The sequence below is a fragment of the Archocentrus centrarchus genome, chromosome 20, assembly GCF_007364275.1.
Source record: "Archocentrus centrarchus isolate MPI-CPG fArcCen1 chromosome 20, fArcCen1, whole genome shotgun sequence".
Classification (NCBI taxonomy): Eukaryota; Metazoa; Chordata; class Actinopteri; order Cichliformes; family Cichlidae; genus Archocentrus; species Archocentrus centrarchus.
In genome coordinates this window covers 62,428-192,427 of record NC_044365.1, presented here as the reverse complement: position 1 = coordinate 192,427, position 130,000 = coordinate 62,428, and the positions used below count along the sequence as shown (strand labels likewise).

The following is a 130,000-nucleotide window of genomic DNA, read 5'->3' as shown; positions in this document are numbered from 1 at the left end:
CGCCCCCTGCCTTTAAAGTTAACAAGTAGACAATTATCTGGAATTATTGCTGTAAAGGAAAGGCCTGTTTCTAGAGGGACCTTTTTGGTAGTATTTCTTTAATATGCTACTCTAATCAAAATTTTACAGAATTCATGGGTCTCAAGGCTTTGTATAATATGGATAATGCTGTTTATAGTGAAAATCTGAGTGCTAAATACTAGGAATAGCCAGATTCAGGTTTATAGAGTTCAGATATGATGTGGGTATTTGCCAATACCAGTGTGAAATTGATAATCCATATCTCTCACTGTGAGAAGACTGGGAATGCTTCTTTATGTGTAAGGAAATGTTCTGCTTAACTTGAATGGCATTCCTAACTTTGTAAAATAAAATGTGACAAATACATACAGTATAATAATCAAAAACAGGAGAATCATTAAATCTTTGTATAATTTAAATTTTTATTAATAAATGTAGTTCAGTCTTCATATGGGACTGCAGGTCCAGCTCCAACTCTGTGTGTGAGAAAGAGGAACAGGAAGAGTGACAATTATTCAAGATTAATTGCAAAACCCCCCCAACAACAACAATATTGCATGCAAAGTGAACGTGTGCGTGTGTGTTCACTGTTGAAAGAAATGTTAAATACACTTAAACTCCTGAGACCCTGCGTCCACATATGGGGACATTACATTTTGGCTTTGCTGCACCTCATACTTAATTCTGCTCAATAGCATTTTATACTTTGTGAAGTTATGTTGTTTTTGTTGTGTTATGCTATAAAATAATCCCAGTGTCCACATCTGAGGACATCTTTTTTCTCACAAAAGTATGTAACAAAATACAAAATACAACTTCCTGTTCAAAGAGGTAAAAACTGCAGTATGGAAGTTAAAATATGCAGATGAACTGTTAATGTGAAAAAATATTTCTTATCTGATTATTTGGGTAATCGATGGAATAATCAATTACTAAAATAATCGATAGTTGCAGCCCTAATGAAATTTGCAACATGCCATAAGCCGATGCATGACCTTCTCGCATAGGAGCAACAGGATTCAGGTGATAGAGCGATTGTTGTAAGTAAGTAAGTAAGTAAAGTTTATTTATTTAGTGCTTTACACAGACAAAAAGTCACAAAGCACTGTACAATAATTAAACCGCAATATAAAAAAACCCCCAGATAAAACACCATGTTAAAAACACATTAACGTTACCATATTAAAAGAAAAAGAATAAAAATAAAGTCAACATAAAGCCTGGTTAAACAGAAAAGTTTTCAGCTGTTTTATAAAAGACGCCAGAGTCAGCTAAATGGAGCTGGAGTGGTAAACAGTTCCACAGCTTTGGCACCACTGCCTGAAAAGCTCTTACCCCCTGGTCCTTAGTCTTGTACATGGGACAACTAAAAGATTTTGATTTTGTTGTGTGGGAGACTGTTGACTTATGACTTAAAAAAAAAAAAAAAGATCAGTTTTTGTATTGTATTGCCAGATATCCAAATGTAAAATATCGGTATCAGTATCAGACATAAAAAAGGTGGTATTGTGCCATCCCTAGTTAGACAGTAAGTACATGAATGGATGAATGCAATCATGTTGTATAAGAGTCAGAGTAGAGAAGCTCTATATTAGAACTAGTCCATTTACCATGCATGTAAATGTCAGTTCAGTTGATTCATGTGGAAAAACTGTGACGTATGGTTGAAATAATCACCATCATCAAAGATGTTTCCAGCTGTTCATCATCTTTTACCTGAGATAAAAACTTAGTAATTGTCAGCTTTCACCTGCCTTCAGCTTTGCTCAATTCTTTGTGAATTTGAACATTTTCAGAGTGTATTTTACACTTATCTGTGTGATTTTTCTTTAAATATTGGTTATTATGTAGCAGTTTTACACCCTCGCTGTAGACCAAAGAGAATTCATCCTTCAGAAACAGCAGCCTGTGGATGCTGTGGTTCCTTTCTTACTCTATCAGATAATTTAAGATCATACCACAGAAATCATACTCAGTCCTGAACAACAAAGGTAGGACAAATTTAACTTCCAGAGAGGAAAAAAAAAATTTTTAAACCTGATTTTTGGTCAGACTATCAAAGATTTGAAAATATTAAATAAAAAATAAATACTCCAATAAACTCACAAGTCCTTGCTTGGCTTTGTGCAGTTTTATTAAGAAGTATCGCTAGTGTAAAACTGAAAAAATACAGAAACATAATCATATATTAATATACACACACCGTAATGGATTCCTCATGACACATTACTAAGCAGCTAACTGTACAGGTAGAACATTCCCCAACTTAACAGGCTAGCTTATCAAGAATAGCGACTTTAATATTATCCAAAATAAAACATCAGAAGACTAACAAATAGTAGAAAACACAGTCAGAACTAATGCATGAACTACTTACAGACAAATGTGTCCAAGGCACAAGCGTAAGAAAGGGCTCTCTTTTGCACCATGTGCTTAGCTGCTTTCCCTGATTAGCTACAAATCTATTCCATTAAAAACAAAATAAAAGGTCCACTAGGTGGCAGCATTGTAGAAATGTGGTCACATTATCACTGCTTTAAATTAGATTATTTTTATAGAAAACAGCACACACCATCAGACAGAAATAAGTTCATTCATGTTGCAGAATTATTGATCTTTAACTTCTCTGATCTGAGGTTTATTTCTGGCACACATCATTTGATATTCTACAATCTTATTTCTAAAAACATGGGAGGTAAACTGGGTTTATGATGTTAGTTGTGTCTTCTTATTAAAAAAGAATAAATGCCACCAACAGAAAAGCAGCACGACCGATCACAGTCAGCTGCAGGATACAAACACAGTTCATTCTTTCAGTCCTGAGTCTGCTGACCTTTCCCTGTGTCAAAGTTCCTTTCTTTCCCATTAGAAAAATAAAGGCTTGATTATTATTCATCCAGTCATCAAATTAATCCGCAGGCTCATTCATTGTGAAACAAAAGAATTCCAGCTCTGGAAGCTGCTTATGGATCTGGACTGGCGTCAGTTTGGAGAGTTTCTCTGAGCACAGAAGCAGCGAGCTGCAGCACTTCACTGCAGATTATTTCACATACATAAATCTGAACAAGGTAACACGCTGATCATGAATTTTCAGATTTGGTGTCAAAGCTGTGTCCAGCTAAAGGCTGTTTATTTTATTTTGCTCAGTTGTTCTGATGCTGATCCATTAAAACAACATGTTTGGCCTCCTTCCAGTTGTTTTAAAGGATCAAATGTTGTAAGGCCAAACACTTACCCAGAATTCACGAATTTTAGAAGGAAAACACATCAACAGATTTCTGCTGTGTCCCTTTGTGTTTTAAACAGGCCGTTATTCCCTCTCTTTTAAAAAAAGAGGTTCTACCTGCTCACAGCATTTTAGTTTCAGTCTGCTTCCTGTCAGCTACACTTCACTGAAGGGGCTCTTCTTAGAGTTTCAAACAATATAAGATAAGATAGTGTTTATTTGTCACATGCACAGTTATACACAGTACAATGCACAGTGAAATGTATTTTGTACCTGCAACCATATATACACACACATATAAATAAGAAGAATAAAAATAAGTAATTCACACTATACACTATACATGGAATTATAGAATATTATAATATTTACATTGTGCAATAATGGTCCAGTTTAGGGCTCAGAGTTGAGCAGACGGATGGTTTGTGGTTAAAACCTCTTCTTCAAGTTTTCAGTCTTAGTCCTCAGGCAGCAGTAACGCCGGCCTGATGGGAGCAGGGAGAAGAGAAAGTGTCTGGGGGGGCTGGGCTGTTTTAGGGTCTTCATAGCCCTCAGCCTGCACTGCTTGGTGTAAATGTCCTGCAGGTTGGGGAGGGTGGTTCTGATGGTCCGTTCAGCTGAACAAACCACCCTTTTTAGGGCCATGAAGTCCTGCTTAGTGCGTGACCGGTTTGCAGATGTTGTTTAAGATTTGTCGTGTTTTTACCCGAGATAGTCGCCCCGCATGGTTTACACTAGGGATGGCAAGATACCACTTTTTTATGTCCGATACCGATACCGATATTTTACATTTGTTTATCTGCCAATGCCGATACAAATCCGATCTTTTAAAAAAAAAACAAAAAAAAAAAAACAATTGTTTTTAACTGCCTGGATACATTCAGGATCATAAGTCAAAAGTCTGTCACACAACAAAATCAAAATCTTTTAGTTGTCCCACGTACAAGACTAAGGACCAGGGGGACAGAGATTTTCAGGCAGTGGCACCAAAGCTCTGGAACTGTTTACACTCCAGCTCCATTTAGCTGACTCTGTGACATCTTTTAAAAAACAGCTGAAAACTTTTCTGTTTAACCAGCTTTCTGTGGACTTTATTTTTTTTCTTTTTCTTTTAATATGTTAATGTTAATATGTTTTTAACATGGTGTTTTATCTGTTTGTTTGATAGTGTGTTTTAATTATTGTACAGCACTTTGTGACTTTTTGTCTGTGAAAAGTGCTGCATAAATGAACTTTACTTACTTACAACAATCGCTCTATCACCTGAATCCTGTTGCTCCTGTGTGAGAAGGTGATGCTTTGGCTTATGGTAGGTTGCAAATTTCATTAGGGCTGCAACTATTGATTGTTTTAGCAAGTGAGTATTCTATCGATTATTCCATCGATTACCTGAGTAACTGGATAAATACTTTTTTCACATTAACAGTTTATCTGCATATTTTAACTTCTGTACTGCAGTTTTTCCCTGTGTGAAACAAACAGGGTGGATGGAGCAGCTACAAAGTTCTCTTTTCTTCACTTACTGATCAGCTGGTTGATGAAGGACCTCCAGCTGTTTCCCAGTAAAGGTTTAATGGAGGTTTCAGGGGGAAAAGCTTCATTTAGAAAAACATTTCCTTCTGCTCCACCTGAGCTCCGCCTCTTTGCGCTTGTGCAGACAGACTGCAGGTAAATCAGCTGATTGCTGTTGTTATCAGTGTTTATGTTGAAAAACTGGGGGCTGTGTGAGCGTAATCTTGTAATGCTTTATATTCACAAGCATTCTCCTAAATACGTTTCTACTGCAGGTCTATATTTAGTCACTAATCAGGGATTAAAGTATCCAAAATATTTTGGCGGGGAAGGGGTCCTTCTGGTACCGGACGATCGCAAGTGCTAATGGCGGCGCTCGCTAGCAAACTGCGGTTATAGCGATCCATCCTGGGAGCTGAAGTAGAGAAAAAATAACAGCTGAAATTCTCAGCACAGCGAGCACAAACACACACACCGTAGAGAGCGGTGGAGGTGTGGAAAACATGTCAGTGATGATCCATTTAGTGTTAAAGGGAATCTGTCGCAGTGACGGAGAACTGAGAGGGTTGTTTACTAACTGGATTGGATCGGATTGCACTTTTTTATTTCTTTCCGATATTCAATCCAGTAATTTAGGTCAGACCAATACCGATACTGAATATCAGATCGGCGCATCCCTAGTTTACACATCGTTTTGTTTGTCATGGTATCAAAGGACATACATCGGCTCTTCTCTTTCTCCCTGCTGACATTGTTTACATAACTTAGTTCTATCAGAAGTAACGACAAATCACAGGCTAGTTTGGCCTTCCCGGGTTTAGAGCAAATTTGCGCAATGGTGCATTTAATTTGATGTTTTCCTAACTTGTCCCGCCCTGTCAAAAAATTAAATCAGTTCTGATTGGATGTCGTCCCTGCCAAGCATTTTCATCTCGTTTTCATTTGTTGACGAAAGTGTCAATTGATTTCCTTATCGTTTTTATCCTTTTAGTGTAGTTTTTATTTAGTTATCTTCTCGTTATCGTCATGAAAAGAAGGGTCATTGACGAAAACTATGATGAAAATATTTCGGCAACGAAATTAACACTGCACAACAGCAGTGTCGTCAGCAAACTTTATGATGATATTGGAGCAGAGGGCTGAGCACACAGCCCTGGGGGGATCTGGTGTTGAGGGTCAGGGAGGATGAGGTGAGGTGACCCACTCGTACCACCTGTGGTCTGCTGGTCAGGAAGCTGTGAACCCACCTGCACAGGGATGGGCCCCGGCCCAGGTCCAGCAGCTTAGAGACCAGCCTGGAGGGAACTATGGTGTTGAATGCTGAGCTGTTCCCCTTACCAGTGTTTATGTGTGAAAGGGTCTTGTGGAGGAGGAAGGATATGGCGTCATCTGTGGATCTGTCTGGCCGGTATGCGAACTGTAGTGGGTCGAGGGTGGTGGGCAGTGAGGAGGTGATGAATGTCTTGATGAGTCTCTCAAAACACTTCATCACCACAGAGGTGAGCGCTATGGGCCTGAAGTCATTGGGGCTGCTGGGGTGTGGTTTCTTTGGGACTATGATGGACTTTTTGAAGCAGGTGGGAATCACACACAGTTTCAGTGAGAGGTTGAATATCAGTGTAAACACAGGTGCCAGCTGGTCAGCGCAGGTCTTAAGGACACGTCCACTAATACCGTCTGGTCCAGCCGCTTTCCTGGTGTTTACACTTCTAAACACCCTCCTCACGTCACACTCCGTCACAGTGAGTGTCTCCGCCCCTCCGGCTGGGAGCGCAGTGGGCTGTCAGCTTCCCGACTCGAAGTGTGCAAAGAAGTTGTTGAGTTGGGGTGTGTGTGGTGTTTTGTAGTCCATGATGGTGCGTAGTCCCTGCCACAGTCCCCTGGAGTCAGACTGCTGTAGTTGCTGTTCCAGTCTGTGGCCGTAGCGATGTTTAGCCTCTTTCACCGCTCTGCGGACGTTGTATGATGCAGCCTTGTAGTCCTCCATGTTCCCAGAGGCGAGACCGGAGGTGTAGGCAGTGGTGCGGGACCTCAGACATTTCGCTTAACCCTCTTAATTGTAGGGGAAGGCGAAATGTGAAAAAAAGTAACTTAAAGGGCCAAACTGTATGTTATTTTTGACATCAATTTGCGGACCGGAAGTGGGCGGGGCCGGATGCAGCCCGCGGGCCGCAAGTTTGGAAACCCCAGCTTTAAACAGTTAATAATCTTATCCAGATTTCTAGACTTTAAATGTGGGAGGTAATCTCTGGGTCAGCTCCAGATTGGATCTCTTCCTGATCTCTTCCTGATCTCTTCCTGATACTGGTGGCGCTGTCACTTGGTGTTGGCTCTCACTGCGGTATTGTATCACTTCCTGTTCCTGTTTCGGAGCACAGTGTTTTGCTGTCTGTTAGCTGTTATATCTGTATAACTAGATTTATCTGGATAATAACATATTTTAGTGTAATCTTCACCTACTTTAAATAGCATACTCTTTGCTGAATCACCTGTATTCACATTACTCACTTTATTTGTTTTTAGAAATTCGCTAGCTTAGCTTAGCTAGTAGCTTAGCCCTTAGCCGACTCACTACCAGCATGGCTTCTTCTCCTGTCTCTCCTGCACTTTCCTGCTCTGGGTGTCACATGTTTAGTTACTCCTCGGCCTCCTTTAGCAGTAACGGTACTTGTAATAAATGTAGTCTGTTTGTAGCTCTGGGGGCCAGGCTTTCTGAACTGGAGACTCGGCTCCGCACCCTGGAAAATCCTACATCTAGCCAGGCCCCTGTAGCGGGTGCGGACCATGGTAGCTTAGCCGCCGTTAGCTCCCCCCCAGCAGATCCCGAGCAGCAGGGAAAACAGGCCAGCTGGGTGACGGTGAGGAGGAAGCGTAGTCCTAAGCAGAAGCCCCGGGTACACCACCAACCTATTCACGTCTCTAACCGTTTTTCTCCACTCGGCGACACACCCGCCGAGGAACAAACTCTGGTTATTGGTGACTCTGTTTTGAGAAACGTGAAGCTAGAGACACCGGCGACCATAGTCAAATGTCTTCCAGGGGCCAGAGCAGGCGACATTCATGGAAATTTGAAACTGCTGGCTAAGGCTAATCGTAGATTTGGTAAGATCGTTATTCACGTCGGCAGTAATGACACCCGGTTACGCCAATCGGAGGTCACTAAAATTAATATTGACTCGGTGTGTAACTTTGCAAGAACGATGTCGGACTCTGTAGTTTTCTCTGGGCCCCTCCCCAATCAGACCAGGAGCGACATGTTTAGCCGCATGTTCTCCTTGAATCGCTGGCTGTCTGAGTGGTGTCCAAAAAACGACGTGGGCTTCATAGATAATTGGCAAAGTTTCTGGGGAAAACCTGGTCTTGTTAGGAGAGACGGCATCCATCCCACTTTGGATGGAGCAGCTCTCATTTCTAGAAATCTGGCCAAATTTATTAACCCTCCTAAAAACTGACTACCCAGGGTTGAGACCAGGAAGCAGAGTTGCAGTCTTACACGCCTCTCTGCAGCTTCTCTCCTCCTGCCATCCCCCCAAAACCCCATCCCCATAGAGTCGGTGCCTGCTCCCAGACCACCAAAAACCAAAGCTAAAATCAGCAAAAAACTATTTAAGCATAAAAATTCAAAAACAATAAATAATACAGCTTCATCAACTGCACCAAAGAATAAAACAATTAAATGTGGATTGTTAAACATTAGGTCTCTCTCTTCCAAGTCCCTATTAGTAAATGATTTAATAATTGATCAACGTATTGATTTATTCTGCCTTACAGAAACCTGGTTACAGCAGGATGAATATGTTAGTTTAAATGAATCAACACCCCCGAGTCACAGTAACTGTCAGAATGCTCGAAGTACAGGTCGAGGAGGAGGATTAGCTGCAATCTTCAATTCCAGCTTATTAATTAATCACAGACCCAGACAAAGTTTTCATTCTTTTGAAAGCCTGACTCTTAGTCTTGTCCATCCTAATTGGGAAAATCAAAAACATGTTTTATTTGTTATTATCTATCGTCCACCTGGTCCTTACTCAGAGTTTCTGTCTGATTTCTCAGACTTTTTATCTGATTTAGTGCTCAGTTCAGATAAAATAATTATAGTGGGTGATTTCAACATCCATGTAGATGCTGAGAATGACAGCCTCAACACTGCATTTAATCTATTGTTAGATTCAATTGGCTTCTCTCAAAATGTAAAGGAGCCCACCCACCACTTTAATCATACTCTGGATCTTGTCCTAACATATGGCATAGAAACTGAAGACTTAACAGTATTCCCTGAAAGCCCCCTCCTGTCTGATCATTTCTTAGTAACATTTACATTTACTTTAATGGATTACACAGCAGTGGGGAATAGGTTTTATTACAGTAGAAGTCTTTCTGAAAGTGCTGTAACTAAGTTTAAGGATCTAATTCCTTCATTGTTATGCTCTTCAGTGCCATGTGCCAACACAGTGCAGAGCAGCTACCTAAACTCTGCTCCCAGTGAGGTTGATTATCTCGTCAATAGTTTTACATCCTCACTGCGTATAACTTTGGATACTGTGGCTCCTCTGAAAAGGAAAGCTTCAAATCAGAAGTGCCTGACTCCGTGGTATAATTCACAAACGCACAGCTTAAAGCAGATAACCCGAAAGCTGGAGAGGGAATGGCGTCTCACTAAATTAGAAGATGCTCATTTAGCCTGGAAAAAGAGTTTGTTGCTCTATAAAAAAGCCCTCCGTAAAGCTAGGACATCTTACTATTCATCATTAATTGAAGAAAATAAGAACAACCCCAGGTTTGTTTTCAGCACTGTAGCCAGGCTGACAAAGAGTCAGAGCTCTGTAGAGCCGAGTATTCCTTTCACGTTAACTAGTAGTGACTTCATGGATTTCTTTACAAATAAAATTTTAGACATTCGAGAAAAAATTATTCATAACCATCTCAAAGATTATTCTTCATGTTCGGCTGCTTTCAGCACTGCTGGTATTTGTTTAGACTCTTTTGCTCCAGTTGATCTTTCAGAGTTAACTTCAATAGTTACTTCCTCCAAACCAGCAACATGTTTGTTAGATCCCATTCCTACTAGACTGTTCAAAGAAGTCTTTCCAATTATTGATGCTTCAATCTTAAAAATGATCAATCAGTCTTTATTAGTTGGCTATGTACCACAGACCTTCAAGGTGGCTGTAATTAAACCTCTGCTTAAAAAGCCATCACTTGACCCAGCTGTCTTAGCTAATTATAGGCCAATCTCCAACCTTCCTTTTCTCTCAAAGATTCTTGAAAGAGTAGTTGTAAAACAGCTAACTGATCATCTGCAGAGGAACGGTTTATTTGAAGAGTTTCAGTCAGGTTTCAGAATTCATCACAGTACAGAAACAGCATTAGTGAAGGTTACAAATGATCTTCTTAGAGCCTCTGACAGTGGACTCATCTCTGTTCTTGTCCTGTTGGACCTCAGTGCAGCTTTTGATACTGTTGACCATAACATTTTATTACAGAGATTAGAGCTTGCTATAGGTATTAAAGGTACTGCACTGCAGTGGTTTGAATCATATTTATCTCATAGACTCCAATTTGTTCATGTAAATGGGGAGTCTTCTTCAGACAGTAAGGTTAATTATGGAGTTCCACAGGGTTCTGTGCTAGGACCAGTTTTATTTACATTATACATGCTTCCCTTAGGCAGTATTATTAGAAAGCACTGCATCAATTTTCATTGTTATGCAGATGATACTCAGCTTTACCTATCAATGAAGCCAGATGACACACATCAATTAGTTAAACTGCAGGAATGTCTTAAAGATATTAAGGCCTGGATGACCTCTAATTTCCTGCTTCTAAATTCAGATAAAACTGAAATTCTTGTTCTCGGCCCCACAAATCTTAGAAACACAGTGTCTAACCAGATACTTACTCTGGATGGCATTACTTTGGCCTCCAGTAACACTGTGAGAAATCTTGGAGTCATTTTTGACCAGGATATGTCCTTCAATGCACATATTAAACAAATATGTAGGACCGCTTTTTTGCATTTGCGCAATATTTCTAAAATTAGAAACATCCTTTCTCAGAGTGATGCTGAAAAGCTAATTCATGCATTTATTACTTCTAGGCTGGATTATTGTAATTCATTATTATCAGGCTGTCCTAAAAGCTTTCTGAAAAGCCTTCAGCTGATCCAAAATGCTGCAGCTAGAGTACTGACAGGGACTAGAAAGAGAGAGCATATTTCTCCCATATTGGCTTCTCTTCATTGGCTCCCTGTTAAATCTAGAATAGAATTTAAAATTCTTCTCCTCACATACAAGGTCTTGAATAATCAGGCACCATCTTATCTCAAAGACCTCATAGTACCATATCACCCCAACAGAGCACTTCGCTCTCAGACTGCTGGCTTACTTGTGGTTCCTAGGATACTTAAGAGTAGAATGGGAGGCAGAGCTTTCAGCTTTCAGGCCCCTCTTCTGTGGAACCAGCTTCCAGCTTGGATTCGGGAGACAGACACCCTCTCTATTTTTAAGATTAGGCTTAAAACTTTCCTTTATGATAAAGCTTATAGTTAGGGCTGGATCAGGTGACCCTGAACCATCCCTTAGTTATGCTGCTATAGGCCTAGTCTGCTGGGGGGGTTCACATAATGCACTGTTTCTCATTCACCTTATTTACTTTGTTTATACTCCACTCTGCATTTAATCATTAATTGATATTAATCTCTGGCTCTCTTCCACAGTTCTCTTCCCTCAGCCCAACCGGTCTCAGCAGATGACTGCCCCTCCCTGAGCCTGGTTCTGCTGGAGGTTTCTTCCTGTTAAAAGGGAGTTTTTCCTTTCCACTGTCGCCAAGTGCTTGCTCATAGGGGGTCGTTTTGACTGTTGGGTTTTCTCTGTATTATTGTAGGGTCTTTACCCACAATACAAAGCGCCTTGAGGCGACAGTTTGTTGTGATTTGGCGCTATATAAATAAAATTGAATTGAATTGAACTGTTTCTCTCACAGGGGCTTTCAGCCCCTCCCTCTTCATTTCGTGGTGTTCCCCCATGTTCAGCCCTGGGGCCTCATCTTGTTTGCTTTGTGCATGCATCCACTTGGACACACTGAGTGATTCTGAAGATGTCAAATACTATTTTTATGCAAATTATATCCAGCTGTACATGAAATTTAAACCCCAGAATGTAGCCAGATTATCATTCCTACCGGATTGCATCTGAGCAGCGAAATCTGAGCAGCAGCCAATTATCTGTCTTTAAATAAACAACAAACTGAAATTTTATCTCTGCCTCTGATGACTGTGTTTCCACGATAACTGAGAATCTCAGACCCAACTGTAGTTCAGATGTTCAGCTTTGATAGGCATGCTGGCTGTATTAAACAATTGTAGATCATTGCCTGTCTTAAATAGTGTTTCTCAGTGTGAAATGATCATTCATGCTTTTATTTCATCTCACCTTCATTTTATCCCTTTGGCTCCCAAGTTTAGGGCTACTTTGCATGAATAACTGAACTATTTGCTGAAGTATGAAGGAGCTGGAGTCTTCCAGGCCATGTTAAGATTTTTATTGTTAACAGAACCATGTCCATGAAAAAAGACAGCCCCCTTTTCAGCACCCCTTTCAGTGAGTGGAGGAAAAATTAAAGAGTTCTGTTAGCGGAGAGAGTCTGGTGGTAAAACTTTATATTATCGTTAGACCAGGGAACTTCAAGTGGCGGCCCGCAGGCCACATCCGACCCACCAGGGCTTTCAATTCAATTCAATTTTATTTATATAGCACCAAATCACAACATACAGTCACCTCAAGGCGTTTTGTATTGTGGGTAAAGATCCTACAATAATACAGAGAAAACCCAACAGTCAAAACGACCCCCTATGAGCAGCACTTGGTGACAGTGGGAAGGAAAAACTCCCTTTTAACAGGAAGAAACCTCCAGCAGAACCAGGCTCAGAGAGGGGGGGTCATCTGCTGAGGGGGGAGAGAGGACAAAAGACACTGTGGAAGAGAGACAGACATTAATAATAATTAATATTAAATACAGAGTGGGGTATAAACCAACTAAATAAGGTGAATAAAAAGAAACAGTGCATTATGGGAACCCCCCCCCCAGCAGCCTAGGCCTATACAGTAGCAGCATAACTAAGGGAGGGTTCAGGGTCACCTGATCCAGCCCTAACTATAAGCTTGATCATAAAGGAAAGTTTGAAGCCTAATCTTAAAAATAGAGAGGGTGTCTGTCTCCTGAATCCAAGCTGGAAGCTGGTTCCACAGAAGAGGCGCCTGAAAGCTGAAGGCTCTGCCTCCCATTCTACTCTTAAGTATCCGAGGAACCACAAGTAAGCCAGCAGTCTGAGAGTGAAGTGCTTTGTTGGGGTGATATGGTACTATGAGGCCTTTGAGATAAGATGGTGCCTGATTATTCAAGACCTTGTATGTGAGGAGAAGGATTTTAAATTCTATTCTAGATTTAACAGGGAGCCAATGAAGAGAAGCCAATATGGGAGAAATCTGCTCTCTCTTTCTAGTCCCTGTCAGTACTCTAGCTGCAGCATTTTGGATCAGCTGAAGGCTTTTCAGGGAGCTTTTAGGACAGCCTGATAATAATGAATTACAATAGTCCAGCCTAGAAGTAATAAATGCATGAATGAGCTTTTCAGCATCACTCTGAGAAAGGACGTGTCATGGATCCAGCTGCCTTGCTCTCTGCGTTTGGTACACTGGCCTTTCTATTAACCAATCCTTGTGTTTTAGAGGCGTACCTCCTCTCATCCACAGTTGCCTGTGACCCAACTGGTTCCGCAGCTGCTGGCGATTTGATCATCACCCGGCCTATTTAAGTGGAAGAGGTCCTAAACTTGAAACCAGATTGTTACTTACCTCCAGTCAGTAGAGAAGCAGGCCATCTTGTGAGTAGGAGTCCTTTCCCACTAACATTACCTGACCCTCTGTCTGCTTTTCTCCCTGGAGACTGGAAAGCTGGAGTATGAGCCACAGCGTTGAAGTGGAGTGTGATTAAGGATCAGCTCAAGAGAGGCATCCCAGAGGAATCCTCCACCCGTTGCTGACAAACCTCATTTAAACATTTGCATGGTAAATCAGAATCAGAATCAGAATCAGAAGGTTTTTATTGCCATATGGGTGAACAGGTTCACAGCATTAGGAAATTGCTGCGGTACTTCGTGCTTACATAAAAAACAAGTATAAAAACTATAAGACAATATACAAGTACACAAATTGCAAATATACAGAGATATTAGAACTATAACTATAACACAATATTACAAAATTACAGAAAATACAGTGCAGAGACTAATAAAGATAAAAGAATGTAAACTATAGTCCAGTAATATGTACATCAGTGCAAACAGACAGATGCATAAACATAGGGTCATCAGCGTTTGTGGAGGGTGGTGGTAACAGTCTTAGGGTTATTGTTCATGAGTCCAACAGCAGAGGGGAAGAAACTGTTCTTATGGCGGGAGGTTCTGGTCCGTATGGACCGTAGCCTCCTGCCTGAGGGGAGAGGGTCAAAAAGTCTGTGCCCAGGGTGAGAGTGGTAAATGGACTAGTTCTTATATAGCGCTTTTCTACTCAATCAGAGCACTCAAAGCAGTCGGCTGTGATCCGACCTGCACGCCCCAGTGTCCTGGAGGTGTACAGGTCCTGGAGAGATGGGACGTTACAGCCAATCACCTTCTCAGCAGAGTGCACAACGCGCTGTAGTCTCTGTTTGTCCCTAGTGGTGGCTCCAGCGTACCACACAGTGATGGAGGAGGTAAGGATGGACTCGATGATAGCAGTATAGAACTGCACCATGGTCCTTGCTGGCAAGTTGAATTTCTTCAACTGCCGCAGGAAGTACATCCTCTGCTGGGCCTTTTTGATGACAGAGGTGATGGTGGGCTCCCACTTGAGGTCCTGGGTGATGGTAGTTCCCAGGAAGCGAAATGAGTCCACTGTGGTGATGGGGGTGTCAGTCAGGATGATGGAGGGTAGAGGGGCTGTGTGCTTCCTAAAGTCCACTATAATCTCCACTGTCTTCTGGGCGTTCAGTACCAGGTTATTGTGGCTGCACCAGGACACCAGACGTTTGACCTCCATCCTGTAGGCCGACTCGTCCCCGTCTGAGATGAGTCCGATGAGAGTCGTGTCATCTGCAGACTTCATAAGCTTGACAGACTGGTGGTCAGAGGTGCAGCAGTTGGTGTACAGGGAGAAGAGCAGAGGAGAGAGGACACAGCCCTGAGGAGTGCCAGTGCTGATGGTCCGGGAGTCCGAGACATTCTTCCCCAGCCTCACGTGCTGCTTCCTGTTCATCAGGAAGTCAATGATCCACCTGCAGATGGGATCTGGCACGTTCCATTGGGACAGCTTGTCTTGGAGGAGATCGGGGATGATGGTGTTGAAGGCAGAGCTGAAGTCCACAAACAGGATCCTGGCGTAGGTTCCCTGGGAGTCCAGATGCTGTAGGATGAAGTGCAGAGCCAGGTTGATGGTGTCGTCCACAGACCTGTTGGCTCTGTAGGCAAACTGCAGGGGGTCCAGAAGGGGGGCTCTGAGGGACTTGAGGTGGGACAGCACCAGACGCTCAAATGACTTCATGACCACAGAAGTCAGTGCCACAGGTCTGTAGTCATTAAGTCCAGTGATCCTTGGCTTCTTGGGGACAGGAACAATGGTAGCGGTTTTAAAACAGACAGGCACGTGGCAAGCCTCCAGTGAGGAGTTGAAGATGTTCGTGAACAATGGGGCAAGCTCGTTAGCACAGTGTCTCAGTGTGGCAGGTGAGACACCATCTGGACCTGGAGCTTTGCGAGCCTTGACACTCCTGAACTGCTTTAGCAGTTGAAGCGTCACTTACCCTCTGCATTTTTGAGTCCTCTCTCCACCATGACAGGATGTTTCTAATTTTAGAAATATTGCACAAATGCAACAAAGCGGTCCTACATATTTGTTTAATATGTGCATTGAAGGACATATCCTGGTCAAAAATGACTCCAAGATTTCTCACAGTGTTACTGGAGGCCAAAGTAATGCCATCCAGAGTAAGTATCTGGTTAGACACCATGTTTCTAAGATTTGTGGGGCCGAGTACAAGAATTTCAGTTTTATCTGAATTTAAAAGCAGGAAATTAGAGGTCATCCAGGCCTTTATGTCTTTAAGACATTCCTGCAGTTTAACTAATTGATGTGTGTCATCTGGCTTCATGGATAGATAAAGCTGAGTATCATCTGCATAACAATGAAAATGTATGCAATGCTTTCTAATAATACTGCCTAAGGAAAGCATGTATAATGTAAATAGAACACAGAACCCTGACATGAAAGAAGCCTCACAAATAATGTAATGAACAAATATTCACTTTTTAATATCAACCTTGAGTAAAAAACAGCTATTAAAATATGCCTATTCAGTTTGAAACTGTTTGTTTGGCCGAAAAAATTAAAATCTAATAAATAAAAATATATATCAATAAAAATAATAACCAAAGAAAAGAAATAAGCGATACCTCTCACATTTAATCAACAAGCTGTGCGCCTCACTGACAAAGTGTGCTGTTGCACTTTACAGCCCTTCATTTAATAATTGTCTAAAAAGGTGTCGGCGCACACAGGTTTAAAAACACTGGCCTAGGCAAAAGAGCCAAAATGTTTTTTCCGCCTCTCATTTGCAGCCATAAACTGCTCGCAAATTGACTTCCTGTCCAGTAAATATTGATCATCCTTTCTTCCTTTTCTCCCCCCCCCCCCTTTTCTCCCCCCCACCTCTTGTTCTTGCCCCTTCCTTGTTGCCTGTCAGACTTGGCATGAATAACTAAATAAAAAGATAAATAAATAAAAATAAAATTGCAAACATTAACAAGAAGAGCCTATAGGAAACATATAGAGCTGTTCTTGTCAAAGCAAATATGTTTGGTACATCAGTGCATTCGGATCATCATTCCGATTGTGAAAGATGCCAGACATGACAGGCTAAAAAAAAAAAAAAAAAAAAAAAAAAAAAAAAGAAAAAAAAAAAAAAAAAAAATATTGATCATCCCAGGACTAAGATGACTGAAAAAGATTTGGTTTCTATATCTGAAAGTAAACTGACAACAAAACATTATAAACAAGCCATATTCACGGCAACATTCCCGACAGACCGTTTTACCTCATTCAAAAGAGTTTCTGACTCCTGCCGAAGAGGGGGGCGGGGCGAGGGCAGTGACATGTCGCTATGTTGCGCCTTCAAAATAAAAGCACGCGATTTCAAAATTGCGTATTTTTCTCCTCTGCGGTGTACTTTTGGGGTGGGACAAATGCGCCTATCTCCAATATTGGGGGGACACGTCCTCCCCCGTTTCCTACGCGTATGTTTACAACTACTCTTTCAAGAGTCTTTGAGAGAAAAGGAAGGTTGGAGATTGGCCTATAATTAGCTAAGACAGCTGGGTCAGTGATGGCTTTTTAAGTAGAGATTTAATTACAGCCACCTTGAAAGCCTGTGGTACATAGCCAACTAATAAAGACTGATTGATCATTTTTAAGATTGAAGCATCAATAATTAGAAAGACTTCTTTGAACAGTCTAGTAGGAATGGGATCTAACAAACATGTTGCTGGTTTGGAGGAAGTAACTATTGAAGTTAACTCTGAAAGATCAACTGGAGCCAAAGAGTCTAAACAAATACCAGCAGTGCTGAAAGCAGCCGAACATGAAGAATAATCTTTGAGATGGTTATGAATAATTTTTTCTCTAATGTCTAAAATTTTATTTGTAAAGAAATCCATGAAGTCACTACTAGTTAAAGTGAAAGGAATACTCGGCTCTACAGAGCTCTGACTCTTTGTCAGCCTGGCTACAGTGCTGAAAACAAACCTGGGGTTGTTCTTATTTTCTTCAATTAATGATGAGTAGTAAGATGTCCTAGCTTTACGGAGGGCTTTTTTATAGAGCAACAAACTCTTTTTCCAGGCTAAATGAGCATCTTCTAATTTAGTGAGACGCCATTCCCTCTCCAGCTTTCGGGTTATCTGTTTTAAGCTGTGCGTTTGTGAATTATACCACGGAGTCAGGCACTTCTGATTTGAAGCTTTCCTTTTCAGAGGAGCCACAGTATCCAAAGTTATACGCAGTGAGGATGTAAAACTATTGACGAGATAATCAACCTCACTGGGAGCAGAGTTTAGGTAGCTGCTCTGCACTGTGTTGGCACTGAAGAGCATAACAATGAAGGAATTAGATCCTTAAACTTAGTTACAGCACTTTCAGAAAGACTTCTACTGTAATAAAACCTATTCCCCACTGCTGTGTAATCCATTAAAGTAAATGTAAATGTTACTAAGAAATGATCAGACAGGAGGGGGCTTTCAGGGAATACTGTTAAGTCTTCAGTTTCTATGCCATATGTTAGGACAAGATCCAGAGTATGATTAAAGTGGTGGGTGGGCTCCTTTACATTTTGAGAGAAGCCAATTGAATCTAACAATAGATTAAATGCAGTGTTGAGGCTGTCATTCTCAGCATCTACATGGATGTTAAAATCACCCACTATAATTATTTTATCTGAACTGAGCACTAAATCAGATAAAAAGTCTGAGAAATCAGACAGAAACTCTGAGTAAGGACCAGGTGGACGATAGATAATAACAAATAAAACAGGTTTTTGATTTTCCCAATTAGGATGGACAAGACTAAGAGTCAGGCTTTCAAAAGAATGAAAACTTTGTCTGGGTCTGTGATTAATTAATAAGCTGGAATTGAAGATTGCAGCTAATCCTCCTCCTCGACCTGTGCTTCGAGCATTCTGACAGTTACTGTGACTCGGGGGTGTTGATTCATTTAAACTAACATATTCATCCTGCTGTAACCAGGTTTCTGTAAGGCAGAATAAATCAATACGTTGATCAATTATTAAATCATTTACTAAAAGGGACTTGGAAGAGAGAGACCTAATGTTTAACAATCCACATTTAATTGTTTTATTTTTTGGTGCAGTTGATGAAGCTGTATTATTTATTGTTTTTGAATTTTTATGCTTAAATAGCTTTTTGCTGATTTTAGCTTTGGTTTTTGGTGGTCTGGGAGCAGGCACCGACTCTATGGGGATGGGGTTTTGGGGGGATGGCAGGAGGAGAGAAGCTGCAGAGAGGCGTGTAAGACTGCAACTCTGCTTCCTGGTCTCAACCCTGGGTAGTCAGGTTTTAGGAGGGTTAATAAATTTGGCCAGATTTCTAGAAATGAGAGCTGCTCCATCCAAAGTGGGATGGATGCCGTCTCTCCTAACAAGACCAGGTTTTCCCCAGAAACTTTGCCAATTATCTATGAAGCCCACGTCGTTTTTTGGACACCACTCAGACAGCCAGCGATTCAAGGAGAACATGCGGCTAAACATGTGGCTCCTGGTCTGATTGGGGAGGGGCCCAGAGAAAACTCCAAATTTCCATGAATGTCGCCTGCTCTGGCCCCTGGAAGACATATGACTATGGTCCCTGGTGTTGCTAGCTTCACGTTTCTCAAAACAGTCATCAATAACCAGAGTGTGCTGACAGTGTTGTTGCAGATGTATCCTTAGCAGTAGGTGGTTTTGTGAATAGTTTGGCACCACAGGAAGTTGAAAAAGGCAGGAAGTTAATGGAGGTTTACACACGGCCTCGATGACTGGCACTAATCCTCATGCATCAGCCTTCCATCCTTCGTCTTTGTGGCATTGTCTGTATGTATGCTGTTTATTTGATGCTTACCTCTAGTTCTGTGCTCATATTTCGTAACATTAGTGGAGTTTGATTTGTAACTTTGATAAACTGGTGAACCACATACTCAGAGTTTAGTTATGCTTACTTTTGCAATCAGTGTGTTACATAATGTCGATTTAGTTTCTTATGTTGTGGATACAGTCTATATAGAAAATGTAATTTAAAGATTATACTTTACAATTGTAATTGTGTTACATTTTTGTTTCAGTTTCACACTTTCTGCATTATTAAACCTGTGGACAGAGAGCAAATGTCTCCAGAGTCTTAATGGAAGAAAGGTGTTGAACCTGGCTGCCAGTTCTTCTTCTGAACCATGTAAAGAAGGAAAGAGAGTACACAGAGTTTGTTCCTCGGCGGGTGTGTCGCAGAGTGGAGAAAAAACGGTTAGAGACGTGAACAGGTTGGTGGTGTAACCGGGGCTTCTGCTTAGGACTACGCTTCCTCCTCACAGTTACCCAGCCGGACTGTTTTCCCTGCTGTTCAGGATCTACTGGGGGGGAGCTAACAGCGGCTAAGCTACCATGGTCCGCACCGACTACAGGGGCCTGGCTAGATACAGGATTTTCCAGGTGCGGAGCCGAGTCTCCAGTTCAGAAAGCCTGGCCTCCAGAGCTACAAACAGACTACATTTATTACAAGTACCGTTACTGCTAAAGGAGGCCGAGGAGTAACTAAACATGTGACACCCAGAGCAGGAAAGTGCAGGAGAGACAGGAGAAGAAGCCATGCTGGTAGTGAGTCGGCTAAGAGCTAAGCTACTAGCTGCGCTAAGCAGGGGCGCAGCTATATACTTTGAGGTGTATGCGGACACATTTTTAGGTGCCCCCCCCCCTTCACCAGCGCCCCCCCCTCCAACCCACACACACACACACAATGCACCCTTTCAATGTTTACTGTGTGCAGATCTCACTTATTCATGGTTGATAAAATACAAGACTTCTACTACAGGCTTTTATTTTCCATCCATCCATTTTTTTTAGCTTATCCGGGTCAGGTTGCGAAGGCAGCAGCTTAGGTAGGGAGACCCTACTTAGGCTTTTTATTATTATTTTTTATTATTTTTCTTGTTATGATCTGTTATATTGTAACTACAGCACACACTTGCAGAACAGTGACCTGTTACTTTACTACTAGTAACTTAAGCTAATCTGAGTATTTAAAAGCCTCCTCTTGATACACTGATATAACTTATCGACTGTCTTTAAACCACTTTGAAAAGCTTTTCTTTAATCCCAACATTTTTATCCCTTTCTCTCTTCCTCTTCTTTCCTGTTTTGTGCCCTGGAGAGCTTTCTAGCTACCTGTCGTCAGATGATAGCACGATTCGAATGAAAACAGTCGTGATCAAGCACGTTCTCGAAAGTGCGCGCTGGGGCGCCATTTGTGTGTGTGTGTGTGTGTGTGTGTGTGTGTGTGTGTGTGTGGGGGGGGGGGGGGGGGGGGGGGGGCACAGGAGGAGAGGAGGTGAATGAGCACAGGGGTGCCTAATCAGTACCTTGCCTCTGTTATTGATCATATCATATGCACAGCTGTTAAATACAGAAAATGGTGACTAGAGAAATAATTTCCCCGCATGGCTTTGGCCCCCCCCTGTGCATACCCTATGCATTGCATATAGTGCATACCCACTTTTTACACCACTGGCGCTAAGTTAGCAAATTTCTAAAAACAAATAAAGTGAATAATGTGAATACAGGTGATTCAGCAGAGTGTGCTCTAGATAAAGGAGGTGAAGATTACACTGAAATATGTTATCCAGATAAATCGAGCTATACAGATCAAACAGCTAACAGACAGCAAAACACCACTGTGCTCTGGAACAGGAAGTGATACAATACTGCAGTGATAGTTCGGCCTCCCAAATAGTATTGTCGCAGCAATCAATCACCACAACTTGTTAAATACCTTCTCTGACTAGTCTGAAATATCAAAAACCTTCAACCGCGATTTCCCATTGCCTGTAAATGCCTCTATGTCCCTAGAACCAATCAGAATGCAAGACCAGACCATGTGACAAGTATTTTCTGGCGTACTGAGCAGCTTTTGTTGGTGGTGATCAGATTGTAAATACAACTGGTGAAAAAGCAAATATGTTTGGTACAACAGTGGATTTGGGTCATCATTCTGATTGCAAAAACTGCCAGACATGACAGGCTAAAAAAGACATGAAGAAAAATTATCAAAAATAAATTCAGAAAATAAATACAGACATCTCACCCTAAATCACAGACTGGAGACCCAACGCTTCCCGCTGTGTACCACAAATTTATCTCCTAACCCTTTCAAGGGGCTCAAGCCTTAGTTTGGGAACCTTCAGACTGAAACCTGCTTACATTAAAGTACTTAAATTTCCTCCAAAAAGCTCCTAAAGCACCACAATAAAGTAGCAGGGCAAATTTCATTGCAGAATGAAGTACTTTTATTTTTCATAGATTAAAGTACATTCAGTTGTCTGTACTTTTATGTAAGTCGAATGCAGAACTTTTACCATTAATGGAATATTTCAGTTACTACATTGAGTACTCTGAGTACTTCTTAAATCTCCCATTTTTTCTAACAGTGCTTGTGTTCATTTTTATAGTCCCAGGATTTCCTTTTCTGCAGATCAAACAGACCTGCCAGTCCATGAATAAATTCTAAAGATACATTTCCAATAAAACCATCACATGAAGGTGTTTGGATCATTCTACTGTTTTTAACTGGTGACTCTGATTTGATCCCATGATACACACTCATCATTTATTTGCATACAAGTTGCATACTTTATATACTCTCTACCCTTGGTACAATCTTTTTGATCTGATTCCTGCTGTTTAAACTCCATCTTCCAGCAGCATTCCTTCATTTTAATTGGACATGTCTTTGAAAGCAGCTGCTGCAGTTTCCTTAATCCTACTGGCTCTCTGCTCTCATCAGTGACCAATCACAGACTTTTGGTTTTTCATGGGTTATCCCTAGTTTCTCTCAGCTGCAGTGGCTCTGTGGTCTAAACAGGATTATTGAAGCTTTCCTTCAGCTCATTTTCTCACTTCACAATGGCACTGCTGACCATCCAGTCTGGAGTGAAATATGCCAAAATGCTGCTGCAAGAGACACTGATGAGGTCAGTTTGTTAAAGTAAATTTAGGATCAAAGTTTCTGGAAATCTGGGGATCAGATAAATGTCTTGTGTAACCTGGTTCAAATCAGCTGTGTTTCAAATTTTGTTCAGGAAGTTTTTAGACTTTGCAGAGGAAGCTGTGTGTGTGAAGACTTAGTGTTAGTCTTTATTTTAAAGAAGGAAAAGATTTAGTGTTTTTTTTAATTTAGACATTTATTTATTATACCCTCCCCTCCCATAGCCATAGCAACCAATGAAAACTTTGTGCTTTTTTAGATAATCACTCACTCAATCACAAGACGCAGCTTTGCAAGGTAGCAGGCTGCCAAAATGGCAGAGGCCCTGCGGAAGAAGTCAAAAAAATACCATTTTCATCCAGAATGGGAGGATGAATTTATTTTTACGTTAAAGACAAGTGTATTTGTATGTTATGTCACCAAACTCAAGCATTGAGTAAAAGAGGAAATTTGGAGCGGCACCACAACACAAACCACCCAAAATTCAAGGAACTCTTCCTACCAAAGACTGCTATCCGTGCTAGGAAAGTTTTGGAGCTGAAATCGGAGTTGAAAGCCCAGCGGTCACTCTTCATTATACCGACTGCACGACATAAAGCTGCAACAGAAGCATCACTTCGTGTAAGTAATTTTTTGGCTAAAAACAAGAAGCCATTTACCGATGGGGAGTTATTTAGGGAGGCAATGACTATCATAGCAAACACAATTTTTAAGGACTTCAAAAACAAAGATGAAATCAGAGCTGCAATCAAGAGTATCCCGCTTGGCCCTGCAACTGTGACGAGAAGAGTAGAATCACTATCGGAGGACGTGGATCGACAGGTCTTAAAGGACTTGTCACTTTGTGAATATTTTTCTCTACAACTGGATGAATCTTTGGATGTAACCGACACAGCGCAACTCATTGTATTTGTGAGAACGGCTTTCCAGGATTTTACAACAAAGGAGGACTTTCTCACTCTTTTGCACTTGAAGGACAGAACAAGAGGTGAGGATATTTTCAAGGACTTTAAAAAATATGTATGTGAAAATGACATTCCCATCCATAAACTGGTAAAGATCACTACTGATGGATGCGGGGTGTGCGCTTGGGGTTTATAGCACTGTGTTGCAATGATCCCGATTTCCCAGACTTTATGAGCTACCACTGTATGATTCATCAACAGGCCTTGATTGGGAAAGCCTTGGGCTTTTCTCATGTCATGACATTGGTAGTCAAACTGATCAACTCTATTAGAGCAAAAGCTCTGCAACACTGCTTATTCAAGTCGTTAATGGATGAGCTTGATGCTGCGTATGGAGACCTAATTCTCCACGCTGACGTTCGCTGGCTGAGTCGTGGCAAAGTGCTGCAGAGGTTCGCTGATTTAATTCCAGAGATAAAGACTTTTCTGTCAACTCGGAATGAGGAGCACAAAGAATTGTCTGATGATGCATGGCTGCTTGATCCGGGGTTTTTGACGGATTTAACCGCTAAACTGAATGCCCTCAACACTGAACTCCAGGAAAAAAACAAACACCTGTCCCACATGATAAGTGCAGTAAATGCATTCAAAGCTAAACTTTGTGTTTGGAAGACACATCTGAACACCAGGAAGCTAACACATTTTCCGAACCTGGAAAAATTCTCTCAAACAATCAAAGACCAGGGTGCTTTCCATCCTGAGGAGTACTGCTCACATCTGGACAAAGTGAAAGCAGAGTTTGGTTCGCGTTTTGGTGAGTTAAATGTCATGGAGGACATTGCTGCATTTGTCTCAAACTCCTTTCAGCACATTAACGTAGAGCAGACAGCAGCAAAATTTCATCATGCATTTGCATTACAAACTGGTGTGGACATGGAGATAATTGATTTGCAAAATGACAGAACTGAAAGCCAGATCAAAGGACAATGACTTTTGGGGACTTGTAAGCAGAGAGAAGTTCCCTCTTCTCACTACATGTGCACTGAAATTGAGTGCCTACTTTGGCTCCACTTACCTCTGTGAGATGGCATTTTCACAGATGAAAATAATCCAGAGACGAACATCTGCAGTCATGCAGCCAGAGACTGGCGCTACCGTTAGGCAATGTGGTTTAAGTGTCTTGCCCAAGGACGCAGCGCAGGGACAGGGGCTCGAACCTGCAACCTTCCGGCTGTAAGGCGAGCACCTACCCACTGCGCCACTCCCACAGAATTAAGTCAAATTATAGGAGCTCCCTCACTGACAGACACCTCACAGACTGCATCAGACTGGCTGTCTGCACCTATGAGCCAAACAAAAAACTTACATAAAGTGTTCATTCCCAACCATCACATTGACTCGAATGAGCTTTTCTGGAGAAGCTTTTCCTTCTGGCTCTGTGTAAAAATGATACTGCATAAGATTGTTCAGAACCACATTCAATGTATTTGATTAGGGGAGTTGTTGCCAGGCATCCTGCTATTTCACGTTAAAAGGAAATGTAGCAACTTTAGTAAAGTTCAACCAGGAAAATTATATAAATGGCAGTGTGTGTTATCTGTTCATTACAAATATGTGTTAATTTACCCCCTTCTGTTAAAAAAGAATGAACAACAGTAAATGTAGTAATTTCCATGAGGCAGGTTTGGTCATGGTAATGGTACTACATTTGTACTATTAGAAATAAGCTGTTTTTTGGGGGGTTTTTTGTCCACTATGAACAACACATTCACTACATAAATAAAAGCCTAGAGTTGGAAAGTATTTGGGTTATTTTTTTTTTATGTTCAGTGCTTCAACAGGTAGATCTTGCCTTGTTCAGGGTCAAGTTCAAGGATCTTGGTGACCACTGCTCTAAAACATGTGTTGATCCTAATCATTGATAGTCAGGTATAATCAGTAGTTAGTTTGGACTTGTGCATGGTGCATCTGTGTCACTGTTTCATTGAACAGCATTATCAAGATGTGGCGATAACAAAATTGGACAGCAGGTGTCACTGTGGCGATGGGTTTCAGATTGTTTCGAAGCCTCGATACACTTCCGAATGCTTCAGAGTTGTCACTATATGTTTTCAATTTAAATGAAGTTTGCAGTTTGGTCAAATGTACTAATTTAAATATATTTGACTTAAGTACGTGAGTAGCTCTGAATAGCAATCTTAAGTTTGAAAAACACAAGATAACATCATGACTGAACTTCGCAACTTCAGTTGACTGAACTTCGCAACTTAAATTAACTGAACCTCTCAACTCAAGTTGAGTGAACTTCTCAACTTAAGTAGACATAACTCATTAGCCCTTAGTTGAGTAAACTCAAAAAAGCTTTGCAGCTGGTTGCTTTACTTTTTTAAGTTGACTCAACTTTTCTTTTTTTACAGTGCATGGCTGGATCTAGAACAAACACTCTGTGGAAAAGTGAAAATCTCTGACTTACCTTTCATTAGCATCAGTATTAAACAGCATAACTGCTTTAAAAGTCTTAACATAAACACCTCTCTGACAGCCTGGTGGGAATTTTTAAAGATAACAAAGTCTTCATTTATCCCATGTAAACTGACACCCATTTGAAACAATCCAGATATATGTCAGAAAAAGACAGTAGTGAATTTTTCAACATGGCAAGAGAAAGGAATAAAGAATTTAGAACATGTTATTCATAATGGGATCTTTATTTCATTTGAAGAACTTATTTCAAAATATGAAATTAGCAATAGCAAATTTCTTGAATACCAGCAGTTGAGGTCCATCATACAGGCAAGGTTTAATTTAAATAATTTAAAATTAGAAACCCCTGTATTGTAACAGAATTTCTAAATCTTTATACCCCTAAATTATTATCAAAAATATATGTTACATCACCCTCTACATCAACGGCGAGCGTGTGGAGAGGGTCCACACCTTCAGGTTTTTTGGTGTCCTCATCTCTGCTGATCTCTCTTGGTCAGATAACATCACAGCTGTTATCAAGAAGGCTCAGCAGCGACTTCACTTCCTGAGGGTCCTCAGGAAGAACAACTTGGACTCAAACCTGCTGCTGACCTTCTACCGCTCATCCATTGAGAGCCTGCTGACATACTGTATCACAGTATGGTACGGCAGCTGCACTGAGGCAGACAGGGTCAGGCTTCAGAGGGTAGTCAAGACAGCACAAAGAATCGTTGGCTGCCCTCTCCCCTCCCTGATGGACATCTACACCTCCCGCTGCATCAGCAGAGCCAGGAACATCATCAAGGACAGCTCACACCCTGGCTTTGACCTGTTTGACCTGCTGCCCTCTGGCAGGCGCTACAGGTGCATCAAAGCCAGAACAAACAGACTCAAGAACAGTTTCTTCGCCAGAGCAATCACCACCCTGAACTCACACACTCACCCACTGTAACTGTGCAATATTATATTATTCATACTGAACAATATCTGACATTCCTATATTGTGTAATATCCAGTATTCATTCACTAGTGCAATATTCATTCACCAAGTGCAATATTCATCATCTTCATTATTATATGTATACACATATTTACTTTTCTTACAATGTACAGATGCACCAATGTATGTATATATTTTTATACATGCTATTTTTTGTATATTTTACACATTGTTTATTTCTGTATATCTCTTGATTATATTGATCATACTAGATTATAATATTTTCATAATATTTTTATTTTAGAGAGTTTGATTTTCTGTTACATGGCACTGAGCAGGAGTGGTCCTCCAATCTCATTGTACATCCTGTATAATGACAATAAAGGCATTCTATTCTATTCTATTCTATTCTATTCTATTCTATTCTATGTTATTATTAAAAATTAATGATTCAATATCCTTCCCAACTACAAAATGGGAGTGAGATCTTTCCATCAACCCAGAGGAAAACTTCTGGACACAAATTTGTTTAAACACTTTCAAAATGACTAAAAGTCCAGATTTACAACTTATACAATACAAAACTCTCACTGGGGTGCCTAGTGAGCCAGTAGCTAGCTGGCTCTCTTCCTCCGGGGGGTAGTCCTCTGCCTCCCGGTCATATTCATCCTGACCCTTTCCCTCCTCCCACTCAGTTAAACATCACATTATGCACATGTAGGGCCTTGGGGGGCAGGTGTGTCACACAGTGGTTAGTGGGTGGCACCGCTGAGGTGGCCCCACTTGTCTGTTCACTGCTACCTGCTCCTCAATTTTATTTACATTTTAGACATTGAGGGCCTTGGGGGGGGGCAGTGTGGATGGGCGCTGTTATTCAGTGCTCATGTTACATCTGTCCCTCCAATTTTAATAGCACTGCAGTTTTCACACAGCCATACACATTCTTCTCAGTACATACACTCACATCGCCCCACACGATGAGTGGGAGGAGGGGGCAGACGGGTCTTCTTACACCCCAGTTTCATGCACCCCACCTGGGATGGGGACTGGCTTGTTGTTCGGGGCTGGGTTGGTTGCTTCCCTGGGTTGCCGCTGGCTCTGTGCTGGTACCCGCTCTCCCGTATTAGGTGTCCATGTATGTTACGTGTGTGTGCATGAGTGTGTGACTGGTGCATGTGGATGTGCGTGTGTGTGTGTGTGTGTGTGTGTGTGTGTGTGTGTGTGTGTGTGTGTGTGTGTGTGCGGACAGCTGGGCCTGGGTCTGTGGCTTGCCGAGCCTTGGCACCTGTGGGATGCGGAGGGTGGGAGTTACCCCTCCCTACCGCTCCACGCTGCTCCCCACTGGTTGTCACTACCGCCCCGGGGGTGTGGGGCCGGATGTCTCGGCATGTTTTTTGACCTGGTCCCTTGGCGGCTGTGGCCTGGGGTTGGCTTGGGCCTCTTTGGCATGCGGGGGGGCTCTGCCAGGTGTCGGGCTGCTCTTGGGCGCTTGGGGCCTCGGGGGCCGGGTGCTCGGCTCGTGCTAGGGGGTGCCGGCCTGCCGGGGGGGCTGCTTGTCCCCTCTGGCTCTTTGGACTCTTGCCCTTTGACTGTGGGGGCTCCGTCTGTGGTCTCCCTCCTTCCTCCTCTGGGGTGTGCACTCGGTTGTCAGGATGTGTGGCCTCAGGTCTTCTGAGCTCCTAGGCTGTGGATGGCCTGGGTCCCCTGGGTCCTTCCCTATTCGCCTCTGGATCGCGGGGGGGCATGGTTGCAGTTTCTTGCCCTCATTATTGAGTACATTGCATGACAGAGGTGCATACACACACATTACTGCAAACAATGAAATTGTGTGTGTATGTGTGTGTGTGTGTATGTGTGTGCTAAATAAAAAGATAAATAAATAAAAATACAAACATTAACAAGAATAGCCTATAGAAACTTATAGAGCTGTTCTTGTTAAAGCAAATATGTTTGGTACATCAGTGCATTCGGATCATCATTCCGATTGTGAAAAATGCCAGACATGACAGGATTAAAAAAAAAAAAAAAAACAGTTTTCGATGATAAAATGGGTATTTTACGATGTGTTTGTTAAAATTAAAAATCTCTGCTGTGTTTTGTCTCTGAAAAGGAGATTTTAATCTCAATTAGACTTTTTCCTGGAAAAATTAAGGATATAACAGCAACAGTACTGGATTGACTTTACACTTAAGAAAAGTACAGAATATATCCAGATGTGGATAATCTTTATACAGTAATTTAGTCATCTTTGAATGACCGACAGGTCCATGTCCACAGTCCAGACCACCACCTCTTGCCAGATCCTGCCCTTGACTCAGCCTCGCTGTTTCAGAGTCTGCAACTACAGCCGGAGACGGCGGCGAAGTTTGGTGGCGTCTTCTCTTGCGGAGCTGCTGGAGCAGGTAAAGACAAAGACTTTCTAGGTCACCAAATCTGTATGCAAAAGTCTTGAGCCACCTTTCATTTCTTTATATTTGCTTGGAAAATGGGAAATAGGTGCAGTTAGTTTTAACCTGTGCAAAGATGGGAAAACAGAGTTGCACAATTCTAACAAGCTTCAAATTCAATATTTTTAATGATGTGATGTGCAAGTCTTGCACTTACATGTTCTTCTCTATAATGCTGGTGGTTGTTATGGAAACACTGCAATTGTGTGCAGTTGTTCTCATTATAGATATGATAAGCACGGGAAACAATAAAATGTTACATAACAGCAACGAGTTTATCTCTGCACAATCTACTTTTCAGAAGTATTTTTGTTGTAGATTTTTTAAAGGAATATAGAAACATGAAGAGTTCAGATGCAAAACCCTCTGACTCTGCCTGGACACTTTTCTTTTAAAATGTGGATCCTATAATACGTTTTAGTAATTTAATTTCACAGCCAATGGTGAGGTGCCTTTTTTTTTCATAGTAATTTACCTACTTTTTTAATGAATAATGTTTTGTTTTGAGGCAAAACCAGTAAAATCTTCAGTCCATCCTGTGCTCAGTGTGAATGAAGGCAAAAGGCTCAAATATCAAAATCTTTTTATGATAAAAAAATTTCGACTCAGTACAACCTCAATGGCACAAAATGGCAGCACATTTATTTTAACATAAACAAAATAGTAGATACTAGGCAGTTGCAGAGTTATAATAGATTTGTATTTTATATTATAGTTTAGTTTTATCTTGTTTTTGCAATTTTTTCTATAATTCAGTTAGTTTTAGTTTGTTTTCAGAGCGATTTTACTTGCTTTTTTTAGTTTTAGTTTAGTTTTCGTTAGTTTTGGTGTTAGATTTAATGTTTCATACTTTGTCAGGTGCAGGATTCAAGGCGCAAGAGTGACTATGTAATAAAAACTCAACAAAAGAGCCATCCATCCATTCATTCTCTTCTGCTTATTGTCGGTCGTTGGGGCAGCAGCCTAAGCAAAGAAGCCCAGGCTTTCCTCTCCCCAGCCACCTCCACCAGCTCATCCGGGGGGACCCCAATGTGTTCCCAGGCCATCTGAGAGATATAATCTCTCCAGCGTGTCCTGGGTCTGCCCCGGGGTCTCCTCCCAGACACGCCTGGAACACCTCACCCAAGAGGCGCACAGGAGGCATTCTAGTCAAATGCTCGAGCCATCTCAACTGCCTCCTCTCGATGTGGAGGAGAAGCGGCTCTACTCTGAGCCCCTCCCAAATGGCTGCTCTCCTCACCCTATCTCTAAGGGAGAGGCCAGCCACCCTTCAGAGGAAACTCATTTCTGCTGCTTGTATTTGTGATCTTATTCTTTTGGTCACTACCCAAAGCTCGTGACCATAGGTGAGGGTAGTGTGGGGGACCAAGTCGAAAACAAGAGGAGTCGCAGGACGTACAGTATTAGAAAAAATAGGGTTTTTTATTTTAACCCAAAAAATCGAGTGAAAAAGTTGAATCAGTGAGGAAGCCACAACGTTTGCTTTGACAGTTTTTAATGGAAAGACTTCGGGATATCTTGTAGCATAGTCTGTAATCACCAACATAAAGCGATTTCCAGCTTTACTCTTTTCCACAGGACCAACTATGTCCATGCCAAGACATTGAAATGGGGTGCCAATGATTGGGAGAGGGTGGAGTGGTGCTTTAGTTGGCACTCTAATTGAAGTCTTCTGACACTGGGGGCAACTTCTGCAAAACAGACCAACATCTGAGCATAAACCAGGCCAGAAAAAATATTGCTTAATGCGAGCAGTGGTCTTATGCTTCCCAAGGTGGCCAGCCCAGGGAATAGTGTCCCAAAGTACGTACTGTTTCACGAGCCACTTTAGGGACCACTAACTGCTTAGCCTGGCCATGTTGGTGATATAAAATGCCATCTTGTAGAATGTACTACTCTTTATTTGTGTCAGATCCTGCAGCATATTCCTTCTCCTTAGCCCTCAAAAGTATGGCAGACAAAGTTGGATCATCCTGCTGCATTTGCCTAATGTTCATGGGTATTTGGAAGCCAAAAGTATCACGACTGCTGCGGCAAACTAAGCAAGAGAGACCTCAGAGCAGGACACAGGAGAGTGCAGGATTGAAACTTGGGATTTTGTCCGTCTGGAATTTTATCCAGACGGCACCAGCTCCAGGCTCCTGAGGTCCAGACGGCATCAGCTCCAGGCTCCTGAGGTGCTGCGCAGATCAGCTGTGTGGCATCATGGGATACATGTTCAACCTGAGCTTGAAGCTGGGGAAAGTACCACAACTGTGGAAGACCTCCTGTGTGGTACCGGTACCAAAGACCAAACATCCAAAGGATCTTAGCAGCTACAGGCCGGTAGCCCTGACATCGCATCTAATGAAGACCCTCGAGAGGCTGGTCCTCAACCATCTACGCCTCATGGTGTCGTCTTCGTTGGACCCGCTGCAGTTCGCCTACCGGCCTGGCATCGGGGTGGATGACGCCATCATCTACCTCCTGCACCGAGCTCTGACCCACCTGGAGAAGCCTGGAAGCACTGTGAGGATCATGTTCTTTGATTTCTCCAGTGCTTTTAACACCATCCAGCCAGGACTTCTGAGAGACAAGCTGGAACTGTCAGGAGTGGACCACCACATCTCCGAGTGGATACTGGACTACCTCACTGACCGCCCACAGTACGTGAGGACACAGGGCTGTGTCTCTGACAGGCTGGTCTGCAGTACGGGGGCCCCACAGGGAACTGTGCTGGCACCGTTCCTCTTCACCCTCTACACTGCAGACTTCTCCATCAACTCCCCACGCTGCCATCTGCAGAAGTTCTCTGACGACTCTGCCATAGTTGGCCTCATCACAGGTGAGGATGACTCAGAGTACAGACAGTGGACTCAGGACTTTGTGGACTGGTGCCAGCGGAACCACCTCCTGATCAACGCCGCTAAAACCAAGGAGCTGGTGGTGGATTTCCGCAGGCGCAGACCCACCACTCGGACACCGGTGAACATCCAGGGAGTGGACATTGAGATAGTGGACTCTTATAAGTACCTGGGTGTTCACCTAAACAATAAACTGGACTGGACTCATAACACTGATGCGCTCTACAGGAAGGGTCAGAGCAGACTCTACCTGCTGAGAAGGCTGAGGTCTTTTGGAGTGCAGGGGACACTCCTGAAGACCTTCTATGACTCTGTGGTGGCATCAGCCATCTTCTATGCAGCAGTATGTTGGAGCAGCAGCTTGTCTACAGCTGAGAGGAAGAGGATAGACAAGCTCATCAGGAAAGCCAGCTCTGTCCTAGGATGTCCTCTCGACTCAGTGCAGGTGGTGGGAGACAGAAGGACTCTGACCAAAATAACATCACTGATGGACAAGGTCTCCCATCCCATGCATGAAACTGTTGCTGAGCTGGAGAGCTCCTTCAGTGACAGACTGCTGCATCCTAAATGCACAAAGGAGCGTTACCGCAGATCCTTCCTCCCAGCAGCTGTAAGACTTTATAACCATCACTGCTCCCAACAAAAACCACAATAGCCTACACAATGTAGGATAATATATAATATACTGTAAATAGTCCGGCCTGTTAAGGTTCAACACACAGGCACATCATGTACATTGTATATAGTGTTATTATTAGTAGTATTAAGGTTAATCTTGTTTGTTGATTTTATATATATATATATATATGGTCATGTCCCATATTAAAGGATCCATTCCAGACACATTAGATCCCCTGCAATTTGCATACCGTCAGAACCGTTCAACTGATGATGCTGTTAATGCAGCCATCCATACAGCCCTCTCACACCTTGAAAATAAGGACACTTATGTTCGAATGCTGTTTATAGACTACAGTTCAGCTTTCAACACTGTCATCCCAAGCAGGCTGGTTGAAAAGCTGTTCACCCTCGGAATACCACCCTCCCTCTGCCGCTGGGTCTTGGACTTCCTTACAGACAGACCTCAGGCAGTCAGAGTTGGTACCAGGACATCAGAAACAAAGACAGTGAGCACTGGGACCCCACAAGGCTGTGTGCTCAGTCCTCTCCTGTACACCCTCTTCACCTACGACTGCATCCCCTCCCAAAGCAACACCTCCATCGTCAAGTTTGCTGACGACACCACCGTCATTGGGCTGATTACTGGGGGAGAGGAAGCAGCTTACAGGGAAGAGGTGGCCCAGCTGGTGTCCTGGTGCCAGGAAAATAATCTCTCCTTAAATACAGAGAAGACTAAGGAGATGATTATTGACCCGAGGAAGAGAAGAGACCAGCATGCTCCATTATTCATCAACGGGACTCAGGTGGAGAGAGTGAAGACTTTCAAATTCCTTGGCACCCACATCAGTGAAGACCTCACCTGGACCTACAACACAACACAGACTGTCAAGAAAGCTCAGCAGAGACTCTTCTTCTTAAGGAAACTGAGGAAATTCGGATTATCCCCCAAGCTCCTCAGCAACTTTTACAGATGCACTGTGGAGAGCATCCTGACAAACTCCATCACGGTGTGGTATGGAAACTGCACCAGTCAGGACAGGAAGGCTCTCCAGTGTGTCATCAAAACAGCACAATTCATCTGTGGAGCTGCCTTCCCATCACTACAGGACACTTATAATATCCGGGTAATAAAGAGGGCACACAACATCATCAAGGACCGTACCCACCCACAGCACACACTGTTCACACTCCTGCCGTCTGGCAGACGTTACAGGAGTGTAAAAGCAAGAACAACCAGACTAAAAAACAGTTTCTATCCACAGGCCATCAGGCTACTGAACCACTGACTGATTACCAAACTGTGATTACCTGCCTTTCTTTCATCTGTATATATCTGTATATATTGCACTTGCTTTATTATTTATTTATTTTTATTTTCTACTTTTACTTTCCTAATATACTAGTTCTTAAATTTTATTTTAACTTAGTTGCTTATTTCAATTGTTTGTAAAGCAGTCGCAAGTAAGAATTTCATTGCTCAGCATAACCACAGTGTTTTGCGGTGTACATGACAATAAACTTCTTGAATCTTGAATCTTGAATATATATATTCTTTTCTTAATAGTGTAAATTATTGTATTTTTATTTATATTTATAATAACTGTGGCTGCTGTTACACCCAAATTTCCCCTCTGTGGGACAATAAAGGCTGTTTCTTCTTCTTCTTCTTCTTCTTCTATTTAATAAGTCATAAACTGAGAAGGCTGAACTGAAGGCAGCCATACAAAGAAAACCCGAAACTAGAAATACAAACTTGAAAACTCAAAACTTGAAACAGCAAACTAGAAAAACTCGAAAACAGGAAAGCAACAGCAGAAATGTCACACAGACATAAAAAATGACGAGGACTCGAACAAGGAACAGAGGGAAACCTAAGGGCTTAAATACAAACAAGGGGATTAGGGCAAGTGGAAACAACAGGGGACGACAGGTGAACCAAATTAACCTAATGACAAAGGGGAAGCAAAACTAAACACAAAGCACAGGGAACACAAGATCGTCAAAATAAAACAGGAACTCACTAAACATAACAGACGCAGACCTAACACTGAAAACCTGACAAACTGAGCATTACACAAAGAAACAACAAAGGAAAACCACACACTCAAACAACAAACTATAAGAAACAACTTGAAAATACAACAAAAGAAAGCGACACAACAGAAACTCAAAACGCTGGGCCACCGGCCAAGGACCATGACCATGACAAAAAGGCATATTTGGAGTAACCTCAACTGAGGCCTTTCCAACTGAATGTTGAAATTTTTCACACCTTCTTTGACTGCGCGTCTTCTGAGACTTCCCAGGTACTGTCTCTAGCTCAGCCTCAAAGAAGGCTAAAGCACTAAGTGTTGCATAATCTTCATCCTGGTTTTTAGCTTGGGCCCTTGTTAAAGCAGCATTACAGCTCTGCACTCCCCTTAATAAGTCATAGATAACTGGCAGAGCCTCCCCAAGAACTACAGGATAGGGTAGATTATCAGCTATCCCCACCTTTAACAAATAGGAAGACCCCTGCACCTCAATAAACAGATCAGCAGTGGGGTACAATCTTTAATCTCCATGTACACAGCAAACAGATATTGTTTCAGAAGGATATGTATAGCCCATTGGTACATATTTCCTGTGCATCAGAGTCTGTGTGCTACCAGTATCTATTAAAGCATCCATTTCGTGTTCACAAATCTTCACCGTGGTGATTTTATTGGAATGCTTTAGCTCAGGTTGAATATCCACATTCTGGTGAGGCACAAAACACATCTGAGATAACTTGCTTTGATTCTTAGGAGACAGGCTTGGTGTGACCTTCCTGTCCACAGAGGTAACACACAGGCGGTCTTTTACCTGACTTGAAAGCATTTGAAGGGAGCTTACCCACACCTGTTGCTGACTTCTGATGGTGCTGAGAGGGCTGTGGCCGGCGTGAGTCTCTATCAACCCTCAATGCACTGTTGCTCCATGGCTGGCTCCTACTTTGGGCAGCTACAAATACATCTGCTAGTGTGGCAGTTTCTGCAGCAGATTTTGGATTATGCTCCTTGATCCAGACCTGCAGCTCAGGACACAGCATTCTCAAATTTTTTTCCAAAATAATCAGCTAAACAACTTCCTTCAGTTTTATTTTTAGGCTGAATCCATTTCTCATAAAATTCTTTAAACCTTGCATACAGTTCCTTTATATCCTTTTTGATCAAGCTTATAGTTAGGGCTGGATCAGGTGACCCTGAACCATCCCTTAGTTATGCTGCTATAGGCCTAGGCTGCTGGGGGGTTCACATAATGCACTGTTTCTTCTCATTCACCTTATTTACTTTGTTTATACTCCACTCTGCATTTAATCATTAATTGATATTAATCTCTGGCTCTCTTCCACAGCATGTCTTTTCTCTCCCCTCAGCCCAACCGGTCGTGGCAGATGACTGCCCCTCCCTGAGCCTGGTTCTGCTGGAGGTTTCTTCCTGTTAAAGGGAGTTTTTCCTTCCCACTGTCGCCAAGTGCTTGCTCATAGGGGGTCGTTTTGACTGTTGGGTTTTCTCTGTATTATTGTAGGGTCTTTACCCACAATACAAAGCGCCTTGAGGCAATTGTTTGTTGTGATTTGGCGCTATATAAATAAAATTGAATTGAATTGAATTGAGGGCAGCACGGTGGCACGGTGGCGCAGTGGTTAGCACTGTTGCCTCACAGATGGAATACCATCTGGAAGGCCTGGGTTCGATTCCACCTTGGCCCAGGCCTCTCCCTCTCTCTGTGTGGAGTTTGCATGTTCTCCCCGTGCTTGCGTGGGTTTCCTCCGGGTACTCCGGTTTCCTCCCACATTCCAAAGACATGCACTTACTGGGGTTAGGTTAATTGGCTAATCTAAATTGCCCATAGGTGTGAGTGTGAAAGGTTGTTCGTCTCTCTGTGTTGGCCCTGTGACAGGCTGGCGACCTGTTCAGGGTGTACCCTGCCTCTCGCCCTATGACAGCTGGGATAGGCTCCAGCCCCCCCGCGACCCTGACCAGGAAAAGCGGAAGTGAATGGATGGATGGATGGATGGATGGATGGATGGATGAATTGAATTGAATCATATTTTTGCAAAATGGCATCTTTTACCTTCACATACTCCTGAGAATCATCCACATGCATGTTAACATATGCACTTCGAGCCTTACCAGTCAGAAGAGGAATGAGGTGCAGAATCTAGTATGACTTGGGCCAGTGATAAGCAGCTGCAATTCTCTCAAAATTGGTCAGAAAGTGTTCAATATCATCTTCAGCAGTTAATTTTTCCAATTCAGGATGATAAATATGCCCAGACTGACCTGTTAAGCTGGAAACTGAGTCAGAACCCTCGGATTGAGATGCTGCTTGAATCTGATAATCATTTGGAATTTCAACAGGCTCTGGATCATTTGACATAGGCTCAGGAACAGGGATTGTCCTGGCCTGCACTTCCGTCTGCAAAAGCCAAAACTGGTGTTGCAAACTCTTGAAGCGCTGCTCTCATTGTGCAGATTCCTCTCTCTGCTTTTTATCCCAAGTTTCCTGTTGTCCCATGAAAGCCTGAACAATTCCTGCTATATCAAGCAGAGTTGGCTCCCTATCTTCACCTTCAGTTTCTAGTACCTTCACCCTCAGTTTCTTCAGCCATTACTGCAGGAAAAAAATCCTGTCTCCTCAACTGAAAAGATCCCACTCCTGACACCACATGTGGGAGACCAAGTCAAAAACAAGAGGAGTCACAGGAAGTATTAGAAAAAATAGGGTTTGTTATTTTAACCCAAAGAAATCCCAATTACAAAATACTGAGCTCATAAAAGAGGTCAAAAAAATAAAACTGAACTCAGGCAAAAATGTGAACAAACAAACTAGCTGCACAAACAAAACATAACTGACCCTCCTAAGAAATGACACACATGGGTATATATGCTGGCTAATCAGACCATTAACACACAATAGGGGTAACTAAACAGAATACAATCACTAACTACACCAAACACCATGATACTGCTAAGTTTGTTAATAAACTAAACACCAAAAAATTGCTGGCTATATGGACCAAGCTCTAACTGCGGTTGTACAGGGACTGAACGGGCCAGACACCCCATACTCCCGCAGGACCTCCCACAGGATACCCCAAGAGATGCGGTTGAATGCCTTCTCCAAGTCCACAAAGCACATGTAGACTGGTTGGGCAAACTCCCACGCATGCTCGAATATCTTCGAGAGGATAAAGAGCTGGTCCCACAACCAGGACGAAAACCACATTGTTCCTCTTAGATCCGAGGTTCAACTAACGGGTGGACCCTCCTTTCCAGCATTCTGGCATAGACCTCACCGGGGAGGCTGAGGAGTGTGATCCCCTGAAAGTTGGAGCACACCCTCTGGTCTCCCTTCTTAAAGATGGGGACCAAGACGCCAGTCTGCCAATCCAGTGGCACCGCCTCAGATCTCCACGCGATGATGCAGAGGTGTGTCAACCAAGACAGCTCTACAACATCCAGAGCCTTTAGGAACTTAGGGTGAATCTTGTCCACCCCAGGAGTCCTGCCACCAAGGAGTTGTTTAACCACCTCAGTGATCTCACCCCCAGTGATGGGTGAGTCATTCCCCTTGTCCCCAGACTCAGCTTCCACTACAGAAGACATGTCAGTGGGATTCAGGTGGTCTTCGAAGTATTCCTTCCACCGTCTTGTAAAGTTTGGGTTGTGTTCAGTGGTGAAGAGGAGGTGGCAAACGTACTTAGCAGACAGTCAAAAACGCACAACCACACCGGTACTAGGAATTCCAGTGTTGTCCTTTAATAAACATATTCTTCACCAACCAGGGGCGGAGCTTCTGGAGGGGCTGGGAGGGCGGCACGCCCCCGGCCCGGGGCTAGCAGGGGCCCAGATGGGAGAGAGGAGAGGAGAATAAGATTTCAGGTAGCCAGGCCTCTGTCACATCCGAGGTGAGGTGGAGAAGGAGGGCCCTGTCGTGATTATATCGCAATATGCATGGCTCAATGTGCACAGTATACAACCCACTATACATCACCCATCATGGACTGCATGACTGGCTTTATTTTCACTCTAAAGGCCCTTTCACACCGGATGCGTTGCGTAAAAACGACATGAAATTTCAAATCTTATGGATGTGAACTTGTCGTGTAACCTACATACACACTGGACGCGCTGCGTTTTTGCGAATAAATCAGAGCGCTGCATTTAGCAACATGTGAGTTCATAGCTCAAAACGTGCACTGATGTACTGAATATACAGTGATGTGGGAACAGTAAACTCGTACTATTTTACCTCAGACACACAGCTACATGCTGTTCTGAGTCAGTCGGCTGTCTGAAATTATTCTCTGCCTCCTCACATGTGATCCCAACTCTGTCAACAACAACTGCCCACTGATGATATGAAATGTGCGCGAAAGCATCCGTGATGCAGCTTCAACTCCTGGATCAAACTATGAAACTCTCCCTGCTGCTGCTTTCTAATGTGTTGGATGAACCCAGAATCTCTTTTTCTTCCTCCTCTTGTTTAGAAAAATCACAACCTCATTACATCTTCGTTTGATGTCGGCTTCCTTTCTTTCACAGTGCGTTTTATGAGGGCAATTTAGTCGCAAAAACGCAGCGCGTCTGGTGTGTATGTAGGTTACACAACAGGTTCGCATCCAAAAGATTTGGAATTTCATGTTTTTACGCAACGCATCCAGTATAAAGGGCCCGGTCATTTGCCCCGCCCCCGGCCCGGGTCTGATTTGTTCCGCTAGTGTCACCAACCTTATAAAGCCCGGTTGAACGGCTGCTGCATTATCATACATGAAAATAAGCAGTGTTCATACAACCCATAACTTTCCAAAGAGTTAGGGAGATAGAAAAATAGAGGTCCGCCTCGATCCATGTGTCTATCTGCCAAAACGTTTCTCCCACGCTCTCTACAGAGGAACAACAATAACAATAGCTTAGACTGTCATAAAGAGACACTAAACAATTACGACTGTTACAGTCTGACTATAGCTTTAGTTGAAGTCAGCAGCACCCCTCCTGCACTATAAACCACTTGAGTGGGGCACCGCTTTCCCCTCCTGAGTCGCCTGTCGGTTTGCCAGAATCGTTTCAATGCCGTCTGAAAGTCTTTTTCCATAGCCTCACTGAACTCCTCCCACAGTTTTTGCTTCAGCCACTGCCCGGGCTGCGTTCCGCTTGGCCTGCTGATACCTGTCAGCTGCCTCTGGAGTCCCACAGGCTAACCAAGCCCAATAGGACTCCTTCTTCAGCTTGATGGCTCCCTTCACCTCCAGTGACCACCATCTGGTTTGGGGATTACCACCATGACAGGCACCAACCACCTTGCAGCCACAGCTCTAAGCAGCAGCCTCAACAATGGAGGTGCAGAACATGGTCCATTCAGACTCAATGTCCTCAGCCTCCCTCGGAATGCTGTCGAAGTTCTGCCGGAGGAAGGAGTTGAAGATCTTCAGGATTGGGGCTTCTGCCAGGCATTCCCAGTGCACCCTCACAACACGTTTAGGTGCGCCAGGTCTGTCCAGCATCTTCCCCTGCCACCTGATCCAACTCACCACCAAGTGGTGATCAGTTGACAGCTCAGCTCCTCTCTTCACCCGAGTGTCCAGAATATACGGCCGGAGATCTGGTGATATTATTACAAAATCGATCATCAACCTGCGACCTAGGGTGTCCTGGTGCCACATGCACTTGCAGTTGTAACCCACATTTAAATAGGGCTTTAATAAAAAATGCCCTTGACCCTCATAAACACTAAAAATGCTTTTGGTTTAACAGTTATGTTTTATTTATGGTTGATTATTGTTATAATCAGTAGCTGAAAGAAAAAAAACACATGCATCGCTTTAGCCAATGGGCTGCTGCCTAGTGGCGCATTGCCCCGCCCACCACTTCCTTCGCGGGGGGCGGGCTTTCCTCTGTCTTTCCAGCTGCGACTCCGATGCTGAGCGAGCTGTTAAGGAAAAGGGAGATGGAGATTCATTGAAAAAAGAGCACAAAAAGCGATATATAGTAAGTAGTTAGCAACGTTACCAATGCTAAGCATGATTTTGTGCATATAAACTGCTGGAGTGATGCATTGAGCTCACGAATGTTAACTCGATTGGTTCCCTCTGTATTTCTGGTTGTAGAGAGTCAGAGGTCGGAGGCGGCGCCATTTTGTGTTGCGCTGTCCTCTCGTGAGATCGGTGAGCAAATTATTTTACTTGTTCCTGGCTTATTTGCAATTTTTGAGTTCAGTGTGAGTAAAGTATTTTAAAATTTATCAAAGAAAAAGGTTTACAATAGTAAGTTCTGTTTTTTTATTAAGAATGTGATTGAGATTGTAAATATTTAATCTTTTGAGCCTGAAGAAACAGTTACTCATTGTACTTCATGACGCTGTCGTTGACAGGTCAGGTTTTTTTTTCTTGCTTTGTTTTGTTTGTGATGTGATGGCGAGCCAATCCCACAGACGAGCCAGACAACTTCTTCCCGTGCTGCCCTGCACAGTGCGGTAGGCCAGCTGCGACAAGGATCTCTGCCACACCATTCTGCACCTGCTGTCCTCTTTCACACACACACACATACACTGACGTTCCCCTGGACTTTTAGACGCTTTAAGGACTTCTACGGACTCAGCACACTCCCACAGGCAGGAGGCGGACCTGGTATGGACAGATTGGAAACACCCCTCCAAAATAAGGTTCTGTTGCATACAGCTGGTGAGATCGAAGCAGTGTGATATTTGTTATTGGAATGGTTTTGTTTTGAACTAAAGCCTAAGTTGTGAATTTAGAAGGGTGCACCCGGGAAAATTTTGAAAGTGACTGTGATTGTAAAATAAGATTACTGGTACCGAAGAGAAACTTTCAAATAAAATTTATTTTATTTGTTACAATATATTTTCTTTAAAATACACAAGCCGGCAACTTTTCAAAACCATAACCTGCGTTCGAGTCTCATTCTTTTCACACCTCCTTCCTGTGGCCGAACCTTCTGGCCCAAATCAATTAAGCTTCCTTACCTTAAGTCTTGGAAGGAAAATCCTGAGGTGAGATTTCTCTATAAGTAACTTAGGTGGTTACAATTGGCGAGCCAGCCAGCCAGGAGGAGATATTGTGAACTGCATGAGACTCATTTTGTTAAACATTTCAGAAATAAACAGTCAAGCCAAAATCTGGTAAAATGGAAATTGTAGTTAAAGAGTCAGTTAAAATCCCTAACTCAGTAATCATAAGTGGACTTACCAACAGTGAACTTGATGAAGAAGTAGCAACTTACCTTTCAAAACATGGGTCAGTTAACCGCCACATCCGTATCGATGATCCGCATTCTGAGTTTCATCAGCAGATGATAGCTGAGTTCAGTCATGTCAGTGCCATGAATACCTTAAATCCCCTTTTGCCACTTACTGTCCACTGCTCTGCTCAGCCTGAAATCACATTTGAAATTAAGAGTTTATCTGAGGTGTACCAAGCAAATGTGCGGAAGGTCACTAGGACATATATGAAACATCTATCTGAGATGGCCAGTCTGAGTGGACACTCGCTGGAGGATGTGCTCAAAGAGGGGTTAGCCAATCTAACTGTGTCCTCTCAATCCTCTCAGCTGCCAGTTTCTGCCCCGGCTAGTAGCAGTGAAACAGGCTCACATACACACGGTGACTGTTCCCCAAATAAACCCCCTGCTGATTCTTCACAATGTGATGATCCGACCCCAGCCTCAAACCAAAACCTGACCGATCTTAACTTGCCAACACAACTCCATCCCACACTTGATCTTAATCCACCAAGTGTTCAGCGAGTTGTGGTTGAACACGTAGTGCGCAGTAATGAAGTGCCTTCACACTCACCCATGCCAAGTAGGTGTAGAGCCTTCTCCGGACGCATTCCCCGCCCACAAAATGAAGCAGATTATGATACATGGCGCACCAGTGTTGAAGTTCTCATGAGTGACCCAGCGGTTCCTGACCTAAACTGCACACAGAGAATACTTGACAGCCTTTTACCGCCTGCTGCAGACATTCCCAAGCATTTAGGCCCACATGCCAAACCCTCTGAGTACCTGAAAGTGCTAGATTCTGCTTATGGAGCTGTCGAAGATGGCGATGAGCTCTTTGCACGATTTATGAACACACTTCAGAATGAAGGGGAAGGACCATCTGCCTATTTGCACAGATTACATGGTGGTCTGACAAAAGCCATGCGGCGTGGGGGTGTCAGGGCATCAGAGTTTGACAAGCAGTTGTTAAGGCAGTTCCTTCGAGGCTGCTGGGAGGACAGTCTTATCAACGACCTCCAGTTAGGACAAAAAAAAGAGAGTCCACCTTCTTTTTCAGAACTACTTTTGCTTTTACGAACCGAAGAAGATAAGCAAGCGGCAAAAGTCAGCCGTATGAGACAACACCTTGGTCAGAACAAACCTGCTTCAAGTAATCCAAAGCAGCGGGTCATGTCAAACACACAAACAGTGAGCACCAATAAATCAGACTTTGATGTGTTACAGAAACAAATAGCTGATTTGAGTGCGCAGCTGAACAGTTGGAAAACGGGAAATAGGAAACCAAAGTGTCAGACAACTAATTCCAAAGTGGAAGCCCGTCCCATGGGGAAGAAGGCTTCAGCCACACAGAGCCTTGCCAAAACCAATGCAAAACCCCGTCCTTGGTATTGCTTTCACTGTGGTGAGGATGGCCACATTGCCTCTTCGTGCGAAAATGAACCAAACCCGTCCTTAGTTGCGACAAAGAGAAAACTGTTGAAAGAAAAACAAGCCAGTTGGGAACTTTTAAACAGAGCCAGTGATGCATCCCATTTAAACTGATCCCAGCCTCCAGTGTGGGACAAGTGGGGGCTTCAGGAAACAATTCTCGTCCCAAACCACGAGAGGTCTCTCTAAAGAAAGCTGAGTCAAAACCACAGTCTGTTAACCTTCCAAAGGGGTTGGTGGGATCCAGAACCTCTGCTATTGTCATTATTGCTGATAAAGAGGTGAGCTGTCTTTTAGATACAGGATCGCAAGTGACGACAGTACCTCAGAGGTTTCATGAACAGCACCTCTCCGACTTACCTATAAAACCACTGGGTGATCTCCTAGATGTAGAGGGCGCTAATGGCCAAGCTGTCCCTTATTTAGGCTATATAGAACTCTCCATCACTTTCCCAAAGGAGTTTGTGGGTTCAGACATCAGTGTCAACACACTGGCATTAGTCATTCCTCCTTTGCGAGCTGAAGCACAAGAGCAAGTGCTGATAGGCACAAACACTTTAGACACGCTTTATACTGACTTTCATGAATCCAGAGCAAGCTTTCAGCCGGTCCCTTATGGTTATCGAGCACTCCTCAAAATTCTTGAGATGCGCCAGAAAACATTCAGTAATTGCAGTCTTGGGTGTGCAAGATATAAAGCTAAACATCCAACTATAGTGGGAGCAGGACAGACAGCAGTTTTGGAAGCCTCAGCGTACATTATCAGTGCCAGCACAGAGAAGTGTGCGGTTATTGAACAGTCATCAGACTCTTCCTTACCCAGTGGTCTGCTTGTGTTGACTGGTCTTGTAAACCTACCAGCAAAGCAGCCTTGTAAACTGCCAGTTGTTGTAAAAAATGAGACAGATCACGACATTGTTGTCCCTTCAGGCCGTGTGCTAGCCGACATTAATGCCGTAACCCGAATCCTTCATAAAGAGCAAACAGAGGTGTCAAACCCTGCAGATCAGCCAAAAGGTCCTACTCAATCTGGAAATATTCATTTTGAGTTTGGAAGTAATTTGTCTGCTGAGTGGAAAGAACGTGTCACAAAATTGCTCAATTCAATGCCTGAAGTGTTTTCACAGCATGAGCTGGATTTTGGGCACACAGACAAAGTACAGCATCACATAAAGCTCAGTGATGAGACCCCATTCAAATCCAGACCCCGACCAATACATCCCCACGATGTGGAGGCTGTAAGAAAACACCTCCAAGAACTACTCGATGCAGGGGTGATACGGGAATCTGAATCCCCGTTTGCATCTCCAATCGTAGTTGTCAGAAAGAAGGATGGGTCAGTTCGTTTATGCATTGATTACAGGAGGCTAAACCTCCAGACCATAAAAGATGCATACGCACTCCCCAATCTGGAGGAAGCATTCTCGGCTCTGGCAGGATCAAAATGGTTCTCGGTCCTGGATCTCAAGTCGGGATACTACCAGATCGAAATGTCAGAGTCAGACAAACAGAAAACAGCCTTTGTGTGTCCCTTGGGGTTGTGGGAGTTTAATAGGATGCCCCAAGGGATTACCAATGCACCCTCCACATTTCAAAGACTCATGGAGAGGTGTATGGGTCCGCTGAACCTCAAGGAAGTCCTCGTCTTTATTGACGATCTCATTATTTTCTCGTCATCCCTCGAAGAGCATGAGCAGCGCCTGAAAAGAGTCTTGTTGAGGTTAAAAGAGTTTGGGTTGAAATTGGCACCTGAGAAATGTAAATTTTTCCAGAACTCTGTTAAGTATCTCGGCCATATAGTATCAGAGCGTGGTGTTGAAACAGATACAGAGAAAATCAAAGCCCTAACAACCTGGCCCATTCCTACTACCCTTAAGGAGCTAAGGTCGTTTTTGGGTTTTGCTGGGTATTACCGGCGATTTATCCAGGGCTACTCCAACATTGTAAGGCCGTTGAATGAACTAACCGCTGGTTATCCACCATTAAAAAAGGGGAAGGCAAAGTCCCCCAAGCAACAAAGCTCTGTATACCACAACCCGAAAGAACCGTTTGGCCAGAGATGGACTCCAAAGTGCCAAGAAGCATTTGAACAGATCATTTGCAAATTTACCTCAGCCCCAGTGTTGGGCTTTGCAGACCCCAAACTCCCGTATATCCTCCATACCGATGCTAGTACCATTGGCCTTGGTGCAGCTTTGTACCAGCTTCAGGATGGACAGTTGAGGGCCATAGCATTCGCTAGCAGAGGACTTTCAAAAAGCGAAATGAAATATCCAGCCCACAAGTTGGAATTCTTGGCCCTTAAGTGGGCCGTTACTGAAAAGTTCTCAGACTACCTGTACGGTACAACTTTTACGGTAGTGACTGACAGTAATCCGCTGACGTACATCTTAACATCTGCAAAGCTAGACGCGACGAGTTACCGTTGGCTGTCAGTTCTGTCCACTTTTTCATTCCAACTCCAATACAGGGCTGGTAAGCAAAACGTAGATGCGGATGCATTATCTCGTCGGTCTCATGGCAGTCCAGGTGATGACCCCATTTCACAGAAAGAAACTGAAAGAATCCGACAATTTGCTCTTACTCACCTTAGTAGTGATGAGACTGAAACAGTCCCTAGAGAAATCATACAGGCTATCTGTGACAGGCACACCGTTACAACTGTAAGCCATGGTTCAGAGTCACACACCTGTCCAAGTTTCGCTCTAGTTGAGTCTTTAGCGCTACATGCTACAGCTGTCCCTGACACTTTTGAGGAGGAATACTCAGGTGGTCTTCCTCTTGTCCCACCTATTACAGAGGAGGAACTCAGATGGAAGCAGAGGTTAGACCTTGCTCTTGATGCTGTAATCACTCAGTTAGAAACTGGTCAGACTCCACCTTCCAGTCTTAGAACAGAACTACCCGAGCTACCTCTGCTACTGCGTGAACTCAATCGTTTTGAACTTCAAAACGGAGTTCTCTATCGCAGACGACAAAATGGTCCAGATATCTCCTTTCAACTTGTGTTACCTGAGGAGCTGAGACCCATGGTTTTCCAACACCTCCATAACAACATGGGGCACCTGGGAGTTGACCGTACTATCGATTTAGTCCGGACCAGGTTTTATTGGCCAAAGATGCAGGTATCAGTTGAGAAAATGATCAGTACATGTGAGCGTTGTGTCCGCCGGAAGTGTAGACCTGAAAGGGCAGCCCCTCTTGTGAACATTCAGGCAAGTAGGCCCCTTGAGTTAGTCTGTATGGATTATCTATCTATTGAACCAGACCAGTCTAACACAAAAGATGTACTAGTTATTACTGATCACTTCACTAAGTTTGCAGTGGCTGTCCCTACACCAAACCAGCGCGCCCGTACTGTTGCAAAAGCTCTCTGGGAGAACTTTATTGTTCATTATGGTGTCCCAGACAAACTCTTAAGTGATCAAGGCCCAGATTTTGAATCAAAGACAATAAGTGAACTATGCGGGATCACTGGCATGAAAAAGATACGCACAACACCGTATCACCCCAGAGCCAATCCTGTTGAAAGGTTCAATAGGACACTTCTCCAAATGCTTGGTACTCTAAGTGACAATGAAAAGTTGCATTGGAAAGAGTATGTAAAACCTCTAGTACATGCATATAACTGTACCAAGAATGACGTGACAGGCTATTCACCATATGAACTCATGTTTGGAAGGCAGCCAAAGCTTCCCATTGACCTAGTATTTGGCTTGCCTGTTAATGCTCAGAAGAAGTCACACTCACAATATGTCAGTGATCTGAAGCATAGATTGGAGGAAAGTTTTAAGATTGCAACCTCAAACGCACAAAAGAACGCTGAGCATAATAAAACACGCTTCGACAAACAAGTGGTTGACTCAACTCTCGAAGTGGGTGACAGAGTCCTCGTTCGTAATGTCAGACTGAGAGGAAAGCATAAGCTGGCAAACAGATGGGAGAATGATGTTCATGTGGTCCTGAAGAAAGCAGGTGAACTACCGGTCTATACAGTTAAACCGGAAGGGAAAGAGAGACCAGTCCGAACACTACACCGAGACTTGCTTCTCCCTTGCAATTTTGTACCCACCGCAGATCTAACAGAAAGGAGTTCCCAGAAGCCGCAGACTAAGCGCAAGACAAGGCAAACTGTTGTCGAGGAGGATGAGAGTGACTATGAATCAGAGTCAGAGTACTCACCGATACCTACCTGGATACCCGTGTCCTCTTTTCCTTCTGCCAAACCACCTGAAATGTCGCCAACTCTTGTTGTACCCACCGAACATGTCAACTTAACTGAACGATTCCCTAACACCGAATGTGACAATCCTACCGAATGTGACAATCCTACCGAATGTGACAATCCTACCGAATGTGACAATCCAACAGACAGAGACAAACAAACGGAGAAGATCAAGGAATGTGAAAACTCACCTGATGGTGCAAGCTTACCTGAACCTGGATCTGTGGAAAATGATATTCAAGTTGAGGATCCTATGGAGGAAAACCAGCAGACTAGTGAACAAGTTCTGCCAAATGGAAATGTGACACTGTCAGAGTGTCTCAGTGAACAGGAAACAGTTATTGTTGAGCAACCTAGTTCATCTGGTTCATCACTTAGCTCTCAAGAAACTCAAGACGTCCCTCGTCGATCTCAAAGGTCACATCAGAGACCAGAAAGGTTGCAGTATTCAACATTAGGTAACCCCTTACTGCATGTTGTTAATGCAGTGTTTAATAGCCTAAATGAAGCTATTGCAAACTCTATGCAACAGCTTAACCATTCGAATGCACAGGGACGTGCATACCATCAAAGTGGGGAGGGTGTAACCCACATTTAAATAGGGCTTTAATAAAAAATGCCCTTGACCCTCATAAACACTAAAAATGCTTTTGGTTTAACAGTTATGTTTTATTTATGGTTGATTATTGTTATAATCAGTAGCTGAAAGAAAAAAAACACATGCATCGCTTTAGCCAATGGGCTGCTGCCTAGTGGCGCATTGCCCCGCCCACCACTTCCTTCGCGGGGGGCGGGCTTTCCTCTGTCTTTCCGGCTGCGACTCCGATGCTGAGCGAGCTGTTAAGGAAAAGGGAGATGGAGATTCATTGAAAAAAGAGCACAAAAAGCGATATATAGTAAGTAGTTAGCAACGTTACCAATGCTAAGCATGATTTTGTGCATATAAACTGCTGGAGTGATGCATTGAGCTCACGAATGTTAACTCGATTGGTTCCCTCTGTATTTCTGGTTGTAGAGAGTCAGAGGTCGGAGGCGGCGCCATTTTGTGTTGCGCTGTCCTCTCGTGAGATCGGTGAGCAAATTATTTTACTTGTTCCTGGCTTATTTGCAATTTTTGAGTTCAGTGTGAGTAAAGTATTTTAAAATTTATCAAAGAAAAAGGTTTACAATAGTAAGTTCTGTTTTTTTATTAAGAATGTGATTGAGATTGTAAATATTTAATCTTTTGAGCCTGAAGAAACAGTTACTCATTGTACTTCATGACGCTGTCGTTGACAGGTCAGGTTTTTTTTTCTTGCTTTGTTTTGTTTGTGATGTGATGGCGAGCCAATCCCACAGACGAGCCAGACAACTTCTTCCCGTGCTGCCCTGCACAGTGCGGTAGGCCAGCTGCGACAAGGATCTCTGCCACACCATTCTGCACCTGCTGTCCTCTTTCACACACACACACATACACTGACGTTCCCCTGGACTTTTAGACGCTTTAAGGACTTCTACGGACTCAGCACACTCCCACAGGCAGGAGGCGGACCTGGTATGGACAGATTGGAAACACCCCTCCAAAATAAGGTTCTGTTGCATACAGCTGGTGAGATCGAAGCAGTGTGAAATTTGTTATTGGAATGGTTTTGTTTTGAACTAAAGCCTAAGTTGTGAATTTAGAAGGGTGCACCCGGGAAAATTTTGAAAGTGACTGTGATTGTAAAATAAGATTACTGGTACCGAAGAGAAACTTTCAAATAAAATTTATTTTATTTGTTACAATATATTTTCTTTAAAATACACAAGCCGGCAACTTTTCAAAACCATAACCTGCGTTCGAGTCTCATTCTTTTCACACCTCCTTCCTGTGGCCGAACCTTCTGGCCCAAATCAATTAAGCTTCCTTACCTTAAGTCTTGGAAGGAAAATCCTGAGGTGAGATTTCTCTATAAGTAACTTAGGTGGTTACACAGTGTATCACAAAAGTGAGTACACCCCTCACATTTCTGCAGATATTTTAAGTATATCTTTTCATGGGACAACACCGACAAAATGACACTTTGACACAATGAAAAGTAGTCTGTGTGCAGCTGATATAACAGTGTAAATTTATTCTTCCCTCAAAATAACTCAATATACAGTCATTAATACCTAAACCAGCAGCAACAAAAGTGAGTACACCCCTAAGAGACTACACCCGTAAATGTCCAAATTGAACACTGCTTGTCATTTCTACATGAAGATTGTTATATAAGCTGCACACAGACTACTTTTCATTGTGTCAAAGCGCCATTTTGTCAGTGTTGTCCCATGAAAAGACATACTTAAATATATGCAGACATGTGAGGGGTGTACTCACTTTTGTGATACACTGTATGGACATCCTTATGTTCAAACATGGTGTTCATTATGAACAAACTGTGGTTTGCACAGAAGTCTAATAACAAGACACCATTCGGGTTCAGATCGGGTAGGCCGCTAATCCCAATCACGCCCCTCCAGGTCTCACCGTCATTGCCCACATAAGCGTTGAAGTCTCCCAGCAAGACGATGGAGTCACCAGATGGAGCACTCTGAAGCACCCAGCAACTCCAAAAAGGGTGTGTACTCTGGTCTGTCATTCGGTGCATAAGCACAAACAACAGTCAGGACCCATTCCCCGAACTGAAGGCACAGGGAAAAAACCCTCTCATCCACTGGTGAAAACTCCAACGTGCAGGCAGCAAGTCGAGGGGATACAAAGATACCCACCCCAGCTTGCCCCCTCTCACCGAGGGAAACTCCAGACTGGAACAGAGTCCAGTCCCTCTCCAGGATACTGGTTCCGGAGCCCAGGTCATTCATTGAGGTGAGCCCAACTATATCTAGCTGGCATCTCTCAACCTCATACACTAGCTCTGGCTCCTTCTCCACCAGAGAGGTGACATTCCATGTCCCAATAGCCAGTCTCGATAGTCGGGGATTGGTCCGCCAGGGCCTCTGCCCTTGGCCACCGCCTGACACACACTGCACCCGAACCTTACGACACTTCCTGCGGGTGATGGGCCTACAGGAGGGCGGGCCCATGTCATCTCGTCGGGCTGCGCCCAGCCGGGCACCACAGGCTGATGCCCGGCCACCAGACGCTCTCCCTCGAGTTCCGTCCCCCGGCCTGGCTCCTGGGTAGGGCCCCGGTAACCCTATCCCGGGCAGGGTAAACTGTTCCCTTGTTTGTATTTCCATAAGGGGTCATCTGAACCGCTCTTTGTCTGGACCCTCACCCAGGACCAATTTGCCATGGAAGACCCTAGCAGGGGGATAAGGCCCCGGGCAACATAGCTCCTGGGATCAATGGGACACACAAACTCCTCCACCACGATAAGGTGGTGATTCACGGTTTTATTTTCGGTATATTTTTAGAAGTTCTAATTTATATGTTACATTTTAGAAAGTTTGACTTTCTATTGCAAGACACTGAAATTGAAGTGGCCCTCCAATCTCATTGTACATTCTGTACAATGACAATAAAAGCATTCTATTCTATTCTATTCTATTCTATTCTCATCAGTAATGTGGTACAAAACAGGAAGACCATAAACAACATCATGGAATGTTCAATTTACCACTTCACTTGGCTACTTTGTAACACCATGAACGTTTCATTGATGATCTACTAAGGAAGATCATTGAAATTATGCCCAATCAGTGTGGTTCCATCTAAGGCTGTTCAATGAAAGACATCATCCAAACCAAGATTATTATTGTTAACAAAAATGAATAAAAAGTAATGAAAACTGAAACTGAAAAAATATTTTCATTAACTGGAATAAATAAAAATGGTAATTAAATTGTGTGTTTACAAATCTAACTAAAAGGTACTGAAATGATAGAAAAAATCCCCTTTGTTTTTGTGTTTCTCAGTTTATGTAAAAGCCTTGTGGACTGATATGAAATAATTTGTTTCCACTAGGGCTGCATAAAACGATTATTTTTGTAATCAAGTATTCTATCGATTATTCCATCGATTAATCGAGTAATCAGATAAGAAATACTTTTTTTATTAACAGTTTATCTGCATATTTTAACTTCCGTACTGCAGTTTTTCGCCGTGTGAACAAACAGCGGTGGATGGAGCAGCTACAAAGTTCTCTTTTCTTCACCTTAACACTTGCTGATCAGGTGCTTGATGAAGGACCTCCAGCTCTTTCCCAGTAAAGATTTTAATGGTAGTTACTAAAAGAAAAAGCTGCTGTTTTGGACGCTGGAAAAACGTTTCCTTTTGCATTACTTGAGCACACCGTCTCTATAACAGCTTTGCCTCTTTGCGCTTGCGCAGTTAAAACCGCTGCCTGCTATGAGTGTTTTGAAAAACTAGTGGCTGCGGGAGCCATGGCGCATGTGTGAGTAATGTTGTAATGTTTTGTATTCACAAGCATTCTTGAAAATACGTTTCTACTGCAGGTCTGTATTTAGTCACTAATAAGGGATTAAAGTATAAAAAATATTTTGACGGAACCCCTCAGTCCTGGGGGGCGGGCCTTCCGGTACCGATCCATCACTAGTGCTAATGGCCCACGCTCGCTAGCAAACCAGTTCTGGTAGCTACAGCTGAAGTAAAGACAAAAATAACAGCTGAAATTCTCAGCGAGCACAACACAGACACACAGAGAGCAGTGGAGGCGTGGAAATGCACGTCAGCAATAGTTGCCACCCATCCCGTAAAGTACGGAACCCCGCATGTTACGGAGCCGTATTCCATGGAGTCCTGTAACATACGGGGTTCTGTATTTTAGAGACAGGTGGCAACTCTAGCGATGATCCACTCTGTGTTAAAGGAAATCCATCGCAGCGACGGAGAGCTTTTTAGAATCTGTGTGTGTGTGCGTGCGTGTGGGATTCACACTCCAGTCCAGTAGGTGGCGGTAATGCAGTTCTATGTTGGTTTGCCAGCCACCAATAAACGCACAAAAAGATGACGGAGCACCTATGCTAGTGAGGAGCGTTGCTTACACCGAGACAGCTGAGAGCTGCAGAGTTTAAACGAAACATCGACAAAGTAAATTTGTGTCGATAATTTTTTACAATCGATTTAATTGAGTTAATCGATGAATCGTTGCAGCCCTAGTTTCCACTCTAGGAGTTATAGATGGGGGCACCATATGGCATCTCACTGTGTGTGTGTTGTTTTCGTTAATGATGACGAAATTATTTAATTGACAACCCTTTTTTTCATGACGATAAGGAGTCAATAACAAGAGCAACATGGCTCTTTGATGACTAAAACAGGACAAAACGTATGTCAGTTTTTGTTGACGAGACAAAACTAGACGAGAAGGTTAATGGATGTTCCGTCAGTCATCCAAAATTTATGACATGTCTGCCTATTGTTCGTGTAATCTGTCAGTCAAAAGCTAAAACCAGTAATGCTGCTGCATCTCATCTATTTTTGGTCATGCCCACCACCTCCATTACTTTAATCCAGGGCTGTCAAACTCAGTCACAGGACAGGCCAAAATTGAAGACACAGTCTGAGTCGCAGGCTGAATAGGATTAAAAATAATAGTTTCAATCATCAACATGAATTTGAATGGCCAGAATACAGCAACTTTTTCCTCAACACATTAAATAAAATGTAAAATTAAATTTTTCTTCAAAAATAACATCAGGAAAAATTTATATATTTCAAGCTGATGAAAATTTTTAAATTTTTAAGATAAAAATGGCAAAAAACTCCATTGCAAATACAGCGGTAGAGACCTGTTCTGATTTTTTTTTTTTGTCAATCATACGTGTAATCACGCGGTCCCATCCCTGAAGCTCCACTGATGTATGGATGCTTCTCACACAGCCACCTTTTATGCTGGAGCCCTGTTGAGACTTTTCCTTTACTTTTCATGAAGTTGACCAATTTCCTTAGGTAGCTCATTGCACCTGTGTATAAGGCGCGTCACCAAACTCAAAAGCTATTTCCTCTGAAACTGCTGGTGACTTAAAACTTTGCCTCTTCTAAAGTTCACTGCCTGTGTTACGATGCTCATGGCCTGTTCTATCTTCAGAACTTTGCTGCGCAGCGTTTCCTGCTGTGTGATGCAGTGATGCATTGTTGGGGTGGCTGTAGCTCAGTAGGTAGAGCAGGTCACCTACTGATCGGAAGGTCAGCGGTTCGAATCCTGGCTACTCCGGGCTACATGCCAATGTATCCTTGGGCAAGATACTTAACCCCAAGTTGCTCTCCGACCGTTCTGTCGGAGTATGAATGTGAGTGAATGTTAGTTAATTAAAAAAGCACTTAGCTTCATAAAAAAATAGAAGTGCTTGTATGAATGGGAGTGCATGGGTGAATGCAAACAGGTTGTATAAGCGCTTTGAGTGCTCATACTGAGTAGAAAAGCGCTATATAAGAACTAGTCCATTTACCATTTGTTAGTTCACCTGTGCAGGTGTCCCTCTGCATCTTCTCCTGCATCCATCCTACATCCTACATCCCAGCACATCGCATACGGGGAAAAGAGACAGACGCTTTAACTCCGATGTCCATGAACAGGTCCTCTACCTCCTACCTGTTTGGAAAATCCCTGTTTTCCACTTTTCATTTGGCCATTTTTGGGGGTCGGGCAGCTTAAATGTCACTGTAAAAAGTGCTGACCACTGTTTTTATCCACTGATCACTGAACAATATAGACTTTGTTTGTGAGGAGAAGGATTTTAAATTCTGTTCTAGATTTAACAGGGAGCCAATGAAGAGAAGCCAATATGGGAGAAATCTGCTCTCTCTTTCTAGTCCCTGTCAGTACTCTAGCTGCAGCATTTTGGATCAGCTGAAGGCTTTTCAGGGAGCTTTTAGGACAGCCTGATAATAATGAATTACAATAGTCCACCCTAGAAGTAATAAATGCATGAATGAGCTTTTCAGCATCACTCTGAGAAAGGATGTTTCTAATTTTAGAAATATTGCACAAATGCAAAAAAACGGTCCTACATATTTGTTTAATATGTGTATTGACGGACAAATCCTGGTCAAAAATGACTCCAAGATTTCTCACAGTGTTACTGGAGGCCAAAGTAATGCCATCCAGAGTAAGTATTTGGTTTGGCACCATGTTTCTAAGAGTTGTGGGGCCAACAAGAACTTCAGTTTTACCTGAATTTAGAAGCAGGAAATTAGAGGTCATCCAGTCTTTTATGTCTTTAAGACATTCCTGCAGTTTAACTAATTGATGTGTGTCATCTGGCTTCATGGATAGATAAAGCTGAGTATCATCTGCATAACAATAAAAATTGATGCAGTGCTTTCTAATAATACTGCCTAAGGGAAGCATGTATAATGTAAATAAAATTGGTCCTAGCACAGAACCCTGTGGAACTCCATAATTAACCTTTGTGTGTGAAGAAGACTCCCCATTTACATGAACAAATTGGAGTCTATTAGATAAATATGACTCAAACCACTGCAGTGCAGTACCTTTAATACCTATAGTATGCTCTAATCTCTGTAATAAAATGTTATGGTCAACAGTATCAAAGCTGCACTGAGGTCCAACAGGACAAGCACAGAGATGAGTCCACTGTCAGAGGCTGTGAGAAGATCATTGGTAACCTTCACTAATGCTGTTTCTGTACTGTGATGAATTCTGAAACCTGACTGAAACTCTTCAAATAAACCGTTCCTCTGCAGATGATCAGTTAGCTGTTTTACAACTACTCTTTCAAGAATCTTTAGAGAAAAGGAAGGTTGGAGATTGGCCTATAATTAGCTAAGACAGCTGGGTCAGTGATGGCTTTTTAAGTAGTGGTTTAATTACAGCCACCTTGAAGGCCTGTGGTACATAGCCAACTAATAAAGACAGTGATCATTTTTAAGATTGAAGCATGAATACTTGGAAAGACTTCTTTGAACAGTCTAATAGGAATGGGATCTAATAAACATAAAATCAATCTTTCAAAAGAATTAAAACTTTGTCTGGGTCTTTGATTAATTAATAAGCTGGAATTGAAGATTGCTGCTACTCCTCCTCCTCAACCTGTGCTTCAAGCATTCTGACAGTTAGTGTGACTCGGGGGTGTTGATTCATTTAAGCTAACATATTCATCCTGCTGTAACCAGGTAAGGCAAAATAAATCCATATGTTGATCAATTATTAAATCATTTACTAACAGGGACTTGGAAGAGAGAGACCTAATGTAGTGCAGGTGAGGTGCTGCTGACTTCAAATGAGATTCACCCTAAGTTCCTGAAGGCTCTGGATGTTGTAGGGCTGTCTTGGTTGACACGCCTCTGCATCATCGCGTGGAGATCTGGGGCAGTGCTATTGGATTGGCAGACCGGGGTGGTGGTCCCCATCTTTAAGAAGGGAGACCGGAGGGTATGCTCCAACCTTCGGGGGATCATACTCCTCAGCCTCCCCAGTAAGGTCTATGCCAGGGTGCTGGAAAGGAGGGTCCATCCGTTACTCGAACCTTGGATCCAGGAGGAACAATGCAGTTTTTGTCTTGGTTGCGAAACGCTGGACCAGCTCTTTATCCTCTCAAGGATACTTGAGTGTGCGTGGGAGTTTGCCCAACCAGTCTACATGTGCTTTGTGGACTTGGAGAAGGCATTTGACTGTGTCCCTCGGGGTATCCTGTGGGAGGTCCTGTGGGAGTATGGGGTGTCTGGCCCATTGTTGTGGGCCATTCAGTCCCTGTACAACCGCAGTGAGAACTTGGTCCGTATAGCTGGTAATAAGTCGGATTCATTTCCTGTGGGTGTTGGACACCATCAGGGCTGCCCTTTGTCACCGATTCTGTTCATAATTTTTATGGACAGAATTTCTAGGCGTAGCCAAGTGGCGGAGGGCTTCTTCTTTGGTGGCCTCAGAGTCTCATCTCTGCTTTTTGCAGATGATGGGGTCCTGTTGGCTTCATCTGGGGGTGGCCTCCAGCTCACAGTGGAATGGTTCACAGCCGAGTATGAAGCGGCTGGCATGAGAATCAGCACCTCTAAGTCTGAGGTCATGGTCCTCAGCCAGAAAAGGGTGGAGTGCCCACTCCGGCTTAGGGATGAGTTCCTGCCCCAAGTGGAGGAGTTCAAGTATCTCAGGGTCTTGTTCACGAGTGACGGGAGAAGGGAGCGGGAGATCGACAGACGGATCGTGGCTGCTTTTCCAGTGATGCGGACGCTGCACCGGTCTGTCGTGGTGAAGAGGGAGCTTAGTGTAAAAGCGAAGCTCTCAATTTACCGGTCAGTCTATGTTCCTACCCTCACCTATGGTCACAAGCTTTGAGTAGTTACCGAAAGAATAATATCGCGAATACAAGAGGCAGAAATGAGTTTCCTTTGAAGGGTGGCTGGCCTCTCCCTTAGAGATAAGGTGAGGAGTGCGGCCATCTGGGAGGGGCTCAGAGTAGAGCCGCTGCTCCTCCACATCGAAAGGAGCCAGTTGAGGTGGCTCGGGCATCTGAATAGGATGCCTCCTGGCCGTCTCTTGGGTGAGGTGTTCCGGGCATGTCCCACCGGGAGGAGGCTCCGTGGTAGACCCAGGACACGCTGGGGAGATTACATCTCTCGGCTGGCTTGGGAATGCCTTGGGGTCCCTCCGGATGAGCTGAAGGAGGTGGCTGGGGAGAGGGAAGCCTGGGCTTCTCTGCTTAGGCTCCTGCCCCTGCGACCCGGCCCGGATAAGCGGAAGAGAATGGATGGATGGATAATTGTCTTATTCTTTGGTGCAGTTGAGGAAGCTATATTATTTATTGTTTTGGAATTTTTATGCTTAAATAGTTTTTTGCTGATTTCAGGTTTGTTTTTTGGTGGTCTGGGGGCAGGCACCATCTCTATGGTGATGGGGTTTTAGGAGGGTTAATTAATTTGACCAGATTTCTAGAAATGAGAGCTGCTCCATCCAAAGTGGGATGGATGTCGTTTCTCCTAACAAGACCAGGTTTTCCCCAGAAACTTCCTCAGTTATCAATGAAGCCCACGTTATTTTTTGGACACCACTCAGACAGCCACCGATTGAAGGAGAACATTCAGCTAAACATGTCGCTCCTGGTCTGATTGGGGAAGGGCCCAGAGAAAACTACAGAGTTCGACATCGTTTTTGCAAAGTTACACACCCAGTCAATATTAATTTTAGTGACCTCCGATTGGCGTAACCGGGTGTCATTACTGCCGACATGAATAACGATCTTACTAAATCTACGATTAGCCTTAGCCAGCAGTATAACGGCTCCCAAAGGGTTTTTGTTTGGTGCAGAATACAGAATACATTTCACTGTGCATTGTACTGTGTATAACTGTGCATGTGACAAATAAACACTATCTTATCTTATGAATAAAGCCACGCTCCAACTGATGTTAATCAGCTTTTATTTTCTTCTTTGCCAGCAACACCGTGAAAAACTATATTGAATGCACAATATAAACATATGTTAATTAACTTACATTTACAACCAAAATAAAACTTACATCCAAAGTAAATACATAAACATACCCTGTGCGCCTTCTGCCCAAACATTTAGGAGAGTTATTGTCCATCTCGTCCATTCTTTTCCTTTTCAAGCTTAAATCCACACTAACATTTTCTGGGTGTTGTCGGTAGCTACCGATAGTGTGCATCAATCAATTAGTCATGCGCTCGCTGCATGAGCGCCTCTCGATGTAATACACAACTCCACCAATAGATGTCAGTAATACAACACAAGGTAAATTAAATTGTCAGTATTTACAAAGAAAATGACATTAAATATGAACAAATAAACACCTTCTCTCTGCGACAGCTACACTGCCACGAAAATTACAAAGGATTTATATTCACAATGAATTGAACAAATTTAAATCTCGTTATTTTCCATGAAATGACAATCAACCATCATACTATGTTACAAAGTGAAATTACTTACAGTCTTAAAGATCACACATTCATATTTAAGTTAACTCTTGCAACCTCTTCTACAAGTTAGGACTCATTTTCAACTAATACCACTAGTTTCTGAACTGGTCTTTCGAGAAATGATAGTTGTTTCAAACGTTCACCTTTCTTTCCCAAATCTGTTTGTCCTACTTGGATCTTAACCTTTCGCACTAAACCATCATCGTCTTTAGTCGATTCAACTACCCTTGCCAATTTCCACTCATTTCTAGGAACATTGTCCTCCTTTACAATCACTACATCCCCAACTTCCACATTTCTTCTGGGCGTATGCCACTGTTGTCTTAAGCAGATGCTGATTAAGTATTCCTTGCGCCATCTGCTCCAGAACTGCTCTGTCAAATACTGCACTTTCTGCCACCTCTTCCTGGCGTACAAATCTTCTCTAATGAATCTACCAGGAGGCGGGAGTGGCACTGACTCCTTCATAGTGAGCAAATGATTAGGCGTCAAAGGTTCAGCACTTTTGGGGTCATTGATATTATCTGTAGTGAGTGGACGATGGTTCACGATTTACATGGCCTCATAAAGGAAAGGTCTCCAAGAGGTGTCATCCAATCTTCCTGTGGCTTGTGCTAGGACAGAACTCATAACATTCCTAACTGTCCGGATTTGGCGTTCCCAAACACCTCCCCTGTGACTAGCTTCAGGAACGTTCATTCGGAAATCGCACTGGTTTCTGGCTAGATAGGTAGAAATTCTCTCCTTATCTAACTAGGCCCCTTTCAAACTCGTTCTCAGCTCCAACGAAGTGTGTGCCTTGGTCAGAACGAATCTGTCTCACTGCACCTCTGATTGCAATGAAGCATCTCAATGCATTTATAAATGCATCAGTGGTGAGATCCTCCAACATCTCAATGTGTATAGCTCTCGAGCTTAGACATGTCAACAATAGGCCATACCTCTTACATTCCTTTCGACCTTGCTTTGTATAGAAGGGTCCAAAAACGTCAAGTCCGGTGTAAGAGAAAGGGGGTGAGAGATCTACCCTATCCAATGGCAAATCAGCCATGCGCTGTTCCCCAGTTGGTCCACACACCTTTCTACAAGTGACACACCCTTTAATATGCTTGGCTACTACTTTACTGGCACCTATTATCCAATAACCATTGGCCCTGAGCTCATTCAGAGTTTGGCCTCGGCCTTGATGTTGTGCTTTCTTGTGACAGTGGTCAAGGATGAGTTTTGTGATGATCCCTTCCTTTGGGAGGATTATTGATGTCTTAGTTCCAATGATGCTGGGGATTTCCTCAACCGTCCTCCAACTCTAAGCAGGTCCTTCATAAGGATAGGATCGAGTTGGTACATTTTATGAGTTTTTGATAGTTTAGCTGAATTTTGACTAAACCATTTAAGCTCTTCCTTAAAGGCTTCCTTCTGTGCTGCTTGGATGAGTGCAAAAGCAGCCATTTGTCTCTCCTCTACACTAATGAGCTCTGACTTGTCTCTCTTTGCAAGTCTTTTAATCCTTGCTACGACCTTGAGGGCTGTATTCCAATCAGAAAATCTTGAAAATCTCTCAAGAAAGCTGTCTTGCTCAAGGGCATCTGTTTTAAGGACCTTTACTTCTGGATCACCAACGAGAAGCTCTGGGGAATGTTGATTTGTGGTGATTTCCCTTTCCCATAGGAATTGAGGTCCAGTGAACAATTTGAGTGTATCAGATCGGCCACCATGACACCCCTAGACGCGTGATCTGCTGGATTTTGATCAGTTTCCACATGAAACCATTGTTTTGGATCAGTAATATCTCTTATTTTCCGCACTCGATTAGCAACGAATACATGAAAGCGGCGAGCCTCATTTTTTATGTACCCAAGCGTCACCTGAGAATCTGTCCAGAAAAACTCCACATCAACCTTTAGCTCTAACTCTGTTCTGAGGAAGTTACTTACCCCAGCAGAAACAGAGGCTGCTGTGAGCTCAAGGCGTGGGATAGTGACTATTCTTGTGGGAGCCACTCTGGCTTTACCCATAACTAGCGCACAGTGCACTTGTTCATCAGTAACAATCCTGATATATGAACATTGTCCGTAGCCACTGGTGTTAGCGTCAGAGAAATGATGCAGTTCAATTTTCCTGACTTCGCAGATGTTCTCAGTATTGAGGCATCTTAGTATCTGAATTTTTCAGATACCAAGATTTTCCCACTCACGGAGCCAAGCCTCCCATTTTGTCTTCAATGTGGGGGGAATAGATTCGTCCCATCCTACTCCACGTTTGCACATTTCCTGGAGTATTTGCTTCCCAGTTAGAGTGTAGGGTGAAATAAATCCTAATGGGTCGTATACACTTGCTACTGTTACCAGAATTCCTCGATGTGTAGCTGGTTTTTCTTTGAGGGCTACACTGAATGAGAACATGTCAGCCTCAATGTTCCATTTTACTCCCAATACACTTTGCATTGGAATTTCAGAGTAGTTCAAGTTGACGTCCTTTACATTGCTGTCTCGTTCCATTTCTGGAATAACACTCAAAACCTCCTTACTGTTGCACACAAATTTGTGCAAGCGTAGTCTCCCCTTAGCACATACCTTTTGAGCTTCACAGACCAGCTGTTTTGCCTTGTCGACTGAATCAATGCTGGTTAGTCCATCATCCACATAGAAATTTTTGTGAATGAAGCTGGCTGCCAAAGGGTAGTTCTTCTCATGTTCACTTGCAAGATATTTCATACCATAGTTAGCACATCCTGGTGATGATGCTGCTCCAAAAATGTGCACTCGCATGCGATATTCCTTGGGCTCACTATCAGTATTCCCATCTTTCCACCACAGGAATCTTAGGAAATCCCGATCTTTTGGGCTGACATGGAAACGGTGAAACATTTTCTCCACATCGCATGTTATTGCAATCTGATGCTCTCGAAACTTGCATAATACTCCTGCCAGAGTATTGGTCAAGTCTGGGCCTGTAAGTAGGTGGTCATTTAAAGAGATGCCTTCATGTTTAGCAGAGCAGTCAAAAACAACTCTAATTTTGTCAGGCTTCCTTGGATGGTACACACCGTGGTGCGGAATGTACCATGTGTCACCATCCTTTGGTGGGCCATCTGCTTCTTCTGCATCACCATCTTTAAAAGCATTCTCCATAAACTTTATGTAATCCTCCTTGTACTTGGGATTCTTGTCCATTTTCCTTTTCAAATGTTTTAGGCGAACTTTTGCGACCTGCTTATTATTTGGAAGCTGTGGACGTTCTCTGAAAGGTAGGGGCATTTTCAAATGACCTTTCTCATTGTAGTGAATGTCATCCTTCAGTATCTCCAGAAACTGAATGTCCTCTTGAGATATGTTCCTTTCTTTAGGATTTGTGTCCAGAAAGTCAGTTTCAAGTGCTTTAATCACAGAAGCAGGTGTGATTGATGGCAGTTCTTTCACCATGATGCGATTGCAGATCCCTGTTACCTCCCTTGAGCTTGTCCAGGGCTTAGAAGATCCCACGATACTCCAGCCTAAGTCTGTTTTGATTGCGTAGGGATCATAATCATTCCCTGGTATGACCTCTCTTGGTTTTAAAGCTCTTGCACAGTCGTAACCAATGAGGAGTGCTACAGGACAGTCCAAGAGATCTGGTATCTCATTTGCAATACTGAGTAGGTGAGGCCACTTATTTGCCATCTCTCATGTTGGAATATTGTTTTTCTCCAAAGGAATGTATTCTCGAGTGTATGTAGGTGGCAACTCAATATATTCTTATGAGTGGTACCCTCTTACTCTCAGTCCATTCACCCTTTGACTAGACATGATTGAACTTCTATCAGTCATTGTTGTCAGTTCTGTAATTGCTTGCAATTTTTCACACGTCTTGATCAATAAAAGTGTTACTGCTTTGGGTGTCTAGCAAGGCATAAACCAACATCTCTAGTCTCTTCGATGTTACACATGAAAGCCACACTGGTACAGTCATTGAAATGCAATCACTGTTGCCCATTCTCACACTACATGAGAGAGTGGCTGCATTTTTCTCTTTCCTCACTTCAGATTTGTCTCCTCCTGAACAATCTTCATGGAGAAGAGAAGGGTGGTTTCGCCTGCACACGTTACACGTTACTCTTTGTTGACAGTTTTTGGAAATGTGACCTACTCTAAGGCAAGCAAAGCACATGTTGTTGTCCTTAATGAACTGTTTCTTTTCTTCAAGAGGCTTTGCTATAAACTTATCACATTTATAGATGAAATGTTGCTGCTTACAGCAGATGCATTCAATTTGCCTTTTGCTCTGAGTTGAAGAAAGATTGGGTTTGGAATTCCTGTTGCTCTGCCTCGTAGTTGTGGCCTTTGGATTTTTAGATACATTCGCTGATGTTGCCAGGACATTAGCTTTCGTACGTCTTTGTTCCTTTACGGGCCTTTCAAATGTGTTCTTTAAGGCAAACAGAGAAGAAACGGGATTGCATGCTATGCGTGCCTCATCCGCCACAAAGTCTGCAAACTCTGCAAAACCTGGATATTCCTTTCCTTTATCCACCATTTTAGTGACATGACGGTTCCAGCGTGTTGTTGCCCAGTCAGGAAGTTTCAGTAGTATCTTCTGATTTTCCTCACAATCATCCAAATCCTTTAGACCTTGCACATGTGGCTTAGCATTTTTACTGGAAATGAGGAAATCACTGAACTGTCTTAACTTAAGTGACTCCTTTGGCCCAATCCTTGGCCAACTGCTTAGTTTTCCCCAAAAGGCTCTCTGAACCACAAATGGGTGGCCATAGAGCTTGTTCAGTGCATCCCAAGCCTGTTTGTAGGCTTCTTCATCACTTCTGTAGAATGTTCCTTCTAACACACTAAGTGTTTCTCCACTTATGTATTTTTTCAGATAGAACAGCTTATGAGCTGAATCTGAGCAACTAGTTTCAATTAGAGCCTTAAAGCAAGTGCTCCACTCCACGAATTTCAGTGGAGTAGAGCACTCCACTGAAATTCAAACGGCTCAGGTACTGGAAGTCTAGTCATGGCAAAGGACTCCTTTAATGCTTGAACAAGAGAGAACTCAGATTCCTTTGGCACTGGTTTAACATCGCACTGAGGGACTAGAACACCTTGTAAGAGCTGGATGGGTTTACCTTCAGAGTGAGGAGGTGCTATGCTCTGGGCTACTTGGGTGCATGGAAGACTGCTTCGCTGTTTGGGAAGCTGACTGACAGACAAAGTACTCTTTACTTCACTATTTCCTATTTCAGCGTTTAATTTGGATTCCTCTTTAGCATACGCATTGTATTCTGCCTCCATGACCTCAAGATCTCTTTGATTTTCCAACATTTTTAATCTCTCTTGTTGAGCTAGTATCTTCTTTCTCTGGACTGATATTTCCATTTCCCTGCTTATTTCAGCTCGTTTAGATGCCAGTTGTGCAGCTGCCTCTGCCTTTCTCGCAGATACATGACTTCCTTGCTGACTATGACAGTGTTTTTTTTTGTTTTGTTTTGTTTTTTTATTATGACAGTGTTGGCTACTTCTTTCAGCTCTAGATACAGTTGAGCCATAGATTGATTTTGCATCTTCTCTTTGAAGCAAGAGAAGGAGTGACTCTTTCACAGCTGCTGCATCAAACTCCTTGTCAACATCTGCATAACGTCTTTTCAAAAGTAGAATCATCTCAGTAGTAACTGAAGTGCAGCTGTCCATCTTTTTTCTCATATCTTGAGATGGTGTAGTCAGTGCACGTTAAGTCTCATAATCCTGCTGCAAGTCTGACTCACATTTTCTCACTGACTTGATCATTTCAGTTAACTCTGACTTTGAGCATTCTTCTTTGAGTTTCGACCTGGTGAGTTGAATCTCTGCCTTAAAGTTTATATACATTGACATAAACTTCCTTTCTTTGCTTGTTATCGCCATCTGCTTAAACTCATGCATCTTTTCTGTTGGTTCTTTTTGACGCTCTGAGCGTCTCACCTCTGTCTCAGCTTGAGATGGTGGTTGAGGCAGCCCTATGTTATGTATTTCAAGGTCTGCTTGAATTTCACCTATGCGAATCTCTACTTCTTGTCTTTCTGCTTCCTCCAGTTCAGTTTCTAATTTCCTTTCTAACTGTGCCTTTTCATCTTTTAGAGCTACTAGTATTTCCTCCAAAACACGAGTTTCTGATGCACTCTGCTCCATTGCAACAGTGATTTAAACCAACACCTAACCAGAGTATGCTATTTCAAATGTCAAATATTAACACACACAGTAACAACCTTCAATGAATTTCCAACAGCTGTAAAGCACAATATTAGCTTTGCCCCTTTTTCCCAAAACTCAAAAGAGTCTGACCTGATGGGTGCTGTGATTCAATGCAAACTGCACTGTTCCAAATGTTGCCTTGGTCCCCTTTAGTTACCCGGCGTGGACCACTGCAGTTCAGATGTCCAGATGATGTGGAAACAGGTAAGCTGAAGAACCATGAGCTGCCTTCCTCAAAGCGTGGCGTGCAGGACTCCAACTGCTCACTCGATAACAGGCGACGTTTTTCACTATAATGGCTCCCAAAGGGTTTTTGTTTGGTGCAGAATAAAGCCACGCTCCAACTGATGTTAACCAGCTTTTATTTTCTTCTTTGCCAGTAACACCGTGAAAAACTACATTGAATGCACAATATAAACATATGTTAATTAACTTACATTTACAACCAAAATAAAACTTACATCCAAAGTAAATACATAAACATACCGTGTGTGCCTTCTGCCCAAACATTTAGGAGAGTTATTGTCCATCTCGTCCATTCTTTTCCTTTTCAAGCTTAAATCCACACTAACATTTTCTGGGTGTTGCCGGTAGCCTCCGATAGTGTGCATCAATCAGTCATGCGCTCGCTGCATGAGCGCCTATTGATGCAATGCAAAACTCCACCAATAGATGTCAGTAATACAACACAAGGTAAATTTAATTTTCAGTATTTACAAAGAAAATGACATTAAATATGAACAAATAAACACCTTCTCTCTGCGACAGCTACAAGCAGTTTCAAATTTCCATGAATGTCGCCTGCTCTGGCCCCTGGAAGACATTTGACTATGGTCGCCGGTGTCTCTAGCTTCACGATTCTCAGAACAGAGCCACCAATAACCAGAGTTTGTTCCTCGGCGGGTGTGTCACCAGGTGGAGAAAAACGGTTAGAGACGTGAACAGGTTGGTGGTGTAACCGGGGCTTCTGCTTAGGACTACGCTTCCTCCTCACAGTCAGCCAGCCGGCCTGTTTTCCCTGCTGTTCGGGATCTGCTCGAGGGGGGAGGGCGCTAACGAGCTAAGCTACCATGGTCTGCACTGACTACAGGGGCTTGGCTAGCTATTGGATTTTCCAGGGTGCAGGTGTCTCCAACTCACTAAGCCTGGCCTCCAGAGCTACAAACAGACTACATTTATTACAAGTACCGTTACTGCTAAAGGAGGCCAAGGAGTAACTAAACATGTGACACAAAGTAGGAAAGTGCAGGAGGGACAGGAGAAGAAGCCATGCTGCTAGAGAGTCAGCTAAGAGCTAAGCTACTAGCTGCGCTAAGCTAGCGAATTTCTAAAAACAAATAAAGTGAGTAATGTGAATACAGGTGATTCAGCAAAGAGTGTGCTCTAGATAAAGTAGGTGAAGATTACACTGAAATATGTTATTATCCAGATAGATTGAGTTACACAGATTTAACAGCTAACAGACAGCAAAACAACACTGTGCTCCGAAACAGGAACAGGAAGTGATACATACCGCAGTGAGAGCCAACACCAAGTGACCAACCCACATTGGCTTCATCTTTTATGGCTGGCACTCATAGACTGACAATTTTCTCAGTCTGTTAACAGATATTATCAGATTTGGACCTCTTTGGATACATTATTGTTTGTTCTGTGTTCCTGTTTTGTGTCCCAGGCAGCAAGGGTGTTCATGTTGTCCTGCCAATTCCTGATTCTAGTCCTAGAGGAGGATGGGACTGTGGTGGACTCAGAGGAGTTCTTCCATTCACTGCCCAACAACACATTACTGATGGTGCTGGAGAATGGAGACATGTGGACAAAGGGCAAGGTGAGAGCCAACGGATGAGAGCAGAGAGTATGTTCATCACTGCAGCTGAGTTTCCGTGTGCATTAATGGAGTGAGATGTCAATCTTCACTGAGCCCAGGAGGGAAGTATACATGCTGCAGCAGCATGAAGAACATACAGGAAACAGACAGGAAGGGGATAAGGAACTAATTGAGCACATTTTTCTCTAATCAGGGATTTATTCTGACAGATATCTGTGTAAAAATACAGTATTTATGTGCAAAATTAGCTTGAGTCAAAGTTTTTAGTTGCCCAAAAAGTTTTTTTTTTTTTTTTTTTAATAATAAAAAAGCCTTTTAACCAAATCAAAAATTTCTGAGTGGCTATGTAGACAGAGCCCAAGATGTTCTTTTCTCCAGTTATTCCAGCAGATGGCAGCACCTTAAAATGTCTAAGTGTTTGATGATGGTTGGAGGAGGCCTTCAGAGCTTCAGGTGCAGAGGCTGTGGATCAGATATTACAACATGTTGGATGTTTCAGATTATTCCATGCTTTCGTCAACCAAAGAGGAACAGGATCGCCAAACTGACCTTTGACCTCTACAAGCTGCAGCCTAAAGACTTGCTGTGCTGCTTCACCATAAGGGGTACTCTGTATGAGACATACACACTCTCCTATGACTTCAGATTCACCAGGATCAAACATCTCCTTGAGTAAGTTGAGCTGCGTAAGTATGAAAACATCTCAGCAGCTTTATGCAAAGTCTGACAGCATGAATCATGATTTTTGTCTCTTTTCTAATATGAATACACAGGTTGTGCTTTGGCTCACAGATTTATGCACAGGCTGAGGAGACTGTGAATCATTAGGTGGACAAATTTCAACTGTGACCTGAAAATCGTTCCCACTCCACCATTATGGAGAACCTTTCAATTCCTCAGCTGTCCTAAAAGTTGACAGGAAAAATGTTAAGCATTGACGGACCCCCTTCTAAACCATTATGATCACTGGATCATAGTTAGTTTCAGGAACCTTTGCTTGAGTAACAGTGGAGGCCTGTTGTGGAGTGGGAGTCTTTTGCACAGCGGCTGCAGATAAATTAATATGAAGCTTTGGCAGAAATTTTGCTAGTGGGTTCTCCTGGTTCTCTTTTCAACATTCCTGGTAGTTAGAGTCAGACTAATAACACTCAAACACAAACACAGAAGTGCACAAAAAAATGCAGACACATGTATGGAAATAAAGAGTGAGAAAAAGCACCAAAAAGACTTGAAAGATTCAAGTTACTGTCAAAGTCATCACATAATTTACAGTATGTTACAGTGGCAGTAACATTCAGGCAGAATATTTGCAGCCTGAAGGGTCCCTGGAGCCTTTAAAAATGATCTTATTTGCCAAATCATTTTTAAAGTTTTAGTTTCTTCTTATTTTGCAGATTTTCAAATAGAGATCTATTGATATGAGACCGTACTCAGGCATTAAAGTGGGCCAGAACAATCCAGAGTGGCCCTCTGTTTTGTTGACAACCATAAGTGAAAACAATGGCCTCTAATAAATATATAAATCATCATTTACATTTAACACCTCAGTTTGGGATGATTAAGGCATAAGTGTGTTATACTAGCTTCATTTTTAAGAAAATTAATCAGAAAGAAAGACTTAAATTACCAGTTTTTGAAAGAAAAAGGATCCTGAAACCACAACCTAGAAAATTTAAAACACCTTTAAGACATTTGTCTTTTCTTTGGATTTACAATTTTTAGTTCTGTTCATGTTAAAACATAACAATTTATATATTTTTATTATATTTAACCAATTATAATTGTATTCCAATAATATATGTTTCCAGTGGTTTTGATATGAATTTCAACATTTTTCAAGCTGTTCTGTTTTTTGTTTTTTTTCCCTTAAAAATTGTCTATAAAAATGTTTGTCCAAAAGAAAAGCAACAATAAGTTACAGGACTTGTAATTGATTTGTCTCTCAGTCACACACCAACTCAGACACAGACATAGACACACGCGCGCGCGCGCACACACACACACACACACACACACACACACACACACACACACACACACACACACACACACACACACACACACACACACACACACACTCCATATGCTAAAACTTTGCAACTGCTGTTTTCCTTTTTCTCTTTTTCTCTCTCCAAGACACACACAAACACAGATACTGACACACTCAATAATGCTCAGAGTCACGCGCACACTCACACCAATTCCCAGACACACACACACACACACACACACATGCACACATGCACGCACAGATACACACAGTAACAGACACTTGTTTCCTTTCCTGTGTGATCCAGTTTTGGAATTTTTACCAGATTCCTGACCTTCAGATGTATAAATCAAGAAAATGATTTATCTTTACCTAATAAGTGAGCAAGGGACACCTTCCTTGTTTATGTTTGCTATAACCTTAATATTTGTTCTCTGGACTTTATACACCTTTAATTTTGTTTTACCAGTTTCTTTGAGTGTTTAAGCCTCTTTTCATTCAGTTCAGAATCAGCCCACACCGAATTAGAGGTACCAGCAGCCTAACACTCAAGGGCACCACTTAATCCACCACTCAACTTAAAGCATTCAAAGGCCTCAATCATTCATACTTTTACTTGCAACTTTTACTAGTTTCTAACAATTTCATGCCAATTTGTTAGTCTCTAGTTTGTTCATTCTAATTCAAAGAATTTGCCACACACACTTCTTAGTTTTAACAAGTACATTTATCCATCAGTCTAATGCTGAAGGGCAGTTTAATGCTTCCAGTACCTCTCAAAGCTCTTTATCACGTAAATAAACTCTTATCACTTCTCATACTTTGTTTCTTTTAACCACTATTTTTAATTCTTAATATCTACCCTTCTTCTGATGCTTCAATATTTCCAAGCATCCAACAGTTTATTTAACAGATTCTCTAAAATTTATTCTCTCATAACCTTACCTCCCCCTCACTCACAGAAAAATTTTTAACACCCAATTCAGCAGACTTCGGTTATGAAAACAACAGGCTTCTGCTTACCCATTTTGCTGAGGCCTCACTGTGAGTGTTTGAGGAGTTAATTATTACCTACCATAGAACAAGTCCGCCTGACCTTATCTTTACATTTTTACATGCTGCAATGCAAATTTTTGGAGTAATTCTACTTGCTATACATCAATATAATCTATATAACCCAATTTTTAATAATATGTATATCATAACACCATAGCAACTAAATAAATCACTAAAAAGTTCAGTAAACCACAAAGAAATTGAGAATTTTTTGGGTTTTTTTTTACACATACAGGGTGTTAGAATAGATAAACATGTAACTGTTTTTCTATGTATCACAATGTGTTCATCATAAACATGCACATGACCATCAGATTGTAAGCACAAAACATACTCACACACACCCGGACCCTCCAGGTGAGGAAAGCAGGTAACGCCTGTTTCCTGAGGACACACACACACACACACACCCACACCCACATACACATACATGATTACATCATGTGACGTGAGTGATGTTGTTACATGAGCTTTGTGTAAACATATGTGATTTCATCATGTGAAGGTGATTTCATCATGTGAAGTGAGTGATGTTGTTACCTGAGCTTTGTGTAAACTCACATGATGCTAAAATAAAAGAGCCAAGCAGGAAGAAGGTTCAGACTCTCCCTCAGACATACACACACGCGTGTTGGCTGACGGAGACTCTCCCTGCAGGTAAAAAGATCAACTACGGGTTTCTGTGTCTTTCTTTATTTAACGGTGGTCCGAACCTAACATTTTTTGGTCCTTCGAGAGCCGGGCGGGCAGTGAGGAGGTTTTTCCAACGACTACGGAGGGACGCCGGCAGCCTGTCTGGACAGCCAGCTGCCTTAGGGGCGCTGAATAGAAGACCTGGATCGTAAACTTCGATACCAGGCCCGGCTTTACAAGTTTCTCCGCGGTCGCTGGGAACGCTTTCCTCGAGACCCGATCCACCAAGTGAAGACGACAGAAACCAGGTAGGACAAAACGTGGACTACTGAGTCGGACCGGGTCCGATTGCCATTATAACTTTAAGGGAAAGTTGGCTTTTCAGGGAAAACTGTAGTCTACGTCCTCCGAACCGGGTTCGTGAGGTAACCGGCCGGAGCTTTTCAGGGAAAAGCACAAACAAATCGTACACTACTGAGTCGGACCGGGTCCGATTGCCAGGATAACTTTCAGGGAAAGTTGGCTTTTCAGGGAAAACTGTAGTATACGTCCTCCGAACCGGGTTCGTGAGGTAACCGGCCGTTGTAACTTTCAGGGAAAGTTCGCTTTTCAGGGAAAAGCGCCCTCAGAACAGGGTTCAGGAGGGGCACCGGCCGAAGTAACTTTCAGGGAAAGTTCGCTTTTCAGGGAAAAGCGCCCTCAGAACAGGGTTCACGAGGGGCACCGGCCGAAGTAACTTTCAGGGAAAGTTAGCTTTTCAGGGAAAAGCAAATAAAGTATAAAACGGTACCGTAGGTGTTCTCGCCGAAAGGAGAAAGTAAATTGGTAACTCCCGCCCAACGGAGAAATTTTAATTTGGCCTTAATTTGGAATTTTGGTGTTCTCACCGTAAACAAAGATTTAAAATAGGCGCCATAAATACGCGTATGTGTGTGTGAAAGTGAGTGACAGAGTGAAAGCCGCCATTGAAGTGGAAGCAGCAGCATGACGAAAATCTAACGGTTTTCAACTTCATGGTCTGTTGGAGTACACAGTGAAGGGCGGATTTGGGTTTAGGTCTCAATAAAGACACGTGGTCTGTACGAGACAAAGCACAGGCTGATTGTACGTCAGGAACAATGGGTAAGTCCTCTCGAAATGCGAGGCCGCCGTATTAGAGGGCGATGTAAAATTTATGGAATGGGATAAACAAGGGTCAACTCAATATAAACAAATGGAAGAAAAAATATGGGTTTAAGGGAAACTTGGTAGTGACAGAATGTGAAAACTTAGTAACACAGCTGCAACAAAAAGCAGCATTTTGCAAAAAGGCGCAGTTGGAACTGCAGTGTGCAAAGTTTTGGCTGTTACAGGCTAAACGCCGACAGGAACAGCGGAACGCAAAAGCCACAGCGTTAAAACCACCCACACACGTGCATGCAGCTGTAATAAAGGCAGATGAGGAAACTCACATTGTATGTAGATCCCAGCAAGACCGTAGTGGGCCTGACCCTGCGGCACCCGGAGCTGCGCCATGTTTAGAGGGGGGGAGGGGCTAACGGGGCAAAACAAGCTGCGCCATGTTTAGAGGGGGGAGGAGCTAACGGGGTAAAACAAGCCGCGCCATGTTTAGAGGGGGGAGGAGCTAGTGGGACAAAACAACATGAGACCCAAGCAAGGGAAGGCTTAACAGCTGTTTCTCCTGCAGCTTTCTCTCCCATTGCGAGCCGCACCAGAAATGGGGAACTTAAAACACTGGCGCACATAGATGTGCATGCCACACCTAAGCCAGCAGGTTATCCCGTTTTATCAGAGTACGGGCATGAAAGGGATTGTTTCAATTGTGGAGGGCCCCCACCCGCACTGGAACCAGTGGCACAAATCTTCCCCATGCTCCAAGTCCCGAACCCAAACACAGGGACAGCAAGCGCCCCTCAACCTCCCACTATTTTGGTTTACCGACCTTGGACTGAGACTGAAATGCAAGAGTCCGTTAAAGGCTTAACCCCACACAAAATTGACATAGAACAATGGGTGACAGGAATCTTGTCTCTCTCATTTGATAAATTTCCATAACAATTTTGGTGATTGTTGGTAGGATCCAGTAAGTTCTTCCACAAAGAAGTGACGAGTCACTGGCCAGCTGAAGAAAAAAAAAATGCTTCAGTCCTCCTGCATTTGCAAATTAGGAGGAACTCGAATTTTCACCCTTTGCTGGACAGCTGCCTGGATTCAAGGACCCTGCCTTAGAGGCACGGCCATAACACATATCGAGTGAGAAAGATTCCAAATAATTTAAAATGGGAAAAAGTTTGATTTAAAAGCTAAATCAAAAATTGCATCTGTCACTGTCAGAGACGAATAGACATTGGGAGTCTGCTTAAAAGGGTAACACCCATCAGCGAATGGGTGGCTTTAACCTAAGGTGATTAGGCCTCCTTGAACGTGTCCTTTTTTCTGTTTTCTTACCTGTGAGAGACGTCTCACTGGGGAAAAAATGGAGATGGGAACGCAGGAGTAGAAAATTAATAGTTAAAGAACTCTGCGTAGAGCGCGATCTTAGCGGAGTTTTGAGCGGCAGAACAGCTGATGCCCTAATTAATGGAGTGGCGGTTTTGGGGCCCCCTCCATTTGCAGTTACTTGTGATACCTCATCTCTCTATGCCCTTTTTTCAGGCAAATTTATAAGCGCTGAAAATCTCTGACCCAGATCTGGACTCCTGCCCTCCGATCAGACATCGTCTGGACCAGAATGATCGTCGGTGCATCGAGATGACAGATGTTACAACTGCAGCCTGATGGGTCATTGGTGAACTGAATGTCCACAACTGGTGAATGGAACGTGGACTAACCAGACTGTGTCACACTGATCGGAGAGGAGGACTTCAGACCAGTCAGATGAGGGCAAGTTGCTTGATCAGCAGAGAAGGGAAGTGAGATGACACCCACACACACACACCACTCACTCATTACTGGCATCTAACACACACACACAGCACTAGCACAAACACCTGAACCACAAACGAAGAAGCATATGATGGCCGTTTTAGGCCTGTGTAATTATTGCAGAGCATAAATCCCTTTGCGTGCAAGCAGTATGTGCAGCAGCACTCGCTATGTAGGCTTCCAGAGAACTGGTGCTTTTCCACTCACTTACACTTGAGGTGCTGCTCTTACAGAGTAAAATGACATTCTTATCTCCAGCCAGACACCGGAGCTGCATAGCTCTCCTGTTATCGCAACCACACATAACTATAGAGCGCTGCATCACTCTAAACCCAGCCACTCTGCTACCAACGCCACATGACGGCGACCCTCATGACTGCAAAGTGCTGACGGAACAAAACAGCAAGCCCAGCTTAGACTTGCAAGATGAACCACTGGCGAAAGGCCACGTTGTTTGTGGACGGCTCAAGCGGGAAAAACGATAAAGCAAAACAGAAACGGGCTACGCTATAGTCACCAATACCACCATAATCAAAGCGGAGAAACTGCCCTCACACCTCTCTGCTCAAGCAGCCGAGTTAATCGCATTAACCGAAGCATGCAAGCATCATGCAGGTAAAGAAGTCACGTTTTACACTGACAGCCAGTATGCTGTTTCTGCCGTATGTTCGTTTGCAGCACAGTGGGCGAGAAGGGGAATGCTGACCTCTACAGGGAAGCCAGTAAAACATGCTGAACTGTTTAAAAAAACCTATTAACGGCCATAAAACTACCATCAGCCCTGGCCATTTGTAAATGCGCGGCACACAAAACAGGCACAGACTTGATAGTATTGGGAAACAGCTACGCTGACAAAGCAGCAAAGCTGGCCGCAAGTGGTAAATATGGCACCTCAGCAATTACACGACAATTGTGGAAGGCTTGTGACCCGAAGTGCTCCATGAGATGCAGCAGCAAGCAAAATTGAAGTGGAACAACTTCCTAGGTCACTATTCAAAACAGCAGCCATATTGATACATGCTTTAACACATGTATCAACAGGGGGGGATAGTGAGTAAGACCTATAAGTATTGCTTAGTCGTAAAACCTAGGGGTACAGCTAAAAAAATCACTGTTCTTATCATCCGCAAGAGCGTAGGACTCGTTGAAAGAACGAATGGCACAGTAAAAAATAGACTAAGGAAATGTATGGCAGAAACGGGAAGGCCCTGGGTAGAATACATAGACTTAGTAAAAACATACATGCATGTGACCCCCAACGACACAGGGATAACCCCCTATGAGGCATTGTTCGGCCAACCTTTTAGACTCCTGGTGTGCACAGAAGAACAACAAGCAGAGGAAGAGACAGACTTGAGTGATTGGATGAGAAAGTTGTTCCAAAGCAAAAAGGTTGTTGCCACAAATAAATGGCCAGGAAGGCTTTTCTGCTTCTCAACAGGAACATCCGGTGGCTGTGGGAGACTACGTCCTGGTCAGAGTGATCAAGAAGAAGTGCTGGAACCAACCCCAGTGGGACGGACCCTACAAAGTACCACTGACTACACCAACTGCAGTCAAAATAGCAGAGAGATCCACGTGGATCCACCTCAGCCAGTGCAAAAGGATTGAGCCAACCAACGCTGAGTAGGGGATGGAAGTCGGGGTACAAAGGGGGGGGTGAGCCCTAGGCCACCTTCGTCTCAAACCCGTGAAGAAAACAACTGAATCCCCCACTAAATAGGGATGGCTCGTTCACATGCAATGACCACGTGGAACTGGATCTGCACCCTGGGCGCACTGATGACCATCGCGACTGCAACACAAGAGTTGAGCGCCTTTCATGCAATGGTGATGCAGAACAGAGTGGTTTTGGACTTGCTGGCCGCCCCGCAAGGAGGAGTATACACCCTGCAGCAGTATATGGAACAGCAGACACCTGGAGGGAGTCAGGACTGGCTCTCTTGGCTGACTACTGGAGCTTGGTGGCAAGCCCTGCTGAAAGTCTTAGGGCCACCAGGGGTCAATCTGTTACTGTTTTGTTTATTTTTTCAGTTGTATTGTTCCATGTTTAAGGAAAATGATGACAAATGTTTTCCTCTCAGCTTTCTATCAGTGTACCCTTGTGCAGGGTGGGCAGGAGGGTGAAACAGAAGACCAAATATGAAACCCCCATTGAAAATGAGAGACCAAGTGATGGGGGTGGATGTAAACTGGTTTTCAAACTAATGTTTAAAATTTGCAAATGTATGTAGGTGCTTCCCTGAGTGAGACTGACTAGCAGTGGCTGCCGTGAGCGGCGGCGCCGTTGAGGAATTTTCCTGTCTTGAAAGAATAGAAAGTGACTTTGGGTCAAAAGAAGGATAGACAGCCGCACGACAGGTTTTTCACCTCAACCTCATTCAGGATTGTATGTGCTATGTTCATGATAAACAGGGAGGAATTGTTAGATAAACATGTAACTGTTTTTCTATGTATCACAATGTGTTCATCATAAACATGCACATGACCATCAGATTGTAAGCACAAAACATACTCACACACACCCGGACCCTCCAGGTGAGGAAAGCAGGTAACGCCTGTTTCCTGAGGACACACACACACACACACACCCACACCCACATACACATACATGATTACATCATGTGACGTGAGTGATGTTGTTACATGAGCTTTGTGTAAACATATGTGATTTCATCATGTGAAGGTGATTTCATCATGTGAAGTGAGTGATGTTGTTACCTGAGCTTTGTGTAAACTCACATGATGCTAAAATAAAAGAGCCAAGCAGGAAGAAGGTTCAGACTCTCCCTCAGACATACACACACGCGTGTTGGCTGACGGAGACTCTCCCTGCAGGTAAAAAGATCAACTACGGGTTTCTGTGTCTTTCTTTATTTAACGGTGGTCCGAACCTAACACAGGGGTTGGACAATGAAACTGAAACACCTGGTTTTAGACCACAATAATTTATTAGTATGGTGTAAGGTCTCCTTTTGTGGCCAATACAGCGGCAATTCGTCTTAGGAATGACATATACAAGTCCTGCACAGTGGTCAGAGGGATTTTAAGCCATTCTTCTTGCAGGATAGTTTCCAGGTCACGACGTGATGCTTGTGGAGGAAAACGTTTCCTGACTCGCTCCTCCAAAACACCCCAAAGTGGCTCAATAATATTTAGATCTGGTGACTGTGCAGGCCATGGGAGATGTTCAACTTCACTTTCATGTTCATCAAACCAATCTTTCACCAGTCTTGCTGTGTGTATTGGTGCACTGTCATCCTGATACATGGCACCGCCTTCAGGATACAATGTTTGAACCACTGGATGCACATGGTCCTCCAGAATGGTTCGGTATTCCTTGGCAGTGATGCGCCCATCTAGCACAAGTATTGGGCCAAGGGAATGCCATGATATGGCAGCCCAAACCATCACTGATCCACCCCCATGCTTCACTCTGGGCATGCAACAGTCTGGGTGGTACGCTTCTTTGGGGCTTCTCCACACCGTAACTCTCCCGGATGTGGGGAAAACAGTAAAGGTGGACTCATCAGAGAACAATACATGTTTCACATTGTCCACAGACCAAGATTTGCGCTCCTTGCACCATTGAAACCGATGTTTGGCATTGGCACGAGCGACCAGAGGTTTGGCTATAGCAGCCCGGCCGTGTATATTGACCCTGTGGAGTTCCCGACGGACAGTTTTGGTGGAAACAGGAGAGTTGAGGTGCACATTTAATTCTGCCGTGATTTGGGCAGCTGTCGTTTTAGGTTTTTTGGATACAATCCGGGTTGGCACCCGAACATCCCTTTCAGACAGCTTCCTCTTGTGTCCACAGTTAATCCTGTTGGATGTGGTTCGTCCTTCTTGGTGGTATGCTGACATTACCCTGGATACCGTGGCTCTTGATGCATCACAAAGACTTGCTGTCATGGTCACAGATGCGCCAGCAAGACGTGCACCAACAATTTGTCCTCTTTTGAACTCTGGTATGTCACCCATAATGTTGTGTGCATTGCAATATTTTGATCACAACTGTGCTCTTACCCTGCTAATTGGACCTTCACACTCTGCTCTTACTGGTGCAATGTGCAATTAATGAAGATTGGCCACCAGGCTGGTCCAATTTAGCCATGAAACCTCCCACACTAAAATGACAGATGTTTCAGTTTCATTGTCCAACCCCTGTATTTTTCTTGGATACAGAAATATCAAAGCTATATCCCTCAAAACAGTAAATGAAAAAAGTTGCACAAAAGCCTTTCAAACCACATAAAATTTATTTTGAGTGCATTCATAACTTGGAAATACACTGATTTTTATAAATTATTGCAAAAACAAAAAATTGAATATTATGCACAATATGCAAAAAGACAGCATGTCCATCAAAAAAAAATATTTACAAAGTGCAATCAAATTTTTAACTGTCCCAGGAACTGATATATAGAAAGGCATTAATATACAGGAAGGCATAGTAAAATTTCACTTCTCAATACCATCCGTGGGGCTGTGATAGGCCTTGTGACAGTTCCTGTCCACAATCACACAAAGAGGGACTTTGCATGCCTCACACATAAAGGGAGTTTTCTTCCCACATAGCTTACACTTCCTGCACCCCGTGTGGCCTTTTCTGGGCCAGATGCCCCTTCAGCAATGGTAAGAGCAAGGTGTTGATAGCTCTCCGGGACCGGTTGTGAGGGGACCCCCACAGAGCTCAGCTGTTAACTGTTCCTGGAAGGCCTGGTGCATCATCAGCTGCTTCTAAATTCAGATCAAACTGAAGTTCTTGTACTCTGCCCCACAAATCTTAGAAACATGGTGTCTAACCAGATACTTACTCTGGATGGCATTACTTTGGCCTCCAGTAACACTGTGAGAAATCTTGGAGTCATTTTTGACCAGGATATGTGCGAAAGGCTGCTGGTCCAGACGGATCAGCTGTGTGGCATCATGGGATACATGTTCAACCTGAGCTTGAAGCTGGGGAAAGTACCACAACTGTGGAAGACCTCCTGTGTGGTACCGGTACCAAAGACCAAACATCCAAAGGATCTTAGCAGCTACAGGCCGGTAGCCCTGACATCGCATCTAATGAAGACCCTCGAGAGGCTGGTCCTCAACCATCTACGCCTCATGGTGTCGTCTTCGTTGGACCCGCTGCAGTTCGCCTACCGGCCTGGCATCGGGGTGGATGACGCCATCATCTACCTCCTGCACCGAGCTCTGACCCACCTGGAGAAGCCTGGAAGCACTGTGAGGATCATGTTCTTTGATTTCTCCAGTGCTTTTAACACCATCCAGCCAGGACTTCTGAGAGACAAGCTGGAACTGTCAGGAGTGGACCACCACATCTCCGAGTGGATACTGGACTACCTCACTGACTGCCCACAGTACGTGAGGACACAGGGCTGTGTCTCTGACAGGCTGGTCTGCAGTACGGGGGCCCCACAGGGAACTGTGCTGGCACCGTTCCTCTTCACCCTCTACACTGCAGACTTCTCCATCAACTCCCCACGCTGCCATCTGCAGAAGTTCTCTGACGACTCTGCCATAGTTGGCCTCATCACAGGTGAGGATGACTCAGAGTACAGACAGTGGACTCAGGACTTTGTGGACTGGTGCCAGCGGAACCACCTCCTGATCAACGCCGCTAAAACCAAGGAGCTGGTGGTGGATTTCCGCAGGCGCAGACCCACCACTCGGACACCGGTGAACATCCAGGGAGTGGACATTGAGATAGTGGACTCTTATAAGTACCTGGGTGTTCACCTAAACAATAAACTGGACTGGACTCATAACACTGATGCGCTCTACAGGAAGGGTCAGAGCAGACTCTACCTGCTGAGAAGGCTGAGGTCTTTTGGAGTGCAGGGGACACTCCTGAAGACCTTCTATGACTCTGTGGTGGCATCAGCCATCTTCTATGCAGCAGTATGTTGGAGCAGCAGCTTGTCTACAGCTGAGAGGAAGAGGATAGACAAGCTCATCAGGAAAGCCAGCTCTGTCCTAGGATGTCCTCTCGACTCAGTGCAGGTGGTGGGAGACAGAAGGACTCTGACCAAAATAACATCACTGATGGACAAGGTCTCCCATCCCATGCATGAAACTGTTGCTGAGCTGGAGAGCTCCTTCAGTGACAGACTGCTGCATCCTAAATGCACAAAGGAGCGTTACCGTAGATCCTTCCTCCCAGCAGCTGTAAGACTTTATAACCATCACTGCTCCCAACAAAAACCACAATAGCCTACACAATGTAGGATAATATATAATATACTGTAAATAGTCCGGCCTGTTAAGGTTCAACACACAGGCACATCATGTACATTGTATATAGTGTTATTATTATTAGTAGTATTAAGGTTAATATTGTTTGTTGATTTTATATATATTCTTTTCTTAATAGTGTGAATTATTATATCTTTATTTATATTTATAATAACTGCGGCTGCTGTTACACCCAAATTTCCCCTCTGTGGGACAATAAAGGATGTTTCTTCTTCTTCTTCTTCTTCTTCTTCTATGTCCTTCAATGCACATATTAAACAAATATGTAGGACCGCTTTTTTGCATTTGTGCAATATTTCTAAAATTAGAAACATCCTTTCTTAGAGTGATGCTGAAAAGCTAATCCATGCATTTATTACTTCTAGGGTGGACTATTGTAATTTATTATTATCAGGCTGTCCTAAAGGCTCCCTGAAAAGCCTTCAGCTGATCCAAAATGCTGCAGCTAGAGTACTGACAGGGACTAGAAAGAGAGAGCAGATTTCTCCCATATTGGCTTCTCTTCATTGGCTCCCTGTTAAATCTAGAATAGAATTTAAAATCCTTCTCCTCACCTACAAGGTCTTGAATAATCAGGCCCCATCTTATCTCAAAGACCTCATAGTACCATATCACCCCAACAGAGCACTTCACTCACAGACTGCTGGCTTACTTGTGGTTCCTAGGATACTTAAGAGTAGAATGGGAGGCAGAGCCTTCAGCTTTCAGGCCCCTCTTCTGTGGAACCAGCTCCCAGCTTGGATTCAGGAGACAGACACCCTCTCTCTTTTTAAGATTAGGCTTAAAACTTTCCTTTTTGATCAAGCTTATAGTTAGGGCTGGATCAGGTGACCCTGAACCATCCCTTAGTTATGCTGCTATAGGCCTAGGCTGCTGGGGGGGTTCCCACAATAGACTGTTTCTTTTCATTCACCTTGTTTACTTTGTTTATACTGCATTTAATCATTAATTGTTATTAATCTCTGGCTCTCTTCCACAGCATGTCTTTTCTCAGCCCAACCGGTAGCAGCAGATGACCCCCCCTCCCTGAGCCTGGTTCTGATGGAGGTTTCTTCCTGTTAAAAGGGGGTTTTTCCTTCCCACTGTCGCCAAGTGCTGCTCATAGGGGGTCGTTTTTGACTGTTGGGTTTTCTCTGTATAATTGTAGGTTCTTTACCCACAATACAAAGCGCCTTGAGGCGACAGTTTGTTGTGATTTGGCGCTATATAAATAAAATTGAATTGAATTGAATTGCTGCTCCAGTCTGCCACACAGCTCCTTGTTGAGCAAAAAGCTGTTTGTTACAGCAATGTCAATGAAATGATGCAGCACTGTAATGTACCACTTCCTGCTTTTTCTCCATGATGCATAGGAGCCGATCAGCTGGTTTGAGAGGTCAACTCCACCCATGAAGCGGTTGCAGTCCTTCACAGTGGACCGCAGTGGCACCTCAACTGCTCTGTGTTTTCCACCAACTCTGCATGCTCTCTTCACATTGTCCCCTGAGAAGGCGGTGTGCAGGGTGGAGTACACACTCACCTCCCTCGTGTCCATCCATTTGATGAATATGAGAGGTCCCTCTCTGATTCAATTCAATTCAATTCAATTTATATAGCACCAAATCACAACAAACTGTCGCCTCAAGGCGCTTTGTATTGTGGGTAAAGACCCTACAATAATACAGAGAAAACCCAACAGTCAAAACGACCCCCTATGAGCAGCACTTGGTGACAGTGGAAAGGAAAAACTCCCTTTTAACAGGAAGAAACCTCCAGCAGAACCAGGCTCAGGGAGGGGCAGTCATCTGCCGCTACCGGTTGGGCTGAGAAAAGACATGCTGTGGAAGAGAGCCAGAGATTAATATCAATTAATGATTAAATGCAGAGTGGAGTATAAACAAAGTAAATAAGGTGAATGAGAAACAGTGCATTATGTGAACCCCCCAGCAGACTAGGCCTATAGCAGCATAACTAAGGGATGGTTCAGGGTCACCTGATCCAGCCCTAACTATAAGCTTTATCATAAAGGAAAGTTTTAAGCCTAATCTTAAAAATAGAGAGGGTGTCTGTCTCCCGAATCCAAGCTGGAAGCTGGTTCCACAGAAGAGGCGCCTGAAAGCTGAAGGCTCTGCCTTCCATTCTACTCTTAAGTATCCTAGGAACCACAAGTAAGCCAGCAGTCTGAGAGCGAAGTGCTCTGTTGGGGTGATATGGTACTATGAGGTCTTTGAGATAAGATGGTGCCTGATTATTCAAGACCTTGTATGTGAGGAGAACAATTTTAAATTCTATTCTAGATTTAACAGGGAGCCAATGAAGAGAAGCCAATATGGGAGAAATATGCTCTCTCTTTCTAGTCCCTGTCAGTACTCTAGCTGCAGCATTTTGGATCAGCTGAAGGCTTTTCAGGGAGCTTTTAGGACAGCCTGATAATAATGAATTACAATAGTCCAGCATAGAAGTAATAAATGCATGAATTAGCTTTTCAGCATCACTCTGAGAAAGGATGCTTCTAATTTTAGAAATATTGCACAAATGCAAAAAAGCGGTCCTACATATTTGTTTAATATGTGCATTGAAGGACATATCCTGGTCAAAAATGACTCCAAGATTTCTCACAGTGTTACTGGAGGCCAAAGTAATGCCATCCAGAGTAAGTATCTGGTTAGACACCATGTTTCTAAGATTTGTGGGGCCGAGAACAAGAATTTCAGTTTGATCTGAATTTAGAAGCAGGAAATTAGAGGTCATCCAGGCCTTAATATCTTTAAGACATTCCTGCAGTTTAACTAATTGATGTGTGTCATCTGGCTTCATTGATAGGTAAAGCTGAGTATCATCTGCATAACAATGAAAATTGATGCAGTGCTTTCTAATAATACTGCCTAAGGGAAGCATGTATAATGTAAATAAAATTGGTCCTAGCACAGAACCCTGTGGAACTCCATAATTAACCTTAGTGTGTGAAGAAGACTCCCCATTTACATGAACAAATTGGAGTCTATTAGATAAATATGATTCAAACCACTGCAGTGCAGTACCTTTAATACCTATAGCAAGCTCTAATCTCTGTAATAAAATGTTATGGTCAACAGTATTAAAGCTGCACTGAGGTCCAACAGGACAAGAACAGAGATGAGTCCACTGTCAGAGGCTGTGAGAAGATCATTGGTAACCTTCACTAAGGCTGTTTCTGTACTGTGATGAATTCTGAAACCTGACTGAAACTCTTCAAATAAACCGTTCCTCTGCAGATGATCAGTTAGCTGTTTTACAACTACTCTTTCAAGAATCTTTGAGAGAAAAGGAAGGTTGGAGATTGGCCTATAATTAGCTAAGACAGCTGGGTCAAGTGATGGCTTTTTAAGCAGAGGTTTAATTACAGCCACCTTGAAGGTCTGTGGTACATAGCCAACTAATAAAGACTGATTGATCATTTTTAAGATTGAAGCATCAATAATTGGAAAGACTTCTTTGAACAGTCTAGTAGGAATGGGATCTAACAAACATGTTGCTGGTTTGGAGGAAGTAACTATTGAAGTTAACTCTGAAAGATCAACTGGAGCCAAAGAGTCTAAACAAATACCAGCAGTGCTGAAAGCAGCCGAACATGAAGAATAATCTTTGAGATGGTTATGAATAATTTTTTTCTCTAATGTCTAAAATTTTATTTGTAAAGAAATCCATGAAGTCACTACTAGTTAAAGTGAAAGGAATACTCGGCTCTACAGAGCTCTGACTCTTTGTCAGCCTGGCTACAGTGCTGAAAACAAACCTGGGGTTGTTCTTATTTTCTTCAATTAATGATGAGTAGTAAGATGTCCTAGCTTTACGGAGGGCTTTTTTATAGAGCAACAAACTCTTTTTCCAGGCTAAATGAGCATCTTCTAATTTAGTGAGACGCCATTCCCTCTCCAGCTTTCGGGTTATCTGTTTTAAGCTGTGCGTTTGTGAATTATACCACGGAGTCAGGCACTTCTGATTTGAAGCTTTCCTTTTCAGAGGAGCCACAGTATCCAAAGTTATACGCAGTGAGGATGTAAAACTATTGACGAGATAATCAACCTCACTGGGAGCAGAGTTTAGGTAGCTGCTCTGCACTGTGTTGGCACTGAAGAGCATAACAATGAAGGAATTAGATCCTTAAACTTAGTTACAGCACTTTCAGAAAGACTTCTACTGTAATAAAACCTATTCCCCACTGCTGTGTAATCCATTAAAGTAAATGTAAATGTTACTAAGAAATGATCAGACAGGAGGGGGCTTTCAGGGAATACTGTTAAGTCTTCAGTTTCTATGCCATATGTTAGGACAAGATCCAGAGTATGATTAAAGTGGTGGGTGGGCTCCTTTACATTTTGAGAGAAGCCAATTGAATCTAACAATAGATTAAATGCAGTGTTGAGGCTGTCATTCTCAGCATCTACATGGATGTTAAAATCACCCACTATAATTATTTTATCTGAACTGAGCACTAAATCAGATAAAAAGTCTGAGAAATCAGACAGAAACTCTGAGTAAGGACCAGGTGGACGATAGATAATAACAAATAAAACAGGTTTTTGATTTTCCCAATTAGGATGGACAAGACTAAGAGTCAGGCTTTCAAAAGAATGAAAACTTTTTCTGGGTCTTTGATTAATTAATAAGCTGGAATTGAAGATTGCAGCTAATCCTCCTCCTCGACCTGTGCTTCGAGCATTCTGACAGTTACTGTGACTCGGGGGTGTTGATTCATTTAAACTAACATATTCATCCTGCTGTAACCAGGTTTCTGTAAGGCAGAATAAATCAATACATTGATCAATTATTAAATCATTTACTAATAGGGACTTGGAAGAGAGAGACCTAATGTTTAACAATCCACATTTAATTGTTTTATTTTTTGGTGCAGTTGATGAAGCTGTATTATTTATTGTTTTTGAATTTTTATGCTTAAATAGCTTTTTGCTGATTTTAGCTTTGGTTTTTGGTGGTCTGGGAGCAGCACCGACTCTATGGGGATGGGGTTTTGGGGGGATGGCAGGAGGAGAGAAGCTGCAGAGAGGCGTGTAAGACTGCAACTCTGCTTCCTGGTCTCAACCCTGGGTAGTCAGTTTTTAGGAGGGTTAATAAATTTGGCCAGATTTCTAGAAATGAGAGCTGCTCCATCCAAAGTGGGATGGATGCCGTCTCTCCTAACAAGACCAGGTTTTCCCCAGAAACTTTGCCAATTATCTATGAAGCCCACGTCATTTTTTGGACACCACTCAGACAGCCAGCGATTCAAGGAGAACATGCGGCTAAACATGTCGCTCCTGGTCTGATTGGGGAGGGGCCCAGAGAAAACTACAGAGTCCGACATCGTTTTTGCAAAGTTACACACCGAGTCAATATTAATTTTAGTGACCTCCGATTGGCGTAACCGGGTGTCATTACTGCCGACGTGAATAGCGATCTTACCAAATCTACGATTAGCCTTAGCCAGCAGTTTCAAATTTCCATGAATGTCGCCTGCTCTGGCCCCTGGAAGACATTTGACTATGGTCGCCGGTGTCTCTAGCTTCACGTTTCTCAAAACAGAGTTGCCAATAACCAGAGTTTGTTCCTCGGCGGGTGTGTCGCCGAGTGGAGAAAAACGGTTAGAGACGTGAACAGGTTGGTGGTGTACCCGGGGCTTCTGCTTAGGACTACGCTTCCTCCTCACCGTCACCCAGCTGGCCTGTTTTCCCTGCTGCTCGGGATCTGCTGGGGGGGAGCTAACGGCGGCTAAGCTACCATGGTCCGCACCCGCTGCAGGGGCCTGGCTAGATGCAGGATTTTCCAGGGTGCGGAGCCGAGTCTCCAGTTCAGAAAGCCTGGCCTCCAGAGCTACAAACAGACTACATTTATTACAAGTACCGTTACTGCTAAAGGAGGCCAAGGAGTAACTAAACATGTGACACCCAGAGCAGGAAAGTGCAGGAGAGACAGGAGAAGAAGCCATGCTGGTAGTGAGTCGGCTAAGGGCTAAGCTACTAGCTGAGCTAAGCTAGCGAATTTCTAAAAACAAATAAAGTGAGTAATGTGAATACAGGTGATTCAGCAAAGAGTATGCTATTTAAAGTAGGTGAAGATTACACTAAAATATGTTATTATCCAGATAAATTGAGTTATACAGATATAACAGCTAACAGACAGCAAAACACTGTGCTCCGAAACAGGAACAGGAAGTGATACAATACTGCAGTGAGAGCCAACACCAAGTGACCTGATCTGATCCACCTGATGGTCCCTCTTGGAGACTTTTTTGTGAGGGCACTGACTTTGGTTTTTGGCATGCCGATTCTTGTGTCTCGAAATGTGCCACAAGCTCCAAACCACAGGTTATACAGGTGCACAAGAAGTGCTGGGCTGGTGTAAAAATTGTCACAATAAATATGATAACCAGATCCCAGGTAGCCTTTTTTGAAGAATGACATCACAGCATCAAATGACAGCCCCTTTCCAGGTGGCAGAGTGGACTTGCCTGCGTAAATGCTGAAGTCCACAGTGTAGCCTGTGTTGTCTGAGAGCACAAATAGGTTGATTCCCCACTTTGTGGGTTTGTTTTTTATATATTGCTTTAGAGCAATTCTGGCTTTGGTGGCTACCATGCGTTCATCCACTGAAAGCTGTTGCTGGGGGTAGTATACAGCTTTGCAGGCCACACGTAAGCTGTCGTACAGGGGGCATGTTCTGTGCAGGCAGTCATAATCATCTGTGCCTTTTTTGCTGTCAATGAGAGCATCTTCTGCAAGGTCACTCATATGCATGTTCCAAGTGACGGTGAGGAACCGGTCTCTGGACATGACCTAAGAAGGATATGGCACACGGAAGATGGAACCAGTACACCAGAAATCTCTGATCTTCGTCCGCTTCAGAAGCCCCATTCAAAGCGTCAGCCCAATGTACTGGTACATCTCAGCCTCTGTGATGCCAGTCCATTTGAATTTTTTCCCTGCAGCAATATTGTTGCATTTTTGTATGTGTTTGCACACAGTGTGTCACAGCTGGCGCAGGCAAGGCAGGGAGGACCTCAGTGCAGGACACGACGAGACCAAGGTTAGGTGAAGATTTATTAGTAGTGCTTCACAGTACACTCAAAACATGAAACTTGAAAACTCGAAACCAGAAGACAAAACGCACAGCGAAAAACTGACAAGGACCTGAACACTGAACTAAACAACACTGAGACCTAAATACACAGATGGAACAAGGGGGAGTGGAAAACAGCTGAGCACAACAGGTGAAAAGAATAAGACTAATAACACAGGAAGTAAAACATATCAGAAAACACAGGGAACACTGGACTACCAAAATAAAGCAGGAAATACTAAACATAACAGACGCAGACCTAACACCGAAAACTTGACAAAGGCAATATTACAAAATGAAACAAGGGAAACCAAACCACACACTCAAACAACAAACAGAGAAACCAAAAGAAACACCAAGAAAACAACCTGAAAAGTACAACAAAAGAAAGCTACATAAAAGAACTCAAAACGCTGGGCCACCAGCCCAGGATCATGACACAGTGTTTTGATGGTTGCTTGGTCAAAAAACATTTTGAACAGTTCAGATGGACCGTCCACATATTCTGACAGAGGTGGCTGCACACCTGGCCTTCTTTTAGGCAGGAAATGTAATGGGAGATGTGGCAAGCTGTCAGGCTCTGTTTCACTCTTCCAGGCAGGTTCATCACCAGAGAGTGTCTCTGACCTGGAGCGCTTGCCTCGTTTTGTTGGAGGCTGACTCCTCCTCCTCTTTCCTCTCCCTCTGCCTCCCTCCAGAGTGCAGGGTTCCTCAGTGGAGGAGGACCCCTCAATTATCTCCTCCTCAACATCAGTAACACTGTACACAGAAGAAATTACATGGTGTTTAGAATGAGAATAATATAATAATAATGCGTATTTGGCACTAAATTATTAGAGTTGTATATTTTCCTTACTTTTCTCTAACTCAAAAAGAAATATATTTCATGAATATATATACATACATGTCATGGAACGGGTCGATGCCTTCAACGAAGTCGGCTTCATCTCCACTGTTGGCCGAATCTGGACCAGATGAGTGGATCGAAACGCCATCTTCATCTTGAGCCGACAGTTTGTTGTGATTTGGCGCTATATAAATAACAATGAATTGAATTGAATTGAATTGAATTGAATCTGGCGCCGTAACTAGTGCCAAAACTTCCTGCAAATTGTACCGTTTGGCTGGTCCGGGTTTTTGCAGTAACATTTTGTGTTCGCGAGTGTGTAGTGTGTCTGTGGCAAGTGTGTAATGCGTGTGATCAGTGTGTGTCTAAATCTAATGCGAACGAGAATGCAATTGTGAGCGAAAGGGCGACTACAAGCAGAGGGAAAAGAAAAACAAATTTCTTGGGAGATGACGTCATTCTTTTGTCATGGTTCATGGTGTGTAAGAAAACGCGAAGTTCATGTTGACAATGTGATGGCGTAAATTCCAACGTAGGCATACCTACATAAGTCTCCTGTTTTGGCCCTCTGTCCCAGCGTCATCCCTTATTTCAATTTTCAGTTTTTTTAAAGCATTCCTGTGCCGCTCCAAACTGAATTGTCACTATCACTAGGTTAGTGCCGACAGCCTGAACAACCCTGTAAAAACAACTGGACCTCAGTTGGGCTTTTTCCCATAAAGCGATATAGCGACAGTGAAATCCTCCGCTGTCACCATGTTCTGTGTACATGAAGCCTTCTTACTGTGTCCCTTCATACACTTTGGCATCACCTAGACCTCACTTTGTCTTCACCCTCCACCCTCTAACCCCCGAACCTCACTTAAACACAGAGCCTGCATACCCGCCCTCTCCACTCCTATCCCCAGACCTCGCTTCGGCCTTTATCAACCTTAGAGACAGCCGACAGCAAGTTTTCTTACACAACTTGGCAACAGTGGCCCAGTTAAAGGAGGAGGGTTGAACTTAGCCAGCAGTCTCACCCCACAGTGTTTTCATTAAATTTGATATTCTAACATTAAACAATACGGGACAAAACTGATCTATGTTATGTGGGTCTAGGCAAAGCATTGAAATTTTTACGTTATTTCATAAAGTTTATTTGTAGTTCTAAACATATTTATGGTGTTTTTTTCCTTCACATTTTGTCTCTCCAAAGATGTTTTTCCTCTCCTGGACCCTCGATTGCAACTACAGTACATCCAAATGAACAATTATACAAATTAGGTGATGACGTCATACAGTGACCTCCATTTTCAGCAGCGGAAAATTTCCCGTATTTTTAAATACAAAACTTGAGTAGGAAGTCCCGTGAACAGCTGATCATATCAGTAAAGCAGCTGCATCAGGATTATAATGTTGTTGTTGTTTGCGCATTTTAACGCAAAGCTGTTGGAGGAAGGATACGGCGCTCTGGGACACATTGAATGCACGATATGTAAGTGTAATTCCTCCGTATTTATATGCAAAAAGAATCATTGCTCTCTCTTATTTGGTTGCAGTTCTAGTGTCATTACAAAATGTACATGCAACTGAGGACACCGGCAGACATTATAAAAGAAATGATATATTTGATAACAAACTTTTATTCTGTCTATAATGATGTCAGAGTGGGTCAGGCTGATTAAAGTGACTCGTCATGCTCCACACTGACACGTGCAATCCTCCATCCATCAAATTAAAATGGAGGCTCCGCCCTTTATTTAGCCATTGCCATGGTGAATCCTGGTATCAGAGCTCTATTGATGATGGCTTTCTTTCCTTACTCACACACGTGCTAACTCAGGGTGAACATACTCTGAGCTGATTGAACTGACTCTGATCAGTTGTTCTGTAACGGGAAACTCAGAGTTGCTGATCTCAGAGTTGATCAACTCGGAGTGTATTTTTAAACTCAGAGTTTGTTGAACCTGCTTCCTGGAATAGGGCCTTGGTGTTGCTTCCAGGTGAGAACAAAATAAATGGCATATCACAGCTCAACAAATCCTTTTTCCTTTCCACCCGTGTGATACGTTTATAGTACTTATGGATGTGTCGTCACGGTACTTCAGCATGTAGTCAGTGCTACAGAAGTATAGTGAGTGTAAACAAAGTAATGTTTTTTTGTTTGTTTTTTAATGACAGATCATTTCAAATGTAACTTTTCAAGCATCACAACAAATACCAGCAAACACAAACTGTCATTGCACAATTTCTGAGAAGATGTGCATGCTAGCAAGCAGCAGCTGCATTTCTCAGGGAGAGTTACTGAGAGACTCTGAAGACAGATCTAAGAAAGAAGAGAGATTAGTTCATATAAAGACTGCTGATCAGTCTTTATATCTTGATAAACTGCAAACTCACCATTCATATTAGAAAATATCTTGGAAAAAATCTCAAATATAAATAAATTTGTGTCATTCAGAAGTTGCATGAACATACTTTGCAGTTCAATGAAGTGTTGTGTGGGCTAAACTGCTTAGTTGGACTGGTACAGAGTGGCTGTGATGTTCATGGTCAGTGTTAGGCAACATCAAGGGCAGACATCACTTTAAATTTAAGATGATGATACTGAATACAGTAACTGAGTTTCACATTTATAGTAACTTTATAAAGTCTATTTTTCTGTTCAAAAACTTTATTGACCCCCTTTAGGAAGTGTTAGGAAACCAGGATTCCTCCGTCCCGTTCCCTCCCGGGTTCGTTGATAAAGGAAGGTAAAAGTCAGACTTTCAGTTTCATTCTTAAAATTTATTAATCACCACACATAATACATGAAGGCCAAAAATAATGCAAAATTAAACAAGCATGCTTGGAGATTGCAGAACAATATTCCCTTACCACATTTACACTTTCCCCATCCCAGATGGACCCCTGCAATCTGTCTGTCTGTTCGCGCATCCCTTTTTTATGCCCCTAGGACATGCCCTTATAAGGAATTGTTTTCCCTCGCAACCAACTTTCCGCCAGTTATACGACCCCCACTGCTCCCGTCAGCTGTATGCAGTGGGAGAAATACTCCCCTTTAGACTTCTTAACCTTCTTTCCCTGATCAGTAATAATCAATTCCTTCAGAAGGTTCCCTCAAAGAAATCAAAAATCTGGAAAGGGTATAGGGGTTAAAAGCCATAATACCTCATGTAACATTGCTTATGTTATTAAGTTCAGCTGGATAAATCTGTTTCTGTGTTTCTCTGTCTTCAGCTCCCTGCTGCGCTGTGTCACCTCTCTAAAAAGACTGGCCGGGCAGCTGCTGCTCTGCACTTCCTCATCATAACCATAGTTCACCAGAGATGCCAGCTGTTAACATCATGTCTGTTTGTGTGGAAGCAGCCGCTCCTTCCTGCTGAGGTGGGACTGACCCGAATGAAGGATTTCCTCTATGTGTAAATAAAGATCATGTTTCAAATGTCTCTCTGTACTGTCTACATATGGATCAGTTAGGAAAGAGAATAGAATAGAATGCCTTTATTGTCATTATACAGAATGTACAATGAGACTGGAGTGGATTATGTGTGTTTCCATGGAAACCTGAGAGGTTACCATTTTTCATAATGTTTTAGATCTGATTTCAGCTGTGAGGGGAAAAAAGTGATTTCTTTGCTTCCAGTTTAAACTTCTTTTGCCCCTATATTAGTGCTGATGCTGAGATTTTGGCAATGCCTGTCATTTAAGACAATACTGCTGCAAGTACCAGTCACAACAGTGCTGTGTCAAGCAGACGAGTGCAAGTAGTGAAGACCCAAATGCAGGACGTGTGATAAGCAGAGATTGAACTTGAAGCAAGCCGTTTATTTATCTGAAGACCTGGGGCCTATTCCAGGAAGCATGCTCAACAAACTCTGAGTTTAAAAACATACTCTGAGTTGATCAACTCTGGGATCGGCAACTCTGAGTTTCCTGTTCCAGAACAGCTGATCAGAGTTGGTACAATCAGCTCTGAGTATGATCACCCTGAGTTAGCACGTGCGTAAGGAAAGGAAGCCATCATCAATGGAGCTCTGATACCAGGATTCAAAATGGCAATAGGTAAATAAAGAGTGGAGCCTCCACTTTAATCCGATGGATGGAGGATCGCACATGTCACGTGTGATGAGTCACTTTAATCAGCCTGACCCACTCTGTCAGCATTATAGGCAGAATAAAAGTTTATCAACTATATCATTTCTTTAATAATATCTGCTGTCATCATTCACACAACTTGAATCTCCATCAGATGAAGCTGAATCCTAATTTTACACTTGATTTATAAAATCTAATTATTCAGCTGCAGCCTGATGGACAAACTGCAGGAGACAGAAAGTGAAGATAAAAATGTGGAGAAACAGCTCAGACTGACTGACCTGTGTGTTAGAGACTGAGACAGCAGCAGGTTATTGTTTTGTTCATGTTTGACTTCCGGTTTGGCTGTGTGCTTCCTGCCCTAGATTAATCATGAATCAAGAAGAATTTATTGTCATTATACGTCAAGACATACAATGAAATTGCGTTCAAAAACACCCATCCAAGAGGACAGACAAAACTATACAAACAGGGGAGACAAGTGTCTGTGGTCGCTGCCATCAAGGGCACTGCTGTTTTAAGCAGGAAAACAGGAGGAGTACAGTAGGGTAGTTAGGTTAAAAAAAAATCATCTCGTACTGTGTCATTATGAGCACCTTACGAGGTTCCAAAAAAACGCCTCAGCAAAGCAAGTAGCACATTCAAAGCTGGGATAGCAACATGGAGGGGAGGGGCAGGGGTGGGGTACAGGGAGCCAACAGAGACCAGTGGGTCAGGGGCATTACGGAGCCAGGACCTAGCTCCCCGCCTAAACAGTTTGCTGATAGTGATAGGCGTTCATCAGCGGTCATGGTTCACCAGATCCCTGGGGAAGAGCATCTGTTGACAAATCGTCCAGGAGAGATATGATTACCGGCCCCAAGGCCAGATAAAGGAGCCGAATTCCAGATAATGCAGATGTTTTGGAACAGACTGTCGTTTTCTCAACAGCCTTCAGTTCACTGAGACACTCTCAGTAAATTCAATTCAATTCAATTCAATTTTATTTATATAGCGCCAAATCACAACAAACAGTCGCCTCAAGGCGCTTTGTATTGTGGGTAAAGACCCTACAATAATACAGAGAAAACCCAACAGTCAAAACGACCCCCTATGAGCAGCACTTGGTGACAGTGGGAAGGAAAAACTCCCTTTAACAGGAAGAAACCTCCAGCAGAACCAGGCTCAGGGAGGGGGGGTCATTTGCCGCGACCGGTTGGGCTGAGGGGAGAGAAAAGACATGCAAATCCAACTGTCCAAATTGCTTGGTTACCGTTCTCGCTGTGCAGACACGTACTTATCTCCAGATCTATTCCCTTTCACCTGCGAGCATGTTCGCAGCTGGACTGCAAGCATCCAGCTTGTGGCTCAGGTCAAACAGGTACTGAGTCTGAATGGTTCTGCATAGCCCATCCATCTGGTTAGGCAGTCTCGCCAGGGGCCGAACTGCTGGCCGGATTCTCTTAATTTCCCGGTAAATAAGGTATCCTCCAAGTCCAGACAGAAGAAATCCCATTACCAAAAAGCCAAATGCGTATACGTCTTCCACGTCCTCAACCGACAGAGCAGCAAGACACATGGGTCTCCACACACTCCATGAGTCAATGACGTAGCTGACTGGGTCTGTTCCACTAGGGCAGGTGGGCTCCTCTTTCCCCGATCTCATAGTGGAGAAAAATCGATCGATAGCATTGAGAGCCCAGTTTGCCAGATCCGTGGTACTCGTTATTATTTGGACGATGTGTGAGAGAGGCTCTTATGGAAAGCAGCCAGCAGGGTAGTTAGGGGAGGGCAGGAGAGAGAGAGAAGCGACCATCTCTGTCGAGAGCAGGGAGAAAAAATGTTTTTGCCTTATGTTCTGCACTCAAGTAAATGAAGCTTTAATTTAAAATAGGCTTTTCGCCTTATGTGTCATGCACTGAGGGCCTCTGCCTTGCCTGCCACAGTGTTAGGTGACACTTTCAGTTAATTCAGTTTTGCTAAATATGATTTATGCATATAAACTGTGGAGGCAGTTCATGTTTCATGTGCTGCAGTATGGGGCCTATTCCAGGAAGCAGGTTTAGCTCCAACTCTTGTTTGTAACCCTAAAATGAGGAAACTCGGGTTTTCAGTTCCAGAAAGAGCTAACTCCAACTCTGAGTCAGTTACCATGGTAACAGACTCTGTGACCCTAACCTGGTAGGCTTTATCCAACAAACTCTGAGTGTCTCTCTGACTCCGCCCCTTCTGCTGCACCTGAACCACCTGTCTGACCCTCCCATTCATTTCCTCCTTCATAAAGTGGCTGTCAGAGCGTCAGAGGAGCGAATTCATCTGCAGACGTTTGTGTTTCTACAAGCTCTGAAATCCCAGTTAGACGTTAGTTTGTTATTTTTGTACGTAACATGAAGCTTTTACAGTCGTTCACTCGTTAACAGGCTGTAAGGACGGAGACAGCGATGATGTCACTGATTTATAATGAGGCAGCTGCAGCTGTCAGACTGTCAGTCAGTTCCTCTGAAACATTTACTGTGGTTACTGTAGCATCACTGTTACATCACACTGATCTGGATGAAGCTGCTGACACAGAACACACTGTGGATGGAACTGACTCTAATCAGTTGTTCTGGAACGGGAAACTCAGAGTTGCTGATCTCAGAGTTGATCAACTTGGAGTATGTTTTTAAACCCAGAGTTTGTTGAACCTGCTTCATGGAATAGGCCTGAGGTCAGTGATTTCAGAGGAAGTTGGTAGTTGAAAACGGGAAAATGACTGACAGAGGGTGGGGAATTCATATGGGGGAAGGGCAGAGAAACACAGCAGAGGTGCTGGTGGATTTTGTTAATTTTTTCATTGAAAAACAGTATAAGGGAGTTGCAAGCAGTTGAATAAAAGTGAGAGGGAAAAGAGGCAGGGGGTTGAAGAATACTGTTTAACAGTTGTAACGAAGAGGGTTTTCGTTACTTGTTTATATTTATGTGTATAGTTTGGGTAGTAAATGTTGGGACACCTTTTGCACTTTATTAGCACTTGGCACTTTTTGACATACACTCAAAAATTAAGGACTCTTAAATATTTATTCTTTATTAAGTATTTTAATAATTGGTATGGTTCTGTCTTCCAGGCACGTGAGCAGTTACTCGGTGTGTGGCAGGCAGATGCTGCAAAATAATTAGTGTTAGCCACAATTATAATTGACCTGTGGTTAAGAAAAGTGTGTGTGTTAGACGTATACAGATATAGTGCAAGTGGGTTTGTGGTGTAGCAATCACTCACCTGTTTCTTCCTTTGTCCTTCCAGGGTGTTTCAGGCAAATGTGTCGCCGGGTGTCTGAACACTATTTAAAGGTTCCGGAAGAGACCAAGGAGGAAATTGGGTGGGGGAGTTGTTTGGGATTTTTTAGGTATATTTTTAGGTGTTTTGTAGGGGTATTTGGTTTTATTGTAGATATTGGGTTATGGAGATGTTGGGGTGATGGTTTTAATTGTAAATGTTGTTGTTTGACTGTTTGTGTATTTTTTTGTTGTTAAAATGTGTGGTACTCCTGCAAGTTGTGGAGCAAGGTGTGGCTCATCAGCAGCTGGGTAAAAAGGGGTTTTTGTCTTTTGATGGTTGGGGCTTTTCTCTCTTTTGTACTTGGTTGGGTTGCTGGAAAGGTCACACCTGCTTCACAGGGCAATGGAGTTAATTGTCTAAATTGAGCTTGAGAAATAAAATGGAAAATGGGGTAAAAAACAAAGTCTGCCTCCCATGATTTAAAGCCTTGCCGCTCAGGGTCATCTTGGCGTTACACAGTGAAAACAGGGTCTTGGTTTTGCCTTCATTTGAGGAAATAAGGCCAGAATAGTAGACCGATTTGGCATGAGTGATTGAGGTCTTATCAGTGTTGTAGTCAAGACCACCGAGACCAAGTCAAGACCAAGACTAGTGCCCCACGCTACATGACACAATAAGAATAGAATAGAATAGCTTTATTGTCATTATACAGGATGTACAACGAGATTGGAGGGCCACTCCTTTCAGTGCCATGCAGTAGAAAGTAACACTTTCTAAAATATAAATTAGAACTTCCAAAAATATACAGAAAATAAAACAGTATGTAGAAAATATATAGAAAATAAAAGAATGTATACAGAAAATAAAATGTATTAAAAATACAAAAAAATAAGAGACTGTATAAAAAATATATATGTTGTAAACAATAAAATGTGTATACATATAATAATGAAGATGGTGAGTATTGCAGTTGGTGATTGAATATTGGATATTACACAATATAGGAGTGACAGATATTGTTCAGTATGAATAATATAATATTGCACAGAGATGTGGGTGTTGCACAGTTACAGTGGGTGAGTGTGTGAGTTCAGGGTGGTGATTGCTCTGCTGAAGAAACTGTTCTTGAGTCTGTTTGTTCTGGCTTTGATGCTCCTGTAGCTCCTGCCAGAGGGCAGCAGGTCAGAGGTCAAAGCCAGGGTGTGAGCTGTCCTTGATGATGTTCCTGGCTCTGCTGATGCAGCGGGAGGTGTAGATGTCCATCAGGGAGGGGAGAGGGCAGCCAACGATTCTTTGTGCTGTCTTGAATACCCTCTGAAGCCTCCCTCTGTCTGCCTCAGTGCAGCTGCCGTACCATACTGTGATACAGCAGGCTCTCAATGGATGAGCTGTAGAAGGTCAGCAGCAGGTTTGAGTCCAGGTGGTTCTTCCTGAGGACCCTCAGGAAGAACAACTTGGACTCACAGTCTCACAGTCTGTGGCCGGTTGTTAAAAAGTCCTTTATCAGGAACATGTGAGAGGGGGGAGACCCAGGGTGTGCAGTTTGGTGGTGAGAATGTCCGGGATGATTGTGTTGAACGCTGAGCTGTAATCCACAAAGAGCATGCGAGCGTAGCTCTGCTGCTGCTCCAAGTGGCTCAACACAGAGTGGAGAGCTACAGCGATGGCATAGGGCTGGAGTGTTTTTTGTGGTCTATTGTATATTTTCAGAATGTGGCGTTCCATACTTCACCAAAAAAAAGATTAAGCATTTTTAGTACTTATGACCAGTGTGCACCCCATTTACATCTTTAGTTACATCTTTTAAATGTCCAGGGACAAAGAGCTCCTTGCACATCTGGTGGTGGTGTGCCAACACCTTTTTGAAACCATAGAACTTCAGTCCCTCACATACAGTCCCTGACAGAAGTTCTCTCACTTATCCATGTTGTGGAAACAAAAGCTTATAACCTGACTTTAAATTCATCCATTGGTTTTAGAAATGACTCATATGAAAGCTGAAACCCTCCCAAATGAGGTTTAATTTACGAAAATACTAGCCAACTAATAAAGACAGATTGATCATTTTTAAGATAGAAGCATCAATAAATGGAAAGACTTCTTTGAACAGTCTAGTAGGAATGGGATCTAATAAACATGTTGCTGGTTTGGAGGAAGTAACTATTGAAGTTAACTCTGAAAGATCAGCTGGAGCCAAAGAATCTAAACAAATACCAGCAGTGCTGAAAGCAGCCGAACATGAAGAATAATCTTTGAGATGGTTATGAATAATTTTTTCTCTAATGTCTAAAATTTTATTTGTAAAGAAATCCATGAAGTCACTACTAGTTAAAGTGAAAGGAATACTCGGCTCTACAGAGCTCTGACTGCTTGTATTTGTATAGACACTTTTGCTCCAGTTGATCTTTCAGAGTTAACTTCAATAGTTACTTCCTCCAAACCAGCAACATGTTTGTTAGATCCCATTCCTACTAGACTGTTCAAAGAAGTCTTTCCAATTATTGATGCTTCAATCTTAAAAATGATCAATCAGTCTTTATTAGTTGGCTATGTACCACAGACCTTCAAGGTGGCTGTAATTAAACCTCTGCTTAAAAAGCCATCACTTGACCCAGCTGTCTTAGCTAATTATAGGCCAATCTCCAACCTTCCTTTTCTCTCAAAGATTCTTGAAAGAGTAGTTGTAAAACAGCTAACTGATCATCTGCAGAGGAACGGTTTATTTGAAGAGTTTCAGTCAGGTTTCAGAATTCATCACAGTACAGAAACAGCATTAGTGAAGGTTACAAATGATCTTCTTAGAGCCTCTGACAGTGGACTCATCTCTGTTCTTGTCCTGTTGGACCTCAGTGCAGCTTTAATACTGTTGACCATAACATTTTATTACAGAGATTAGAGCTTGCTATAGGTATTAAAGGTACTGCACTGCAGTGGTTTGAATCATATTTATCTCAGACTCCAATTTGTTCATGTAAATGGGGAGTCTTCTTCACACAGTAAGGTTAATTATGGAGTTCCACAGGGTTCTGTGCTAGGACCAATTTTATTTACATTATACATGCTTCCCTTAGGCAGTATTATTAGAAAGCACTGCATCAATTTTCATTGTTATGCAGATGATACTCAGCTTTACCTATCAATGAAGCCAGATGACACACATCAATTAGTTAAACTGCAGGAATGTCTTAAAGACATTAAGGCCTGGATGACCTCTAATTTCCTGCTTCTAAATTCAGATAAAACTGAAATTCTTGTTCTCGGCCCCACAAATCTTAGAAACATGGTGTCTAACCAGATACTTACTCTGGATGGCATTACTTTGGCCTCCAGAAACACTGTGAGAAATCTTGGAGTCATTTTTGACCAGGATATGTCCTTCAATGCACATATTAAACAAATATGTAGGACCGCTTTTTTGCATTTGCGCAATATTTCTAAAATTAGAAACATCCTTTCTCAGAGTGATGCTGAAAAGCTCATTCATGCATTTATTACTTCTAGGCTGGATTATTGTAATTCATTATTATCAGGCTGTCCTAAAAGCTCCCTGAAAAGCCTTCAGATTCCTGAAAAGCCTTCAGCTGATCCAAAATGCTGCAGCTAGAGTACTGACAGAGACTAGAAAGAGAGAGCAGATTTCTCCCATATTGGCTTCTCTTCATTGGCTCCCTGTTAAATCTAGAATAGAATTTAAAATTCTTCTCCTCACATACAAGGTCTTGAATAATCAGGCACCATCTTATCTCAAAGACCTCATAGTACCATATCACCCCAACAGAGCACTTCGTTCTCAGACTGCTGGCTTACTTGTGGTTCCTAGGATACTTAAGAGTAGAATGGGAGGCAGAGCCTTCAGCTTTCAGGCGCCTCTTCTGTGGAACCAGCTTCCAGCTTGGATTCGGGAGACAGACACCCTCTCTATTTTTAAGATTAGGCTTAAAACTTTCCTTTTTGATCAAGCTTATAGTTAGGGCTGGATCAGGTGACCCTGAACCATCCCTTAGTTATGCTGCTATAGGCCTAGTCTGCTGGGGGGGTTCACATAATGCACTGTTTCTCATTCACCTTATTTACTTTGTTTATACTCCACTCTGCATTTAATCATTAATTGATATTAATCTCTGGCTCTCTTCCACAGCATGTCTTTCTCTCCCCTCAGCCCAACCGGTCGCGGCAGATGACTGCCCCTCCCTGAGCCTGGTTCTGCTGGAGGTTTCTTCCTGTTAAAGGGAGTTTTTCCTTTCCACTGTCGCCAAGTGCTTGCTCATAGGGGGTCGTTTTGACTGTTGGGTTTTCTCTGTATTATTGTAGGGTCTTTACCCACAATACAAAGCGCCTTGAGGCGACAGTTTGTTGTGATTTGGCACTATATAAATAAAATTGAATTGAATTGAATTGAATTGACTCTTTGTCAGCCTGGCTACGGTGCTGAAAACAAACCTGGGGTTGTTCTTATTTTCTTCAATTAATGATGAATAGTAAGATGTCCTAGCTTTACAGAGGGCTTTTTATAGAGCAACAAACTCTTTTTCCAGGCTAAATGAGCATCTTCTAATTTAGTGAGACGCCATTCCCTCTCCAGCTTTCGGGTTATCTGCTTTAAGCTGCGCGTTTGTGAATTATACCACGGAGTCAGGCACTTCTGATTTGAAGCTTTCCTTTTCAGAGGAGCCACATTATCCAAAGTCGTACGCAGTGAGGATGTAAAACTATTGACGAGATAATCTACAGGCAGCACAGTGATTAGTACTGTTGCCTCACAGTTAGAATACCATCTGGAAGGCCTGGGTTCGATTCCACCTTGGCCCGGCTCCCTCCCTCTCTCTCTGTGTGGAGTTTGCATGTTCTCCCCGTGTCTGCGTGGATTTTCTCCGGGTACTCCAATTTCCTCCCACACTCTAAAGACATGCACTTTGTGTTTTTACAGAACCTCGCAAGGGACAAGGGAGGGGGGAAAAAAAGAGAGAGATGTACTTTTGCGAGATCTCACATACACACACACTCAGCTTGAACTTTTAATTTAAGAATATACACTGCTCAAAAAAATAAAGGGAACACTCAAATAACACATCCTAGATCTGAATGAAGGAAATATTCTCATTGAATACTTTGTTCTGTACAAAGTTGAATGTGCTGACAACAAAATCACACAAAAATCATCAATGGAAATCAAATTTATTAACCAATGGAGGCCTGGATTTGCAGTCACACACAAAATTAAAGTGGAAAAACACACTACAGGCTGATCCAACTTTGATGTAATGTCCTTAAAACAAGTCAAAATGAGGCTCAGTATTGTGTGTGACCTCCACGTGCCTGTATGACCTCCCTACAATGCCTGGGCATGCTCCTGATGAGGTGGTGGATGGTCTCCTGAGGGATCTCCTCCCAGACCTGGACTAAAGCATCCGCCAACTCCTGGACAGTCTGTGGTGCAACGTGACGTTGGTGGATGGAGCGAGACATGATGTCCCAGATGTGCTCAATGGGATTCAGGACTGGGGAATGGGCGGGCCAGTCCATAGCTTCAATGCCTTCATCTTGCAGGAACTGCTGACACACTCCAGCCACATGAGGTCTAGCATTGTCCTGCATTAGGAGGAACCCAGGGCCAACCGCACCAGCATATGGTCTCACAAGGGGTCTGAGGATCTCATCTCGGTACCTAATGGCAGTCATGCTACCTCTGGCGAGCACATGGAGGGCTGTGTGGCCCTCCAAAGAAATGCCACCCCACACCATTACTGACCCACTGCCAAACCGGTCATGCTGAAAGATGTTGCAGGCAGTAGATTGCCCTCCACGGCGTCTCCAGACTCTGTCACATCAGCTCAGTGTAAACCTGCTTTCATCTGTGAAGAGCACAGGGCGCCAGTGGTGAATTTGCCAATCCTGGTGTTCTCTGGAAAATGCCAAGTGTCCTGCACGGTGTTGGGCTGTGAGCACAACCCCCATCTGTGGACGTCGGGCCCTCATACAATCCTCATGGAGTCGGTTTCTAACTGTTTGTGCAGACACATGCACATTTGTATGTGCTGTCACTTGGTGTTGGCTCTCACTGCGGTATTGTATCACTTCCTGTTCCTGTTTCGGAGCACAGTGTTTTGCTGTCTGTTAGCTGTTATATCTGTATAACTCGATTTATCTGGATAATAACATATTTTAGTGTAATCTTCACCTACTTTAAATAGCATACTCTTTGCTGAATCACCTGTATTCACATTACTCACTTTATTTGTTTTTAGAAATTCGCTAGCTTAGCTCAGCTAGTAGCTTAGCCCTTAGCCGACTCACTACCAGCATGGCTTCTTCTCCTGTCTCTCCTGCACTTTCCTGCTCTGGGTGTCACATGTTTAGTTACTCCTCGGCCTCCTTTAGCAGTAACGGTACTTGTAATAAATGTAGTCTGTTTGTAGCTCTGGAGGCCAGGCTTTCTGAACTGGAGACTCGGCTCCGCACCCTGGAAAATCCTACATCTAGCCAGGCCCCTGTAGCGGGTGCGGACCATGGTAGCTTAGCCGCCGTTAGCTCCCCCCCAGCAGATCCCGAGCAGCAGGGAAAACAGGCCAGCTGGGTGACGGTGAGGAGGAAGCGTAGTCCTAAGCAGAAGCCCCGGGTACACCACCAACCTGTTCACGTCTCTAACCGTTTTTCTCCACTCGGCGACACACCCGCCGAGGAACAAACTCTGGTTATTGGTGACTCTGTTTTGAGAAACGTGAAGCTAGAGACACCGGCGACCATAGTCAAATGTCTTCCAGGGGCCAGAGCAGGCGACATTCATGGAAATTTGAAACTGCTGGCTAAGGCTAATCGTAGATTTGGTAAGATCGTTATTCACGTCGGCAGTAATGACACCCGGTTACGCCAATCGGAGGTCACTAAAATTAATATTGACTCGGTGTGTAACTTTGCAAAAACGATGTCGGACTCTGTAGTTTTCTCTGGGCCCCTCCCCAATCAGACCAGGAGCGACATGTTTAGCCGCATGTTCTCCTTGAATCGCTGGCTGTCTGAGTGGTGTCCAAAAAATGACGTGGGCTTCATAGATAATTGGCAAAGTTTCTGGGGAAAACCTGGTCTTGTTAGGAGAGACGGCATCCATCCCACTTTGGATGGAGCAGCTCTCATTTCTAGAAATCTGGCCAAATTTATTAACCCTCCTAAAAACTGACTACCCAGGGTTGAGACCAGGAAGCAGAGTTGCAGTCTTACACGCCTCTCTGCAGCTTCTCTCCTCCTGCCATCCCCCCAAAACCCCATCCCCATAGAGTCGGTGCCTGCTCCCAGACCACCAAACACCAAAGCTAAAATAAGCAAAAAGCTATTTAAGCATAAAAATTCAAAAACAATAAATAATACAGCTTCATCAACTGCACCAAAGAATAAAACAATTAAATGTGGATTGTTAAACATTAGGTCTCTCTCTTCCAAGTCCCTATTAGTAAATGATTTAATAATTGATCAACGTATTGATTTATTCTGCCTTACAGAAACCTGGTTACAGCAGGATGAATATGTTAGTTTAAATGAATCAACACCCCCGAGTCACAGTAACTGTCAGAATGCTCGAAGCACAGGTCGAGGAGGAGGATTAGCTGCAATCTTCAATTCCAGCTTATTAATTAATCAGAGACCCAGACAAAGTTTTCATTCTTTTGAAAGCCTGACTCTTAGTCTTGTCCATCCTAATTGGGAAAATCAAAAAGCTGTTTTATTTGTTATTATCTATCGTCCACCTGGTCCCTACTCAGAGTTTCTGTCTGATTTCTCAAACTTTTTATCTGATTTAGTGCTCAGTTCAGATAAAATAATTATAGTGGGTGATTTTAACATCCATGTAGATGCTGAGAATGACAGCCTCAACACTGCATTTAATCTATTGTTAGATTCAATTGGCTTCTCTCAAAATGTAAAGGAGCCCACCCACCACTTTAATCATACTCTGGATCTTGTCCTAACATATGGCATAGAAACTGAAGACTTAACAGTATTCCCTGAAAGCCCCCTCCTGTCTGATCATTTCTTAGTAACATTTACATTTACTTTAATGGATTACACAGCAGTGGGGAATAGGTTTTATTACAGTAGAAGTCTTTCTGAAAGTGCTGTAACTAAGTTTAAGGATCTAATTCCTTCATTGTTATGCTCTTCAGTGCCATGTGCCAACACAGTGCAGAGCAGCTACCTAAACTCTGCTCCCAGTGAGGTCGATTATCTCGTCAATAGTTTTACATCCTCACTGCGTATAACTTTGGATACTGTGGCTCCTCTGAAAAGGAAAGCTTCAAATCAGAAGTGCCTGACTCCGTGGTATAATTCACAAACGCACAGCTTAAAGCAGATAACCCGAAAGCTGGAGAGGGAATGGCGTCTCACTAAATTAGAAGATGCTCATTTAGCCTGGAAAAAGAGTTTGTTGCTCTATAAAAAGCCCTCCGTAAAGCTAGGACATCTTACTATTCATCATTAATTGAAGAAAATAAGAACAACCCCAGGTTTGTTTTCAGCACTGTAGCCAGGCTGACAAAGAGTCAGAGCTCTGTAGAGCCGAGTATTCCTTTCACGTTAACTAGTAGTGACTTCATGGATTTCTTTACAAATAAAATTTTAGACATTCGAGAAAAAATTATTCATAACCATCTCAAAGATTATTCTTCATGTTCGGCTGCTTTCAGCACTGCTGGTATTTGTTTAGACTCTTTGGCTCCAGTTGATCTTTCAGAGTTAACTTCAATAGTTACTTCCTCCAAACCAGCAACATGTTTGTTAGATCCCATTCCTACTAGACTGTTCAAAGAAGTCTTTCCAATTATTGATGCTTCAATCTTAAAAATGATCAATCAGTCTTTATTAGTTGGCTATGTACCACAGACCTTCAAGGTGGCTGTAATTAAACCTCTGCTTAAAAAGCCATCACTTGACCCAGCTGTCTTAGCTAATTATAGGCCAGTCTCCAACCTTCCTTTTCTCTCAAAGATTCTTGAAAGAGTAGTTGTAAAACAGCTAACTGATCATCTGCAGAGGAACGGTTTATTTGAAGAGTTTCAGTCAGGTTTCAGAATTCATCACAGTACAGAAACAGCATTAGTGAAGGTTACAAATGATCTTCTTAGAGCCTCTGACAGTGGACTCATCTCTGTTCTTGTCCTGTTGGACCTCAGTGCAGCTTTTGATACTGTTGACCATAACATTTTATTACAGAGATTAGAGCTTGCTATAGGTATTAAAGGTACTGCACTGCAGTGGTTTGAATCATATTTATCTCATAGACTCCAATTTGTTCATGTAAATGGGGAGTCTTCTTCACACAGTAAGGTTAATTATGGAGTTCCACAGGGTTCTGTGCTAGGACCAATTTTATTTACATTATACATGCTTCCCTTAGGCAGTATTATTAGAAAGCACTGCATCAATTTTCATTGTTATGCAGATGATACTCAGCTTTACCTATCAATGAAGCCAGATGACACACATCAATTAGTTAAACTGCAGGAATGTCTTAAAGACATTAAGGCCTGGATGACCTCTAATTTCCTGCTTCTAAATTCAGATAAAACTGAAATTCTTGTTCTCGGCCCCACAAATCTTAGAAACATGGTGTCTAACCAGATACTTACTCTGGATGGCATTACTTTGGCCTCCAGTAACACTGTGAGAAATCTTGGAGTCATTTTTGACCAGGATATGTCCTTCAATGCACATATTAAACAAATATGTAGGACCGCTTTTTTGCATTTGCGCAATATTTCTAAAATTAGAAACATCCTTTCTCAGAGTGATGCTGAAAAGCTCATTCATGCATTTATTACTTCTAGGCTGGATTATTGTAATTCATTGTTATCAGGCTGTCCTAAAAGCTTTCTGAAAAGCCTTCAGCTGATCCAAAATGCTGCAGCTAGAGTACTGACAGGGACTAGAAAGAGAGAGCATATTTCTCCCATATTGGCTTCTCTTCATTGGCTCCCTGTTAAATCTAGAATAGAATTTAAAATTCTTCTCCTCACATACAAGGTCTTGAATAATCAGGCACCATCTTATCTCAAAGACCTCATAGTACCATATCACCCCAACAGAGCACTTCGCTCTCAGACTGCTGGCTTACTTGTGGTTCCTAGGATACTTAAGAGTAGAATGGGAGGCAGAGCCTTCAGCTTTCAGGCCCCTCTTCTGTGGAACCAGCTTCCAGATTGGATTCAGGAGACAGACACCCTCTCTATTTTTAAGATTAGGCTTAAAACTTTCCTTTATGATCAAGCTTATAGTTAGGGCTGGATCAGGTGACCCTGAACCATCCCTTAGTTATGCTGCTATAGGCCTAGGCTGCTGGGGGGTTCACATAATGCACTGTTTCTCATTCACCTTATTTACTTTGTTTATACTCCACTCTGCATTTAATCATTAATTGATATTAATCTCTGGCTCTCTTCCACAGCATGTCTTTTCTCTCCCCTCAGCCCAACCGGTCGCGGCAGATGACTGCCCCTCCCTGAGCCTGGTTCTGCTGGAGGTTTCTTCCTGTTAAAAGGGAGTTTTTCCTTTCCACTGTCGCCAAGTGCTTGCTCATAGGGGGTCGTTTTGACTGTTGGGTTTTCTCTGTATTATTGTAGGGTCTTTACCCACAATACAAAGCGCCTTGAGGCGACAGTTTGTTGTGATTTGGCGCTATATAAATAAAATTGAATTGAATTGAATTGAATTGAATTTGTGGCCTGCTGGAGGTCATTTTGCCTTTGGCAGTGCTCCTCCTGTTCCTCCTCGCACAAAGGCGGAGGTAGCAGTCCTGCTGCTGGGTTGTTGCCCTCCTACAGCCTCCTCCACGTCTCCTGGTGTACTGGCCTGTCTCCTGGTAGCGCCTCCAGCCTCTGGACACTACGCTGACAGACACAGCAAACCTTCTTGCCACAGCTCGCATTGATGTGCCATCCTGGATGAGCTGCACTACCTGAGCCACTTGTGTGGGTTGTAGAGTCCGTCTCATGCTACCACGAGTGTGAAAGCACCACCAACATTCAAAAGTGACCAAAACATCAGCCAGAAAGCATAGGTACTGTGAAGTGGTCTGTGGTCCCCACCTACAGAACCACTCCTTTACTGAGTGTGTCTTGCTAATTGCCAATAATTTCCACCTGTTGTCTATTCCATTTGCACAACAGCATGTGAAACTGATTGTCAATCAGTGTTGCTTCCTAAGTGGACAGTTTGATTTCACAGAAGTTTGATTTACTTGGAGTTATATTGTGTTGTTTAAGTGTTCCCTTTATTTTTTTGAGCAGTGTAGCATTCAAGCTAGAAATCACCTCTGCTAATAATGTTGGAGGTGGTGCTTTGGCCTACCCCGCAAAAAACGAGCCCAACTATGATGAGTGGGAAATGTGTTTCTTCAGGGACCTGCTTTGAAGAAGGACTCATCTCCCCTTTGACAAGCTTCGTGCTCCCGGTATGCTAAGCTGCCTTGGTGTCCCTGGTACCCTGGATGGGACTTAGTTGCTGTGCACTCCCCGTCCTCTGTTCCCCTGGTACCCTGAAAGTCCTGCTGTGGATGCAGTGGCCTAAATCTTTCACATAGTATTGTATGTATCTTAGATACAGATTAAACATGTAAACCTCTGATTATTATTACTGCCTCACAGACTGTTGGCTCTCCTCCTGCGAAAAACATTTCTGTTTCCACCAACACAAACGAAGGATGCTGCCTTTCCTCCTCACACTGACTGGATTAGATCGACCAGAGTTACTATATTAAACTTACAGCTGTCTGCTAATAACTCTGAACATTTAAAGATAATCATCAATCACAATTTTATTTCAATAAAAGAGTTCAGATGTTAGAAATAATAAAAATTTTACTTTTTTCCTTGATGAACATTTTGAAAATAATATTGGTCTCAATAACCTGTTTGACATGTTATAAATCATCATTATTTGTATGGTAATACTACACTAATTATCTATATAGTAATACCATATAACAGTTGCTGACTTCTATCTGTACACAGACATAATTAAGTCAAAGACTTTAAATAAGGACTTTGCCTTTTAATCCTTCTATATGTGGTGTCTGGCCATATGATCTCAATACAAAACGCATTATATATATAAAAAGGGTTCTTTATTCCAAACAAACAGCTCTTTTAAAACAGCTTAAAACCTTAAAGATGCAACAAATCTCTAATTGAGTGCACCAACAAATGTAGCGGTTTAGTTTCCTGTTCTAACAACAAGAAAACAAAACATCAGCTACAATAAGAGCTACAATTATACATAATAAACAATAAAGTGCACACAATACTAACTCTTAGTGTGTTGCTTTGGGGCCCATCCGCAAACACACAACTGAAATAGTCCAACAGTTCTATAACAAACAAAAAGAAAAGAAACATTTTCACACAAGATCTAAAAAAAAAAAAGAAAAGAAAGAAAACATGAAATAACCAAATATAAAACATGGGGGATACCATGAACAGCAAGGAAAACACATGGCCCTCATCCCTTCAGGCCCGCCAGGTCATGCAGCCTTTAACCACACCAACAAGCCTGTGGACAGGACATAACCACTTAATCATTGCATTTTCCAAGAGTTGACACATCCATATACAGAATACACCAGACCTAAAACTACATATAAGCAGATTCCATGACATGGGCCTGTTTACCTCAAAATCACTGCTTGTTCCACAAGCCTTGGGTGTGGCCTCCTGCTTCAGTTGATGAGGCAGAGCAAATTAACTTCCTGTTTCCTTCGGAGGTATTTGTAATTTTCTTCCCCCTTCAGCTACAGTCTTCACAAACCAAACCCTCCTCCCCGGAAAACATCATCGCCCACTAGCGGCAACAGAAAACATCCTCCCACACGTTTTCCACCTGGCTACACTCTTCCCTGCTATAAAGTCAATGTCCCTGGTGACTTAACTCAAATTCTTCACCTCACTCATAGGTGAAACAGCACTGGTCCTAACATTATCCTGGACCTCAGGCACTGCACATTCAGACCCAGGTTCCTCTTCACTCCGACTATGTAACCTGGTATATGAGGTTTCTTCAACAACAACATACTCTGAGTCTGAGTCTGGCTGTTTGCTAGACATGGTCGAATGAGAATTTAATACTGGTGATGGGAAAAAAGCCACCCTTTGACCTCCTGGGTGCTGGAATAGGATGCATGCAAGGCCTAAGATTGGTTCTGTGGACCCTTTTCATGGGACCACCCTCAACTGGCTCCACAGCATGTGTGCTACCCTGAACCTCAACCACTCTGTACACAGTTGGTCCCCAGGCATCTTGAATTTTATTCCTGCCTTGAAGCCAATGGTGGAGATAAATAAACTGACCTACTTCTACTGAAGGACAGTACACTTTGTCCCCGTCTCCCTCCAGTCTCTCCGCAGCCTTCTGTTCCATATACTGTCTTACTCTGGCATGAACATCATTAAGACGCTGCTCATGTACTGCTAACCAATCCCATTTCCTGTCAAATGTTTGCTCTTGACCCAACAAAGCATCCACAGGAAGATATGGGTGCATGCCTAACATGAGGTAATAAGGTGACTAGCCTGTGGTAGCATGAGGCGTTACGTTATAAGCACAGACTAACTCTGGTAAATACTCAGACCAACGTTGTTCCTTTTCTGGGGGTAGTGTGCCCAAAAGGTCATGCAGGGTCCTATTAAAGTGCTCACATTGTGCATTGCCCTGTGGACGGTGGGGTGTAGTACAGGTCTTCTTTACACCATATAATTTGCAAAACTCCTGGACAACTTCACTTTCAAAGCTTCTACCCTGATCCGAATGTAGCCTCTCAGGCATCCCATATTTCATGAACCACTCTCTTAGAAGTATTTTAGCTGTAGTATCAGCTCTCTGGTCATGTGCAAGAAAAGTGTGTGTAAATTTAGTGAAAACATCAGTAACAATTAACACATTCTTTTTTTTTCTTCTATTTTTTATTTTTGTTGGAAAGATAGCAGATTTACTTACAGATACATATTTCGTTTTCCAGACATCTTCCCATTTTTTTTTTCCCCCTCAAACAATAAACAAGCGGGGAATTAAAAACAGCAAAATAAGAAAAACAAGAGTAAAAGAGAAACATAAAGAGATGGGGGGAACACAGTAATGCAACTTTTACCAGTTGGGGTGGACAAAAAGAGAGGCTAGAGAAACCCGGCTCTAAATGGGGTTACATATTTCATCCACCTGTTCCAAATTCGGTAGAATTTATTTCTTTGGATATTCAGGGTGTAGGTTAATTTTTCCATCTTGAATATTTCAAAAGTAGTATCTAACCAGCCATCTATTGTAGGGGGGGTTGGGTTTAGCCATTTTCTTGTAATATTTTTCTTACTCGCCACTAGAAGGGCCTGTAATAATTTCCTGTCCATTTTCTGTTTCAGAATAGTGACATCAGCAAGATAGAGCGTCACAAAATCAAATGGTATTTCAGTTCCAAAAACCAAGCCCAAAGTTTTATGGATTTCTTTCCAGTAGGTACTCAGTTTGGGGCAATCCCAGAACAAGTGGTAATGATTGGCTTTTCCTGTACCACACTGTCTCCAACATATACCTGTCATGTTTTTGTGTTTATCCTGGGCTCCTGTCTTAAAATACCTTATTATGTTTTTCCAGCTGTGTTCTCTCCAAAATGGGGAGCTGGTGGAGGACCACTGGGATCTCCAAATATCTCCCCAGGTTTCCTCTGGGATGGCAATTGCTGCTTCTTCCTCCCATTTTTGTTTTATATACAGAGTATTATCTTTCTCTGTTATGAACAGGGCAGTATATATTCTGGAAATCAATTTCTTTGTCTTTGAGTTATATGCAGACGCTAGAATCTTATAAAACTCTGATTCAACTCCTGTAAACCCTGTGGTTTTGCAGTTTGTAGTGAAGATATGGCGTGCCTGAAGGTATCTGTAAAAGTCCTCTTTCCTTAGGCCATATCTATTCTGCATAGACTGGAAGCTATGAAAAATATTATTTTCTTTTAATGTGAGGTAAGTTGTGATACCCTTCTTTATCCAGGGTTTAAAGGTGCAGTCACGGTTGGGAGGGAATTCTGTATCAAATGCACACCATCTAAACAAATACAACATTTTTTCAATTCATGTCAGATTGACCATATTCCTCCAAATTTTTAACGTTAGGCTTATCCAACAATTTAACTCCCCCAATTGAGCCACCAGCCCTCTGTCACCAATCAAGGCCTGTAAAGGAAATCCAGCCAACATTTTAGACTCAATTTCCTTCCACCTGACCCTATAATCCTCGTTACACCAATACAGAAGTGGGGCCAGCTGGGATGCGTAAAAATAGTACTTGAGGTGTGGGAGAGCCATGCCACCCATTTCCTTACTTAGTTGTAGGGTTCTATAGCGGACCCTTGGCTTTTTCCCTTGCCAGATAAACCGGGATATCTGCCTATCCCATTCCCTGAATTGTGCGGCTGGCACATCAACCAGGAGAGTTCTAAATAGGTACAGCAATCTTGGTAGCACTATCATCTTAATTGCATTTATTCTGGAATTCAGGCTTAAATATTGAACAAGGCTCCATCTATGTAAATCTGCCTTTATCTTCAGAGATACAGGTTCGTAGTTTGCCCGTAATAAAGCTGACAAGTCTTTAGTCATCATTACTCCTAAGTATTTTATTCCCTTGGCTTCCCATTTTAAATTAAATTTGCCCTTCAAAGTCACAACTTGTGTTTTTGTAATATTTAACTTATAGCCCGATAGCTTCACAAAGTCTTTCAGCAGGGACATTAAGTCTATAAATGATTTCTCTGGTTCCTCCATGTAGACCAGCACATCGTCAGCAAACATTGCCACCTTGTGTTCCACCCCTGCTATTGACACTCCCTTTATTTGCCTTCTCTGTCTTATTAGTTGTCCCAACGGTTCAATGAATAGTGCAAAAAGAATCGGGGAGATTGGGCAGCCCTGACGGGTTCCCAGTTCCAGTACAAAAGAGGCTGAAAGGTCGCCATTGATTCTTATCTGGGCAGTTGGTCTGGAATATAGAGATTTAAGTACTCTGATGAATTTTGGGTGTATTGCAAATTTCTCAAGGATTTTATAGAGAAAAAGCCATCTTACCGAGTCAAACGCCTTTTCGGCATCGAGCCCAACTATTAAGGTTTCATTTTTTTGTTGTTTTACTTTTTCTATAATATGTAGTGTCCTCCTAATATTGTCCATTGTTTGCCTTTGCTGTATAAAGCCGGTTTGATCTAAATTAATTAGCCCTGGTAGTGGGTTTTCCAAGCGCCATGCTAGAATAGAGGTAAATAATTTGTAATCTAAATTGAGAACACTTATAGGCCTATAATTTCCACACTCTTGTCTGTCCCTGTCATCTTTGGGAATAACTGAAATTACCGCTTCCCTCCAGGAAGGCGGGATTTCTCCCGTTTGCAGCACCCAATTAAATGTTTGTAATAATACTAGTGATAGGCTTGATTTCAGACATTTTTACCACTCTCCTGTAAATCCATCAGATCCTGGCGTCTTCCCTGAGTTTAATCTTGATATAGCCAGACTTAACTCTTCCTCCATAATTGGGCTTACCAGAATCTCATTTTGTGACTTTTGGATTTGGGGTAAATCTAGATAATTTAGAAAGTCATCTATTTGCTCCTTGCTGGCAGCTGGAGGTTGAGTATACAATTCTTGATAGAATAATTCAAAGCATTCCTTAATCCCTCTCCTTGTGTTTTCTATACTATTAGTTCTAGGATTTCTGATTTTGTAAATCACATTTTCCCTTTGCTGCTTACGTAATTTATAGGCTAATATTTTGGCTGATCTCGCTCCCGCTTCGTAATTTCTTTGTTTCAAGAATGTTAGCTTCTTTTGTGTTTCTAATGTGTATATGTCATCTATTTCACCCTGTATTTTCTTAATTTCTGATCTTATTTGGACATTTGTTTTTTGGCTATCAGTAAGTTGCAAGTGCTTCAATCTGGCCTGTAGGTCTGCCAATTTTTCCCCTCTGCACTTTTTCATGTATGATGACCAGGAAATGATTTTCCCCCTCAAGACTGCTTTTAAGGTATCCCACAGGATTATTGGTGAAGTTTCTCCATTATCATTAAATTCTAGATAGTCTTTGATATCATTCTGCAGTTTTTCTATTGTTTTAGGCTCATTAAGTATATATGAATTTAACTTCCATAAGGTTCTTTTTATTTCACTTTTCAAATTGGCAATTAGAGTAATGGGACTGTGGTCTGACAGGTCGATCGTAGATATCTGGGAGTCTTGTATTCTAAACTTGTCAGAGCAAAACACAAAGAAGTAGTCTATCCTAGAATAAACTGAGTGGGGGGCTGAAAAGTGGGTGAAGTCTTTAGTCCTAGGATATAAATCCCTCCAAACATCTATAATTCCCAACTCTCTCATCAAGGATTTTACTTTCTTGGAGAGAGGGTTATGCTGAGTTGCCCCCCCACTCGAGTCTAGCCCCGGATCTAACCTTAAGTTAAAATCCCCCCCACAAATAACCACGCCCTTGGAGGTCACCATTAGGTCAAAAACTTTTTTGTAAAATGCCCAATCACTCCCTGGTGGAGCATACACGTTTATGAGTGTTACTTCCGTACCTTACAATTTATCTGTAATTTTAATAAATCCCCTTCTTCATCTACTGTCTCAGACAGATGTTCGTACGTGAGATCACTTGAAATTAACACTGCGACTCCCCTTTTATGAGCAGATTTATGTGAAGCAGAAAAAACATATTTAAAACCCTGCCTTCTCAATTTGATATGTTCTGACTGCGACATATGCGTTTCTTGAAGAAATGCAACCTGTGTCTTTTCTTTTTTAAGTTTCGCTAGGATTTTACTTCTCTTTATCGGGTTTAATATCCCATTGACGTTAAAGGAGACAATTTTTGTTACCCCACTATGCATACTGTTCTTTCTGTAGAATCTACAGTATCACTGAGACCCTCCCAACTGGTTGTATAACTGCCCCATATAAAACAAAAACCTGTATCAAAAGAACAGACAGGAAAAAAAGAAAAAGTATTCAAAACACTTAACATTTGAATCCTCAAACACACTTCCACTTTTGAGGCCCAGTCCCTCCTGGACCTCGTCTCTGAGGGATATCCTTTCTGCCCCAAGTGGCTCAGTGGGCCCTCAACATGAGTAGTTAACATACCCTCCATTTACCTTTGCGACGGATATTTAAATGGTTCATAAACTGCAACCAAGTCTTAGTACTGTAACCTAATATGCCCCTCTGCAAACTGTTATCCACTCTTATACGTCAGGGCTCCCTACTTGGTCACGCCTGAATGCTTGTAGTTTTTCCTTGTATCCAGCTGGTTCTCTTGCTGTCTGACTCCTGCGTCCTGCCCGTGCTGGTTTCCATGTGTACCGCTGGAGTCTCTCCAGAGGCGAAACCGGCTGTACCACTCTCGTCACCGGCAAGCCTCTGTCTTTCAGATCCGCCGATGCTTCCTCCACTGTGTCATACGTCTTAGTACCCCCATCGAGGAACACCCTCAGCCTGGCTGGGAACAGGGTTTGGAATCTCACGTTGTTCTCCTTTAGGATCCTTCGCAGATCTCCGTATTCCCTCCGTCTGGCCAGTATTTCTGGCGCGTAGTCGTGATCCATGTTGATTTTGTTGTTGTTCCATATAAGGCCTCTCTTTTCCCACGCCCTTTTCAGTACTTCTTCCTTCTTTCGGTAACTCAGGAATCTGACCACTATCGATCTGGGGTTGCTTCCTGGCGGAGGTTGTGGCGCTAGTGCCCGGTGTGCTCGTTCGATGTGCAAATCAATAGATGGTGGGAATTTCAAATTCTCTCGTATGAGCTCTTCTACAAATGTCAGTACTGCTGCTGGAGATCCTTCTGGGACTCCGTAGATCCTCACATTTTCCCTGCGGGAGCATCCTTCTAGGTCTGTCAGCTTTGACTGTAGCTGCTCTTGTAGTTTTAGCATTTCGGCTATTACATCCTCGGCCCCTTGCACACGATCTTCTGCCATCGCAATCCGTGTCTCTGCCTCGTCTAGCCTTAAGTTTGTTTTTGCTATTTCGCCCTTAATGTCCTCCATCTGTTGCTTGTTGTCTTTTTGGAAATCCCTCAGCTCTTTGAGAATTTTTGTGAGGTTTACCTCTTCCTCATCCTCCATGTTGTCAGATGCTAGGCTAACCGGAACGTTAGCACTCACTTTTGGGTGTTCTTTGGCGTTTCCGTCTGCAGCCTGGGCGAGCTTCTTGTTCTTATACTTGGATGCCATCACTTTCCCCTTCCTCTCAACTATTTGAAGTTACATGTTCACTGTATATTTTGACTTCTGGGGCTATTTATTCTCGTTTCTTCCGTCCAAGATTTTCTACGCTGCCATCTCTGGTGGCGACCCGGAAGTCTCCTCAACAATTAACACATTCTACCAACCATCTGACAATGGCTCTAAGAGAATGAGGATGTGATAGGTGGGTTTTGTCTGCCTGTCCCAAAATCTCCTAAATGACTGAATCGTGGGATCCCCATTCCGGAGCTGACTGAGTTCCTCTTTTGAATAGCCTGGCAAAGTGGGTGTATTACCTTGCAAACTGGAATCAGCACTCGGCCTAGTGATTGAAGGCCGAATCTGTTTAAACTGGCAACATTTAACACCTGCACCCACCAAATCTGGATTCAACTCGCTAGATCAATGGTAGAGAAAGATGCAGCACCAGACAAAACATCAAAACATTCATCTATTCGAGGCAAGGGAAACGCATCACGCCTGGTCTTAGAGTTTAGTTTCCTGTAATCCACACACAACCTTAAACTACCATCGGCCTTCCGCACAAGCATAATGGGTGATGCATAAGCACTAGTGCTCTCCTTGATGACTCCCTGCTTGGGAAGTTGGGCTATATGTTACCTTACCTGGTATTGTGTAGGAGGTATGTGTCTATAAGACTGTGTAACTGGAACATCATTGGTAAGATGAATTTCATGCTTAATCTTATCCATATAACCCAAATCCTCATCCTGAGATTCAAACACATCTGAAAACTGAGACAAAAGGGAAACTAATTTAGCTCGCTCCTCAGGGGAAACTTTCACATTTAGATGCTCCAGCAATGAATGCATCTTAGTTTCTGACACTGGAACCTCCTTCCCCGCAATTGACACCTCCTCATGATGGGCAGAAATGTGATTTAAACACACCTCAGTTGTGTCTTCAACACATTCAACCATATTCAAAATTCCAAGCTGTGTCCTTGGCTGCAACCACAGGTCTTCCTGGGAAAGGTTCACTACCTGAACTGGAAACACAGATTTCTAAGCTTGAACCACAGTGGGAATCACACATAGACCACCGGGCAGGGTTGTATTAGTGGGCTCCAAAAGCATCAAACCCTGATCACATATGGCCTGCTTTAGTCCTTTGGCATACACAGTAGCAACAAAGAATGTTGGTACATGCACTGTGTTTCTACCAGGTACCCTGGCTATGGAGGTTCCCCCAACTATGTCACATACTTGCACTTTCTGAAAAGCATCTCTCCAAGCTGAATCAAATTGTGCCCCAGGATTCGTGTCAAAACTTGCTATTGCAAGCTCCTACATCTCTTTATCACATTCATCCCAAGGAGAATAGGGCAAGATTTATCTGACTCAGACTCACTTGAAACTTGGAACTGCATTGATAATGCAGGAGCAGAATCTTGAACCACCAAAACCCCACACTCAGGTATAGTTAACCCCACAGTCTGCACATCCAACTCTATGTATCCTATATAAGGAATTGGCAATGAGTTAGCTGCTGTCAACTTTAGCCACTTAACAGTTGAGGTCATATTGGAATTCTCTTTTTCCCTGTGTCTCCTAAAAAACAACTCAGAGATGGTACTAACCTGACTCCCAGTATCCAACAGGGTCTTGGTTTTAACTCTCCCCACCTCTACCTCTGGACATTTACCTACTGCTTTTTTACAAAATCTCTCACGCATAAGGGTTTTTGAGCCTCTATCCCCTCCTCTAGTTGTCTGGCTCTCAACAACTGAGGAAGTTAGTTTCCCAGATTGAATGATTCCCTGGATGTATTTCTGGTAGCAGATTGACCCTCTGATGGATGTGGCCTGCATTCCCTAGCAATATGCCCAACCCCTTTACATCTGAAACATATGGGCCAAGCCAAGCCAATTTTATTTATAAAGCACTTTAAAAACAGCAAGCACTGACCAAAGTGCTGAACAAGGAAAACAAGACAACAATACACATAGGAAGTGCAGATAAAAATAAATAAATAAGTAAATAAAAATAACATAGGATAAAAGCAACAATAACATACATAGTTTATCATGAATCAAATAATAAAACAGTATAAAATAACTAGGTAAAATAAAATACAAAATAAATACACAACTAAAATCAGCATCTCAAACCTGGTCAAAAGCCAGGTGAAATAAGTGGGTCTTAAGAGAGGTTTTAAAAGTTGTCAGTGAAGAGGCCTGTCTAATATGCAATGGGCGTGAGTTCCATAGTTTAGGGGCTGCCACTGCAAAGGCTCTGTCCCCCCTAAGCTTCCGCTTAGTCCTCGGCACGTCCAAGAGCAGTTTATCAGCTGATCTGAGCGAGCAGGAAGGGGAGTGTAGATGCAGTAACTCAGAGAGGTACGATGGGGCAAGGCCATTTAAAGACTTAAAAACAAATAAAAGGATTTTAAAATTAACTCTAAAATAAACAGACAACCAGTGCAATGAAGATAAAATGGGTAATGTGCTCCCTCTTACGTGTTCCAGTCAAAAGCCGTGTGGCAGCATTCTGGACCAGCTGAAGACGAGCCCATGAGGACTGGTTTACGCCAATATACAAAGAGTTACAGTAATCCAGCCGGGACGTAACAAAGGCGTGGATTACTGCTTGAAAATGATTTTTCGACAAGATGGTTTTAATCTTGGCGAGCTGTCTCAGGTGAAAGAAACTGGATTTCACCACAGCAGTAATCTGACCCTCCAACCTAAGACTCTCATCCATCTTAACTCCCAGATTTGTGACCATGGGTTTTACGTACTGGGATAGAGGACCCAGATCAAGAGAAGTTGGCACCCCAGTGATGCCCGAACCAAAAACGATCGCCTCCGTTTTATTTTCATTAAAATGCAGGAAGTTCAAAGCCAACCAAGCTTTGACTTCATCGAGACACTTTGTCAAGGTCTGTAAGGAGTTTGCATCTCTATGTTTTAGGGGCATGTAAATCTGGGTATCGTCGGCGTAACAGTGGAAAGAAATTTTATGCTTTCTGAGAATAGAACCAAGGGGCAACAAATATAAAGAAAACAGCAATGGTCCAAGAATTGAACCCTGGGGCACCCCACACGACAAAGGAGCACAGGAAGATTTAAAATCATTTAAGCAGACAGTAAAAGTTCTCTGGGTCAAGTAGGACCTAAACCACTCTAGCGCTGTGCCCTGAATACCTATACACTGCTCGAGACGAGATATTAAAATATTGTGGTCCACTGTATCAAAAGCAGCTGTCAGATCTAAAAGAAGTAAAAGCACACAGTCACCCGCATCTGTGGCCAGGAAAATGTCATTAAAAACCCTTAGCAAGGCAGACTCAGTGCTATGAAGAGGCTTGAAGCCAGACTGAAAGACCTCAAGGATATCATTTACGCCTAAAAAGGATTTCACCTGGCTATACACGACCTTTTCCAGAAGTTTAGAAAGAAATGGAAGCCTCGAAATAGGCCTAAAATTAGACAGCACAGTGGAATCCAGTCCAGGTTTTTTAATGAATGGTAACACTGTTGCATGCTTAAAAGTACAGTACAGTTCAACTGCTGCACAAGTACTTCTCGCCGTATGTTAAGTAACCTCGGAGCATTATCTATTTCACCATCAAAACATAGCCATACTTATTCAAGTGCTGGACCTCTAAGGAGAGAAAGAATAAGCCTGTGGATAGGGCATAACCACGAATTGATCTAAAAAATAACATACAATTTAGCCCTTTAAGTTACTTTTTTTGGCATTTTGTTAAACCCTCTTAATTGGAGGGGAAGGCGAAATTTCAAAAAAGTAACTTAAAGGGCCAAACTAAATTATTTTTGAGATCAATTCACGGACTGGAAGTAGGGGGCAGGGCCGGAAGCAGCCCACGGGTCGGAAGTTTGACACTCCTAAGCTACAGCCTTCATAAAACAAAGAAGACTCCCCAGAAAACATCTTCCCACCCGGCTATATGAGTTTAATTTATTGTGGACCAAGTTCTCACAGCAGTTATACAGGGACTGAATGGTCCTTAATGCACCCCACCCCCACAGGATACCCAAGGGACATGGTTGAATGCCTTCTCCAGGTCCAAAAAGTACATGTAGACTGAACTACCTCAGTGATAGTGATGGGTCCAGCAACACAGATGCGTTGGTGCGTGCGTTGAGCTCATAGAGCAAAACCCGTGTCGGTGTCTATTAGAAAGTCACGTGACCGATACAGGAACTGTTTCAAACTGACACTGACACGCCAAACTGTGTTTCTAAGGAAGCGTATCTGTCAATGGGATGCATCTGAGTTTAATGATACTCACCAGGACAGGGCCCACTTTCAAACCTTGCAGAGAAACTTTTTAGAGAGATAGTTGCTGGATCAGTGGAGCAGCATATAATAGCGAGAAACCTGGTAGCAACACGCGCTGGCCCGTGCATAACCTGTGACCCCCTATTCTAAACTGACTCCAGTCACTAGACCGGTTCGGGGGAGGCATGGAAGAACAACCCTAAACCCTGAACCCAGTCCACAAGCATCCTCATTCACAACACGTTCATTTATATTTTCACGTTATGATACATGTTCACATTATTTATTGATTGTATCTAAAAATATCACAGATATTTAAAATTTAAATGAAGATATGAAATAATATAATATAAAATACAGTGACTTAAATTATATTATTGTATATACTAGGTCATCACATCAGTGTCAGCTGAGTCTGTCAACTAGGTTGCCTGTAGGGATTTTTAAGTTCTAGAAGGTGTCAGTATTCAGTGACACAGTATCAATACAGTTTGGCAATGTGTCGAAACGCTTCATGACACCTCATCTACCCATCACTACTCAGAGACCTCACCCCCCCCAGTGATGGGTGAGTCATCCCCCTCGTCACCAGACTCTGTTTCCGCTAGAGAACTGAATATGGTTTATTTACTTATTATTGTTGTTTTAATCCACAGTAAAATTGTTCTTTGTAAATTAAGCCAACCATTTCTCTCCTTCTGGTGTCAGTGGGATAACTGAGTGGAGTGTCCACATGCAGCATAACACCCAACAGCAGAGACTGTTTCAACCTCTCACTGAAACTGTGTGTGATTCCCACCTGCTTTAAAAAGTCCATCATAGTCCCTGTCCCAAAGAAACCACACCCCAGCAGCCCCAATGACTTCAGGCACATAGCGCTCACCTCTGTGGTGATGAAGTGTTTTGAGAGACTCATCAAGACATTCATCACCTCCTCACTGCCCACCACCCTCGACCCACTACAGTTTGCATACCGGCCAGACAGATCCACAGATGACGCCATATCCTTCCTCCTCCACAAGACCCTTTCACACATAGACACTGGTAAGGGGAACTATGTGAGAGTGCTGTTTGTAGATTACAGCTCAGCATTCAACACCATAGTTCCCTCCAGGCTGGTCTCTAAGCTGCTGGACCTGGGCCTGGGCCCATCCCTGTGCAGGTGGGTTCACAGCTTCCTGACCAGCAGACCACAGGTGGTACGAGTGGGTCACCTCACCTCATCCTCCCTCACCCTCAACACTGTATCCCCCCAAGGCTGTGTGCTCAGCCCTCTGCTGTACTCACTGTACACCCATGACTGCGAGGCCACGTCAGAGTCCAACGTCATCATCAAGTTTGCTGACGACACTGCTGTTGTGGGACTAATCTCTCACAATGAGGAGACAGCCTACAGGAGAGAGGTCTCCCGCCTGGAGAACTGGTGCCAGGAGAACCACCTCCTGCTCAACGTCAGCAAAACGAAGGAACTGATCGTGGACTTCAGCAGGAAGCAGCAGAGAGACTACCATCCACTTGTCATCAGCGGTGCTGAGGTGGAAAGAGTGGACACTTTCAAATACCTGGGAGTGACCATCTCACAGGACCTGTCCTGGACTCATCACATAAACATCACTGTGAAGAAGGCCAGACAGCGTCTCTACCTCCTCAGGCGGCTGAGAGACTTCAAGCTCCCACTCAAGGTGCTCAGGAACTTTTACACCTGCACCATCGAGAGCATCATGCGTGGGAGCATCACCACCTGGATGGGAAACTGCACCAAGCAGGACTTCATGGCCCTAAAAAGGGTGGTTCGTTCAGCTGAACGGACCATCAGAACCACCCTCCCCAACCTGCAGGACATTTACACCAAGCAGTGCAGGCTGAGGGCCATGAAGATCCTAAAACAGCCCAGCCACCCCGGACACTCTCTCTTCTCCCTGCTCCCATCAGGCCGGCGTTACTGCTGCCTGAGGGCTAAGACTGAAAGGTTGAAGAAGAGTTTTTACCCACAAGCCATCCGTCTGCTCAACTCTGAGCCCTAACTGGACCATTATTGCACAATGTAAATATTATAATTTATAAAAGTGTGTATAGTGTATAGTATATACACTCAAAAAAAGGAATTTAGGTTGTCATTACATTAAAAAAATAGTAACATGTTCTTTTAACAAAATAATTTCATGTTTCAAAGGCAAACGTGATAAAATCATGTCAGATAAGCATGAAATTTAACAACCTAACGTTCATGAAATTCAGTCATGTTGAGATAACATGATTCAATGGAGTCAGAATGATCTTGCGCCGAAGACGGAGCAGCGAGATCACGGGAGATCACGCGAGATCACGCGAGATGACATACCATTTGGTGTGCCCGGGAAATTTCGAATGGCAGTTATCAAGCGAAGAAGGAAGTTGGCTGGCGTGCATCATAAAAGGTAAGATTCAGTCTTTTTTTTTTTCTCGTCCGTCTAAATGCAAATGATAATATGTGAATCAAATCATCAGCAGACTTTTAATCATTTTCCGTAATATTTGGTCGCGTAACATGTTTGTTAGCTAAAGTGACGATAGTTAGCTGGCAATTATTCGTGCTTCTCTACCATTTGCGCCAATGTTTTGCCTGTTCCATGCTTGTATGTGGCACATTATTTTATGTTGTGTGGATTAAATAGGTTAATTTTAGGCACAAACAATGCTTCGTTTTAACTCTGCAGCTCCTGGAGCGATGTCGCTCGCGCTCCATTCATTTTTTCCTATAGAACTTGTGTGATGAGGCCACCGTGGCTTCACACAAGTTCCATAGGAAATGAATGGAGAGGGAGCGACGGATTTCCATCATTTGGACAAAACGACCCTTTAACACGAGTGGATCATCGCGTACAAGTTTTTCCACGCCTCCACAGCTCTGTGCTGTGAGCGTGCATGCGTGTGTTGTGCTCGCTGTGCAGAGGTCAACTGTTATTTTTTCTTTACGTCAGCTGAAGCCACCGTTAGCAGCCATCGTTCAGTGTTGGTCTTGTGCGAAATTCTGTTCCCGTGTGAAAATCTGTTCCCCCTGTGTTGGGAGCACGCACTGCAGCCAGAGAGGCGGATCGAACTGTCTTCAGCAAACCTCATTTGGTATTTTCCCCAGTGATTTATGTACAACCTTCCCTACCACCCCTAACGTGCCCTATATTTCCAGTTGTTATTATCATGTTGCATTCCAGAGACCTATACCAAAAGTTTGAATACATGTATAGATGCACCTCTGCTCAGGATGAATTAAATATTTTAATGGTTGAAAATTTATCTGATCTCTTTCAGAACATCACTTGTCTGTTGTTCATCTGCATGAGTACCAGTGAAGGGGGTCATCGGCCATCAAGTTTTTGATTTCAGTGGTTAATAGTAAGTTTTACCAGATCTGAAGTGACTGATTCTAATGTTGGAGTGCTTATAAAGCTAAACCTGCATGTGAAGAAGCCAAAAAAAGCAGAAGTAAATTACTGCCCCAGCTATCCAGCCGGTGAAACAGCAGAGACACTGGAAGAGTTGAGAGTGACGCTCCTCTCAGAAGTAAAAAAGAGAAACAATCATCAGAAGTTGGCAGAAATGATGGACAAGACCTTTGCACTCAGAAGGCAAGAATGTATTTGGAGAGGCCCCCATGATAGCAACAAGGTGGCGAGCTCTCTTCCATGTTTGTGACATAAGTGGATGAATGCATAAAAGAACAAGCCCCACTGCATGCAATGTGTCACAATACATATTGGCAGACTCCGAGAAGTTACTCATACTGATGTGGATTTACTGAAGGCCAGCAACTGTAGCCTAAGGCTACATTCACACTGCAGCCTGAAGTGACCCAAATCTTTTTTCTTTTTTTTTTTGCCCTTATGTGACCTGTATCTGATCTTTTCATGTCAGTCTGAACAACATTGGATTTCACAAAAAAATCGGAATTGAGCATTAAGGCCTGCACTGTGAATGTAGCTTTAGTTGGCCTTCTGACAAAGAAAGTTCATGTACAGATGAATACATGTATTATGCATTTACATTTCTTAAACAGAACTGCTATCTCAAACGTTTACCAAAGGTGACGGTACAGTGCCAAACTAAGTTTTGTCTACTTTTTTGTTTGTTTTTTGTAGGTGAGTGCAGAGTTCGAGAGAATCACAACAATCCATTTGCAGTCAACATTCTTCTCCAGGCTTGATGTTCAATCTGCAAACCTAATGAAGGCGTATGCCAAGAAAGGAGGCGTTCAAGGGAGAAAAATCAAGACCATCCTGGCACCCATAACCCAGGTATGATACCAGTGTAAAAGTGACATTACTGAAAACTTGTCTATTGTAGAAATGACTTTGAGCACCACATCCTTTGTTAAACTAGAAGGATGTAAACTGTTTTGGAGTGGTCTACTTTTCACATATTTCAGGCATAAATATTTCTTAGATGACATCTTCAACTAGGTGGTAAAATAAAATGTTAAAATAATTCATTTTAATCATGGCGTGATGAAAGGAAAACACAAAGTAGTAAAAATAGTTAAGTAATGGATTCTTAAGGATCTTTTAAACAGACTATCCCTGATCAAACAATCTAAGCTGTATAAAATGTTAGCCACTGATCACTTTTATATTATGACTTCCTTTGAATTTAGTTAAGTTTCCAAGTGTGTGAACCTACACTGCTGGATTGTTGAAATTGTGTTTTCACTGCTTTCTTCTTTTTCTGATCTGCATATTAAGAATGAAACTATTGAAGTCAGAAGAGAATACATCCTCAAAGGTCTCTGCATGTACCTGAATGAAGACCCAGAGAAGCTGGTGAAGGAATACCTGGTATGTTAATTTACCTATGTGTTTATGATAGGGATGATCAGAGTTGGAGTTAATTGGGCTTCCTGTGTATTCCTATTAGATTTAAAATTATGTTAAGAGAAGGTCATTAAAACTCTTCTTTTTCTTCTTTCTCTTGGTTAAATTTCCAGTTTCCAATTTATTTATAATGCACATTTAAAAATAACAAAAATTTGACCAGACATTTAAAAACATGCACCATACTTTGGCACAATCACAAACCGCCCTTACCTACTAGACATTTACAACCCATTGTTACTCTAAATTGAATCACTTGCTGTCGTTGAGGGTCACTTGAAGAAGGGGGAAGGTATAAGCACTGACTTGTGGGACGTCTTTACTAGGGCTGGGTGATATATCGAGTTTTTAAGAAATCTCGATATATATTTTTATATGCGATATAAGATGAGACAATATCATTTATATCGATATAGTCATGTTACAGTCATACTTGTTTGTCTCTGAAAAACTTCACACTGCCTCGCCTTTCTCCCTCACCGCTTCACCCATAAATAATGCAGGAAGCGACAGCATGGCAGTGTTGCCAACTTAGTGAATTTGTCACTAGATTCAGTGGCTTTTCAGACCCCGCTGGTGACTTTTTTTTTTTTAACCAAAAAGCACCTCGCGACCAATGTAGCGACTTTTCCCGGTGATGTCGCCGATTTTTGGAGAGTTTTGGAAACCTGAAATCCTCCGCTGTCGCTGTGTTTTGTGTACATACAGCCTTCATACTGTGTCCGTTTATATGCTTTGGCATTGCCTGGACCCCCAAGAGTCCCTGGCCATACCACAACTAGATAGCATAATTTGGTTTGTACTGTAAGTCATGTGACCTTAAAAGCGGAGGTGGGTCTTTTTTGTGTGCATGCATTGTCATGGCATTTACTCCATCATGGGAACAAGACAGGTTCTGCACATGGAAAATGTTTGGTTTGTATACAGAGTTGCTATGGAGGGCTTTGTACTCGCCCATAAGTATGACTGGTTTGGAATGACAGGCAATGTGGCAGACCCTCCAAGCAAACTTGCAAATTGAGGGTGACTGGCCATGGAATACTGGGCCTGTTTGGGATTCACCCTCTGTCCTTGTCTTTCTGACAATAACAAACACACATACCCTACTTTAGCTCCTAGTTTTTCCTGTAATGAGACAATATACCTTTTCCAAATTGGAAAATCTAACGCTGGACTCACAATTACCACAGACAGGCCTATGGTGGAGCTTAGTTGTTGGAAGTATTTCACCATGACTCAGTCAAATTTTTATGTTAATTGGTTATTTGATTACATGTGTTTTGTTATGAATATGGATTAGGGTAGTGAAAGCTGTTTTACATACTGTAAAGATTGTGTACTGTAAATATGAATGCAGTGCAAATCAATTTAAGAAATCTTTATTCTTTTTTGCAGGATGTCAATGAAGGTGCTCAAACGGCCATAGCAGAGACTGCGTTTGAAATCTTTGTCCTTCAAGCAGAAGGTGCAGAGCCTGGTGATGACCCCATGGATGTTGGGAGTGGAAGTGATGAGTAACTTGGACAGTGTATCTTTTGCTGTAGAGATGTTGCTGGGTCTTGTCTATGTGCTAAGAGAGGCAAGAGAGTTTATTCCTTGTTTAGTAGTCAGGAAGCATCTGCACTGCCCATGTAAAAGTAAATGCATTACATTTTTGGAAATACATTTTTGGAAATACAATTCTATTGTATTTTTTCTAATTTGTTGTGTATTCTTTCCACCCTTTCAACCAGTACTGTTAAAACACTTAATTTATTAACACTAAAAAACTATTCTTTAAGGTAACGTAATTCAATCATGGAAAGTATTTCCACAAGATTAAATTGCTTTCTTTCAGCATAAAGCAAATTTGTTAGGCTAACTTAATTTCCATGAATTGGATCAACTTAATTAAGTAGTGTAGTTATACCACTGTAAAATAAGTTGAATTCAACTAAATTTGAATTCATCTGAAACAAGTAAATTCATTTAGTTGGTCCAAAACATTACAAATTAGTTGGGCTGGCTCTATTAAATTAAATTGGGCCCAACTATAGTAAATAGGTTGAATCAACCTTAATAAATTAAGTTGAACCAACACAGGTGCTTTAAATTGGAGCAACAGAATTACATAATGCTGAAATAAAGTAAAGTAATCATGTGGAAATCTTTTCCATGATTTTTTTATGTTAATCCAAAGAGTTATTTTTTTGAGTGTAGAGTATAGTGTATAGTGTGAATTACTTTTTTTTTAAATTTTTATTCTTCTTATTTATATGTGTGTGTATATATGGTTGCAGGTACAAAATACATTTCACTGTGCATTGTACTGTGTATAACTGTGCATGTGACAAATAAACACTATCTTATCTTATCTATCTTATCTTATAACCCTTTCCAGACTGATAGATCTCAATTACTTTCTTTCTCAATTGCTCCTGAATTTCTTTGGATCTCGGCATGATGTGTAGCTTTCAAGGATCTTCTGGTGGACTTACTGTGTCAGGCAGCTCCTATTTAAGTGATGTCTTGATTGGGAACAGGTGTGGCAATAATCAGGCCTAGGTGTGGCTAGGGAAATTGAACTCAGGTGTGAAAAACCACAGTTATAGTATGTTTTAACAAGAGGGGCAATCACTTTTTCACACAGGGCCATGATGGTTTGGATTTTTTTTCACCTTTACTAATAAACACCTTCATTTACAACTTGCATTTTGTGTTTACTTGTGTTGTCCTTGACTATTGTTTAAATTGGTTTGATGTTCCGAAACACTTAAGTGTGACAAACATGCAAAAAAACAGGAAATGAGGCAGGGGGCAAACACTTTTTCACACCACTGTAGATACCAATGTTCCCTCTGTTCCCCCCATAAAATAAATGCAGTGTTTAGTGATTACTACAAGAATCTCTATAGCTCTGAGTCACTAGCTTCACAAGAGAATATCAAGAAATATCTGTTAGATCTAAATCTTCCCAGAGCAATGAAAGATCAACTTAAGAATAGAATAGAATGCCTTTATTGTCATTATACAGGATGTACAATGAGATTGGAGGGCCACTCCTGTTCAGTGCCATGTAACAGAAAATAAAACTCTCTAATATGAAAATAAAAATATGGGGTCTAGATTCTCCCATTACTATTGAAGAAATAGTGAAAGTAATTAAACACTTACCCTCAAGTAAGGCTCCAGGTTTAGATGGTTTTACATCAGAGTTTTAGAAAGCATTTCATCAAGAATTGTCCCCTCTACTTTTGAGTACATATAATGAATCATTTAAGAGAAAAATGCTGCCACCCACACTTTCAGAAGCTATTATTACTCTCATCCTGAAGAAAGATAACGAGCCCTCAGATTGTAAAAATTATCGACCTATAAGTCTAACATCATATGATAGCAAAATATCAAAAATTCTAGCTAATCATTTAGACCGAGTTATAACTTCATTGATCCACCTAGATCAGGTTGGGTTTATACGCTCCCCCTCCTCAGCTGATAATGTCAGAAGGCTCATAGATATTATGTGGGCAGTTCGGGATAGTCAGATGCCTCTGGCTGCCTTATTGCTGGATGCAGAAAATGCATTCGACAGAATCGAATGGCAATATTTGTTTTCGACTTTAGAATGCTTTGGCTTTAGCGAGTGTAAAAGCGAAGCTCTCGATTTACTGGTCGATCTACGTTCCTACCCTCACCTATGGCCACGAGCTTTGGGTAGTGACTGAAAGAATAAGATCGCGAATACAAGTGGCAGAAATGAGTTTCCTTCGAAGGGTGGCTGGCCTCTCCCTTAGAGATAAGGTGAGGAGTGCGGCCATCCGGGAGGGGCTCAGAGTAGAGCCGCTGCTCCTCCACATCGAAAGGAGCCAGTTGAGGTGGCTCGGGCATCTGATTAGGATGCCTCCTGTGGGCCTCTTAGGTGAGGTGTTCCAGGCATGTCCCACCGGGAAAAGGCCCCGTGGTAGACCCAGGACACGCTGGAGGGATTATATCTCTCGGCTGGCCTGGGAACGCCTTGGGGTCCCTCCGGATGAGCTGGAGGAGGTGGCTGGGGAGAGGGAAGCCTGGGCTTCTTTGCTTAGGCTCCTGCCCCCGCGACCCGGCCCTGGATAAGCGGAAGAGAATGGATGGATGGATGGATGGCTTTAGCGACAACTTTACAAGCTGTATTTGGCTTATGTATGCTCATCCAATGGCTTCTGTCCTCACAAATGGAGTAATTGGCCCATCATTTGAAGTTAAAAGAGGCACTAGACAAGGTGATCCCTTGTCTCCTTTACTCTTTGCTTTAGCTTTGGAACCATTGGCGGTTGCTATTTGAAAAGAGGTCAATTTCACAGGCATTACTATAGGACACAGTTGTCATAAACTTATGCTATATGCCGATGATATTCTTTTTATGTCAGATGAGACCAATTCCCTTCCCACCTTGCTCTGTTTAATTAAGACATTTTCAGATATTTCAGGTTATAAGGTCAACTGGACAAAATCAGAGGCTTTCCCACTCACTGCTTACTGTCCTAAAAGTACATTTCCAGTTGGCATATTTTCATGGCTCAAGAGTGGTATCAAATATCTTGGGATAACTTTTCTACCCCAATTAGCTGACTTGATTAAGATTAATTTCAAACCATTAATAGAAAGAATGAGGGTGGATGTAGAGCGCTGGAATCAATTATATCTCTCCATGTGGGGGAAGGTAAATATTATCAAAATGATCTGTACTCCCAAATTTAACTGTTTTCTACAGGCTCTACCGATACTTGTGCCTATAGCATACTTTAAACAGTTTGATAAGCTTTGTAACTTATTCATTTGGAATAAAAAAAAAAAAAAAAGCCCAGCCTGAATTTGCGAAAACTGCAAAGATCAGTAGACAACGGAGGCTTGGGATGCCTAGTTTACTCTACTATCATTATGCCTTTTCTCTCATACATTTGGCACATTGGTTTTTGCCCACCCTGAGAGAGCTCCACCATGGTTCGCTATTGAGACTGTGGCTTGTCTGCCATTTCCACTGTCTAGCTGTCTGTCAGCTAATCTTGCTCCTCACAATCAGTCACACCCAGTCTTGTCCCTGTCACGGCCCGAGGAAGGAGAGGACACACAGGCAGTTGCTGATGAGAAAAGGTGTAAGTTTATTTACAGTGAACTGTGAGAAACGGGAGCGCAGGAATGTCCAGGGAATGAGGGGGGAGCGGCAGCTGAGAGCGGGTGGTGAGGTCCGAGGTGCTGGAAGGAATCCAGAGAGAGGAGGGGAGGAAGGGCAGGTGAGTGAGCGAACAGGTGAGTTCCAACTGCCGCAGCAGGCACGGTGTGGGAGGCAGTGACAGGACCAGAAGGCTTCCGAGCGAGCGGGCTGGAACGGACACGAGGATCTGGGAGAGACAACGCAGAGCAGGTAAGTCACGAGAATCATACATGAAAGCAAGTCACAGGATTGAGGCCGACACTAACTGAAAAGTTGTCAATGATCCAGCGATGAGTCGAGGTCTGCTGTCATCTTAAGAAGGCTGTGAAGATTGCCTCAATGGAGAACAGGTGTGGAGCAGCTCCATGGAGGGACCGCCCTCACATACCAGAACCCACAGGGCATGACAGTACCCCCTCCTCAACGGGAGCCTCCTGGCGACCCGAACTTGTCTGGATGCTGCCGGCGGTACTCCTGCACTAGGCGTTTGTCCAGCATGTTCGTTTGGGACACCCAGGAGCGCTCCTCCGGCCCATAGCCCTCCCAGTCCACCAAATACTGATAACCACGGCCGCGGCGGCGCGCATCCAGGATGCGGTTGATGGTGTAGGCCGGATGGCCGTCGATGATGCGCACCGGAGGAGGAGAGGCTGCCGGCGGGCACAGAGGGCTGGTAGAGACAGGTTTCACTTGGGACACATGAAAGACGTTATGAATACGCATGTTGCGAGGGAGGTTAAGCCGGACCGAGACAGGATTGACAGGGGAGTGTATTTCAAATGGACCAATGAATGTAGGGGCGAGTTTCTTAGATTCAGCCCGAATAGGCACGTGTCTGGTTGAGAGCCATACCTTCTGGCCAGGTTGATAGGCTGGCGCCGGGGTCCGATGTCGGTCTGCCACTCGCTTGTTTTGGTCCTTGGTGCGCTGTAAGGCCAACCGGGCCGCCCGCCACACACGGCGACAGCGGCGGAGGTGGTGTCGGACGGAAGGAACCTGGAGATCCCTCTCGATGGTGGGCAAGAGGGGAGGTTGGAAACCCAAGGAGGCCTCGAAAGGTGACATGCCTGTGGCGCTGGACGAGAGGGAGTTGTGGGCGTACTCAATCCACGCCAAATGGGAGCTCCAGGTGGCCTGGTTGGTGGAGGCCACACAGCGTAGCGCTGCCTCGAGTTCTTGGTTGGTGCGCTCTGTCTGACCATTTGTCTGAGGATGATAACCCGAAGACAGGCTCACCTGGGCTCCGAGCGACTTGCAAAACTCCCTCCATACTCGAGACGTGAATTGGGGCCCTCGATCGGATACGATGTCTTCAGGAATGCCGTGCAGGCGGAAGACATGATCAGTAAGCAGTTGGGATGTTTCCAGGGCTGAGGGGAGCTTGGAGAGAGCAATGAAATGAGCAGCTTTAGAAAAATGGTCCACAATGGTAAGGATGACAGTCTTACCCTCAGAGGGAGGAAGGCCGGTGATGAAGTCCAGAGAAATATGTGACCAGGGCCGCTTGGGGGTCGGCAGGGGCCGGAGGAGACCAGCGGGTGAGGAGGTCGATGGCTTATTTTGAGCGCATGTACTGCAAGCAGCCACATACTCCCGGACATCCTTAATCAGCGAGGGCCACCAGAAATACCGTTGGAGGAAGGTGACGGTTCGGTGAGCCCCTGGGTGGCAGTTAAACCTAGCGGTGTGGCCCCACTGTAGAACCTGGGCCCGAACCTGGGAGGGCACGTAGAGGTGGTTAGGAGGGCCGGTAC

At 43.0% G+C, this 130,000-nt stretch overlaps 2 protein-coding genes and 1 long non-coding RNA gene across 3 annotated transcripts; all 3 read left to right on the top strand.

Moving 5' to 3' along the window:
* The first annotated feature begins 22,504 nt into the window (after window positions 1–22,504).
* Window positions 22,505–90,696, top strand: cidea (cell death inducing DFFA like effector a). Its single transcript, XM_030757060.1, has 5 exons — window positions 22,505–22,572; window positions 29,161–29,299; window positions 66,435–66,587; window positions 67,087–67,259; window positions 90,602–90,696. The coding sequence occupies exons 1-5, from the start codon at window positions 22,505–22,507 to the stop codon at window positions 90,672–90,674; spliced, it is 606 nt and encodes a 201-aa protein (XP_030612920.1). The 3' UTR covers window positions 90,675–90,696.
* LOC115799780 (uncharacterized) lies at window positions 40,593–41,653 on the top strand. Its single transcript, XR_004021621.1, has 3 exons — window positions 40,593–40,823; window positions 40,943–40,999; window positions 41,206–41,653. It is a non-coding gene; the product is annotated as an uncharacterized LOC115799780 (long non-coding RNA).
* Window positions 46,344–49,450, top strand: LOC115799777 (uncharacterized). The gene is made up of 3 exons (XM_030757058.1): window positions 46,344–48,623; window positions 48,743–48,799; window positions 49,006–49,450. The coding sequence occupies exon 1, from the start codon at window positions 46,532–46,534 to the stop codon at window positions 48,323–48,325; it is 1,794 nt and encodes a 597-aa protein (XP_030612918.1). The 5' UTR covers window positions 46,344–46,531; the 3' UTR covers window positions 48,326–48,623; window positions 48,743–48,799; window positions 49,006–49,450.
* Window positions 90,697–130,000: the final 39,304 nt, after the last annotated feature.

Excerpts from the sequence above, each read along its gene's own strand:
- LOC115799777 (XM_030757058.1), top strand. The coding sequence starts at position 46,532 with ATGGTTTTCCAACACCTCCATAACAACATGGGGCACCTGGGAGTTGAC.
- cidea (XM_030757060.1), top strand. The coding sequence starts at position 22,505 with ATGGCACTGCTGACCATCCAGTCTGGAGTGAAATATGCCAAAATGCTG. Across the intron at positions 66,588-67,086 it reads ACATGTGGACAAAGGGCAAG|ATTATTCCATGCTTTCGTCA; the intron begins GTGAGAGCCAAC and ends TGGATGTTTCAG. Across the intron at positions 67,260-90,601 it reads AGGATCAAACATCTCCTTGA|CTCCCTGCTGCGCTGTGTCA; the intron begins GTAAGTTGAGCT and ends CTCTGTCTTCAG.